At 45.3% G+C, this 144,179-nt stretch overlaps 1 pseudogene; it reads left to right on the top strand.

The window, feature by feature from the left end:
• The first annotated feature begins 39,268 nt into the window (after positions 1–39,268).
• On the top strand, positions 39,269–112,371 carry LOC146829339 (uncharacterized; annotated as a pseudogene).
• The last annotated feature ends 31,808 nt before the right edge of the window (positions 112,372–144,179 follow it).

The following is a 144,179-nucleotide window of genomic DNA, read 5'->3' as shown; positions in this document are numbered from 1 at the left end:
AGTATGTTTTCCATTTCTATGGTGTTGCACTTTGCAATTTAAAAGGAAGCACTGCCACCCATGCGCTGTCATGTGATCAAGGCCGGTTGTTTTTCTGCTGAAACGCGTCATGCTGACAAGGTGATGGCACAATAAAATCACTGGAAAAGAATTGGGTCAGTAATTGCCTTCTTCGAGTGGAAAGGGGATTGACAGGCAAGCATATGGATATTGTTTCCGGATTGACCTCCTCCAGTATAGCAGACCCCCTCCCCATAAGACGGCTCCGAGGTTGGTGGTCGCTGCCTTCCAAGCACCCCTAACAACTGGTGAAGACAGCTTCGGCGGACGGCATTGGGCAGCGGCGGGAGTAAGGCTGTTCTTTCATTTCCAGGTTCGGAATCCACGGAGCCCCCTGTGTTTGCGAAACAGAGATTAAGGATTTGACCTGTTAATGGTGCCTGCAACTAGAGGGTGACTTGCGGAAAACGCCGGGAACGGCTCGGCTGAGTCGCTCAGGAGAAGCGTTAGAAGTTGCCCTCGGTTAACGCGGACACCAGGAAACGAGGTAATCTCCATTTATATAAGCGCAAAAACACAACACAGGCGGGGAGGTTTCAGCTGTAACCCCGGTCCCAGGGACATAGCAATTGGGACTGTAGTTGTTCAGCAACTTTCATAGTATATATTATTTTGCTATCACCATGTCTGCCGCAGCGCTAAGAGATCGGGAAAGAGCTGCGGAGGAAATGTTAATCGACAATCCTCCACAACAACAGCTAAGTATTGATCAAGGTGCCGTAATAACATCAACGGCGGTGAAGGGACTAAAAGACAATTTCCGTACACTGGAGAAGCTCATGAGACAAGAAACTGCAAAGTGGTGGGAGGCTAAATCCCTCCAGAAATATTTAGATGCAGGCAGAATTCCAAGGGGGCTTAGAATCATGCTAGCCCCCAGTTATGACACTCCTAACCCACGTATGATGGCTGAGTGGGCAGAGTGCAACCTGGACTCCTCTCGCAAATTGGTAGAAATACTAGTGAAATACGCGGAGGTGGACAGGTTGGAGCTACAGCAAAAAATAGAAGACCTCAGTGGGGAAATAGAACAACACGGTGATACACAGCGAAAGCAAAAATATTATGAAGAAATGACTATAAAACTGAATAAAGAAGAAGAAAAGATCAAACAGAGAAAAATATACAAGTTTCAGAGAGACAAAGATGACTATCCCAATGGCCAGATATTTGCTTTTGCTCGCAAATATGATGTATATAAAAATTAAACCATGAGAGGCAATAGAACACAGCAGGAACAAAATTATGAACAAGGAGGTGTATCATCAACTTCGGCGTCCGATCTTAGCTCCGCTGTTGAATGTGAAACTAGGGGGCATATCAATAAGGGCTTTATCTCTGCTTTTTTGGCTTTAAAAGCCAAAAAAGCAGAGAGAAAACTAGCACCCTATCAACAACAGGGTGCTAACATGCAAATTTGCATGTTAGCACCCATTTACTCTACGCTTCCCCTTCCATCTCTAATGAGATGCAAAGGGGGCGTTCCAGAGTTAAATAATAGGAGAAATGTCGCTAAGCGACATTTCTCCTATTATCAAGAATATCGCTAACCCTGTTAGAGACAAAAAAAGCAGCGCTAACCGCGGTTAACGCTGCTTTTTTACGTCTGGTATTTTTCTGACTTAGCAATGATATCCTATGGAAGGAGTATATCATGGCTAAGTTTGTCTGTCCCTATCAACAAGCTAACGTGAGATTATCGCTGGGTTTCCAGCGATAATCTCACGTTAGCCACTTAGCGTGAGGATTTTTATCGCTATTGAGATAAGCGTTGCTAATAGCACGCTATCTCAGCGATAAAAATCAACGCTAGCCGGCGATAATTATCCTAGCGCTAAGTGCGCTTAGCGATAATTATCGCCGGTTGTTGTTGATATGCCCCTAAGATGGATAACACCAGAAGTAGACCTATATTGGGAGCAACAAAACCCTCCTTAGGGGAAGAATTGGACTGCCTCAGAATGAGCCGCAGGGATACTCTTAGACCCAGGGCCACCAAAACGACAAAAACGAAGGAATGAGAACAGGAGGCAACGTAGGAGGGCAGCAAGAGAAAGATGGCAACAGTGGAAATGTGAAAGCAGGGAAAGGTCGGGCACAATGGAGGAAAAGATAATATTCCAAGAGAACAAAGAAAGTGCAGGGGCTGAAATGATAATGGGCCAAAACACCGCCATTATCAATTTGACAGATATGGAATTAAACCCATCAGAACAACAGATCCTTTCACTCGGACTGTCATATTGTCCCCCCACCAACTTTGACTATACAAATACCCCAGCCGACCTATACAAGTTCATCAGAAAACTAAAATTACAACATTTTCTTCAAACAAAGGCGGGCACTGCAATACTGCCATCAATGCCAGCACCAAATAGTAATCTACCTAGTACGGAGACGGGTGGTCTCAAAGTGGCTGATTTGAGATCCCTCAAAAATGTATACAAAATGCATAACTGCTAATGAATATGGATTAGACATAGACACCGGCGAATATCCGGAACTGGCAACGCAAGGTTTACTTTCACCAGGGTTTGAAACATGTGCCAAGCCAGAAACTGCCTTTAGAGAAAAATCCAAATTTACACCCATCATGCCCCGTGATGCTATAGATCTGTTTAATGATCAAGTAGTGGCGGAGATCAAATTGCTTTATATGGAGACAAGTAAAAACACTACACCCAGTAACAATGAAGAACGCAAATACCACCAATTGATACAAAAAATAAATGACAATAAAAATGTGGTAGTCAGACATGTAGATAAGGGGGGAAACGTGGTTTTATGGTCAATTGAAGATTACTCTGAAGACGCAGCTAAGCAGTTGAATGACAGGAACTGTTAACGAAAGAGTTCCATGCAAAAATGTAAACAGGTGCAAGACAATTTCTTTAGCAAGTTGTTGGCATGGAAGAGCACAGGCCTCCTGAATTTACAAGTATTCAAGTTTTTAAAGAAGGAGAACTCCACCATCCCCCTACTATACTTTGTGCCTAAGGTACACAAATCCATATCAAAACCAACGGGTAGCCCTATAATCTCAGCCTGTGACGGCCCATTGGAAAATATGTCCGTGTACATTGGCTCGTTTTTACAATATCATATGAAAACTCTAAAATCATATGTGCAAGATACAAGTGACTTCATCTGTAAAATTGAAGAAATCAATTGGCAGGAGGACTATTGTCTCATAGCCCTTGATGTTAGGGCACTTTACACTTGTATACGTAACTAGGATGGAGTCATGGCTGTGGAATACTTTCAAGCCAACCGACCCATAAGATTTGCCAAACACAATCAAATGATTTTAGATTTATTGATGTTCTGTTTGGAAAACAATATCTTTTTGTATAAACATCAAGTTTATCAGCAGATACAAGGTGTGGCAATGGGGGCCAGCTTCTTCCCTAGCTATTCCTGTCTTTTTATGGGATGGTGGGAGGAGCTGGTCCTCAAGAAGAAACATGTCCACACTTTACAAACAATAGTTTGGAATGGGTCAATTCAGAGTGCACATGAGTTTGTTTCGGAGATCAACGAGAACAATCTGAACCTAAAGTTTACATGTGACATTAATCGTGATACTATCACATTCTTAGATACAAAGGTATTTATATCTCACAATGGCCTGGCAACAACTTTGTTCAGAAAGCCCACAGAGGGCAATACGATATTGCATGCAAATAGTGCCCACCCTCATCACTTAATTAACAGCATCCCCAATGGGGAGATGCTAAGAATTAAGAGAATTTGCAGTGAGGAAAAAGATATACGAAGACCATTTTTACTCCTCCTACCAGGAAGTGGAGGTGGAATGCCCCCCCACCTTCTCCCTCCAGCAGTGGACCAAGCCCTCTCTCTGGCTATTTCTAGGGATCAGGTTGATAAGCTGGTGAAAAGCATCCCTTGGGTGTTCAGTGACCCAGATCTGGTGGTGGCGGGTCCCAGTAGCTCCCAGATGGAGAATAAAATGGCCGTTAAGCATAACGCGGGGCACTTGGAAGATTTTGATAAACTTACAGAGACCTTCCACAAGAATGCGCGAACGCTAAAACATGCACCCTGCCGGGAGGAGGAAAAATCCGGAGAAAATTGCGACGCTGTCACCACTATTGTAGACCCTGACGGTGGGTTTCCCTTAGAGGGAGTGGGTGAATCGGAGGACGATTTCTCCTACGATGAGGATAAGGACTCAGGGCGTCCCTGGCATCCAGAGTCCCACTCCTCTCAGTCCCAGGTTGGGAACAGGGTCTACTCAGACATGTTCGAGCCTACCTAAATTTACCATCCTGACACCAAAGTGGCAGAGTATGTGGTGGGGAAAATCAATCAACCACTTGAAAGGGAGGACAGGAAGAGGATGACGGGAGAATGCCCCAGGCCCTCACTGAAGGGGAAGGTGGTACACACGCCTGAAATTGATGAGAAACTATGTACCTTTTTCTCCAAGTATATGAGGGATCCCAAGAAAGAAATTGATAGGTCTTGGACGTGGTATGGCCCTTGACTAACCCTGGGCGTAGCTACTTCGCGAAGCTACGCAAAGTGCAGTTCGCACTACGCGAGCTACGCGTAGCACTTCGCGAACTGCGTAGTACCTTGTTCGCACTGTGCCAGATGTCGTTTTCAATGATTGCACAGTGCGGACAAGCAATAGGCAATGTGCAATCATTGAAAATGGCATCTTGCACAGTGCGAGCTGTAGTTTTCTGCTGCTCGAGTAGATTTTTACTCGAACGGCAGCTTTCTCAACGTGAACTGGTAGTTTCTCATCGCAAGCGGTCGCAAGCATACACGACCACTCGCAATGAGAAACCTGACCTCATCGCGTTGGGAATCTCGCCGGGAGGTTTATTTTCCATGCTCACGATTGCCAACTTGATAATGCTGATCGCGAACAAGGAAAAAGTCTCGCCGGGATGTCATTTTGCTTGCTCGCGGTAGCCAACTTGACGTTGAGGACCGCGAGCAAGCAAAAAATTACTGCAGCACTACGCAACACTACGCTACGCGTGTTCGCACTGTGCTACGTGCAGTTTGCGTAGTGCGAAGTAGCGCGAACTTCGCAAACTACTCGAGCGTAGCGTAGTGCTTTGCCCAGGCTTACCCTTGACCCAAATTATTCAATTGGCGGAGTGTTCAAAAGAGTCAGGATTCCCTTTGTCCATGGATATTGTGGCTGGTTGGGCGCACTTCCCTAAACCCTAAAACACTACCCCTTCCACTACCCAAACACCACTGCACTATCATAAAACCTAAAACACTACCCCCAGCATGACACCCTACACTACCCAAACATAAATGCACTACCCTAAACTCTAAAACACTACCACCAGCACGACTCCCTACACTACCCAAACACCACTGCACTACCCTAAACCCTAAATCTATACCCCGCACAACCCCCTACACTATACAAACACCACTGCACTACCCTAAACCCTGAAACACTAGCCCCAGCACGACCCCCTTCACTACACAAACACCATGTCACTGCCTTAAACCCTAAAACACTACCCCAGCACGACCCCCTACACTACACAAACAGCACTGCACTATAGTAAACATTAAATCTACCCCCAGCATGACCCCCTACACTACACAAACACCACTGTACTACCCTAAACCCTAAAACACCCCCCAGCACGACCCCTATACTAGCTAAACACAACTGCGCTACCCTAAACCCTAAAACACTACCCCCAGCATGACCCTCTTCACTACCCAAACACCACTGCCCGACCCTAAACCCTAAAACACGACCCCCTACACTACACAAACACCACTGCACTACCCTAAACCCTAAAACACTATAACCCAGCACAACCCCCTACAGTGCACAAACACCACTGCATTACCCCAAAACCCTAAAACACTACCCCAGCACTACCCCTATACTACACAAACACCACTGCACTACCCTAAACCCTAAAGCACTACCCCAGCACTACCCCCTACACTACCCAAACACCACTGCACTACCATAAACCCTAAAACACTACCCCCAGTGCAACACTCTACACTACACAAACACCACTGCACTACCCTAAACCCCAAAACACTACCCCCAGCATGACTCCCAACACTACCCAAACACCACTGCACTACCCTAAACCCTAAATCTACCCCCAGCATGACCCCTACACTACCCAAACACCACTGCACTACCCTAAACCATAAAACACTACCCCCAGCATGACCCCCTACACTACACAAACACCACTGCTCTACCCTAAACCCTAAAACACTACCACCAACCAGCATGACCCCCTACACTACTCAAACACCACTGCACTACCCTAAACCCTAAAACACTACCCCAGCACGACCCCCTACACTACCCATACACTGCTGAAATACCCTAAAACATAAATCACTAGCCCCAGCACGACCCCCTACACTGGTGCACTACCCTAAACCCTAAAACACTACCCTAGCACAACCCCCTACACTACCCAAACACCACTGCACTACCCTAAACCCTAAAACACAACCCCAGCATGACTCCCTACACTACCCACACTGCACTCCTCTAAAACACAACCCCCTTCACTACAGAAACACCACTGCACTACCCTAATCCCTAAAACACTACCCCCAGCATGACCCCCTACACTACACAAACACCACTGCAGTACCCTAAACCCAAAAACACTACCCCCAGCACGACCCCCTACACTACACAAAAACCACTGCACTGCCCTAAACCCTAAAACACTACCCCCAGCACGACACCCTACACTACCCAAACACCACTGCACTGCCCTAAACCCTAAAACACTACCCACAGCACGATCCCCTATGCTACCCAAATATGACTGCACTGCACTGCCCTAAACCCGAAAACATTACCCTCACCACGACCCCTTACACTTTCCAAACACCACTGCACTACCCTAAACCCTAAATCTACCTCCAGCATGACCGCCTACACTACACAAACTCCACTGCACTACCCTAAACACTAAAACACTACCCCCAGCAAAACCACCTACACTACCCAAACACCACTGCACTACACTAAACCCTAAAACATGACCCCCTACACTACACAAACACCACTTCACTACCCTAAACCCTAAAACACTACTCCAGCACGACCCCCTACACCACCCAAACACCACTGTACCACCCTAAACCCTAAAATACCGACCCCCTACACTACACAAACACCACTGCACTACCCTAATCCCTAAAACACTACCCACAGCACGACTCTCCACCCTACACAAATACCACTGCACTACCCTAAACCCTAAAACACTACCCCCAGCACGACCCCCTACACTACAAAAACACCTCTGCAATGCCCTGCAACACTACCCGCAGCACGACACCATATACTACCCAAATACCACTGCACTGCCCTAAATCCTAAAACACTTCCACCAGCACTATACCCATACACTACCCAAACACCACTGCACTGCCCCAAACCCTAAAACCCTACCCCCAGCATGACCCCCTACACTACCCAAACACCACTGCACTATACTAAACCCTAAATCTACCCCCAGTACGACCCCCTACACTACACAAAAAACACTGCACCACCGTAAACCCTAAAACACTACCCCAACATGTCCCCCTACACTACACAAAAACCACTGCACTACCCTAAACCCTAAAACACTACCCCCAGCATGACCCCCTACACTACCCAAACACCACTGCACTATCCTAAACTCTAAAACACTACCCCCAGCGTGACCCCCTATTTATTTATTTATTTATTTATTTAATTTATATGGCGCGTTATAACCGCAGGGGTCTCTAAGCGCAGTCTGACCAGATTTGCGTGAAAGATGTTGCATTCACTTGAAAAAACAACTATGTACCTAAGATCTGCTCCATGCTTGTTTGAACAGTACCGTTTTTAGTTTTTTTCTGAAGGAAAGTAGATTACTTTCCTTCCTGAGCTCTGGGTCCAATTTGTTCCATAAAGCTGGGAGCGTGTTGGAAAAAGCGCAGCCGCCCACCGTGGACAATTTGAAACGGGACTGAGACAGAAGAGTGGCGTCCGACGAACGCAAAGTCCTACCCGGTATGTAGGGGGATAGTCGGGATTTAAGGTATTTTGGAGCTTTGCCATACTGAGCCTTGTGAGCGATACACAGTCCTTTGAAGACAATTCTCTGCCGAGTTGGCAGCCAATGCAACTCCTGCATCAGGGGAGAGGCATGGGCAGTCCTGGGTTTTTTAAATATTAGCCTAGCCGCATCGTTCATAACTCCCTGTAGTTTGTCCAGCAGCCGCTGTGGCAAACCTAGATAAAGGGAGTTCCCGTAGTCCAGCCTAGCCAGAATTGTGGCCGAGACCACGTGTCTCAAAGTAGGGAAAGAAAGTAGGGCAGAGATCTTCCTTAGTTGTCTTAAAAGGCATATACTGGTGCCTACTACAGTGGCAACTTGTTTTTCCATGGATAGTTTATTATCCACATATAGGCCTAAGCTTTTAACCGCAGCTGCCGGTTTTGGTGGTGCGCCCAACTCCCTAGGCCAAAATTTCTCACTCCAAGGGTTACCCGAGATGGAAATGGGCAATACTTCCGTCTTATCCGGATTGACTTTCAAGGAGTTCTCGGACATCCAATTGACTGTGGTTTTCAATATGTCCTGTAGCCTAGTGGATGCTCCTGGACCATCATCCAGCCGGATGATTATCTGGGTGTCATCGGCATAGTTGTACACTAGGCAGTCCATCCTGTTCAGGAGAGCAATTAATGGCTGCAGGTAGATGTTGAAGAGTAGGGGGGACAAGGCAGAGCCCTGTGGGACCCCGCAGGTGATCGGAGCAGGGGTGGAAAGTAGATCCCCCAGCTGCACTCGTTGTGTCCTACCCTGCAAAAATGATGTGAGCCATGCATGTGCTGTACCCACGACGCCAAAGGATCTCAACCGCGACAGAAGCTGTTTATGACACACGGTGTCAAACGCCGCGGAGAGATCCAGTAGTACCAGGGCGCTCGGTGTTTTTACATCAGCTCGCATCCTTAGCTCATCTAGAATGGATAGCATGACTAGTTCCGTGCTATGATTAGCACGGAACCCTGCCTGATTGGTCTCCAGCAGGTTGTTACTCTCTAGATGGCCCGATAATAGAGCTAACACGTGCTGCTCAATCACCTTAGCAAGGAAAGGCAGCTGGGAGATGGGCCGGAAGTTTTTCAGACATTTTGTGTCTGCTCCAGGTTTCTTCAGCAAGGGGATCAAGCGGGCCTCTTTAAAGGCTGAAGGGATCTGTCCTGTATGAAGAGAGGTATTCAATAGATGCAGAACCTCTTCCTCTATTCCTGGCATTGCCATCTTAAATATGTCAGGAGGGCATGGGTCCACCAAGGAACCTGATTTAACTCGGCCTATAATTTTAAGTAGTTCCTGTATGGAGATAGGGGACAACTCAACTAATGGTGGAATGTTTAGCGAGGCAATAAAGTCCGGTAGCCGCGGACATTCGAGGGGTGCGGTTTCCGCAATTTCGTCCAAGATATCAGATATCTTCTTTACGAAAAAATCCTGGAACCTCTGGCAGTCCTCCTGGGTGAACTCGGGACTTTGCTCCTTGTTCACCCTGAGCTCCGCCAGGACCCGAAAAATTTCTTTTTGCGGATTTCTTGCCGTGGTTATTCTTTCCTCAAAGAAAGCAGCCTTCCTTGATTGTATGGCTAGTTTGTACTGGGCTAAGGATGAAACATATTCTTGTTTGGAGATGGCGTCGTATTTTTTACGCCATGCCCGTTCTTTCTTCCTCACCCCGCGTTTCATCTCCCTAAGAGAGTCATTATACCAAGGCGCCCCGGCTCCTCTCGCCACCTTCTTCATCCTGCAAAGAGGTGCCACCACATCAATGGCACTTCCCAATTTGTGCTGGAGATGTTCACATAGAGCATCTACGTTGGTATCCTGCTCTTTGGCTGAAGGGTGGTGTTCTAAGAGGTGGACCAGTTTTTCCCCATCAAGGTTTCTCCATTTTCGGGCCGTTTTCCAGCCTTCCCCAGGTTTGGACAGGGGGCCCTTCAATAAAAGTCTACCCTTTATTAGAAAGTGGTCAGACCAAGCACAGGGAAGAATTTCCGTGATACCCTGGGCTGGCATGGTGGTCCAGACTAAGTCGAGCACATGACCTTTCTCATGTGTCGGTCCCTTGACCTGTTGGGTAAGACCTAAAGAGGAGACCGCCTCCTCGATCTGTAATGCTTGTCCCTCTTTCGGTGATTTTTCCCAATGATAATTGAAGTCCCCAACGATCACCATTTTATCATATCTTGTACACAGGTCCTGGACCAGTCTTACAAAGAGAGTGGGGAAGTCAGACGACGTCCAAGGTGGCCGATAAACCACCAAGAACACCACACAGACCGCTCCCCTCCTGATCTTAACCCCCATAACCTCAGCTCCTCCAAGGGTTTCAGAGAGGAACCTATTGGCACGGAGGCATGACTGATATACAAGGGCTACTCCTCCTCCTCTCTTGGCCCCCTCCCTGTTAAAATAAATAGCCAAGTAGTTATCCGGAAGGGCCGCCACTAAATCAGGCACTGAGCAATCCTCCAGCCATGTTTCGGTAAGCGCAAGGACGTCTAACTCCCCGTCTTCCAAAAGTGCGAAGACCTCTAACCTATGGCTCTGCAAAGAGCGAGTATTCAATAGACCGTAGCTCAGGGTATGTGCGTTGGGGTTGGGAGTGCAATGACGCCCTCTGACACTCCTAGGTGAAATTAGCAGACCCTCGCAACCCAGCCGGTGTATGGTAGCCGGCTCCAGATGGAACTTACCCGAGTTAAGCTGTAATAGGTCGCCCCTTGCGTACACCACGATCTTGCCAGAGGTTCTAGCCCCGTGCCCCGTCCTGACACGGACGGGCACAGACGGGCTAGTCTTTGGCGTGTCTTCGGCGTGCCGAGGAAGTGCCCGCGGCGCTCGTCCGCTGCGCTTCCGAGCAGTAAGCATAGTAAAGGGGAAGAGGCGGGGGGCGTGGCTAAAAAGGGGCGTGGCTCCGGGTCACGTGGGGGTAACGATGACGATCCCCAGCAGTGCGCGAAGCAGGTAGCAGGTAGGACAGTAAATGCGTCGCAAATCAAGACAAACAGTGCAAATAATACAAAAAGGTTTTAAAAGCTAATAAGCAGCCCCCGGCTTCCGCCTCAGGGGTGAATCACAAGTCAGCACCGGCTGCTACACAGCGCAGCGTTTTTCAAGCCTCCGGGAGGGGGCGTGGCTAAAAAGGGGCGTGGCTCCGGGTCACGTGGGGGTAACGATGACGATCCCCAGCAGTGCGCGAAGCAGGTAGCAGGTAGGACAGTAAATGCGTCGCAAATCAAGACAAACAGTGCAAATAATACAAAAAGGTTTTAAAAGCTAATAAGCAGCCCCCGGCTTCCGCCTCAGGGGTGAATCACAAGTCAGCCCCCCTACACTTCCCAGAAACCACTGCACTATCCTCAACCCTAAATCACTACCCCAAGCGTGACCCCCTATACTACACAAACACCACTGCCCTACCCTAAACCCTAAATCAACCCCAGGCATGAACTCCTACACTACCCAAACACCACTGCACTACACTAAATGCTAAAACACTACCCCCAGCATGACCCCCTACAATACCCAAACACCACTGCACTGCCCTAAACCCTAAAACACTACCCCCGGCAAGACCCCTTACACTACACAAACACTACTGCTCTGCCCTAAACCATAAAACACTACCCCCAGCACGACCCCCTACACTACAAAAACACCTCTGCAATGCCCTGCAACACTACCCGCAGCACGACACCATATACTACCCAAATACCACTGCACTGCCCTAAATCCTAAAACACTTCCACCAGCACTATAACCATACACTACCCAAACACCACTGCACTGCCCCAAACCCTAAAACCCTACCCCCAGCATGACCCCCTACACTACCCAAACACCACTGCACTATACTAAACCCTAAATCTACCCCCAGTACGACCCCCTACACTACACAAAAACCACTGCACCACCGTAAACCCTAAAACACTACCCCAACATGTCCCCCTACACTACACAAACACCACTGCACTACCCTAAACCCTAAATCTACCTCCAGCATGACCGCCTACACTACACAAACACCACTGCACTACCCTACACACTAAAACACTACCCCCAGCAAAACCACCTACACTACCCAAACACCACTGCACTACACTAAACCCTAAAACATGACCCCGTACACTACACAAACACCACTTCACTACCCTAAACCCTAAAACACTACTCCAGCACGACCCCCTACACCACCCAAACACCACTGTACCACCCTAAACCCTAAAATACCGACCCCCTACACTACACAAACACCACTGCACTACCCTAATCCCTAAAACACTACCCACAGCACGACGCTCCACCCTACACAAATACCACTGCACTACCCTAAACCCTAAAACACTACCCCCAGCACGACCCCCTACACTACAAAAACACCTCTGCAATGCCCTGCAACACTACCCGCAGCACGACACCATATACTACCCAAATACCACTACACTGCCCTAAATCCTAAAACACTTCCACCAGCACTATACCCATACACTACTCAAACACCACTGCACTGCCCCAAACCCTAAAACCCTACCCCCAGCATGACCCCCTACACTACCCAAACACCACTGCACTATACTAAACCCTAAATCTACCCCCAGTACGACCCCCTACACTACACAAAAACCACTGCACCACCGTAAACCCTAAAACACTACCCCAACATGTCCACCTACACTACACAAACACCACTGCACTACCCTAAACCCTAAAACACTACCCCCAGCATGACCCCCTACACTACCCAAACACCACTGCACTATCCTAAACTCTAAAACACTACCCCCAGCGTGACCCCCTACACTTCCCAGAAACCACTGCACTATCCTCAACCCTAAATCACTACCCCAAGCGTGACCCCCTATACTACACAAACACCACTGCCCTACCCTAAACCCTAAATCAACACCAGGCATCAACTCCTACACTACCCAAACACCACTGCACTGCCCTAAACCCTAAAACACTACCCACAGCACGATCCCCTATGCTACCCAAACATGACTGCACTGCACTGCCCTAAACCCGAAAACGTTACCCTCAGCACGACCCCTTACACTTTCCAAACACTACTGCACTACCCTAAACCCTAAATCTACCTCCAGCATGACCGCCTTCACTACACAAACACCACTGCACTACCCTAAACACTAAAACACTACCCCCAGCAAAACCACCTACACTACCCAAACACCACTGCACTACACTAAACCCTAAAACATGACCCCCTACACTACACAAACACCACTTCACTACCCTAAACCCTAAAACACTACTCCAGCACGACCCCCTACACCACCCAAACACCACTGTACCACCCTAAACCCTAAAATACCGACCCTCGACACTACACAAACACCACTGCACTACCCTAATCCCTAAAACACTACCCACAGCACGACTCTCCACCCTACACAAATACCACTGCACTACCCTAAACCCTAAAACACTACCCCCAGCACGACCCCCTACACTACAAAAACACCTCTGCAATGCCCTGCAACACTACCCGCAGCACGACACCACATACTACCCAAATACCACTGCACTGCCCTAAATCCTAAAACACTTCCACCAGCACTATACCCATACACTACCCAAACACCACTGCACTATACTAAACCCTAAATCTACCCCCAGTATGACCCCCTACACTACACAAAAACCACTGCACCACCGTAAACCCTAAAACACTACCCCAACATGTCCCCCTACACTACACAAACACCACTGAACTACCCTAAACCCAAAAACACTACCCCCAGCATGACCCCCTACACTACCCAAACACCACTGCACTATCCTAAACTCTAAAACACTACCCCCAGCGTGACCCGCTACACTTCCCAGAAACCACTGCACTATCCTCAACCCTAAATCACTACCCCAAGCGTGACCCCCTATACTACACAAACACCACTGCCCTACCCTAAACCCTAAATCAACCCCAGGCATGAACTCCTACACTACCCAAACACCACTGCACTACACTAAATGCTAAAACACTACCCCCAGCATGACCCCCTACAATACCCAAACACCACTGCACTGCCCTAAACCCTAAAACACTACCCCCGGCAAGACCCCTTACACTACACAAACACTACTGCTCTACCCTAAACCATAAAACACTACCCCCAGCACGACCCCCTACACTACAAAAACACATCTGCAATGCCCTGCAACACTACCCGCAGCACGACACCATATACTACCCAAATACCACTGCACTGCCCTAAATCCTAAAACACTTCCACCAGCACTATACCCATACACTACCCAAACACCACTGCACTGCCCCAAACCCTAAAACCCTACCCCCAGCATGACCCCCTACACTACCCAAACACCACTGCACTATACTAAACCCTAAATCTACCCCCAGTACGACCCCCTACACTACACAAAAACCACTGCACCACCGTAAACACTAAAACACTACCCCAACATGTCCCCCTACACTACACAAACACCACTGCACTACCCAAAACCCTAAAACACTACCCCCAGCATGACCCCCTACACTACCCAAACACCACTGCACTATCCTAAACTCTAAAACACTACCCCAAGCGTGACCCCCTACACTTCCCAGAAACCACTGCACTATCCTCAACCCTAAATCACTACCCCAAGCGTGACCCCCTATACTACACAAACACCACTGCCCTACCCTAAACACTAAATCAACCCCAGGCATGAACTCCTACACTACCCAAACACCACTGCACTACACTAAATGCTAAAACACTACCCCCAGCATGACCCCCTACAATACCCAAACACCACTGCACAGCCCTAAACCCTAAAACACTACCCCCGGCAAGACCCCTTACACTACACAAACACTACTGCTCTGCCCTAAACCATAAAACACTACCCCCAGCACGACCCCCTACACTACAAAAACACCTCTGCAATGCCCTGCAACACTACCCGCAGCACGACACCATATACTACCCAAATACCACTGCACTGCCCTAAATCCTAAAACACTTCCACCAGCACTATACCCATACACTACCCAAACACCACTGCACTGCCCCAAACCCTAAAACCCTACCCCCAGCATGACCCCCTACACTACCCAAACACCACTGCACTATACTAAACCCTAAATCTACCCCCAGTACGACCCCCTACACTACACAAAAACCACTGCACCACCGTAAACCCTAAAACACTACCCCAACATGTCCCCCTACACTACACAAACACCACTGCACTACCCTAAACCCTAAAACACTACCCCCAGCATGACCCCCTACACTACCCAAACACCACTGCACTATCCTAAACTCTAAAACACTACCCCCAGCGTGACCCCCTACACTTCCCAGAAACCACTGCACTATCCTCAACCCTAAATCACTACCCCAAGCGTGACCCCCTATACTACACAAACACCACTGCCCTACCCTAAACCCTAAATCAACCCCAGGCATGAACTCCTACACTACCCAAACACCACTGCACTACACTAAATGCTAAAACACTACCCCCAGCATGACCCCCTACAATACCCAAACACCACTGCACTGCCCTAAACTCTAAAACACTACCCCCGGCAAGACCCCTTACACTACACAAACACTACTGCTCTGCCCTAAACCATAAAACACTACCCCCAGCACGACCCCCTACACTACAAAAACACCTCTGCAATGCCCTGCAACACTACCCGCAGCACAACACCATATACTACCCAAATACCACTGCACTGCCCTAAATCCTAAAACACTTCCACCAGCACTATACCCATACACTACCCAAACACCACTGCACTGCCCCAAACCCTAAAACCCTACCCCCAGCATGACCCCCTACACTACCCAAACACCACTGCACTATACTAAACCCTAAATCTACCCCCAGTACGACCCCCTACACTACACAAAAACCTCTGCACCACCGTAAACCCTAAAACACTACCCCAACATGTCCCCCTACACTACACAAACACCACTGCACTACCCTAAACCCTAAAACACTACCCCCAGCATGACCCCCTACACTACCCAAACACCACTGCACTATCCTAAACTCTAAAACACTACCCCAGCGTAACCCCCTACACTTCCCAAACACCACTGCACTATCCTCAACCCTAAATCACTACCCCAAGCGTGACCCCCTATACTACACAAACACCACTGCCCTACCCTAAACCCTAAATCAACCCCAGGCATGAACTCCTACACTGCCCAAACACCACTGCACTACACTAAATGCTAAAACACTACCCCCTACCCCCAGCATGACCCCCTACACTACCCAAACATCACTGCACTGCCCTAAACCCTAAAACACTACCCCAGCATGACCCACTACACTACACAAACACCACTGCACTGCCCTAAACCCTAAAACACTACCTGCAGCATGACGCCCTACACTACCCAAACACAATTGCATTACCCTAAACCCTAAATCTACCCACAGCATGACCCCCTACACTACACAAACACCACTGCACTACCCTAAACCCTAAAACACTACCCCCAGTATGAACCACCTACACTACCCAAACACCACTGCACTACCCTAAACCCTAAAACATGACCCCCTACACTACACAAACACCACTGCACTACCTTAAACCCTAAATCTACCCCAGCATGACCCCCGACAATGCACAAACACCACTTCACTACCCTAAACCCTAAAACACTACTCCCGCACGACCCCCTACACCACCCAAACACCACTGTACCACCCTAAACGCTAAAATACATACCCCCTACACTACACAAACACCACTGCACTACCCTAAGCCCTAAAACACTACCCACAGCCCGACTCTCCACCCTACACAAATACCACTGCACTACCCTAAACCCTAAAACACTACCCCCAGCACGACCCCCTACACTACACAAACACCTCTGCAATGCCCTACAACACTGCCCCCAGCACGACACCCTATACTACCCAAATACCACTGGGCTGCACTAAATCCTAAAACACTTCCACCAGCACTATACACATACACATTCCAAACACCACTGCACTGCCCTAAACCCTAAAACCCTACCCCCAGCATTACCCCCTACACTACCCAGACACCACTGCACTATCCTAAACCCTAAATCTACCCCCAGTACGACCCCCTACACTACACAAAAACCACTGCACCACCGTAAACCCTAAAACACTACCCCAACATGTCCTCCTACACTACACAAACACCACTGCACTACCTTAAACCCTAAAACACTACCCCCAGCATGACCCCCTACACTACCCAAACATCACTGCACTATCCTAAACTCTAAAACACTACCCCCAGCGTGACCCCCTACACTACTCAAACACCACTGCACTATCCTCAACCCTAAATCACTACCCCATGCGTGACCCCCTATACTACACAAACACCACTGCCCTACTCTAAACCCTAAATCTAACCCAGGCATGAACTCCTACACTACCCAAACACCACTGCACTACACTAAACGCTAAAACACTACCCCCGGCATGACCCCTACAATACCCAAACACCACTGCACTGCCCTAAACCCTAAAACACTACCCCAGGATGACCTACTACACTACACAAACACCACTGCACTGCCCTAAACCCTAAAACACTACCCCCGGCATGACCCCTTACACTACACAAACACTACTGCTCTGCCCTAAACCCTAAAACACTACCCCCAGCACGACCCCCTACACCACCCAAACACCACTGCACTGCCCTAAACCCTAAAACACTACCCCAGCATGACCCACTACACTACATAAACACCACTGCACTGCCCTAAACCCTAAAACACTACCTGCAGCATAACGCCCTACACTACCCAAACACCATTGCATTACCCTAAACCCTAAATCTACCCACAGCATGACCCCCTACACTACACAAACACCACTGCACTACCCTAAACCCTAAAACACTACCCCCAGTATGAACCCCTACACTACACAAACACCACTGCACCACCCTAAACCCAAAAACACTACACTAAGCATGAGCTCCTACAGTACACAAACACCACTGTGCTACCCTAAACCCTAAAACACTATCCCCAGCATGACCCCCTTCTCTACCCAAACACAACTGCAGTACCCTAAATTCAAAAACCCTACCCCCAGCACGAGCCCCTGTACTACCCAAACACCACTGCACTACGCTAAACCCTAAAACATGACCCCATACACTACACAAACTCCACTGCACTACCCTACACCCTAAAACACTAACCCCAGCATGACCCCCTACACTACCCAAACACCACTGCACTATCCTAAACTCTAAAACAATACCCCCAGCGTGACCCTCTACACTTCCCAAACACCACTGCACTATCCTCAACCCTAAATCACTACCCCAAGCATGACCCCCTATACTACACAAACACCACTGCCCTTCCCTAAACCCTAAATCAACCCAAGGCATGAACTCCTACACTACCCAAACACCACTGCACTACACTAAACACTAAAACACTACCACCAGCATGACCCCCTACAATACCCAAACACCACTGCACTGCCCTAAACCCTAAAACACTACCCCCAGCATGACCCCCTACAATACCCAAACACCACTGCACTGCCCTAAACCCTAAAACACTACCCCCGGCAAGACCCCTTACACTACACAAACACTACTGCTCTGCCCTAAACCATAAAACACTACCCCCAGCACGACCCCCTACACTACAAAAACACCTCTGCAATGCCCTGCAACACTACCCGCAGCACGACACCAAATACTACCCAAATACCACTGCACTGCCCTAAATCCTAAAACACTTCCACCAGCATTATACCCATACACTACCCAAACACCACTGCACTGCCCCAAACCCTAAAACCCTACCCCCAGCATGACCCCCTACACTACCCAAACACCACTGCACTATACTAAACCCTAAATCTACCCCCAGTACGACCCCCTACACTACACAAAAACCACTGCACCACCGTAAACCCTAAAACACTACCCCAACATGTCCCCCTACACTACACAAACACCACTGCACTACCGTAAACCCTAAAACACTACCCCCAGCATGACCCCCTACACTACCCAAACACCACTGCACTATCCTAAACTCTAAAACACTACCCCCAGCGTGACCCCCTACACTTCCCAGAAACCACTGCACTATCCTCAACCCTAAATCACTACCCCAAGCGTGACCCCCTATACTACACAAACACCACTGCCCTACCCTAAACCCTAAATCAACCCCAGGCATGAACTCCTACACTACCCAAACACCACTGCACTACACTAAATGCTAAAACACTACCCCCAGCATGACCCCCTACAATACCCAAACACCACTGCACTGCCCTAAACTCTAAAACACTACCCCCGGCAAGACCCCTTACACTACACAAACACTACTGCTCTGCCCTAAACCATAAAACACTACCCCCAGCACGACCCCCTACACTACAAAAACACCTCTGCAATGCCCTGCAACACTACCCGCAGCACGACACCATATACTACCCAAATACCACTGCACTGCCCTAAATCCTAAAACACTTCCACCAGCACTATACCCATACACTACCCAAACACCACTGCACTGCCCCAAACCCTAAAACCCTACCCCCAGCATGACCCCCTACACTACCCAAACACCACTGCACTATACTAAACCCTAAATCTACCCCCAGTACGACCCCCTACACTACACAAAAACCTCTGCACCACCGTAAACCCTAAAACACTACCCCAACATGTCCCCCTACACTACACAAACACCACTGCACTACCCTAAACCCTAAAACACTACCCCCAGCATGACCCCCTACACTACCCAAACACCACTGCACTATCCTAAACTCTAAATCACTACCCCAGCGTAACCCCCTACACTTCCCAAACACCACTGCACTATCCTCAACCCTAAATCACTACCCCAAGCGTGACCCCCTATACTACACAAACACCACTGCCCTACCCTAAACCCTAAATCAACCCCAGGCATGAACTCCTACACTACCCAAACACCACTGCACTACACTAAATGCTAAAACACTACCCCCTACCCCCAGCATGACCCCCTACACTACCCAAACATCACTGCACTGCCCTAAACCCTAAAACACTACCCCAGCATGACCCACTACACTACACAAACACCACTGCACTGCCCTAAACCCTAAAACACTACCTGTAGCATGACGCCCTACACTACCCAAACACCACTGCACTACCCTAAACCCTAAAACACTACCCCCAGTATGAACCACCTACACTACCCAAACACCACTGCACTACCCTAAACCCTAAAACATGACCCCCTACACTACACAAACACCACTGCACTACCTTAAACCCTAAATCTACCCCAGCATGACCCCCGACAATGCACAAACACCACTTCACTACCCTAAACCCTAAAACACTACTCCCGCACGACCCCCTACACCACCCAAACACCACTGTACCACCCTAAATGCTAAAATACCGACCCCCTACACTACACAAACACCACTGCACTACCCTAAGCCCTAAAACACTACCCACAGCACGACTCTCCACCCTACACAAATACCACTGCACTACCCTAAACCCTAAAACACTACCCCCAGCACGACCCCCTACACTACCCAGACACCACTGCACTATCCTAAACCCTAAATCTACCCCCAGTGCGACCCCCTACACTACACAAAAACCACTGCACCACCGTAAACCCTAAAATACTACCCCAACATGTCCCCCTACACTACACAAACACCACTACACTACCCTAAACCCTAAAATACTACCCCAGCATTACCCCCTACACTACCCAAACACCACTGCACTATCCTAAACTCTAAAACACTACCCCCAGCGTGACCCCCTACACTACCCAACCCCCACTGCACTATCCTCAACCCTAAATCACTACCCCAAGCGTGACCCCCTATACTACACAAACACCACTGCCCTACTCTAAACCCTATATCTAACCCAGGCATGAACTCCTACACTACCCAAACACCACTGCACTACACTAAACGCTAAAACACTACCCCCAGCATGACCCCCTACAATACCCAAACACCACTGCACTGCCCTAAACCCTAAAACACAACCCCAGCATGACCTACTACACTACACAAACACCACTGCACTGCCCTAAAACCTAAAACACTACCCCCGGCATGACCCCTTACACTACACAAACACTACTGCTCTGCCCTAAACCCTAAAACACTACCCCCAGCACGACCCCCTACACTACCCAAACACCACTGCACTGCCCTAAACTCTAAAACACTACCCCAGCATGACCCACTACACTACACAAACACCACTGCACTGCCCTAAACCCTAAAACACTACCTGCATCATGACGCCCTACACTACCCAAACACCATTGCATTACCCTAAACCCTAAATCTACCCACAGCATGACCCCTACACTACACAAACACCACTGCACTACCCTAAACCCTAAAACACTACCCCCAGTATGAACCCCTACACTACACAAACACCACTGCACCACCCTAAACCCAAAAACACTACACCAAGCATGAGCCCCTACACTACACAAACACCACTGTGCTACCCTAAACCCTAAAACACTATCCCCAGCACGACCCCCTTCTCTACCCAAACACAACTGCAGTACCCTAAACTCAAAAACCCTACCCCAGCACGAGCCCCTGCACTACCCAAACACCACTGCACTATGCTAAACCCTAAAACATGACCCCATACACTACACAAACTCCACTGCACTACCATAAACCCTAAAACACTACCCCAGCACGACACTACACAAACACCACGGCACTAACATAAACCCTAAACCACTACCACCTACACTACACAAACACCACTGCACTACCCTAAACCCTAAAACACTACCCCCAGCATGAACCCCTACACTACACAAACACCACTGCACCACACTAAACCCAAAAACACTACACCAAGCATGAGCCCCTACACTACACAAACACCACTGCACTACCCTAAACCCTAAAACACTACCCCAGCACAACCCCATACACTAAACAACCACCACTGCACTACCCTAAACCCTTAAACACTACCCCCAGCACAACCCCCTATACTACCCAAACATCACTGCACTACCCTAAACCTTAAAACACCACCCCAACACTACCCCCTACACTAGCCAAACACCACTGCACTAACCTAAACCGTAAAACACTATCCCCAGGATGACGCTCTACACTACACAAAAACCACTGCACTACCCTAAACCCTAAAACATTACCCCTAGCATGACCTCTTACACTACCCAAACACCACTGCACTACCCGAAACCCTAAATCTACCCCCAGCATGACCCCCTACATTACATAAACACCACTGCACTACCCTAAACCCTAAATCTACCCCCAGCACGATCCCCTGCGGTACACAAACACCACTTCACTACCCTAAACCATATAACATGACCCCCTACACTACACAAACAACACTGCACTACCCTAAACACTAAAACACTACCCCCAGCAAAACCCCCTACACTACCCAAACACAACTGCACTACCCTAAACCCTAAAACATGACCCCCTACACTACACACACATCACTTCACTACCCAAAACCCTAAAACACTACTCCAGCACGACCCCCTACACTAAACAAATACCACTGCACTACCCTAAACCCTAAAACACTACCCCCAGCATGAACCCCTACACTACACAAACACCACAGCACTACCCTAAACCCTAAAACACTATCGCCAGCATGACCCCCTACTCTACCTAAACACAACAGCACTATCCTAAACCCAAAAACACTACCCCCAGCACGACCACCTACACTACCCAAACACCACTGTACTACCCTAAACCCTAAAACACAAACCCCAGCATGACCCCCTACACTACCCAAACATCACTGCACTACCCTTCAATGATACACTACCCAAACACCACTGCACTATCCTCAACCCTAAATCACTACCCCAAGCGTGACCCCCTATACTACACAAACACCACTGCCCTACTCTAAACCCTAAATCTAACGCAGGCATGAACTCCTACACTACCCAAACACCACTGCACTACACTAAATGCTAAAACACTACCCCCAGCATGACCCCCTACAATACCCAAACACCACTGCACTGCCCTAAACCCTAAAACACTACCCCAGCATGACCTACTACACTACACAAACACCACTGCACTGCCCTAAACCCTAAAACACTACTCCCGGCATGACCCCTTACACTACACAAACACTACTGCTCAGCCCTAAACCCTAAAACACTACCCCCAGCATGACCCCCTACACTACCCAAACACCACTGCACTGCCCTAAACCCTAAAACACTACCCCAGCATGACCCACTACACTACACAAACACCACTGCACTGCCCTAAACCCTAAATCTACCCACAGCATGACCCCCTACACTACACAAATACCACTGCACTACCATAAACCCTAAAACACTACCCCCAGTATGAACCCCTACACTACACAAACACCACTGCACCACCCTAAACCCCAAAACACTACACCAAGCCTGAGCCCCTACACTACACAAACATCACTGTGCTACCCTAAACCCTAAAACACTATCCCCAGCACGACCGCCTTCTCTACCCAAACACAACTGCAGTACCCTAAACTCAAAAACCCTACCCCCAGCACGAGCCCCTGCACTACCCAAACACCACTGCACTACGCTAAACCCTAAAACATGACCCCATACACTACACAAACTCCACTGCACTACCCTAAACCCTAAAACACTACCCCAGCACGACCCCCTACACTACACAAACACCACGGCACTAAAATAAACGCTAAACCACTACCACCTACACTACACAAACACCACTGCACTACCCTAAACCCTAGAACACTACCCCCAGCATGAACCCCTACACTACACAAACACCACTGCACCACACTAAACCCAAAAACACTACACCAAGCATGAACCCCTACACTACACAAACACCACTGCACTACCCTAAACCCTAAAACACTACCCCAGCACAACCCCATACACTAAACAAACACCACTGCACTACCCTAAACCCTTAAACACTACCCCCAGCACAACCCCCTATACTACCCAAACATCACTGCACTACCCTAAACCTTAAAACACTACCCCAGCACTACCCCCTACACTAGCCAAACACCACTGCACTAACCTAAACCCTAAAACACTATCCCCAGGATGACCCTCTACACTACACAAAAACCACTGCACTACCCTAAACCCTAAAACATTACCCCTAGCATGACCTCTTACACTACCCAAACACCACTGCACTACCCTAAACCCTAAATCTACCCCAGCATGACCCCCTACACTACATAAACACCACTGCACTACCCTAAACCCTATATCTACCCCCAGCACGATCCCCTGCGGTACACAAACACCACTTCACTACCCTAAACCATATAACATGACCCCCTACACTACACAAACAACACTGCACTACCCTAAACACTAAAACACTACCCCAGCAAAACCCCCTACACTACCCAAACACAGCTGCACTACCCTAAACCCTAAAACATGACCCCCTACACTACACACACATCACTTCACTACCCAAAACCCTAAAACACTACTCCAGCACGACCCCCTACAGTAAACAAATACCACTGCACTACCCTAAACCCTAAAACACTACCCCCAGCATGAACCCCTACACTACACAAACACCACAGCACTACCCTAAACCCTAAAACACTATCGCCAGCATGACCCCCTACTCTACCCAAACACAACAGCACTATCCTAAACCTAAAAACACTACCCCCAGCACGACCACCTACACTACCCAAACACCACTGTACTACCCTAAACCCTAAAACACAAACCCCAGCATGACCCCCTACACTACCCAAACATCACTGCACTACCCTAAAACACGACCCCCTACACTACACAAACACCACTGCACTACCCTAAACCCTAAAACACTACCCCCAGCACGTCCCCTCACACTACACAAATACCACTGCACTGCCCTAAACCCTAAACCACTACCCCCAGCACGACCCCCTACGCTACCCAAACACCACTGCACTGCCCTAAACCCTAAAACACTACCCACAGCTCTATCCCCCTACACTAAACAAACACCACTGCAATGCCCTTAACCCAAAAACACTACCCCCAGCACGACCACCTACACTTTGCAAACACCACTGCACTACCCTAAACACTAAATCTACCACCAGCATGACCCCCTTCACTACACAAACACCACTTCACTACCCTAAACCCTATAACATGACCCCCTACACTCTACTAACAACACTGCACAGCCCTAAACACTAAAACTCTACCCCCAGCAAAACCCCCAACACTACCCTGTCTAGTGGGGTTGAAAGCTGTTGATTACAGCTACCCTTGAGGCGGAAGCCGGGGGTTTCGCTCCTCAATTTCCATCCCTCTTCAGTTACTTGCTTTTGCACACTGCTGTTTTGCTCTAATCATTTTTTTTTTTTGTAAAGCTACCCTTGAGGCGGAAGCCGGGGGTATTGCTTCTCATTTTTAATCTGTTTTTAGTATTTCGCCAATTTGCACATTGCTGTTCGCTTGGTATAAACTGCATTTTTTCCTTACCTGGCATCGGTTGGGTTCCGGGCCTTGACGATCCCCGCTCAGCAGAGCCTGTGCTGGGGTGGGAAGCGCGAGTCCTGAGCCGCCATCACCTCCCTTGAAGCACAGGGACACGCCCCTCACTGATAGCCATGCCCCCCTTCTTCCTATAACTATGGGCACTCCCCGGATGCGCAGCGGACGAGCGCAGCGGACACGCCCTCAGCACGCCGAAGACACGCCAAAGACTAGCCCGTCTGTGCCCGTCCGGGCCAGTACGGGGCATGGGGCAGAGGACTCTGTTCCCCCCGCCTGCAAGAGGCTGGTAAGATCGTCAGCGGAACTGCGAGCGCTGCGCCCTCTCCGTGATCCATTTTGCACCTTGCTTAATCTCCGTATTATCGGAGGTACGGCATGCAAGAAATGCAAACTCTCCACTGCCATCCTGCAACCCTTCCCTGATCCAGTTAGAAGGCGTAGAAAACACAAACTACTTTGTGTTGCAGAGGCGCAGGAATACGTGCTGTACACTATCAACTGTCGCTCACTTCCTAAGCATTGTTTGGACATATTCAACCTCCTTATAGAGGCCAACTCCAGCGTTCTTTTTCTGACGGAGACATGGCTGCACGAGAGTGCGGGCCCTGATGTGGCGACCGCCCTCCCAGCAAATTATGCGATTACTAGGATTGATTGCCAAAACCAGGTGGGGGGTGGGATTGCCATCATTTTTGATAGGAAATTGAAATGCATATTAGAACATATCAACATCCCGGAGTGTGAAGCAGGACTTTTTAAAATCTCCCTGAATTCGAACTTCACCATGTCCGGTGTACTGTTGTATCGTCCACCTGGAAATCCGTCTAAATGGGTGTCCTCCTTAGCTAATCACATTACCCCATATTTTATGGCATCAAAAATTTTTTCACTTATCGGTGAATTTAACCTACATTTGGAGGACCAGTCTATTGCAGTTTGTGTCAACCTGCTAGACGATTTAAAGGCCCTAAATTTGGCATTAATAAACACGGGTCCGACCGATAATAAGGGGCATTTACTTGACCCCGTTTTTTCTAATGTGACGGAGCTCCATTGGCTTAATACTTCTCCTACTTGTTGTTCAGATCACTATCTTACTAAATTGAGTATCACATTTCCACCTACTGCTCACTCTAAAATAAATGCCTCGGCCACATTGAGGAAAAATTGGAAGCTACTGGACCTGGTGGAACTAAACCAGACACTTCACTCAAACCCCCCCAGGAAGGTTCATGATATAAACCGCCTGGCCGAAGACACTGATAAATGGCTGCGCGAGGCTGCCGATCATTGTCTACCCACCATCGCTAATAAAGTCAACAGACACCGCCCGCCTGCCCCCTGGTTTAATGACCTTTTAAAAAGGGAAAAAGCAAGATGCAAGGTCCTGGAGCGCAAATGGCGTAAAGATTACGACCCTGATGCTAAAAGCATTTATCATAAGGCTAGAAATCTATACCATTCTGCCTGCGTAAAAACGGCCGCTTCTTTCGTCTCTCTCTCTATTATGGAAGCTTCTAACAAATCGAAGACTCTGTTTAATCTAGTTAAAGACCTTGCTGGAGCTCACACCTCAGCGTTTCCTCCCCCACTGGACGCGAAACAGTGTCAAGATCTTGGCTGTTTCTTTGTGGAAAAAATTGAGAAAATTATCAGGGACATCTCCGTCAACAATATTGTGTCACCCCTTTCCATCGACTGTGATCTTATCTCTCCGGGTGATAACATCTTAGCAGCATGGCCCCCTATCACGGTCGACTCAATGAAATCCATACTTAAAAATATTAAGTCTGGCTCCCCTAGGGATCCTATCCCGACGAAAATCCTTAAACTACTAGATGACCAGTCTCTGGAGGTCATTGTTGACACGCTTAATACTTCATTAGAGTGTTCATCTGTCCCGACCCTCTGGAAACATGCCATGGTCACGCCGTTGCTGAAAAAACCCACTGCTGAGCCTGAGTGCCTGGCAAATTACAGACCCATTTCTCTGCTCCCCGCCTTTTCTAAATGTCTGGAGAGACATGTTCACTCAACCTTAGCCTCCTTTGTGGAAAAAAATTCTCTTTTGCACCCCTCACAATCGGGTTTTCGTGTTGGTTTCTCTACAAAAACCACTCTCCTTGGAGTTACTGAACACATCAGAAACCTACTTGATAAAAGTCAGACGGTTGCGCTTGTACTCCTTGACCTAAGCGCGGACTTTGACACTATATCACATGAAATCCTTATAAAGGCACTGTGTAGGAATGGAGTACGTGGCAATGCACTGGACTGGATTCGGTCCTTTTTGAGCGGCAGGTCTTTTCAAATAAATTCCTCCACAGCCTGCTCTGACTCTTTTGAAATCTCCCACGGCGTACCTCAGGGCTCCATTTTGAGTCCGCTGTTTTTCAATATCTATCTTAGACCTTTAGCTGACATTGCTGAAAAATCTGGACTCGCCCTGATGACCTACGCCAATGACTCCCAGATTATTTTCTCCCTCTCAGAGCCTTGTCCTTCTTCCTCTTCTCCCCTTAAGTTGGGGCTGCAAAACATCCTGAATTGGATGACCAGCAACCAACTAAAGTTAAACGGAGACAAGACGGAGGTTCTTCTTTTGGGTAAACAGCATGATCTGTGGAATTCCTCCCACTGGCCTGACCAGTTGGCCATAATTCCTTCCCCAGTGACCCATGTTCGTAACCTGGGATTTATTCTGGACAGTACTCTTTCTATGAGTAAACAAGCCAACAAAGTAGTGGGTCTTTGTCTTACCATTATCAAATGGTTACGGAAAATCATATGGATGTTACCCCTTTCTACTCAGAAGACCGTTGTCAATGCTTTGATTACTTCTCGGCTTGACTACGGTAACATATTGTATCTTGGCTCTAACAAAGTGGTAGTAAATCGACTGCAACTTGTTCAGAACGCTGCAGTCCGTCTACTCTGTAAAATCCCGAAAAATTCTGGAGTCTCAATTCATCGTAAGAAACTCCACTGGCTTAAGGTGGAAAACAGAATTCGCTTCAAAGCTCTGACCTTGATGTTTAAAATCAAGGCGGGCACGGCTCCTAACTATCTTTTATCTCTAGCCCAGCTCTACTATCCAAAGTGCAGTCTTCGTTCTCAATCACTTTCAAATTTTTGTATCCCTAGATTTAAATTGGCAAGAATGGGTGGCAGATCTTTTGCATTCCTTGGCCCTTCCCACTGGAACGCCCTCCCCCTTTTCATCCGAAAGGAGGAAAACTATGACAGGTTCCGTAAACACGTTAAGACCTGGCTTTTCGACCTATAACTCGATCAGCCTGTTTTGGTCCTAAATATTGTTTTCTTGCTGTATCGCGGCGCCGGGAAACCCTTTTTGGGTAGCTGTTGCGCCTTATAAGTTCTAATAAATAAATAAAAATAAAATACCCAAACACCACTGCACTACCCTAAACCCTAAAACACGACCCCCTACACTACACAAACACCACTGCACTACACTAAACCCTAATTAACACCCAGCATGACCCCCTACACTACACAAACACCACTTCACTACCCTAAATCCTAAAACACTACCCCCTACACTACACAAACACCACTGCACTACCCTAAACCCTAAAACACTATCCCCAGCACGACTCCCCAGACTACACAAATACCACTGCACTACCCTAAACCCTAAAACACTACCCCCAGCACGACCCCCTACACTACACAAACACCTCTGCACTGCCCTAAAACACTAACCCCAGCACAACCCCCTACACTAACCAAACACCACTGCACTGCCCTAAACCCTAAAACACTTCCACCAGCACTATCCCCCTACACTACCCAAACACCACTGCACTATCCTAAACCCTAAATCTACCCCCAGTACGACCCCCTACAGTACACAAATACCACAGCACTACCGTAAACCCTAAAACACTACCCCAGCATGTCCCCCTACACTACACAAACACCACTGCACTACCCTAAACCCTAAAACACTACCCCAAGCATGACTCCCTACACTACACAAACACCTCTGCACTACCCTAATTCCTAAAACACTACACCCAGCGTGACTCCCTACACTATCCAAATACAATTGCACTACCCAAAACCCTAAAACACTACCCCAGGCGCGACCCCCTACACTACACAAACACCACTGCACTACCCTAAACCATAAATCTACCCCCAGTATGACCTCCTACACTACCCAAACACCTCTGCACTGCCCTATACCCTAAAAGACTACCTGCAGCACGACCCCCTACACTACCAAAAAACCACTCCATTACCCTAAATCTACCCCCCAGTATGACCTCCTACACTACCCAAACACCTCTGCACTACCCTAAACCCTAAAACACTACCCCCAGCACAACCCCCTACACTACCAAAATACCACTGCACTACCCTAAACCCTAAAACACTATCCCAGCACAAACCCCTATAATACACAAACACCACTGCATTACCCTTAACCCTAAATCACTACCCCAGCATGAACCCCAACACTACACAAACACCACTGCACTACCCTAAACCCTAAAACACTACCCCAAGCATGAACTCTACACTACACAAACATCACTGTACTACCATAAACCCTAAAACACTATCCCGAGCACAACCCCCTTCACTACCCAAACACAACTGCACTACCCTAAACCCAAAAACACTACCCCCAGCACGACCCCCTACATTACCCAAACACCACTGCGCTACCCTAAAACATGACCCCCTACACTACCCAAACACCACTGCACTATCCTAAACCCTAAAACACTACCCCAGCATGACCCCCATACTGCACAAAAACCACGGCACTACCCTAAACCCTAAAACACTACCCCCTACATGACACAAACACCACTGCACTATCCTAAACCCTACAACACTACCCCAGCACTATCCCTACACTAGCCAAACACCACTGCACTACCCTAAACCCTAAAACACTACCCCCAGCACGACCCCCTACACTACACAAACACCACTGCACTACCCTACACCCTTAAACATTACCCCTAGCATGACACCCTATACTACACAAACACCACTGCACTACCCTAAACCCTAAAACACTACCCCCAGCACGACCCCCTACACTACAAAAACACCACTGCACTAGCCTAAACCCTAAAACACTATCCCCAGCACAACCCCCCACAGTACACAAACACCAATGCACTACCCTACACCCTAAAACGCTACCCCAGCACGATACCCTACACTACCCAAACACTACTGCACTACCCTAAACCCTAAAACACTACCCCCAGCATGAACCCCTTTGCTACCCAAATACCACTCCACTACCCTAAACCCTAAAACACTTACCCCTTCACGAGCCCCTACACCACACAAATACCACTGCACTACCCTAAACCCTAAAACACTACTCCCAGCACAACCCCCTACACTACATAAACACCACTGCACTACCCTAAACCCTAAAACATTACCCCTAGCATGACGCCCTACACTACCCAAAAACAACTGCAATACTCTAAATCCTACATCTACCCCCGGCACAATCCCCTACACTACACAAAACCCACTGCACTACCCTACACCCTAAGACACTACCCCAGCATGACCCCCTATACAACACAAACACCAATGCACTACCCTAAACCCTAAAACACTACCCCAAGCATGACCCCCTACACTACCCAAACACCACTGCACTACCTTAAACCCTAAAACACTTACCCCAGCACGACCCCCTACACCACACAAACACCACTGCATTACCCTAAACCCTAAAACACTACCCCAGCACGACCCCCATGCTACTCAAACACCACTCCACTACCCTAAACCCTAAAACACTTACCCCAGCACGACCCCCTACACCACACAAACACCACTGCACTACCCTAAACACACATGTCCGGTTGAGGGGGCACTGCCAGCACATAGTGAGGTTCTGCACACAGTATTGCAGGCAGGCTGGCCAGGGTCCTCATGTATGTGTCTTCTTCCTTTATGTGTGCCCAGTGGTGTACGTGTGTGGTCATTTTGTGATTGCCTGTCATCCTAGTCCCATGGCTTACTTTCCATTTGTGCTCTTGGATGATCAGGTAGTGTTCAGTGTGAAGGGGGTGAGTTTGTGGGGAGTGTTGATGTGTGCATGCCCCTGCATTGTCAACTACACACATGTGTCATCCAGGAGTTGTATGCCTGTTGTTTTGATTGTTCAGCCCCATGGATGTGGTTGTATGCACATGTGTGAGTTGTATCTTGTGCACTCTGCAGTGTGTTGGTGTGTCCTTGCAGTTCTGGCTGACTCCTACTTGTCATTTTTGTCACTTCTGAGTATGCAGTGTGTAACTGGCAAGTCAGTGTTGTGTTTTGTTGCACATCCATGTGTCTTGTTGCTGTTTGTGGAGACTGTGCAGACCTGCTATTACACACTGTCATTGTGGTTGTGTTTTCACATGCATTGCTGTCACATGGTGCCTTCTTGCCTCCAGTGTGGCATGTTGTGTGTGTTGTCATACCATCCCCTATCTGTGCTTCTGATGCCTACCCATTGTGGGTCTGCACTCCCTATCTTTGTGTATGGTACACTCCTGCCATGTCCCCTACTAACATGCAGTACACTTCACTTTGGTTCAGCAGTCTCCTTTTTTTTTTTTTTTTGTAAAGCTTTTTATTAGCCACCAGTTGAATACATTAAACATAAAACATAAATAGTACAGAATAACAATATAAATGCAGTCATCAAATAAAGAATGAAATGACAATATCGGAAAATTTCAATTAATTGCAAACATTACATAAAATGAGATATTGTAGACAAAGGGGCAGATTTATGACGACTGGCGCATCCCTGCATATCAGCAGGGATGCGCCAGTTATTATGCGCAACAGCTGCGCCACCATGGATGCGCCGCATTTATAATGCGGCGCACCATGGGGCAAAAACGGCGCATTGCTGGAGTGGCGCATTGCTGGAGTTGCGTCGCAAGCGCGACGCAGCTCCAGCAATGATCTGGGGGGCCCTATCTTTAAAATGCTGCGTCAATCCTTACGCCTGCTTCAAGCAGGCGCAGGGTTTTGACGCAGCATGGGCCTAAAAGTGACTGAGTGAAATCTTGTAGATTTCACTCAGCCACTTTTAGGAGGCGTTCCTGCGTCGGAACGCCCCCACCTGCCCTGGAACGCCTACATGTGGTGCAGGGCTTTACAACGTGACGCATCTCCCAGATGCGTCACGTTGTAAATACCCCGCACCATGGCGCAGGATTTGCGCCGCTGCTGCGTCACAAAAGTGACGCAACGGCGGCGCAAAAGTGGCGCAAGTGCAACATAAATCTGCCCCAAAATGTCTTAATCCCACTGAAAACTCGACCAAAACCTCTCAAATTTGGCCCTTGAACGTGGACCTCTTACTTTTGCTAAAGCCAATTCCATTTCATAAACCCCCTTAAGCAATGCCCAAAATTCAGTAATTTTCGGACTAAGTGTTTGGATCCATGACCTGGCAATGCACAAACGAGCACAAACTATAATAATCAAGACCAGAGATTTCGATAAGTTGCCAGAGCCAGCTACTGTCCCCTGTAAAATTTCTTTCTCAGTTAATTGAGTATCATTACCTTGTAATTTACTCAATTCTCGGGTAACCTTGAGCCAAAACGTATTTAACTTTGGACATGTAACAAACATCTGTTGGAGAACCGCTGCATATTTATTACATTTCGGGCAGCAAGAATTAAGAGAAGCGTGGGTCGCAGCCCACTTAGAGATAACCTCTGGGGTATAGTACAACATAAATACAATACGATGTTGCTGCAACTTCAAGTTAATTGAGGTTACTGCAGTATTAATTATAGCAAATGATTCATGTACTTCCTCGTTTGTTATATCGGTATCGATGATGCAGTTTAGTCTGGCTGTAATCTGTATACCATCATCATTAGAAGCAGATAAGAATCACTGGTAGACTTTTCCTATGCAGCCCCGACCGAAAATCTGAACAATTGCACATAATACCTCAGATGGACTGGGTAGGGTTAATAAACCTTCCCCTCGAATAAAATAATCCCTGACTTGTAAATATTTAAAGAACAAATTATGTGCTACCCCAAATTCTTCTTTCAGTGAAGCAAATGATCTAAAACAGTGTTTCCCAAACTGTGGTCCGCGGACCCCCAAGGGTCCCTGACACATTCCTAGGGGGTCCGCAGGCAGCAGTTTTGAAAGCACTGCAAAGTATCTTGTTTAATTAGCAGTTTTCAAAGAACAATAAAAGTGTCAAGATAACACCAGTGATTAATGTCCCTGCTGGAGAGAGATGAGCTTTTGTCCAGTGGCAGCTTTGACTTATTGAATGTAGCGCAGAGGGTTAAAATGCCTACTGCAAAGAACATGTACCATGCCTTTTAAAAAACAGTATTTTATATGCATGGGTCATTGGGCTACTTCTTTTGTCAGAGAGATTCTTTTTTTTACTGTGCAGTTCATAAGGGACAATCGTAATCTAGCACAGTGACCTATACACTGTCATCAAACAGCTGCTTGCAAACTGCAAGGTACAAGTTAGTGACTTATGTTTTTTCCCAGTCTTTCATTATCCTGATGCTGCTAAAAAGGTTTATTTGGGAGGAAATACATTTTTAGTGTTAAAGTCAATGCTAACCACTGTGTTATGTTCTGAATCCTGAGTTTGTGCTTTTCCAGACCAAGCACTCCTTAACAATGCCTACCAGTATGAATGACATGTGAATTCTACACCTTGTAGTCCCCTTTGCCTTATGTAACATTTTCTATACACTGATTTACACGTATGATTCACTGTCTCTATATGTGTGTGATGTAAAGTGCTCTGACATCCTACAATGGTATGAGAGATGCTATAAAAAATGAAATACAGGTGACAGAGGGGCTATGGGGCGATGAGAAGCACTGTTGGAGGGTGATAGTGGGGGAATCATTGAAGACCCCCCAAAAAGATTGTCGAATTCTGGTGCATAGTCAGGTCTTCATTTACTATTCTTTAAAAGCTAATACAATTCAATATATAATGATAAATGTGTTGTAAACTGCACCATTGTTTCCTAAATGTTTTGGGGGGAGAGCCTCCCAAAGCCCCCTTTGTAGTGGTCAGGCTCACTCACTGCACTTGGTGTGCACCGTATGGGGACTGGTCTGAAATCATTTGCCAGGGCTGCTTTAGATTTCCAGTCTGGCCCTGGCGAAATAAAACCAACCATTGAAAAGTTAGTCACGGAGATGCAGCACCAACCTTCCCATTAACTTTTTTCGTTTTCTTGCAAATGCTTTCAATATATAATACAATAGAAGTGGCGGAGAGGGTCATTAGCCTCCTTGGCTTAACACACTCCGCCACTTCAGAAACGCAGGGCTGCACCATATTTACAAGAATATGGTGCAGCCCTGCGTTTCCCCTGCGCTGGCGCTACACTTAACAGGGGAATATTGTTTATGCACAGGAAGGTCCCCCTTCCTGCACATAAAAAATCTTGAATTGTCGTTTTGTCACTTCTATGTGTGCTGCTTAATGCAGCACATATGGAAGTTACGAAATGTCATTTTTTAAAGAATGTTGATGTGCTGCAAGGCGTTTTGCAAAAACGAGGGGAAATGAAGCATTTCTCCTTGTTTCGCCAAGTTAAGACCAGGTTTTCCCTGGTCTTAATTTTGGCACTGCCTTCCATTTATGCTGCCCTTGTAAATAGGGGGCCACGTCAAAATCAATAGGTGTTGTAGGGGAAACGCCCACCGCAACACCCACTGCCCACCCCTTTCACGTTAAGCATTGGGTGAAAGGGGGGTCTTATTTACAAGGCAGCGTTAAGCCACGTTAAGGCTTAACGCTGCCTTGTAAATAAGGCGAAGCCCCTATCGCCACGGGAACGTCTCAAAAAGTGATGTTCCCATGGTGATAGGGGCTTGTAAATATGCAACTAAAATCATTAGTAATTCGAGTATTTGTTTTGTGAATTACTGTTTTAATGTTTGAAATTTAAATCCTACAAATTGCTTGGGGGTCCCCAGCATACAGTGGTGACTCAATGGGGGTCCTCAGGAGTCAAAAGTTTGGGAACCAATGATCTAAAACTTTGCTCATCATATAGCTGCCCAAGCTGTGTTATGCCGCAGCGTTGCATCCCTCTCCCCACAGAGTCGAAAAATATGTCCGACAATCTCAGGTTATCCCAAAGTAAAGTAAATTCATGTAAATCTGGTAGTGCATAAGCTTTACATATATCTAGCCAGATCCTGGCAATATGTCTAACAATCTTAAATCGTACCCTTTTATAGTAATTCGGGTCGGCCATTTTATACAGTAAAAACCGTGTGTTTGGACCACAGGCCAGCTGATACGCAAACCAAATCTTTCCCACACCAGGTCCCTTAAGTAAACTCTAAATCCGGTTAACAAAAGCAGCCCAAAAATAAGCATTGAAGTCGGGGAGTTTAAAATCGCCTTGTTCATAAGTTAACTTGATATACCTAAGAGCTCTCCTTGCACTCCGATAACCCCATATATAACTGCCAATAGCACTATCTAGACGCTTAAAAAATGATAGGGGAATCCTCAGTGGAATGGTACGAAACTGGTAAAGGAACTTCTGTAAAATATTCATTTTTACTACATTACACCTCCCAATAATAGTGAGTGGTAACTTGTGCCAACTACGCATATCTGCAATAACCTTTTTAAGCAGTGGCTCATAATTTAACGCGATAACATCATCAGTGTGACGTCTAAGACTGACTCCAAGATAAGTAGCAGTACTAGTGATACCTAACGAGAGTGGGGCTGACTCAGGTTCAAAATTTAAAATTGACTGTGTCTTATTTAAATTAAGCTTATAGCCCGAGAAAGTCCCAAAACGCTGAGCCTCTTGCTTTATCACGGCTATAGCTTCCACCGGTCTCGTGGTGTATATAGCGATATCGTCTGCGTAAGCAGTAACTTTTAAAACCATATCATTGAAGGACACTGGAGAAATAGAAATATTATGGAGCAAATGCCTAATAAAGGGCTCAATGTAAAGAGCAAATAATAGTGGGGATAACGGGCCTCCCTGCCGCGTACCCCTCTGAATATTAAAAGAAGAAGAGGAAAGGCTATTAAGTCTAATAGCAGCAGTTGGTTTACTATATAATTTCTGTACCGCCGAGATAAACCTCCGACCGAGCACTAAAGATAACATTGTGTGCCATAAAGACCCCCAGGCCAAATAATCGAAGGCCTTCTCGGCGTCCAGCATCAACATACCGATCTGCTGGTCAGAGCGGCTAGCTACATCGAATGCAGCAATAGCTGTATTTATATGTGCAGCAGTGTCTCGACCCGGAAAAAAGCCATGCTGTTGTTCAGAGACCAATAGGTGAATCAAAGGAGCTAAACGAGAGGAGAGAAGCTTTGAAAATATTTTTGCATCCGCATTGATCAAAGATATTGGTCGGTATGAACTCCTATGCTCCACAGGTTTAACTTTTTGGGGAAAAAAAATGATATTAGTTATATTCCAGGAGGGGTGCGCATCCCCACCTTGCAGTATTTCATTAACTAGCTCAAGAAAGACAGGGACCAACATGTCCCTAAAAGTTTTGTAAAACTCAAGAGGAATAGTATTTTCGCCTACCGCTTTGCCAGAGGGTAGTGCACTAATTGCTGTCTTTATTTCTAATAAATCCGCATTCCTATCCAGTTTGTCGGATTGAGATGAATCCAAAACAAGCATTGCACTTTCTTGTATGTACTCTATAGCTATTTGCTGATCAAAACTAGCTGAGTCACTATATAGGTCGGCATAAAATAGCCTAAATTGCTCTATTATATCTTGGGATTTGGTATAAACTGGACCATCTGCCCCTTTAATCTGCCTAATATATGACCTGGCCCTCTAATCTGCTAACTGATAGGCCAAGACCCGTCCCACCCGTTCTCCATATTTATATTGTCTCGTTTTGAACTTATAAAAGCTGTTAGCTACTTTAACTTTTAGCCTTCTACTGAGCTTCGCTCTTATATCAATGAGCTGGCGGTATATGATAATTCACCAGCGTCCTTCAAGGCAGTTGCTCGAGCATGTCGCTGCTCTAGATCAATGTATTGCCTATGCACATTTTCTACAAGATTTGCATTAAGCCAATTCTGCTTAATAATGTATTGAAGTGTTGCCCCTCTCACATATGCCTTTAAACAATCCCAAACTATTGCGCAGGATGCAGTATGTTCATTGTTTTCTATGTATTCCTCAGCGTTTCCTGCATAAAAGTTACATAGTCAGGGTTGCTAAGGAGGTGCCTGGGAAACAAAATGTATTCTATTGACTCCTTCCCCTCAAGTTGAAAGTGTACTGTAAGCATAATGGTATTGTGATCCAATGTAATTTTAGTATACACCTGCATAAAAGAATTTTCAAGCACAGCTTTATAAGTAAAAATCATATAGATTCTGGAGTACTGTTTATGCGCATGTGAAAAAAAGTATAACCAGGTATTGTAGGAAAAAGTTTTCTCTAGACGTCCTCCATTAGGTGTATATAAAGTTGATCATATACAGCTGCCATAACCTGAGCCATTCTGATTCTTGCTGCAATATTTGTAGTATCAATCTTTTTATCTAAGATACAATTAAAATCTCCCATAACTATAGGATCCCCAGCCCATTCCAATAATTCAGAGCACAAGAAGGAGATAACATCAGTCAACATTAGGGCCATAAACCGTACATATCGTCACCTTGCGGCTATAAATCAAAAGTTGGGCAATTGCCCATCTTCCCATGGAGTCGCCAGAGTATGTAACACAGTTATTGTACATTGTTTAGACTTCAATAAAGCTACTTCGCGAATAGATGCCGACTGTGAGGTGCACACTATCAAATCATAACCAAGTTGTTTAAAAAGGGTTCTATCCCTAAAGGCCAAATGCGTTTCTACCAGCCCAACTATATGAGGAGAAACATCTTAAGTTCTTCGGCTACCATTCGTCTTTTGCTAGCCTGATTGAGCCCAGAAACATTCCAACTCATGGGTTTAACACATGGCATTAAGTAGGTTTTGAAAATTCAAATCAGTCTCCATCCCCGAAAAAAAACAGTACCCTAATCCTGTGCTCTAACTGTGCTTTTTTAACTACAACTTGACTATTTAACCCCTTCCCTCCGCAACTACCCCACCTACTAAATAAAAAAAAATGGCCAACCTGGCCAAACAACAATCTCCACACATCCCTCACCCTTCCAACCCCCCACCCAGTATCCTAGAAAAGGAATCACCCCCTTCCTTGCTGTCCTGGAATGACAGCATACAGAGGGCGACACCCCACAACCCACCTGAACCCACCACTACCCAACCATACCACTGACAGATAAACATGCAAATAGCCAAGGCTCAGGTGTCAGAGGTGCTGAGATGATTCAGGGAAACATCAAGTGCTGCAAAAGCTGGTCCAGGGGTGAGCCCATTGCGGAAGTGGGTCTCTTCAAAAGGCGAAGTAAAATCTATTGTCTCTAGATCATCTAATCCAGGGGACCATGGTAACATTCTAAATGCTATCTCGCATCATGGGCGGCTTGATTTGATGGTGAATACTATGGCAAACACCCGCGAGGCCCTTCCAGCTGCTGGCATGGGTGCCGAAGGCCAGCATGCTCAAGGCAGCTTACAAAGTGGGACTAATAATGGAGGTCAAGGCTCTTTCCAAATGCCAACAGATATGGAGACTGCTCATGCCTCGGGGTTTATATCCCCCATATCCACAATTCTATCCACGATGTCTACTCCTGTCATACCTACATCGGCATCCTCTTCTACACTGCCTAGTAAAGAAACCGGAAATTTAAGCAGCGCTAAGCCTACTCAGCATACTAGGGATGGTGAGGAGGAAGAACCTTCACTCTCCAGAATTATGCAGGGGCTCGCCATTCAGGGAGCGGAAGCACAAGTCTATTATCAGAAGGCCAAGGCCGACAGTACTGAAATCAAGCAAGCACTGTCAGAAGTTACAGTCAAGGTTTCCCATTTAACTTTTGAGGTCTTTGACCTTCAACAACGGGTGGCAGCTGTGGAGGAGGTCAATACCCAAACAGTGAATCTGGTTAAAACACAAGACTCTCAAATGACTCTTATGCAATTTAAGATCGAAGATCTTGAAAATTGGCAGAATTTGAGGATTTTCGGAATTCTGGAAGGCAGGGAAGGCTCTGACCCACGGGTATTTATCGTAAATCCGCTACAGAAGGCTTTCCCTGATCTGGAATATTGGGACATGGACACCCAAGTTCAGAGAGCGCATAGACTTCCTCTATTTCTCCCACAAAGTAGCCAGGCCAAACCAAATTTTGCAAGGCCTATTCTGGTGTTCTTGGCCATTTTTTGCTTTGCCAGGCAATCTTTTTTAAGGAACGGCACACAACACCAGTCAAAGTAGATACTATGTCTATTTTTGTGCATTCAGACTTGTGCAAAACAACTATGGACAAGCGCTGGTAGCTCCGCCAACTGATGGACCCGTTTAAAGCTGTGTGCACGCAGGTCTTCATACAGGAGCCTACCCGTTTAAAAGTCATTAAGGATGGTCGCACACATTTTTTTTTTAATGAGCAGGAGGCGAAAAAGGCACTTTTTAAGTGGCAGCCTACTTCTAAAGTCTGATCTGAAGTTTAATGAAGGCTTAAAAAAAATAAAAGAGGGGGGAAAAAAGAGGGGTGATTGATAATTAGTTTGTAACCATGTCTGTCAAAACTTCCTCGTTTTTGCCTCAGAGGGTACTATTAAGATATGACTTTTCTGGGTTTCCTCGTCCCCTTGGTTTACATGTGTGTGTGCCTCCCCATCACTTCATTTGTGACACTGTGCTTTGTGGTGCAGTTCTTTGGCCAGGGTCAATGTGTCACTCAGGGCATTTCACCAATGGGTTGTATGTGATGTTCTGGTGCTGTTTGTCAGTCATGGTTGCTCCTATACAGTTCAACTGTGTGTGCTGCCCAGTCCTCTGGTCAATTTGTTTCCACCTTTGTGTCCCAGACTTGTGCATCTGTTGGGGTTGTGTTGGCTGTATGTGTGTTGGCTGTGTTATTGCTTCACTTCCTGGGTGTGCTGTTGTCTTTGTGCTGTGCTTTATGGTGTTGTGTGGACTGCTGTTCTGTCACTGATGTCTGTATGTTGCCTTGTCATTGACTGGTGCGCATCTCCTTATGTTCAGCTGTGTTTGGTAAGTGATTTCCGTCCCTGAGATTATAGGTACTTTACTTGAAAGCTGCATTTTTGGAATAGTGCCTGAAGAGTGATCAGGTTTGTGAGAGGGAAGGTCTTCCATTGCATTAAAAGTAGAATTAGAGTCTGAATCTGAACACAAAGGTGGAAACAACTTGACCAGAGGACTGGGCAGCACACACAGTTTAACTGTATTGAAGGAACCATGACTGAAAAACAGCACCAGAACATCACATACAACCCATTGGTGAAATGCCCTGAGTGACACATTGACCCTGGCCAAAGAACTGCACCCCAAAGCACAAATGAAGTGATGGGGAGGCACACACGCATGTAAACCAAGGGGACAGCTGACACCAAAGTGAAGTGTACTGCATTTCAGTAGGGGACATGGCAGGAGTGTACCATATGCAAACAGAGGCAGTGCAGACCCACAATGGGTAGGCATCTGAAGCACAGATAGGGGATGGTATGACAACACACACAACACTGGAGGCAAGAAGGCACCATGTGACAGCAATGCATGAGAAAACACAACCACAATGGCAGTGTGGAACAGCAGGTCTGCACAGTCTCCACAAACAGCAACAAGATACATGGATGTGCAACAAAACAAAACACTGACTTGCCAGTCACACACTCTGCATACTCCGAAGTGACAAAAACAGCAAGTAGGAGTCAGAACTACAAGGACATACCAATACACTGCACAGTGCACATGATACAACTCACACATGTGCATACAACCACATCCACAGGGCCGAACAATCAAAACAACAGGCACACAACTCCTGGGAGACACATGTGTGTAGTTGACAATGCAGGGGCATGCACACATCAACACTCCCGACAAACTCACCCCCTTCACACTGCACACTAACTGACCATCCAAGAGGACAAATGGAAAGTAAGCCATGGGACTAGGATGACTGGCCATCACAAGATGATCACACACATACACCACTGGGTACACATAAAGGAAGAACACACATACATGATGACCCTGGCCAGCCTGCCTGCCATACTGTGTGCAGAAACCCACTCTGTGCTGGCAGTGCCCCCCAACCTGACGTGTACAATATAGCCAACATGAACAAATCAAGTAAATGACAACTGCTAACCATTGTATATTGACACCATTAGTCCCACAAGTATCTGGGTCAGGAAGAACTGAAGACCCTTACACCCCTGAAAAAAGAGAGTAAGTGAGCCCAAACATTGACTATGTTGAAGTGGCACACAGACCATGTGGCACAGTAAACCATATACACACAGCAAAATAACTTTATTCAGTAAGGACACTGACAAAATAGACAACTGGAGCAACTGTCTTTATTCACATATTGCACAGATAGGCAACATGAGAAGAGAAGAGTAAGGCACAAAATGCAGAGCATGTCCATGAGAAGCTGCACAGGCAAGGGTAAAACAGCAGTGAACAACAAGGCCAGTGGCCAGGGCAGAGTGCAGAGTATGTCCATGAGAAGCTGCACAGGCAAGGGCAAAACAGCAAGGCCAGTGGCCAGAGCAGAGTGCAGAGTATGTCCATGAGAAGCTGCACAGGCAAGGGCAGAATAGCAAGGCCAGTGGCCAGGGCAGAGTACAGAGTATGTCCATGAGAAGCTGCACAGGCAAGGGCAAAACAGCAAGGCCAGTAGCCAGGGCAGAGTGCAGAGTATGACCATGAGAAGCTGCACAGGCAAGGGCAAAACAGCATTGAACAACATGGCCAGTGGCCAGGGCAGAGTGCAGAGTATGTCCATGAGAAGCTGCACAGGCAAGGGCAAAACAGCAAGGCTTGTGGCCAGGGCAGACTGCAGAGTAGGTACATGAGAAGCTGCACAGGCAAGGGCAGAGCAGCAAGGCCAGTGGCCAGGGCAAAGTGTAGAGTAGATCCATGAGAAGCTGCACAGGCAAGGGCAAAACAGCAGTGAAAATCAAGGCCAGTGGCCAGGGCAGAGTGCAGAGTATGTCCGTGAGAAGCTTCACAGGCAAGGGCAAAACAGCAAGGCCAGTGGCCAGGGCAGAGTGTAGAGTAGGTCTACGAGAAGCTGCACAGGGAATGTGTGCGACTGTACCTTTCCATGGTCAGCAACACAGTCAGTGGGTGACAATGGGCAATACAGGCCTATGTGTGTGAGAGACAGGCATGTGAGGGTGAACAACACTCAGACTTGGATGTCAGGCAGACTGGGAGCTGGCTGTGTCTCGGGGACTGTCAGGGCACATACACGGGGAGAGAGCGGAACAGCTGAGTTAGAGCTATCAGTGGCTTGGCAAGCTGGAGAGCTCCTTGAACCAGGTGGTGTAGTGGCACGTGAAGGTGGAGTGATGCAGACGGGAGACACGGTGTGGCTGGGAGATTGTGGAGGGGTGCCTTTCCACTTCTTGGGGATCTTAAATTGCTTGAATGACGCTGGATCATAGAGAAGTGATGTGGACACAACAGAAACACTCACCACCAAAGCTGCATCAGGTGCAGACTCTGGCACTCCTTCTGGTGATGTGCTGGACCCAGCGGAACACTTTGCCTGGCTTCGCCTCTGCCCCCCCTTCCCCTGTTTACTAGGTGTCACCCCTACAGTGCCCTCCTTCCCCTGCTTCACTGGGCTTGGAATGGGAGTCAATGTGGTGGGTGAATCTGTCTTGGAGTCCTTCATAGGTGTACCCTTGGCATGCACCACCTCCTTGGTGGGCACAGACACTGTATGCTTCTCTTTGCGAGATGCTTAAGGGGCAGGAGAGTCCTTGGATGGGTATGCATCAGAGGCATGTGTGCCTGAGGTCTGCTGCTTTGCTTTTTGGCCCCTGGCATCGCCTGACGGGCTTTTCTCTCTGCGCTCTGGGGTGGCTTTGGTCTTCTATGGGGATGGTGTCTGTGCCCGGGACCGCTTGGGTTGCTGCTGCTGTGTGCTTTGTGTGCCGTATCATGACTTTGATGTATGTGAACCATTGTCACTATCGTCAGATGTAGCCACTGCCAGGGGGGTGGACAAAGGGACCGGAGCTAGACATTGAGGGGCAGATTTACAAGCCCCCTGCGCCACCACTACATCACTTTTCGTGACGGACTGGTGGTGCAGGGGGCTCCTCCATATTTACAAGGAGAGGAAAAGCCACCCTGCGTGACTTTTCCTCTCCTTGTAAATATGGCCCCTTCACACGCAGCACTGTGCGTTGAAGGGGCGTTCCATGGGTGTTGCTGTGGGTGTTCCCACGCAACACCCATGGAACTAGACACATCTCCAGATTTACGAGAAATCGTAAATCTGGAGATGCATGTGAAGGCTACGCCACCCTAGAGGTTGCGTAGCGAGGCGCAACGAGGAGAAATGTTTTCATTTCTCCACGTTTTTTTCTCTTTCAATGCGTGCTGCATTCTACAGCACGCATTGAAAGAGGAAAAAGCCTCTTGTGATTGTTTTTGTGCAGGAAGGTGTCCCTCCCTGCACAAAAACAATCTCCCCACGATGCAGGCATCCTTGCACCATGGTGCAAGGGTGCCTGCGCCGGCGCATGGCTGCAGTTTGTGTGCCAGCGCAGGGGAAGCACAGAGATGCAACATATTCTTGTAAATATGTCGCATCTCTGTGCTTTCCATTCTAACGCAGCACGGCGCAGCAAAATTACTTGCTGCACCATGCTGCGTTAGTTTGTTGTAAATCTGCCCCACAGTATGTGCCTGTTGAAGGGAAGACTTCACTGTTGAGGACAAAGCCTGGACAGTCCGGTGCAGCCCAACCACGTCTGAATGTATGCCCTCCATGAAAGCAACCACCTGGGCCAATTTTTTGTCATCAATGAAGGCATTGAGGAGAGCTGTTTGGCCTACACACAGCTGGCACAAAAGGTCTACAGATTCAGCACTGACGGCAGCAGGGGGGACAGGGGCAGGGGCAGCAGTGCAAGGGGTGAAGGACACTCTTTCCCTCTTACTGAGGCGGACACAGGCAGCACCAGAGGAAATGGCTGGGAGGGTGGGCACTGGCCGCTGTGTGGTGGAAGATGATGCAGAGTCCCCATTCCCTATGCCCACCAACATGGATGCATCCCCTCTGGCATCAGATGATGTGGTACTTTGCGTCTCAGACTGGGATTCCTCCAACAGACTGCTGTCCCCCTCTGAGGCACTGGTGACATCTGTGTCACTGGGCTCCTGTGCAGCTGTTGAGCTGGTTTCACCCCCACTGGTGTCCGTCTCCTGTCCCTTCGTGACCACAGTAGAAACTGTATGAGAGAGAGAGATGCAGGGTCAGGTCAGTGGCAGCAAGTGAACAAACATATGCAAGCAATGCATGACAAAAGTTGACCAAATCTAAATGTTGCACACCACCCTGTGCATTCACATTGTGCTACCTCACTATATAGACTAAAGCAGCGCATGGAAAATGGAAACTCAGGCATGAGTAAATCATGTGATGACCACAACACACAACACCCTGCTTGTGGCTCTGTTCAACCAGACACACAACTAGTTCTGAGCACACATAGGGACATGAGGGGGGCACACTACTTGTTGCCAATGACAGATCTGGATGGAACAGGAGGGGACAACACAGACTACAACATGACAGTCCGCAATGGCCATTAGCCCATGCCATCCACCATGTTGTATTTTGAGGAGAAAAGACTGGTGCACATTGTTGTCAGATGTCTAGGCCTCCCCAATCTGGGTGAATGCAATGGATGCATTGATGAAGGCACAGTCAGATCGAGCACACTGCTGTTCCCTCCCATGGGATTTCCAAGACTACCCCAATGCAGAAGAAACCTGAAGAGCACAACTCAGAATGCAATGTGAATGCACTGCATCCAAATCACCTTTGTAAGTACAGGTAGGGCAAATGCATGACTCCGGCACCCAGCCGAGCAGCCACATACATGCCACTGCATCACACTACCAACATCACATAGGCCAGCGCTGGCGCAGGCTCTGTACACATGCAGCCACCCTCCACAAATGCTCAAACCTGGCTTGCTGGTGATGCTCCTTCAAACGTGCATCCAGCTCAGGCTGTGTCACCGCCAAGATGCACCCCATTAGTGGTGTCATGCTGTGCTGTGCCATGCCAAATGCCCAGTACGAGGAAGTGGCCCCAAGGTCATCTCCGCCACGTTCTTTGCCAGCCAGCTGATGTCGTCCCATCTCTTGTGGCAGTGGGTGCGCCGTCAGTTTGAGACACCCAGAGCTTGCACCTTCACTGCAATGGCCCTCCACACGGCCTTGGACTGGTGTACCTTGAGCTGCGGGCATGGGAAACAAGAGGGGAAATGATCAGTGACACAGTATCATGTACCAACATGTATCAGTACAGCAGCAAGATACAAACTCATCACATATCCAACGATATGTCTATCAGAGACTAGAGTACATCTCACATGGTACTTCTGCATGGGAAAAGCTGATGTAAAAGCATGCAGGTGTGAGGAGGAACACAGTCCCTGCACATCTCACACACATGCAGGATGCCAGCACTGAAACACCTATGTAGCCTGCCCACATCTCCAGCCCTTTGTTGGCTTGAGCAACACATATATCACATGTCAACCTGTTTTTGGGGGTAGACTCACTGTGTCAAAGACTGCGCAGCCCTCAATATCCCTGCCCTGTGAATAGATGACTGTGTCATGGATGTCACATTGAGGGACATGATCTCACAAATCCAAAATCCTATTCACAGGGCCGGTCGTGTGCAATCTACAGTGCTGAGATGGCCCATAGCTGAGGTGTAATGTGAAAAGACTGATGTAATACTCTGTAAGTGAAGTGATGTGTCCTTGTCTTTGTGGGCGGAGACTGTGCTGGCCAGCTGGGCTCAAACTGAGATGGATTACATGGGCACCACGCACAGCTATTCAGCCAAGCAATCACTGTCCTGCATGAACAACCTTCTGCATCACTGTATGGCTGACAGCACAGGTCACTCATACATACATTTGCAGGCAGGCAAACCTGTGGCATTGGGTACACACACCTTCCCCCTGGAGAAAGCATGTCAGGCAGTGCATAACACAACCCCACACTCTCAGGCACATACTACATCAGTCCAACTACATGTGTGCCCCCCCTGCCCTACCCCCAGATGTTGAGGACTTACCACGACATTTGGGGCACCATATAGCCTTGGGTACTATGTGAGCACCTCGTCCACCAGGACCTCCAGCTCCTCGCTCATGAAGGGACTGGCACGGATCTTCTCTGTCCTTGCCATCACTGTGGACATGAGACAATAGCGGCGGAATTGGGTGGTGAGGGGTCTTAGGCAGCAGTCCCTGGAGGCAGCAGCAGGCAGCAGGTGAGGGATCTCTGGCAGCAGTCCCTGGAGGCAGTAGCAGGCAGCAGGTGAGGGGTCTCTGGCAGCAGTCCCCGGAGGCAGCAAGAGGCAGCAGGTGAGGGGTCTCAGGGAGCAGTCCCTGGAGGCAGCAGCAGGCAGCAGGTGAGGGGTCTCTGGCAGCAGTCTCTGGAGGCAGCAGCAGGTGAGGGGTCTCTGGCAGCAGTCCCTGGAGGCAGCCGAAGGTGAGGGGTCTCAGGCCGCAGTCCCTGGAAGCAGCAGCAGGTGAGGGGTCTCTGGCATCTGGCTCTGGGAGCAGTGGAAATGTGAGGCTCACTCCCACACATTGTCGTACTTTGGTATTTGGGACCACGTAGGAGACAGGGCCCTACCCCTGTTTATTCATGTATTAGTAAACCGCGATTGGTCAATGCGGTATTTACAAGCGCTTTGCATAACGTCCCATTGCCAAATGCACTATGTATACGTTATTCTACATTGACTCCGTGGGTTCCATCTTGGAGCGGTGGCCATCTTAATAAGTTGCCCTCACATAGACAAACACATAAGCAAGTACGGGCCTTTAGAATACATGTACTTTCTGCTTGACTTCTCCATGACCTGGGCAGCTGGTCTCCGCTGCCCCAGGTCAGTCCGGTCTCACGAGCTCCCCTTCCTCCGGCCACCTGTGATTAGCATCAGGGCTTGACACACCATAAAGTCCTTTCATCGCACACAAGCCTCCGGCTAATCACTTTCGCACCTGCTTGTTCCTGCTTTATGGCCTGTTTCTTAAAACAGGAGATGCTCATGTTTATTGGGGTCAGATGTGGGATCTGAGCCTTGCTCGGTAAATAATTGCGGGCTGGCTGAACTGAAATGTGAGATTGCAATCATGACTCTGCTTGTTCTTTGAAGTAAAATATGTGAATGACCAACTGCAAGAGAAGGGCGGTGTTGCCCAGAGCATAATATGCATTATAAAAGAGAACACTGGTTTTCGTTCTGCAGACTGCCTCATTCAGTTGCTAAGGCTTCTGTGCGACGTAGTCTCACTCATTTAATGTTTAATAAAGATGTCTTTTTCATATTTCAGCTTCTTCTGTCAGTTTCTTTGTTGCATTACCGTGAGAGCGTCTTTTATAATACTACAGCAACAGGATAACCCGAAGTCATAGGGTGCTATCCCTGGCACCGCTGGGGTCCTAAAATCCCCGGTACTTCAATTGGCGCCCGACAAGTGGCATCAATACAAGTGACTATCTGGAGGAGCGATCTTGTCAGAGGACAGAAATCTACTGGGAAGAACAGGACAGAAATCCACTAAGCAGGTACCGAGGTTCTGGGGGATTCTTTGTCTCTGCAGCCCAGTATATCTCTGATCTTTCTGACTTTGACTCTCCAAAAGATGTCACTCCCGATTAGAACCCTTTTGGCGTGAGTATTATAAAAGACGTATGGGCATGTAGAACTTGACAGTTAGAATTTGGATAACCTTTTTGATTATTAAGAATAAGAATTAAGTATAAGTGGGTCGCTCCCAGTCCTTTGGTTCTTTGGGTCTTTAATTTGGTTATCGCAATTACCAAAGCCGAGGCGTTGGTTTCTTGGTTTCTGATTTGGTCATTGCAATTACCAAAACCGAGGGTCTCGCATATTTGCGAGTTTATTGGTAGAGATAAACCCTTGAAGTTTGGAGCTAGATTAGTGAGCTATAAGATGCCTGATCTTAGCAAATTTGGAAATGTAGCTTTTGGTTTGTATAAGTTTGGATATGCGAATTGCAATTTGTGTAGGCAGGTAATGAGGCGATATTTCTCCATTTGGTTTTGATTATAATACTTGCGTTTTCCGCAGTATTTTTGGCATGCCTGTTTGTAAGCTCACATGGAAAAATGTGTTGCTTTTTGTTTTGAAAGGTACCATAGTGTGGGAAATATCTAAATAGGTTAGATTTAAAAACATATTTCTTCCTTGGTGATTTTGTATCCCCAGGGAATTAAAATATGACATAATACAAAACAAGGATCCTTCGTTCTGCGCAGTTTCACGAATGAAAATATGCACAACGATTTTGTGTGGTGTTCTGCTAGGCAGAGCTAGTGAATTGAGCGCATTCACTACTTCTTGGACATGCATCTGTCTGTGGGGCTGTTTATGCAGCCTTTTGGAACACTATTGAAAAGCGTTGCTTGTAAATATGACCTACAACCAGTATTTGCAAATGGTTTGTTTCAAGTATAGTCTGTGAGCTGTTCTTTCTTTCTGTCATGCGTATTGATTTGTAAGTCAACTGTGTGTTTAAATGTCTGTGGTTTTTTTATCATTAGTGCAACTTCTGTAAGTAAATTGCGACGGCGCTATTTATGAAAAATGGCTAAAGCGCGCTGTATTGTCTGTTTAACCCCTTTCTGTTTGTGTCTGAAATGAGCTCAATATGTGTTTGTGGGTCTTCTGATGTTTCCAGTCTGTTAAGTAAATTGTTGGTTAATTAATATCAAGTACAAACTTAGAAAAGGAATCCAGAAATTAACCATTTGATTTGCTAAAATAGCTATATGGTGCTCTTTAATTTATAGGATGAGCAATTGTGCACATATACAAAACTGCCGTTAAATGCTTAAAGGATAAAATTAGAAACACATTCGATAGATATAAATCAGGCCCCAAAAACGAAATTATCTATTTTTGCAAAAGTAAATACATTTACAGCATTTTCCTTAGATGCGTTATATTAGATGTTCACAGGCAAACTTTTCAGCTGCAGTATATTTGATAGAAATGTTCATTCAGCCAGCACCTTCCCAGTTGAACACGGGTGAAATTTGGCAGAACCGTTTTTTAAATGAAAGTGGCGCAAAAATGTGGCGGGTTTCAAATTGGGCTTATGCGCTTAGGCTTGTGAGTTAAATGTGTCCAAAATGATAGGCAAGGGATGCAGCTTGTTTTTTATACATGGAATTATCACAAAAACGAATAATTGGGATTTTTTAAAAAGAAAATTATTAATCATGGGAAAAATTATTTTAAAAAATAAGTGCTTTTCAAAATCGTTTTTTGATATTTATAAAGCTTAATACTCATACTATGACCTCCTAGCATTAAAATTTGATTTAAGTTGTGTTGCATCACTAAAATGACAAGCATTCGCGCGTACAATTTTCCCTTGGCGCAGGCGCAAACAAGCTCATTTTTATAAAGTATGAGTTATTATTTCCAATGCCTGACTCATGGGTTATGTAATAGACATTCTGGTAATGCATATTACGCAAGAAAATTGTAGGATATTCATTTTTTAATGCTTAAAATATCAAAGTCGAATTTGGGGATAAAAAGACTGTTTCAATTGCATTTTCTTTCATTCAGAGTACTGTTTAAAGTGTCTCAGGCTTCAGTAAATGCATACGTTTAGGTTTTGATATATATTTACAGGTTGTGCCTTCTTATGATTCAATGAGTCAATGTGCCAGTACAAAGGCTTGTTTTAATATCAGGGTTGAAGGTTCTAACTTTAGCTGTGTCTGTCACAATACTACTGAACACGCTATGACAAACAAGACCTTGTTAAAAACTTGGGGAAATTAAATAAAATATGGTGTCGCAACCCGCAACTATTTGATGTTAATAAAAAACGGCCTTAATGGAGTTAGCACCCACATAGAGAAAGAGGAATGGAGAATTGTTTTTTGATGAAGGAAAAAGAGGATGTTTGTGAGCAGGTACGTGATGAAGTCAGTAATGATAGAGGGGTGGAGAAATGTAGAACTACGGTTATAGGAACTGGGTAATACGTAGGAAGGAGAAGAACAATTGGGAAAATACAATGCCGTGGAGGGAAGAGAGATGATGAAGGGGAGTAATAAAGACATGAAGAGTAGCATGAGGAAGGTTGTATTGACGAAGGGAATAAAGAGGAATATGGTACCGGTTTGAGTAAGTAGGAGAGGAAAGATGAGATTGCAGGTTCTAGCAGTAGGGGTGAAAATATTGTGATTACCTGGCGGGAGGCACTGAGTTTCATATGCTAATATAAAAGGGACTAACAGAGCTCGAATAAAGGCAAATGACTAAATGATGAAGAAAATATCAAAACTCATTGTGAATACAATTCACTTAAGGTTGATGAAATGTATACCATTGCATAGGATTACAACAAGCATTTATTCTAAAAACTGGTATGTGTGTTATTAAGTTTTGTGAATTATTCACAGTACATGTAGTTTAACAATCTGGGAATAGGGATAATTTTTTTAGCGCCTAAAAAGAAGAAATTATTTTTTAACATAGAGCGAATTATTGCAAGTTAGGAGGGATTAGGAAGGCCTTCTGGCTTTGACGAATTCAGAGTGCTAGAAGCTGGGGGTTGGGAGCTGCAGAGGCTGGCGCAGTCAGGCTGCTGAGATGCTATCTTTAGTGTAAACAATGAGTAGGCTGCCACGTTGACTTTTATGACCTTTTAAATTAGGGCCTTGCCTCTGTGGAATGCAGAATGACCTTGCTACACGGGCCTCTAAAGGTGGGGTTTCTAGTTTCTCCATAGCATCACTAAAACTAAAGAACTTAATTCCACCGGGAAAAGGGGTTTTCTTTGAAAGTCCAAACATCATGTTAAATGCTTTGCTGATACATTGGTGCTCTAAAAAAAAAAAGAAAATAGAATGATGCCTGCTATAGTTGCTCTTATTTAACAGAAAACGAAGTGTTGCATTAAGTCTTAGACAGAAAACAAGATGCAGCCTTTTTCTAAAATTTCTTTAAGGCTACATGCCGACGTGAGAATGCATTGCCAATTAAGACTTCTTTTTCACAGTGGAAATTGTAGGTTTCAAATTACTATGGAGTGTCAGTGTAACGATTTTTTATTTCTAGAAATGTAAAACTTGAGTGGCTGGATGTTGAAAGGACTGACAAGAGGGTAACAGTTAAGTAATGCAATTTATTTTTGTGTATTTGGTTCTATCATGAATTGTTCTTGCTGGTCCTGTATGTTAGAAGAGTAACAGTAGAGTTATGTTTGACAGCAGATTTCCATTGCCTGGTGATCTACTGTCAAAAAGGAGGGTAAGTATTTTAAACCTGACAAATTAAACAGGCCCAAATATTGGGTTTTGGGCTGCAGTTTTACAGTGCATAAAGTACATGACATGGTGTTGTGTGTCACCGCTTTTTACATATGCTATTGTTTTGTCTATGCTTTTTGTGCTTGATATACAGCAAGTATATCTGATGGCTTTGATGTTTTGTGCGTTTTTATTATTTTTTGCATGTTTTCGTTGTATGGGGATGGTCATGACGATGCCCATCGCTACGCAACAGTTGGTTGAACTTGTTCTGGTTACTAAATTCCACAGCTAATGATATTTTCATGCTGTGAACATGAGAGGCAGCACTTTACCAGTGCATGTCTAAATTGGCTATAATGGTATTACAGAAAACTAAAAGAGATCTACAGGATCAAAGTGTGTCACCTGTCACCTGTGACCTGTCACGTTACTGCCCTTCCCTTAAAGGAACAGGCAGCCCTACATTTATGTATCCTTGATTGGACCTAAGGATGAAATTATAGATCTGTGACTCAAGGTGGCCTAATTTCTATATTACATTAGGTAATGGTGTCCTTTCTCCTAAGTAGCATATGGCCTTTGCTTCTTAAAAGGAAACTAGGTATTCATTTTTCCCTGCAGAAGGAACTGGAACATTAGCTAAGATTACCGTATATGGTGTAGTCGCCAGCGGTAGAGTTAAAATGTATGTGACTTTGGCCTTTTGTGTATCACCCGTACTCTTGGTGATGTCACATGCCTGACTACCACCCAAGTAAATTCTTGTCCTTCCTATAGATTTTTATTTTTTATTGCTTTTGTTTCTTCCCTGCCCAATGTCGCATTATGCTTAGTGATTGGGGATTTTAGTTGTGTCCTAGTTCCAATTCCCTTTTCCGTATTCCTTTCACCAGTCAGCCCATTTATTATTGTAGGTGTATTGTTCAGGTACATACTTCCAGACTGCAGTGATGCATCAGGAACCCCCATATTATGTACAATTCCCTTTTGTATGACCAGACTGGTTTCCAAGAATTTTCCTTAGGCCTGCTGCAATGTTTTCCAGCCTGACTGTCAGGATAGCGATAGCCTGGCTAACTGACTCAATATTATAGTAAGACAAGTTTTCCATACCAATAGGAGATATCTTGCGTTTACCCTTTTGAACATGACGAATTTTCAATGTCTATTTTTAATGTGGTTTTTACCCTTTTTGTTCCTGCTGCTTTAATTTTTGGTGGGATCAGATGTGTTCTAATCATGCAAATATCAGGACCCTCTAGTTCTTGTCTTTTGTTTTCATATCTGACTATTAGCCTGTGTATTGCCTAGTGCACCTGATATGAAAGGTTTCTACATGCCTATGATAATCTGTACCATGTGATTTCTCTATTGAAATGTCCTAGATAAGGAATTTAGAAACACTTATATGTAATCATTCAGAAAAAAAATGTGTGTTTGCCCTCTTAGACAATGCCACCATATGTGAAGACATCCATTTTAGATAGAATTCTCTTGTAGTTATCTACCCTTAGATGATGAAGGCTCTCACACGGAAACCCAATTGAAAAGCTTAGAGGAACTGTTTTGCCTACTGCCCTTTTTTATTTGTATTGCTTCCTAAGAAAGACAGTGTATTCTGGACCAAAATTGTCCCATGGCGTGTGGCCACTCCTTTGAAGGACCGCAGGCCACCTGTTTACAGTCCCCTTGTTATACAACGAACTGGTTAAAGCATCACGCTTGCTTCGTCATAAGGCGTTCAACATCAGAAAAGATGGAGGAGCTGGTTTTGCCACAGAACCAGAATTTCAGTACACAAGAGCGCCTGTCATGTGCTGGTAACCTCTGACAGTGTGCAGTCCCTTGAGCCCCTTGGCCTGAGTTTTTGGCCACACATACCCCCTCTGTTCCTTTGCCTCAATGGAAGTGCAGTGCACCGGCGGATCCAAGATTGACAGAAGGCACTACATTCCAGTGCCCATGAAAGAGCAGCCTGAGCGTCCTCTGATACCGAATGATGAGTGTTGGATCCTGAGAATGGTCCCGGGTCTGCACAAGATGATCTGTGCCCATGACCAATGAAGAGCATATTATTTGTAGTGTCTGCAGCAGAGGAAAGACACAGGTGCACTGCCTTGAAACATTGAGACCGTGAGCTGTGAGTGTTTGCCAGGAGGGCACTCCAACTGAGCAGTACTTTCTTTTTTTTCATGAAAGGCTTGAATGAAGAGGCCCATGCAAAAGAAAACAACAGAAGAAGATTTGATGGACAATAGAAGCCTGCCAGAGAGGCTTTTTGAACGGACTCTGGGCATAGGTGGTTTCACGAGAGGTTTCCGTGTGATTGTATAGACTAGGTGTTAGAAGACTGTTTGTTTTGCTGGCATTGTCTAGTATAAGCAGAATAAAATCCATTTTCTGTGGAAAGGTGCCCCCTTTTCACCTCAGAGCATTGATGAGGGTCACCACTGTTTCACCTGAACATACAAAATGTATAGGAGCCCTAAAATGTTACTAAATATTTCATTTGTAATAGGGGTCGCTACTTTCTCCCGTTGTCTAAATATTCTTAATAAAGTGTTTCCTAGTGGGTTTTAAACATGACGTTGTCATTTATGGGTGGGATTGTTTTTCTCTACCCAATTGACTTCTGCAACCGCTTCTCAACCTATGTCTTTTCCCACTACTGTTTCTTTGCACTCTTTTTCACCCTTTTCCTGAACATGAGCAGGTTAAAAGATCAGAATTCGTAAGCAATTCTTCTATACAGCTTCTGCATCGACACTAGTTAGTAGTGAACATCACTAGATAGAGGTATTCCTTATTTTGTCCTGCCATATGTGGCCTTTGTGCTACTACATGTGTCCCGTGAGAGTCGCTAAGTAATAGGATGATGCTACAGAAACATCTCCATGACTTCATGTCTGTAGACCTGGACTAAGATCAGTATGAGTATAGTGATTGCCTATGTAAGGGCAAAAGGAGGGTCTGTCGTACTTTGGTATTTGGGACCACGTAAGAGACAGGGCCCTACCCCTGTTTATTCATGTATTAGTAAACCGCGATTGGTCAATGCGGTATTTACAAGCGCTTTGCATAACGTCCCATTGCCAAATGCACTATGTATACGTTATTCTACATTGACTCCGTGGGTTCCATCTTGGAGCGGTGGCCATCTTAATAAGTTGCCCTCACATAGACAAACACATAAGCAAGTACGGGCCTTTAGAATACATGTACTTTCTGCTTGACTTCTCCATGACCTGGGCAGCTGGTCTCCGCTGCCCCAGGTCAGTCCGGTCTCACGAGCTCCCCTTCCTCCGGCCACCTGTGATTAGCATCAGGGCTTGACACACCATAAAGTCCTTTCATCGCACACAAGCCTCCGGCTAATCACTTTCGCACCTGCTTGTTCCTGCTTTATGGCCTGTTTCTTAAAACAGGAGATGCTCATGTTTATTGGGGTCAGATGTGGGATCTGAGCCTTGCTCGGTAAATTATTGCGGGCTGGCTGAACTGAAATGTGAGATTGCAATCATGACTCTGCTTGTTCTTTGAAGTAAAATATGTGAATGACCAACTGCAAGAGAAGGGCGGTGTTGCCCAGAGCATAATATGCATTATAAAAGAGAACACTGGTTTTCGTTCTGCAGACTGCCTCATTCAGTTGCTAAGGCTTCTGTGCGACGTAGTCTCACTCATTTAATGTTTAATAAAGATGTCTTTTTCATATTTCAGCTTCTTCTGTCAGTTTCTTTGTTGCATTACCGTGAGAGCGTCTTTTATAATACTACAGCAACAGGATAACCCGAAGTCATAGGGTGCTATCCCTGGCACCGCTGGGGTCCTAAAATCCCCGGTACTTCAACATATATAGCCCCATGGGGTCATTTCAAAGGTGCTGAGCTGCAGCAATTGGTGGTCCAGGTCTGCCACTTTCAAATGCATCCAATGACCGCCTCCCCGGTGGCGGAGCACGCCTACCTCGATCTTCAGAATTGCATCATGCCACCACTATCAAGGTTTTCATTGGCTCTAGGGCAAGCTCCATGGCGGTGACACACCGCAGGGGCCCTGTGTGCGATACCGCAATTTTGGGGGCGGAGCATGCCAACTGCCATTTCCCCGTGTCCCCATTCCTATCACTACTGCACTTGTGTGAATGGGGGTGCTGGTGAAACACCGCGGGGGCCAGGTGGTAGCTACCGCGATATGGATGGTGGAGCATGCCAATCGCCATTTCTCCATGTCTCCATGCCTATCACTACCGCACTTGTGTGAATGGGGTTGCTGGTGACACACCCCCGGGGCCAGGAGGTAGATACCGCAATATGGATGACGGAGCATGCCAACCACCATTTCCCCATTTCTTCATGCCTATCACTACCGCACTTGTGTGAATGGGGGTGCTGGAGACACACCGCTGGGGCCAGGCGGTAGCTATCGCAATATGGGTGCCATACAATGGCCATCTGGCAAACATCAACAGTGCACAGTACCCACTTGGGCAATGGCACATCATTGTGCACACGATGCCAATGTTCCATTTACTAAACTAGTGACTACATATGCCATGTTTGTGTGTGTGATTTCGTAGATTGGCCTGTACTCACTCACATGTCTCTTATGAATTTGATGGTCGTGTAGGCAGGGCAGTGTTGTTCTGGACTCTACAATGTGTACACATGTCAATGTGTTGAGGTGCAGTGACAATCACAGCAATGCTCATCTCAATGAATGATGATCTATTTTGCATGACCTCTCATGTCTGCTCATGCACACATTTGTCATTCCTGCGCCGACTGTGGTCATTGTGTGGTGGATGCGTGCCAGGTTGAAATGACGCATGAAGGTGTGACAGGTACAGCAGCTAGGTAGGAGACAGTGGGGTTGATTTGTTACACATATGCTGGATGCTATAATCCCAGGTGTGCCCATGTGAAATGTGGCCATATCCCTATGTGCATTCACATTGACCAAGGTGGTGTTTGAGGTACTTGTTTTGTGTAAGTTGACAGGTGTGCCCTTTGTGTAGCTGAAGGTGTTCCTACATGTAAGCTGGTCTGTTACTCAAGGCCAAATCTGATTAATCACTTGATGGTGCTGGAGAACATGGAGGATGTGGCGATCATCCGGAAATGCCGTCTGGATAGACCCACCCTAAAAACCCTTTGTGATCTGTTGGAGCCCTACCTGCAGCCTCGCCGGACATATCCAACAGCTTTCACCCCTACTTATAGGGTAATGGCAGCCCTGCATTTTTTTGCCACTTGATCGTTCCAAGAGACAGTGGCCAGCGCTGGTGGGATGTCACAACCGATGCTCAGCATGGTGCTGCGTGATATACTGTCCGCCATGATGACGCCATGATGATATACAAGGACAGATACATCCATTTCCCCAGGGATGCTGAATTGCCCGCTGTGAAGGGTGACTTCTATCCCCTTGGACACATCCCCAATGTTGTTGGTGCCATTGATTGCACCCATGTTGGGCTTGTGCCACCACAGGCAAGTGAGCACATTTACAGGAATTGCATACATTACCACTCCATGAATGTGCAAGTAGTGTGCCTGGCAGATATGAACATCTCCCACGTGTGTGCCAAATTCCCAGGCTCAGACCATGACTCCTACATCCTGCGGAACAGAATTGTGCCCCCGTTAATGGCTAATCTGATTCCAGAGCATGCATGGATTGTGGGTGAGTATGCCTAATCGTATGGCGTGCTGGGTGTGTGACCTGCTGCCCTCTGCCTCAGCGACATTGCAATGTTTATTTGTGTTTGTCATAGCTAGTTGACTCTGCATACCCAACTGTCCCTGGTTGCTGAGCCCACTGCGGAATCCCAGGCCCCCACTGAAGTCCGGTACAATGAGGCTATTGGGAGGACACGTCGTGTGGTGGAGCGTACTTTTGACCTGCTCAAGTCATGTTTCCGCTCCCTAGACAAGACCAGAGGTTCACTGGCATACTCGCCTGGGAAGGTGTGCCAGATTGTAGTGGCATGCTGCATGCTCCACAACCTAGCCATTCACAAGGAGATTCCCCTGCTCCTGGATGATGGTGAGAACCCAAGTCACCAGCCTGCAAACCAACCCGTGTCCAGTGATAAGGACAGTGGAGAGGAGGAAGGTGTTGACCTGCGTGAACAGCTCATCACCCGCTACTTCACTGGAAGGTGGGTGACAATGTACAACATACCCATTGTCTGCTGATATTGCTGTTGTTGTGAAGGGGTTTGCGAGAATTGTAACAGCAGCCAGTTGTAGACTCAGCAATGTTTCTGGAACAGGTCATTTGGGAACATCTACAGGACGTGTATGTTGACACTTGTTGCCCATTGTGACGTGTGCATGTTGTGTTACCCTGATGGTAGGTGTTGTGTGATGTCTGTGATGCCACACCCAGACCAGTGAATGTTGTTCTGTTATGTTTCCCTAGGTGCCTTCAACTTCTCCTTGCCTACATACAGCCCATTCTCCTGGTACATTGTGATCATGTTGAAGACTTTACATCCAGCAAAAAAGACGGAGCAGACACCACAACATGTGTGTAAGGATATTTTATTTGCAATGGTGACATGTGAGGGGGGTGTAAATTTCCATTGAGGTGGTGGTGGAGCAGTGAGTTGACATTTATGGTAAATGAGATAATCGAGTAGTCACCACATTGATGTGGCGAACCAGCCCAACAGACAGATGCCATTCACAAGGCAGTGTGGGGAAGGACAGTCCAAAAACTCAATGCAGTGGTGAAGGGGGTTGCCATCATGGCTGGCTTCATGACTGCTGTCTGGTAGGTGCGTGGTCTCCAGATACTCCCAGGGTCTTCTTAGGACAACCCCTTCATCGTTTGGCAGGGGGGGCCAGTGGGGTCTGAGTACTCACCCCTCTCTGTGAGCTCAGGGGAGGATGGTGAACTGTCATCCTACGGCCCACCAGAGGGAGGTGGAAGTGTTGGTTGTGGCGCAGGCCTGTCCCTCAGTACCGCCACTTGCTGGCCCAAGAGGTCCACAATTTGTCCCATGCGGGTGCCGATGGACCTCATCAGTAGGATGAGCTTGTGCAACAGTTTGTCCGACCGACCCGTTCGTCCCTGGGCCTGTTCGTATGCGCCAAGGACTCTGGTGATGTGTTCCAGGGATTGGGTCCCAGCCTCCTGGTGTCTGTGGGTGACCCTGCCCCTCCGACCTGCCCTGCTGCCACAAACCTGTTGCCTCATCACTGTGGGCACCCGCATCCTCTCCCTGCCCTCCTCCGTCGGTGGTGTGGGGTGGTCATCCTCTGGGACAGGGAGGGTGTTGCAGGCAGCACTGGTGGGGGTGGTGGCCACACAGACCATAACAGCAGGGGTCTGAAGTGAAGTTGTTATTGCCTCAGATGTGGTGGGGAGGATGATGGGGTCCTGGGACCTGTTGCTCCCTTGCACACCAGATGGGCCGGCTTCGAGCTCATCGTCCAGGGAATCCTAGGAGTCAACATCCGAGAGTCCATGTACCGGGGAAGAGACTGGCTCTGCAGGTTGCTGGTGTTGTCCTCTGCAGTGAGTTCTTGGTCACCTGTGGATCAGATGGAAAAATGGTCATTGTAGTGCACGCCGCAAGCTTTGTGTTAGCTGTGTGTCATTCACTTTTTTTACACTGCACAATTGACTGATTATCACGTTGTTTACTATGTGCACTATTGTGCTTCCTGACATGATGCATTGGTACACGCATTACATGTCCATGGTGTGAGATGTCAAGGCATAACATGCGACACGTGCATAATTCATGATTACAGGGGCCTGTTACCATCTAGGCACAGTATGTTTTTCATTGGGGACTCTTTGTTGATTTGTCTGACCTGGCAGGCATCACATCTGGCCATGGACTGGCCATTGTCATCTCCTGCCTACCTTTGTCCTATCTTGTGCATATGTTGATTTGTACCATGACATATGCTTTCGTATTTTTCAAATGGTCTTGTTGCACTTGGCCCATGGCGATGCACATGTCAATAGGTGCTGTGCGTTATTGTGCCCAGACTTTCTTCTACATCTGCATTGGTGTGTCACACTTTGGTAGCTGTGACAGTTTCCTTAGATTACCTGTGTGCACACTGTGCATGGCAATGGGGTAGGTGTGCATATTTTTGCAATGAGAGGGCTGGTGTTGTCATATGGCACCGTTTCTTTTGTGACAAATGTGTGGGTGCACGTACTGGCTACTTACCTGTAATGTGTTCACATTTGGCTTTGTTATGTGACACATCTGTGTGTGCGTGGTGGAGACTTACATCCTGCTCAGTGGGGTCACAAGACAGAATAAAATGTCTACCTACCCGTAAGTTTTTTTGGTGTACTGCAATGGCTTCCAACTGCTTCTGGTGGGAGAGTGCTCTATCCTGCTCAGGTGTGGGACAGGGTGCACGGTGGGAGTAGTGGTACAGGCCTCCCACCCACTAACACCCTCACTGTGAAGATGGCTACCTACCTGTAGTTTGATGAGGGTAATGTAATGGCTGACACTTGCTTCTGGGTGGGGTGGGGGAGGGTTCTCATCCTGCTGAGGTTTGGGACAGGGGGCTTGGTGGGAGTAGGGGTACAGGCCTCACATCCCCAGACAACCTCCCAGGCAAGATGGCTTCCTACCTGTAAGTTTGTTATGTGTACTGCAATGGCTTCCAACTGCTTCTGGGTGGGGGAGTGCTCCATCCTGATCAGGTGTGGGACAGGGGGTATGATGGGAGTAGTGATACAGGCCTCCCGCCCCCAGACACCCTCACTGTGAAGATGGCTACCTACCTGTATGTTTGATGAGGGTAATGTAATGGCTGACACTTGCTTCTGGGTGGAGGGAGGGCTCCATCCTGCTGAGGTGTGGGCAAGGGGACATGGTGGGAGTTGTAGTGCTGTCTGCCTGTACACATGCCCCCATGGTAAATGTTGGTAGCTACGTTTGGGGTAAATGGGAGTGGGTGAATGTTGGATCTGTGAGACATGTTTTTGTGAGTGTGTGGTGCAGATGGATGGGATTTGTCCTAGGTTGTGGAGCTTTGTAGTTTTGCAAGGCAGTACATATCAGTGTGGTGGTAGTCATTTGTTGGTACTTACCGCCCTCCAATCCCCTGACTACTCCTGTGAGTCTCTCTGGATGCAGAATGGCAAGCACCTTCTCCTCCCATGGTGTGAATGGTTTTGGTGGAATGGGAGTGCCACCGCCAGTCCTCTGAGCCAGCTCACGGTTCTTGCTTCTCCTCTCTTTGACAACCCTCTTCAGATCATCCCACCACTTCATGATCTCCTTTTTAGGTCTCGCCTGACCCAGCGCATGCGCTGGTCTGGCGAGACATTTAGTAGGTGGGTTTCGAAAGTGCTACCCACCTTTTTGTGCTGGCGACAAGCTACAGCACACGATGGCGTGCATGTGCACAGCTGCTCCCTGCATTCCCCCCTCCCCTCTCGTCCAGCCATCTCCTGCGCCAGCTTTCTACTGCACCATACCCCTCCCCCCGCTGCTGCACGCGCATCCCTAGCGTGCGTCATCGCGATCGCGATCACTTTCGCTTTGAGAGTGATCGCGATCGTGATGAGGGATTGTCAGTGTGTAAGGGGTAAGGGGATCAGGTGCATTGCCCTACATTGCTTTCGGCCCCTCCTTAAACGTACCTAGTTATGAAGATGGCATGGTCCAGCAAGTGGAGTAAGTAGAGGGCCAACGCCAGTCCTCTGAGCCAGCTCACGGTTCTTGCTTCTCCTCTCTTTGACAACCCTCTTCAGATCATGCCACCGCTTCATGATCTGCATTTTGGATTTTGGGGTGGTCCCTACTGCATTGACCCGTTGGACTATCCTTGCTCACATTTGTGCCCTTGTGGCTAATGGTGTCTGTTGGACCAGGCTACCAAACAGTTGTGGTTCCACTCTGACTATCTCATTTACCATGACTGTCAACTCACTCTCAGTGAATGTGGGCCTTTTCTGTGTTGACATGGTGTGTGGTGTGCAAAGTGGTTGTGGGTGCAGGGGTGTGAGTGGTGGGTGTGGTTGTGATGTGTATGGTGTGTGATGTGGATGACCACGAACTGCCTCCAGCTCAACGCTAATAAGTCTGAAGTGTTGTTGGTGGGAAAGGACAAGGGGCTCTGGAGTACGCAGTGGTGGCCAGTATCCTTGGGCTGTGCCCCAACCCCTAAGTCGGCGGTGAAGAATCTAGGGATCTGGCTTGACTCCACGCTTGGATTTCAAGATCATACTAAAAAGATTGCTGGCACCTGCTTTGGACTCCTACGGGGTCTGAGGCCTATATTAGGGTTTTTTGAACCATCCACATGTCAGCTGATAGTCCAGGTGACTATTTTGTCGAGACTTGATTATGCCAACTCCTTACTGTTAGGTGCCAATAAAGGGGAAGTGAACCGCCTTCAATGAGTCCAGAACGCAGCGGCCTGAGTTCTGCTCAGACTCCCCAGAACATGTTCTGCGTCGGGCGCTATACATCGCCTTCACTGGCTTCCCATTTCCAAGAGGATCAAATTTAAGACATTGTGCTTAGCCTTTAAAATTTTAAAACTCTCCACCCCTGAGATCCTATCCAATTTACTGGTCCCCTATGTCCCCACCCGCCAGCTACGCACTGCTGAGCAAATCCTGGCTACCATTCCCCGAGTGAAACGCACCAGGGCGGGGGGCAGGTCCTTCCGCTATCTGGCCGCTAAGTTATGGAACTCCCTCCCTGTGCAGATTCATCACTTAGACTGCCTGTCATCCTTTCACAAAACAATCAAAACCCACCTGTTTCCTACAGTCTAGCCCTGGCTCTCTTTGGACACTGCTACCAGCGCCTGGACGCCCCTTCGCTGGGGCAGCTGCGCGCTATACAATAGGATATAACATAACGTAACTTGTGCAGGGGGTTAGTGGTACAGGTGTGGAAGTGGTGGTGGTGTTGAGTGTGGTGTGGCTAATTATGTTGTGTTCTTTGCCTCTCCTTTAAGCTGGGGTGTGTGCCCCTTCTCTCCTGGAGTATTGCAAAGGATTGTGGTCAGGGAAGGGGCTGGTTTTATACTCACCTATGTGGGTGTGTCCAAATGGGGTATTGCTGTCAGGTGTGGTGTGTGTGTTGTCCTGGGAAATGTGTTTTTCTTTTTGCCATGTGGTTGTGTCATTGAGGTGTATTTTGTGTATTTGGGGGGCATGGCTAGTTTGCTGTGTGCACTTTTTAGCCTTATTGTGGGTTTTTTACTTCGCCATATTTTTGACGGATCGTCTGCAGCGGTAGCTGTGTTGCAGCTCTTCCGCTGGCTCTCCCATTTATCCCAGTGTGCAACCGCGGCAGTCGGAAACAGCGGTACGTACCGCGGGACCTTCGGGGATATCCTAATTTCCCGTGCGGTGTCTCTGCTATGCTTGCGGCGGGTTTTTGTTTTTCTGCCGCGTATGTGACCGCCACGGACGGATTTTGGCAATCACCGCCCGCTACGGGCATTTTTTCTTTGCCCTGTTCCGCCGCGGTCAGTGTTTTTTGGTGTAGGATCCTAATTTGGCTGCCGGTTTTTCCACGGTGCCGGCGGGCGGTTGTTTTCCGCTTCCATGGTGGTCGTTGTGGTTTCCCGACCGCCATCCTAATAGGCCCCTTAGAGTGCAGATCCCCTTTTCTTACACGCACATTATCCTTGGTACTCTCTTCTCCCAATGGCCTCAGTCATCACTCAGTTTTAAACTTTTAGATTTATTATTAGCTATCACATTTCATTTAATAACCTCTATTTGGAAACAAGCTGATAAAATCAATTTTAGATCTTGGTGGAATGCAGTCTGTTTTCACCATGGACTGGATACTAATTACGTCCCCCCCATATCTCTAGCAATTAAAAGAGATGTCCTATGGCTCCCTATGACAACTTATTTATCCCTATCTGCCTCTTTAAATGTTACTTCTAAGAATAGATCAATGTACGGAAACCACCCTAATTTCTCCCTTTGCCTCCTCATTTTCAGATAATTAATTAGTTACTTACTACTGAATGTTTATTATTCTGTTTTCCTTGTTTTTTTTTATCTTATTCACTTTTATGCTTACAATGATACTTATTTTATATAGTTGCCTGTTATCTTTAATGATTCTATAATATTTGCATTTTGCCTTATCTCTCCCCCTTCTTTTTTCTTCATCCCCTTTTCTTTATATGATGCATTTTCTTTGTATACAATGTGAGATTTCTATCATTATATATTTCTACTGTATCTATTAATTGATATAAAATAGGTTTCGTTATATCATTATATTGCTGCTTCTTTCTTTTTGGATTTGTTTCTTCTTTAATAAAATCAAACTTACAGAAAAAGAGTACATGGCTGGTGAGGAACATAAAGTCAGGATTTCAAATGTAGCACAGTGCTTTGGATTGACTGTACTAATAAGGCTTTATTACTACCTAAAGAGCCCCTGTTTATCAGCCTTATAATAGCAACAGATTGAGGATTACGGGGATGAGACCGACCACCAGACATGCGGCGGTCCCACCTGCCCAATTAGGATGCGCTCGCCATTCTGGCGGGTGCATCCTGTCCTTTTACCATTGCGGACGGTGTTGCTGGCTGCAGCACGTCCGCAATGGTAAAAGTCTATGCACAGCATTTCTGTGCACCATGTGGCAGGCAGTGCCAATAAAAGAGATAACTTTAGAGCCTTTAGAGTCTGTCACAAAATGCTCTGCAAAGTACATTTTATGGACCCCAAGGAAGCATGGAGAGCACTAATGCAATCGAAACATATGCCAGGAGTATTATGACATTCATTTGTGATGTTCTAAAAAGAAAAGTGCTGTGAGCGAAAAACAAATATGGAGTGTCCTCAGGTTGCAGTGCATAACAAGAGTGAAAGGAGTATTGCAACATTCATTTTTAATGTGCAAAAAAGAAAAATGCAATGAGTAATGCGCGAAAAGAGGAATATCATAACATTGCCTCAGACGTGCTCTTCGGCCATTCCTCAAAGTGCAATGTGCAGACACAACTAATCATTGTCCTATAGTAGCTTTGAGTGTAACCTCGAAGTGCTCTGCAAGAAAATCTTCTGAGGGTGCAGGCAGATATGGAGAGTGCTGGTGTCCAAACCAGCCCAATCAGGATTATGCAGCAATGGAGAATTAAATTATGCAACTGGGTTGACTAAATTATGCAGCAAAAAAATGCTATTTGTGCATCATAATGTGGCACATTTTGTGACAGCATTACTTCATAATAGCATTATTTTTACACTGATAACATTGTCTGGGAACAGATTTCACCTGCTTAGCACCAGCGTAATACCCAGATATAGCAATAATCAACTAAAAGAGGACCAGTTGACCTTTGTAAAGAGGCTTCCAATGCGCAAGGAACCATGGCACAATGTTTTTAGTAACTTTTAAACCGTTTCAACTTGAAACAGTTCTTTTGTTAAAATCTGCAGATTGTGCATAAGATAATGGATTAGGCAGCAGGTGCAGCAAATCGATAATTATGTTGAAAATGGTGCAGGATCAAATAAATCCAAGGCCCTGGCTAACGCCTTTTCTTGCAGTTTGCATGCAGGTCCTTGATCCCGGTTCATACATAACTGTTGCATGGCATAAGTTTATTGTTTGATTAATTAAAAGCATTACAATCATTTTGGATCAACATGATAAAGTAATCTTCAGTACTGTAAATTTCTGTTACAACTAACATCTAGTAAAAAATTACCTCAGCTGTACCCCTGCAGTAAAAATTAAAAAATAGTTAAAACAATAGATATCTTAAGGATGTACAGCTGCATACTAAAATAACAAGAGCTCACTTTTTTCAAAAATGTCAGTTTTCACTCGAAATTGGAGATGTGCAAATCATAAGACCTGTTCTGGACTTATTAAAATGTTCACCATATTTTAGTTACCGTTTGGCTGCTGGTGACTGTAGGTCGTTACAAAAAATTATAAGACTTTTAAGTCAAGATACATGTTCACAGCAGTTCACTTTATACAAAAACTAGGCCATCACTCAGGTGAGATGTGCAAATACTTAACAAGGCCTGTGGAAAAACTGCTAAAGTGCCTAACGTTTATTCACCATCTTTAACCTTCTAATTAGTCACTATTTAACAATAGACATCTCATTTACAAAACCTGGGCAAATTGTTGCTAAAGTACTACTCATTTGTAGGACTTTTATGACAAGATACAACTGTGCTATGTTAGGACTGCAATTTATCGACTTCAAGTAACAAAAGGATCACATTGTTGAAGCACTTGCCCATCTACATAAAATGAAAACCTGTTATCTGCATATACACAGGATTTGCTTTGCTTAATACAAATTAACCCTCTATACTACTTTATGATTCATGACTAGACAAAACACAGATCTCTCCATCGTGTGCATTAACAACAAGAGTTATCTTATCAATATTGTTATTATTACTGGGCACACACAGATATCTGTTGCATGCGCCTTAAACCCGTGAGATGTTTTATAAAAGCGGCTTTTGCAATAATTAAGCCAGAACAGATTACTGTTGCATTTCTCCTTTGTGCCAATTTCCTTGTGGCTGAGTTAAAAAAAAAATATACATATAAGTTCTCTTTCAGACAGCTTTTTATGACTCTGCACTCATGACTTCACCTCTTCTTTTCATTGCCACATCCTGAACCCCAATGTATGTATTGTAGGAGCAATGGCAGACCTGAGACATGTTTAAATAGGCTTTGTTCTTGATGCTAAGTTTAGTATGCCTAGTTTGTGGAACTTAGTAGCTTGGATTGTCTATTGTAGTTAGTTATTCACCAAATGTCTTCCATATTTGAGCTGGGAATTACTTCAGTCAGAGAACTCAAGTTGCAGACTTAAGTACTAATCAGCTTGCATTTGTTAAACCTAGCAATTTACTCAAATGTGCTCATGATACACATGCTAAGCATACATGGGAAGTTTTAAGATATGCTGTCATTTCTTGTGATGTCACTGCCTGTGAGGTTATGGGCTGGGATGAAACTTCCTGTTATGTAATACGCGATGTCAATCACCAGGATGTCACTTGCATACTACCTAACTAAGTTAGTCCCCCCAATTAAGATCATATTTACTAGAAAATGTAGGAGAGCTGGGCTGTGCCAAATCTGGCAGCGCCGCGCTCCGGCATTTTCAAAATGCAGGGATACGCCACATTTACTACTATATGGCACACCCCCGTGTTTTTCCTAGCTCTGGCGCTAAAATTATCTGCCTAGCGCAAACACAGGCATTGTGGTGAATGACTCTTTTTTTTTTTTTTGCAGATTTATATAGCGCAAATTCAACCCGAAGGTATTGGAGCACTTTACATGAGCACCAGTTAAGTTACAAAAGGACACATTCATTTTTTTGATAGGCATGGGGAGATTAAGTGATTTGCCCAGAATCACAGGCTGTGGAGTCGACCCCAATGCTCCAAATTGGTTTCCCTGCTCCAAAGTCAGCAGTCTAGCCGTGAGACCACACCCTCTTCCTGACGTTTTCCTGCACATAAAGAATCATTAATAGAAAAAGCAAAAACTAGGAGAAATAAAAGTATTGTTCCTTGTGCTCCATTCTAATAACTGCTCTTGCATGGCATTAGTTTTTGTGCTGTCACAGATTTACACCTTTTTGTAAATCTGGAAAAACGTCAAAGAGCAATGTGTGTTGAAGTGGAATGCCCACAACAACACCTCTTGCACGCCCCTTTGCCGCAGGTGCCTGAGGCTGTAAGGTGCATATTTACAAGGTGACCTTAAGTCATGCTAAGTGGCTTAGCACCACCTTGTAAATATTGAAAATGGTGCAACGTCAACGGAGCACCAAAAAGTGATGCTCCGGTGGCAAAAGGGTTTGTGATCTGGCATTGTGAGAAACAATGCAAAATGTGAGCTGCAATGTCCATTCTGCACATGGTGATCAGGGAACTTGCAATCATGCAACCTGCCAGTCTGCAGAGTGGTGGCTTTTCACTTATAAAACAAATCAATACACCCTCATCATATAATCAGAAGACATCCACTGAAAGTTTTTGAACCCACTGTTAAGCCTAAAGGCTGCCACGTGTGCTTGTGCAAGGCAGCGCAATTTGTAAGCTCTGCCCCCAGCATTTATAGCACCCCCTCAAAAGCTTAGTAAATGTGCTCCAAATAATTTCAGAATTTTCTGTGATAGAAAAACAAATTGCTAGCATAAGAAACCAAATCACGTAAAAGATGACCACTTCAAGAAACCAAAGGCCATATAAAAATAATGCGTGTGAGAAAATGCAGTGTTTAGGTGGAAGACACACTTTTACATGCTTGAAAACGTTTCAGCTGTCAAAAAATAATGACTAAACATTGAGAATCTGACAGTCAATATGGTGAGCGTGAATCATACCTCTGCAATGTCTTTGTCCTGAACCTGTTGTCCTAAAACATCTCTGACATCAATGCTAAAGAACATAAACATATTTCTCAAAAGAATATGTCTCACGCTCAATATGGTGTAAATGTCATCAATCCCTCTGAAGTGTGTACTTCAATCAATGGCGGCATTTTCTTCATCACGTTTGATTGTTTTCCACAATGGTATCCCACAACTGGGTGAACGTTCATGTACTGCTCAGTATAGTTGATGCTTTAGTTGCATGCAGACTTGTGTGCTTTATATGTATTTCTCTGAGTCACTAGTTCTTCTCTGATGGTAAATGGAGAAAATATAGCATAACCATGTATTTTGTAGTGTATTTTATTTATGTTTTTTTCTTATGCACTACTAACCACGTCATTTAGTGGACTTTGGTGGTTAAGGTGAGCACCAGTGCATGAGCTGGAAGCACATGCAAAAAACGGAGAAGTCCGGTCTACACAATTGACCATGGACTAGTATAAATCAGCCAGTAAATCAGCCACTTGATGACCTTTTGCAGATTTTAAGATAAAATGCATGGCTTTTGTGGAACCAATCAATGTGCCAGTGGTTTACAGAAATTGTGCACGTATAGGTATTCTGGGAGTGTATGTTCAGAATGCAGAGCTTGCTTAATGATGATATTTAAGGGTCTCATCATCATTACTGGATGCATTCTAAATTCACAACTCCCTGCAGTGTCCCCCCACCTTCAGGAGCCCCCCCTCCTCCTTGGAAAGTTCACGATAAACAAATGGGGCTGTAGACTCCAGTTTTTATTTCAACTGTGAGTGATCAGGCCTTGCCAAGTCCTACCACTTGTTGAAATAATGGAAGGAAAGGGTCTATTTCTGGATGTCCATGCTCTCCACTGATCAAGCTCAAATGTCAGTTGGCACCCTGCTCTCTGACCATGTGGAAGATTTCAAGAGAATCATTGAAGGGCACTTGATCTAATACTACTGTTCCTGGTCCATGCACTTGGTTATCGATTAAAAGCCGTCTGTAAACCATAACGTATATTATTGGCATGTCAAGTGGAAAAGAGGTTGCCTGCCCACCACACATGGCTGACTAGACAAGTAAATAGTATGGCAGGTAGGAGGCACAAAGTGATGGACAGGATTATTGAATTAGGCTCAGCCACTGGAAACTTTTCTTGGCTGCATTCTAGCCTATCAATTTAGCTAATCTATTCCATTAAACACAGTGACCAGCCATTTATAAGTCAATCTTGGCCTGGTAGCTATGTGCACTGTCTCTTGTGAGGTTGGTCTTATTTGTGACTTTCATATGCTAGTTCCTGTAAGTAATAGCATTGATTGCTCAAAGCAATGGTCTTTTATGTAGCCCGGAGAAACTACCAGTGATTGGCGTTAATTTAATTCTTATCAGTGGCTGATATTTAATTAGGCATTCCATCATTTGCTTGTGTGAGTCTCAAAACATGCCTGGAATGCCACCCAGTGGCCAAGGTTAATGTGAGTATTTAACAGTGGCTGAGAATAATGTTTATGTTCCATAAAATTACATGTTTTCTGTGAGTCTTCTTAAGTAGGAGTCCTCTCGTTAGACAGGGTTCCCAATCTTGCTGTTACATAGAAATCAATCTGCAGCACACGCATGGGGTTCAACAAGGCCAATAACCATTTTGGAATTGATTTTCCTCCTAGTCAGAATGAACCTGGCCTGGAAGCTCAATTTGTACTCTTACCAGTGGGGCATGGACAAGGCTGTTTATAGAGCTTCTGCCTTTTTCTAACAGCACAGACAAGGTAAAATTGATGGACTGAAGGTAAAATTGATGGGACTTATGTAGGAAAATGCCTTTTGTTGCATGATCTCCCTTCTTTATTTGGGGGCTGATTCTGCTGTGCACTACTCTGTGCACTGGGACTTTGCTAACAATGGCCCCAGTGCATGTGTTCTGACCCGTATAACATGTAAAAATTGGCTATACTCCTAATGGGCACATTTATTGTATCAATAAGTGTCCAGTACATGGTACACTGTGTACCCAGGACCTGTAAAGTAAATGTCAATATTGGGCTGCAGCACCCATTTTGCCAATCACTACAGTTACCGTGCAAAGCATGACTGCAGGCCTAACACTGTAGCATGTCTGTGTAGTTTTAAAACTGCTAATTTGACATGTCAGAATACCCCTTTTGAGAGGCCTAAACCCTCCTTTAAAATAGTAATAGATTACCTCAAAGTAAGCCTTACTTCCTGTAAAGCACGGTGCATTGGTTATAAAAGTTAAACATGTAAAAGTCCCTTTGCCTGTGTGCCCCTGATGGAACTTTGTGCCTACCTCTTTTGGCTTTCCTTGTTTGGCGCCATTGCTGCTGCTCCCGCTGGCTTCACCCTCCCGCCGCCGCGCTTGTGTCTCTCGCGGCCGCTGTGAGGAGGGAGGGAGACAACTACTACTCCCAGGCTCCCCCGCCGTCCAACACCGGAAGCAGCGTCACCACCTCCCGCGCTTTGAGGCGCTATAAGATCGGACCCATTCCCGGTGGAGCGGGTGTCCCTTTGCCTGTGTGCCCCTGATGGAACTTTGTGCCTACCTCTTTTGGCTTTCCTTGTTTGGCGCCATTGCTGCTGCTCCCGCTGGCTTCACCCTCCCGCCGCCGCGCTTGTGACTCTCGCGGCCGCTGTGAGGAGGGAGGGAGACAACTACTACTCCCAGGCTCCCCCGCGGTCCAACACCGGAAGCAGCGTCACCACCTCCCACGCTTGGAGGCGCTATAAGATCGGACCCATTCCCGGTGGAGCGGGTGTCCCTTTGCCTGTGTGCCCCTGATGGAACTTTGTGCCTACCTCTTTTGGCTTTCCTTGTTTGGCACCATTGCTGCTGCTCCCGCTGGCTTCACCCTCCCGCCGCCGCGCTTGTGACTCTCGCGGCCGCTGTGAGGAGGGAGGGAGACAACTACTACTCCCAGGCTCCCCCGCGGTCCAACACAGGAAGCAGCGTCACCACCACCCACGCTTGGAGGCGCTATAAAATCGGATCCATTCCCCGTGTCGCGGGCCCGCGCGCAGACGGCACCGGGCTAAGCCTGGGCAAAGGGCGGGCCCTCTGTGGCCCTCAGAGGCCTGAGGAGCCTGGGCTGGGCCAGAGATCTTGGCTGCGCAGGGAATGCTCATAGGTTACGATCTGTGAATTCATATTTTAATACTTACGTGGGTAAATAGTGCTGACTGTTATAGGACTGTACCTCTGTAGCTATTCTGTAGACATTATCGTAGATAGCTGGTAGAAATAAGCTACCCTGATGACCAAAGGAAAAAGTGATAATATTTCGTCTAGGATGGGCACAATGGATAATTACCTGATTAGGAAGGTAAATCAGATCAATAACGATAGAAGGGCATCCCTGGGACAGGAGATCCCCATATCAATTCATGAAGAGGTGCCTCTTCTAGTGGTGGATACACCTGTGCCCAGTATTCCCATTACTGGCGTAAGGAAAGTTGTAACGGCTATAGCCCAGGTGTATGATGAGAGACATGAGGATCAGCCAGACAACTCTAGGGCTGAAATAGAGCATGCCTTATCGCCCGTAAGATTGGTCAGAAAATATAAAAAAGTACAACGGAGATGTAGGGGGAAGTATAACCAAAAAAGAGTAGCAACATCCAATCATAAAAGGGGCTTTTTCCTGGAGTCACTAACGGGAAAAAGTTCTGCTCTGGGGCAAATAGGAACTGTGCCTTCGCCAACGATAAATCCAACTAACATCTTAGTAGAACATACTGGGTTATTAAATATTGGAGATACAGAGGATAAGGGAGAAGTGCCGGTTAGTATCTGCACTGATGATTCTCTGTTAAGCACGCCTGTTAACACTTGTGAGCCTTTGCCGAGTTTCTACAGTAGCAATGATGATGAAGGGTCATTATATCTCCCTAGATTCTCCTCTGTATCTCCCTCAAACTCAAATGATATGTTATCACCTAGGGTTAAAAGCAAAATAAGAGGGGGTGGTCCATTAAAAAAGCGGCGTACTGGAAAATTAAAGAAGAGTTCAACCTCAATTTTGAGGGATGTGGCTGATCCACTGACTCCTCCCACGGTGCCCTTAAAGGCAACCCACTGTCCTATTAGTGAGGGTGGCCTATTGGAAAAAATCAAAAACTTGGTGAAATTATTATTGCAGCCCCTTTTAGAAAAGACGATGTTGATTAATACGCACTTGGATCTGATCGAGAAAAAGGTAGAAGCCAATACACTCCTACTATCTGACCTGGCGAAAGGGTTAATTAATATAAACCCCAGTAAAATACCCGTAAAAATTACGACAGCAATAACTCAAGCCCCAACATGTCCTTCCTCCTCTTCAAAATATAACCAGGTCGGACAAAAGCAAACTCTTCCTCCCCCAATTAAAGTACAGACACCCCCTTTGCTGAAGAAGAAGCCTGCTTCTAAGGTGCAACTCCAAAGTAAAGTAGGTGATCAAATGGAGGGTAACTTGATCTTAGAAGAAAAGACAGTACCATCGCAAAATACGGTCAATAAGGATAGTGAGGATGGGATTTTTAATAATAAAAATTGGCAATCACACAAAACAGTAGATTTACCGCCAGAAGCTGCACCTTATGCGATTGTCATGGCGGGTGTCCCCGAGCTCCCTTTTGGGAATAGGGAAGATTATCAATCCCTAAGGAATAAAGTCGTTCTCTGGCTTCGTAATAACAGACCCTTGCCTGCCTACATAAATGGAGAAATCCTAAATGTTAGGCGTTCTAACTGGGTGGGGTCACGACCTAAAGATAAGATAGGGGATGTAATTATTGTAAATTTTAAAGACCATAGAGCTGTTAGGCATATTGGGGACTGGTATGATTCAAGTAGTAGTGACTCCATCTCTACACATTATCTTAGTTATTTCTATCCATACTCACAAGCTCAACATCCTATAAATCAGGAGGCAAGAAGGCAGACCGTGAATAGGCTTGCTTTTAACCAACATGGATATAGTTGGACTCCGTTCTTGCAACCACAAAGTTCATTTAATTCCCACCCTAGGCAGTTGTACCCTTCCACCTCAGGCCCTAATTATGGAAATAATTATTTGCGGGATATAAGAGGCATGGCTCTACCCGCTTATAACGTACTAACCCACAATCGGTTTGATGTTCTTTCAGGCCTTGAATATGTGGATTGACACAAGAAGGATACTTGTTACAGTAAAATATCAGGTATAGGTGGGCACACTGATAAAATTACTGGAAACGTAAAAGAACAGAGGCTCTGGGATGGTAATGAGGATAGCATACAAGTACAATCCGCCCAAAGAGTGACTCATGCTGATTTTGGGAAGGACAGTTGCAAGATCTTGAGCAACCTTGACTTAAATGAGGGGGGAAATAATGGAGGAGTTAGTTGCCCGCGATCTGAAAAGCTGTCGGGTAAAGCATCCTTATATGATTTTGGAGCAAATGAAACAAGGAAAACCTGTACACTCCTGTTTTGGAATGTGGCAGGATTACGGGAGAGAATTAAAAATCCATCTTGGGAAACGGTTATAGATGTCATGACATCTTGGCCCTCCAAGAAACCTGGTCTATTGAACCAGTGTATATAAGTGGTTATAGAAGTTTTTTTACTCCGGCTGTGGGGGGACAATACGGGAGAGCAAAGGGAGGCTTAATCACGTTTGTCTCAAACCAGCTCAATTTTGAGCAGGCTTGGTTCACGCCAAAATCTAGTTTTTATCAATTAATAACCTTAAGCAACAAGAAGGGAGTTAATGTGGTTGTTATAAATTTTTATAACAATATCCCGAGGAAAGAAATTCCTAGCATCTTAAAAATGCTGAGGGAGGACATACAACATGAAACAGATAAAACTGACAGGGAATTAATGATTTTATGGGGGGGGGGATTTTAATTGCCAACTTTGCACAAAGGGTAAACAGGGTATTTGTTGCTTAATGATAGAGCAGGAGATAAACCTAACCCATTTTGACCATTCTCTAATTGGGGACCTATTAAATGATATATTGTTCATGTTTGACTTGGGTTATGCAAATGAAATAGCACAACAACCTACTACCCTTGTGCCTACATTTATTGGTAGAGGAGCACTGTCTACCATTGACTTAATCACTGCCTCAAATAGTTGCAGCCATAAGATTACCAAGATAAAAGTCTTGTAGCTGCCATTAAGTGACCATCTGCCTCAAATAATGGAGGTTGAAAACCCATTTTTTGATTGGCATGAGCATGTGGCCTCAATGTGCACAGTTCCTGATGTGGCCCTTGGGAGACAGACCGGGTACACTTTAAAATGGGGTAAGGTTGTCCCGGAAATGTTTTTAGGTAAATTGTTGAATGTTTGCTCAAATAGTTTTGATATCTGCCTGGAAGAAAAATCTAACAATGAGCAGATAATTGAGCATTTTAATATAATAGCCTCCACAATTAAGAAGAGTCTATGGGTGGAGGTAAAGAACAGGGCAAAGGGTAACAAAAGTTGGTTTGACAATGCCTGTACAAGGGCATTGACTGACTTGAAACATGCTATTCATAGGATACCCCGAGATCTTATAGAAATAAGAGGCAGTAGGAAAAAATATAATGAGGTTTTAAAAAAAAGAAAAAATGCTATAAAAAAGGAGGCCCTAGAAGTTCTATGTGAAGCATCACAGCTTAGGGATGCATCTGCATTCTGGAGGGCCGTAAACACCCCGTTCCTCTACGACAAGTGTAAAGCGCGCATAGAGATTGCAATTGCGGAGGAGGACTGGGTGAAGCATTTCTCAAATCTTTATAAGTCTCAAGATGAATGCCGTATTATAGATTCTGTTATAAGGGGCAATATAGGTGCAGGGGCTGAAAAATTGGTAATAACCCTGAAGGAAGTTACGATGGGTCTGAAAGCAATGAAAGGTGGCAAGGCCGCAGGGCCTGATGGGATCCCAGCAGACTTGTACAAAGCAAACATAGAGATCTGGGGACCCATGCTGGTACAACCTTTTAATGCAGCACTGGCAAGGGGCTTAAACCCGTCTTGGTTTGTCTCGGTCATTGTACCTATATATAAGAAGGGAGATAGACAAAGCTGTGTATGTTCTAGACCAATCTCCCTTCTAGACTCATCTGTAAAAATCCTTGGGAGAATCATCCTGGCAAGACTACAAAGTTGGGCTGAGGAGTATGAGATAATGAGCGACCTACAGTATGGATTTCAAAAGGGCATTGGTACTGTCGAACAATGTTTAAATTTAATGATTTTGCAATCAAAGTACACGAGGATAAAGGGTGAACGCCTGTATCTCACGTTTGTTGATCTCACGTCGGCGTTCGACTGTGTGTCACATGTTAAACTATGGGCTATCCTGAGAGAGCTGGGTGTGGAAGATTCCATTATTTGCTTTCTGAGAGAATTATACTTAGGAGCCACAGCATCGGTCCGTTACAGTAGGGGGGGCCAATGTACCAGAAAATTTGGGGTGGGTCGTGGTGTGCGCCAAGGGTGCGTGTTGGCCCCTTTTTTATTTTTGGTGTACATAAATGGACTTGAGCATCGCCTGCTGCAGGAGTGCAGGGATATGCCTAGGGTTGGGAAGAGGTCTATCCCTGCACTCTTTGTATGCGGACGATGCAGTCTTAATGGCCCGCACCCCCTTGGCCCTACAAAACATGATAATATCTTTTGAGAAGTTTATGTCAAGTTTAGACTTTAAAATTAATTGTAGCAAAACCTTCTCTATGAATTGTGGCACTAGACCTGGAAAGCAGATAAAAAGAATGTTTATAAATAATGTCCCATTGGAGTATACCTCTACTTTCCCTTATCTTGGTATTTTGTTCCATGAATCTGGGGTGTGGACTAGTGCTGTAAAGGCCAGAACCCTTTTGTTCCTAAAAACCATAATGGCCTTAAAGAACTTTATTAAAAAGCTGAGCAAGAAACCGATAAAAGAAATTTTAACAATATATAAAGCCACATGTACATCGGTAGCTTTATATGGCTCGGGTCTTTGGGGGTATTCCAATATAGACTCAATTAAAATAGCCGACAATAGGTTTTTGAGGGATGTCCTGACAGTACCACAAAGTGTTGCGACTTACATATGCCATACTGAATTTGGACAACCTCATATATCAGACTTAATTAGAATACAACCCATCCTTTTGTGGCATAGGGTATGGACAACCAATGAGTGTGTTATGAACCGGGCTATATTGCAGGATGTATTAAAATTGGATAACGTGGGTAGATCTGATTGGCTAAATTATGTTAAACATTTCCTTGTTGAAATTGGCTGCCAACAATATTTTGATGACCCACTCTCAATGGGCAATATATCCAGAAAACTGCTGAATAAGCTATGTATGGAATACCTCGAGGAAAAGAGAAGGCGAGAGGAAATGAAGAAAAAGACAGTAACCTCGCATCTCTTGTTGATAATTGGCAACAAAGTACAGCCATACTTAACTCTGCCGATGTCAAATTATGATCGATTTCTTTTGACCCGCTTTAGATTAAATATTGCTTTTAGACTCTTGTCCTTCCCAGAAATGAATTCATGGATGCGAAATTTGCCTATGTGCCCGTGTGATGACTCCTCGTCCCAATCTGACATCCATATTTTATTTTTCTGTAAATTTTATATTTTACCACGTAGGAAATTCATTATCCCACTCCTCAAAGAATTGCAAATAAATAAATGCCGCCCAGCTTTTTTAGAATTCCAGAGAATGGACACTGTTCTAACTGTTACTGTAGTTTTAAGCTTTTTTAAAAATGTTTTTAAATTACGGAAAAAAATGGGTCTTGATGAAATATAATAGATCTGTTCTTCCTTATACTTTCCCTGTGTAAATTGTAATTTGATGTTGTTGCTTTTATGGTTTTTGTCTTTTAAACCGAATAAAGTACTTTTTGAACTTTGAACTTTGAATATTAAATATGTCCTTAAAGTGAGAATGCCTGAAACGCTTATTTCACTGTAGCAAGGTAGACTGTTCCATAGTATTGGTATTCAATATTATATATACTAATGTTATCTCCTCCTAGGAAACTGTTATATGGTTCATTCTTAGATTTAAAAAAATATTTATTACTAGCCAAAATTGCTGGTAATATCGGATTTCTAACAAATATTTTAGAAAAGGGATCGTCAGAAATCCACCTTTGCCCTGACTAAAGCACTGAGACGTTCATTTGGATGACATGCCAACTGTCACCTAGGAGCTGAATAGCCCCGTGATGAGGTGTGAACTTTCTCTCTGAGCTGAGACAAAGGCCTTGGGTGTGGGGAGGTGTTATGTTTCTCTGGCAGCAGAACCATCTGGGCTGTTCCCAATCAACTAATTAACTGAAAAGCAGCCTAAACTGTCAAAAATAGACATGGCTAACATCTGAGCCTAGCCCTTCTTTTGTCCCTTTAGTGAGCCAGATACCAGCACCAATGGGAAAGGAAATTCTCCCAGAGCAAGTTTTGAGGAGGAGTTGATAATTTCCCTTGCCACACATCTAGAGTGGGCCAAGGAGTTCTGCACGGGGGAAGTAACGTACTGCCATATTGGTTTCAGTTAGAGAGGGACCTAGTGGGATTAATTGCAGTAGGGCACACTGTAACTAATGCAAACGTCAGTAGGGATACCCCTGGGAAGTATTTTCCCATTGTTTAGGTAAGATCTAGAAGTCATCCCACACACCAGCTAGTGCCAAGGCATAAATATGGAACCCCTGGGTACGCTCTTCAGAACTCTACTTTACCTGCATAAGACAAAAGAAGGACTGCACCTGCCGTTGAGACCAGTGAGGGGACCTGAGAGGCTGGACCTGCTCCCACTTGTAGCCATGACAAAGAAGAGTACTCCAAGGGTCAGTTAGTGCACCTCCTGTTAACCTACAATAATGTATGAAACTGCTGAAGAAGCCATTTACCTGAAGAGTCAGCTGATCATTTCCAACAGGACCTGTCCTGGACCTTTCTGGTGGCTTCTACTGGATTGAGTCTTGAACCCCCAGTGCTGTTCCTGAGATCCTGGGACCCTTGGCTGTGTCAAAGTCTACTTTTCCTAATAGCCCGAAAAGCCTGGGACTTCAAAACATTTTGGCATTGAAGACTTCCGGGGGAGCTGGATAAATATGCCAAATCAATCTGATGAAGGTGTATTGCCACTGGGCCAAATATTCAAGTTGCTACTGCTCTGACCTTTTCCACAAGAGAATTTCCATTTGTGAGGGACATCGCAGTGAGAGCCTCTGGTCTCGTGGAGCCCTGTTCAGCTACAGCTTGTAGCCATGTCCCTCTGGAGGAATCTAAGCTCCAATAAAGTAACTAAGTCCAAACTTGGATATTAGACATGTCAGTGTTAGGGTGGTCTTCCCCTAAAATATTGCCTTCCCCCATCCCATTTTGCTGAATTGAATTTTTGTTGGCCTTATGACTCTGTGCACTTTACTACGGCTAACCAGTGCTAAAGTGCTTGTGCTCACTCCCTAAAAAGTAGGACAACTGGCTTACACCGGATTGGCATATTTAATTTACTTATGAGTCATTAGTAAAGTGAAATACCTTATGGTGAAGTGGTATACCGTATACCCAAGCCCAGTAAATTAAATGCTACTAGTAGGCCTGCAGCACTTATTGTGCACCCACTTAAGAAGCCCTTGAAAACATGTCTCAGGCCTGCCATTGCTGCCTGTGTGCAGTTTTGAACTTCCAATTCGACCTGGGAAAATAAACCCCTTGCCAAGTCAAAAACTCTCTTTTTAATGGATATACGTCACCCCTAAGGTATGCCCTAAACAGCCCATAGTGCATGGTACTTTGTATTTTAACAGTCGGACATGTACTTAAATGCCTTAGTAGTGATAAACTCACAAATTAATTTCTCACTACTGTGAGGCCTACCTCTTCCATAGAATAACATTGGGTTACCTTATTACATGTATTAAGTGATAACCTTTGTTTGGGAGCAGGTAGAAATGTCATGTTTGGTGTCTAATGAATTGTGCTTTAAAATCCTCTCAATTCTGAAAAATGCTACTTTACGAAAGTTTGCATTTTCTGGTCCTAACCATTTTGGGCCAGCAGTCTTTTTCCTGGGTCACATGACTAGGTGTAGTTGACAGTTGGCCTTGGTGCATTCCTCCCAGACAGGCTCACAATAGGGATGGAGGGGCAAAGCTTTGCACAGCCCCACTTGTACTTCAAAAATCCTGCCTTATCCCACACTAAGAGCTTCACATTAGCCTTGTGTGCCCTCAGACATCCTGGTCCAGGGCATTGTGGCTGGGAGCACATTTGGTCAGACTATGCCGCAGTGCCGTGCACACACTGTGTGCCATGCACGACATGGTACCTGGAAACAGTGTGCGCACAACAGTGTAGGCGCTGCAGGGAAGTGGTATGGCTTTCAGGCTCACTCTATGAGCCGAAGCATGCCGCCGCCTCAAGACCACCATCAGCTCTCTGTCGGCCCAGATGTCTACTTGTAATGCAGCAGTGGTGCAGACCCAACTTCCGCATTGGTAGTCCAGCAGTTGGACCCCCACAATTATAATCAGGACCTAAGACAGAAGGTAAAACTTTTGACTGAGTCGGTCCTGGTTCTAAATCCAAATCCTGCTCCATTGTGGTCAGACTTAAATCATGAGCAGGGATCAGCAAAGCGCAACCAGATAACCATGGTTGGTGCTTAATGCTTTTTGGTGCTATTTCATTCAAAACTTTAAACATTCATATCTCAGTTCCCCTTATAGAAGTCATGTTGTTTTGATGTCATGTTGTTTATTTGATTATTCTCTATTTTTATAAATTGTTATTCTTTTTGTGTTATTGATATTTTAAATATTTTGAGACTTCTGAATTGCTTTCCATACTTTCTTAAATTAAGCCTGTGTGATTTCTGCCATATCTACCAGCGGCTGACCTCCAGTATATATTAATAAAACCTTATTGGACCTAACAAGAATAGTGGGATTATCACTTGTGCTACCATCCACCTCAATCAAAAATCAACTTTTTGACCGCTAAGATTAATGGATTATGCAGGTGGTATGCTTGTTCAACCACTGTACACCGATAGGGAGAAGAGGTTTGTTCTGTATCTGGCAACCCCTCACCTCAGAAGCCCTATGTGGTTGGCCCACTAAAGATGATCAAAAACTATATAGGTGAGAGAATCCAAGTCTACAGTTGTCCAGGACTATATCTTAGTTATATAACAGAGATTGTGAAGTTACCAAAGAAATGGAACAGGTTCAGGGCCCTGGTTGGTTTGAAATTTCATTACCAGGAATAGAAAGGATGCTGACCTAGGAGTGCTCACTGTCCATTAGATGAAAAACATTCACCAATTTGCACATAACTTTTCTTTGAAGCAGGATAGGATAAAGAATCTTCCTGACAGCTTTTGGCCAGTCTTCAGGGGCAGGACCATTGTGGGTACATGAATAACTTGCAAAAGTTCTGATGAAAAGGAGTGATGCTAAATTTTCACCCAAGCTTAAACCTGAAGGTCAGTGTATTAAGTTCTACACAAACAACCTTTGCTTTTTGCACTGGCTGCTAGGTTATCCTGATCTAGCCCACTGCCTGCATCATCCTGTTAGATGAGGGTGTTGGGGTTGCATCACTTTATTAACATACCATGGACTTACTAAACCATGTAAAGCCTAATTTCCATGGTTTTCTATGGCTTTATAAAGAAAAAGTAACAACAAAGTGCATATTACTGCCTTGCGTTACTTTGTATTTGGTGTGAATCCTACCCACCCAAGGATTTTCATGCATAATCCAGATTTACTAAAGGCAGTAAACCTAGGTTTGCAGCAAAATAGTGTGCCTACCCGAGGCTGACAAAACGATGAGAAATGTCTTTATTTCTCCTTGTTACTTTCTCTTTCTATTGGTTCTTCATTCTGCATCATCCATAGAAAGAGAAATATGTTTGTAAGCATTGTTTTTGTGGGGGGAAGGTATCCCTGCTGGACAAAAAAGAAATCCTGCCTGTAACACAGGCATCCTTGCACCATGGCATAAGGATGGCTGGATTGGTGATTGGAAGAACACAGTGCGCCAGCACAAGTAGGGATCAGATGTCCATTGCATTGCATGATACTTTAGTAAATCTGGCCCTAAAACGTTTTATAAATCTTTCCTTTTACTTGAAAGGACCTAGTGGATTAAAGGAGGAACACAATGGGGAGGTACTTCTGCACCAGATGATCTGCTCCTATGAAAGGATTTTTATTTTTAAGAAGATTATTTATTTCACGCATATACATTCCAAGAATAAAGATATGTTTACTATTTGCTGAATTAATATTCCCTAGAAATCAATGCATTGTATTTCACTGGGTAGATTGCCTCCCTCCTTTAAACTGCTTTTTTTGGGATTGACACTGTCTTTAATTACTCATCTAAAGGCCCTTTCATAGGGACAATGCAAATGCACAGATACAATCTGCTTGTGAAATACATATATGAATTTGCCTGGTACTGTTTTACTGTTACCACCCTGTGCAGTAGCACTCTGACCCAGTACATTCACCTTGTTGGTCAGTTAGTAATAAGCCAAATGAAGTACTACACACATCTGACATAAAAGGGACCAGACCGAACATTGTAAAGTCATGGAAAAACAAACATCCTAGTGCTGTTATCCCTCACAAATGTTTGGCTTCAGGAGCATGCAATACATCTTTATAGTATATTGACAATTTTTGTATTAATTTTCAAGGTGGTTTGCTTTACATTTCTCTGGTTGCATATACACTTCAGTGATATTATGCGAGAGCCAGAGAAGGACACTGGGCTAGTTAACCCATGACATCCAGACCCATTCCTTATTGCTAGAAAAATTGCAGTAGACAAGACAAGAAGGTAAGTGCATTCTTCCTCAAAGGTGCACACTGTGGTGGGAATACATCCCAAACCCACAACAGGTATCATCATTCCATATTACAATTCATAAGTTTAGCACAAGTACACACTGCTGTGGTGTGTCACACAGTATCAGAATACTAGGCACACCCCTGCCAAGTACCACGCATAAGGAACTAGACTAATGCATTGTTATGCTGGTGTTCACTTCACCTCACTAAAATGCACTAGTTGTACAAACTAGAGTGTTCCCTGACTTCCATAGGCACGCTAGGAGCTCAGACTGTACAGCATTAGCGATCATGCTGACGAACGCTGCATTGCTTGAAGAGCGACATGGTCACTTTAATTTATAATAAATAACACGGCTTACAGCCCAGTCACTAAAAGGAACTCTATTCCAGTGTGGTTCCACGGATGAATACATGTTGTTGTCAAACAAAGCAAACAATATCCAGACCTGGCAGGCAGTACATGCCTCTGAAAGTTGACCTAAAGCACACCCTCCTTATATTTGTAAAGTACATTGTATTCCTTTTTAACTGTTCGGCGTGCATGCCCTCGTGATGTGCTCCGTCCCGGGTGCACATCTTAATGAAAACATCGCGGTTTGCGAGTCACGAACGAGTGGCACAGCCTTATTAGCCATTGTGGTCCAATTGATGCACGTCATCAGTAATGTTTCAACAGTTCCAATCCTTTTTATTTCCAACACATTAACAATGCTTGTCCATCACGTCAATGGTACGAGATTCCAAAATGTCCATGCATTTTAATTGCTCAAGAATTACACATCCGGGCCTGTTCACAGGCGTGTAGAGAAGCTCGATTCCTCCAAATCATCACTTGAAATTCACCCAATGCATTTCGGTCTTCTGCGACCTACGTCAGGGGTATCTGCGATGTTTAAACATATGTGTCAGGTAAAGGTAATTCATTAGCAACTGTAAAAGTATAACAAACCATTCTTTCTTGCCCTTGCACTTTAAAATAATGAATACACAGTGCTCATGAAAATAAATATTATTTGTGTCCCCTTCTTTTTGCTCCCCTATTGGTTCACCCCTATCCTCAAATAATTATCAATCCCTTCCCCTTAGCCCGTGTCACATTGCGTTCAACCTCTACGCCCTCAAAGCCAAATAAAGCCATGTGACTCTCACAGAAAACTTCCCTTCGTTATGCCTATACAACAAAAATTCAACCCCTCTATTGTGTCTCTTTATAAACGCATCTACCAGTTCCCATAAAGGCTAATCTGCTTGTTGGAAAGCTTTCAATCCCCGGTTCATACCTGCGGTTTTCTTGCAGTATGCCGGACAGCGTGAATCTGCACTCGAACGCCAGTCTAATCTGAATGAGCTAACGCGATTGTTTTTAGGTCTCGCTGAGCCCAGCGCATGCGCTGGCTCGAAGAGACATTTTATATGTGGGCTTCAAAAAGTGCTACCAGGCCAGCCTAGAGGTACAGTGCATGTGCGCGGGCGCGCGCGCCACGCTTACTTTCACTTTCGCGGCTGCACGGCCGCTTTGATCGCGATCACGATCACTTTAACTGCGCAGACCCAGCCTCCTCTGCCGGCACACTCACAACTGGCAACATTACGAGGGAGTACGTGCCACGTTACTTCAGTTAATTTTACTAGCTGCTCCTTCTCCCTTTTTAATTTCCTGACCAATTTGCCTTTAGTTTTGTTAAATGGTAGCGGCAGTTTCAGTCGATAATCTTTCAAGTATTTGCCCGGCGGTAATCGCCTCTCATACCACTCGATAATTTACCAATAAAAGAGGCAGGCGCCGGAGACTGGAAGGCAGGAAACAAAGTTTTATTCCGTCGGAGCAGAACACATCAGATCAGACATCAAGGTATCGTCACGAGGTGCTCTAACTGCATCTCTGAGACCTGGTCTCTTATACACTGGTTTATTGCTTTATTACACATAGTATATTCTTGAGATTCCCTTGATGTGCGGGGAAATATCCCCTGAAGCCCCGGCTCAGATCCGATCCCACACATGGTTACAGTAGAGGTTCCCACCCTACCCGCAGTGGGAGATGGCTATCGCGCAGCAGGGAATTCCGCTAATTCCCGGGGGTGTGTGCAACCGGCCGGGTCTCAGGGGGTAGGGGCTTTGATTCTACTGTAATCCCTTTGATGTGGGGTGTTTCCCTTACAGTAGGGGCAATAAACTGCATCCGCAGGGCTAGGTGATGGCCTGGGACCAGTTCAGACAATGGGGCGCAGAGGAAGGGGGTTATCAAAGGAGAGGCATGACCATGTATGGGTTGTCGGTCGGAAGTGGTTCCGTAGCAGGGTCGCGCAGAAGGAGAGGGTTTATGGCCTGTATGAGAGAGCGGGGGTGGCCGGCGCGCGGGGGGATGCTTGCAGCGCCAGGGGAAAGCGCTGGCGGTCGAGAGTGAGCGGGGAGAGAGTGGGGTGCCTAAAATGGCGGCTGTGCATTCGCTGCGCGTGGTGCTGGGGAGGGGCAAGATGGCGCAGATAATGTTCAGTTTGCGAGCTAAATTTCCACAGTCCTCCCTTTTAACATATCTCGCCAGCTTGTCCGGCCAATATTCGCCTTTGTTAGCCTTTCAGTTACAGTATCGTCAATGTTCGTCACACATTTAAAGATACAGAGTCTTTAGGGTAGGCAGGAGTAATCTGACACATTTGTACATTGTCTCATACAGTTTGATGAAGCAGGCGAGGAGGAAGTACATTCAAAGTTGCAGTATAGTTGTGTACATGGCTGGTGTTGTATGAATGTTACTATACAAAGTTACATTTCCTTAACTTCTCAGTGTACAGTCGGAAGTGATTGATGCAACATCATGAAAACTTGATAAGAAGATAGTTAATATAATAAGGTGGTTGGGAGAGGATTTTCAACTTTGACATGGGTTCTTCTTTCCAGTGTCCTTGTTTATAAAGAGCTATCACTGGTAAGCTCTCATTGTTGTTCTTCTTTCGTTGGCACTGTTGAGCACCGGCGGTGGAACTAAGGTCCAGCTCAAATCCGATTTCTTCACGTGGCAGGGTGTGACCACTCACTGTTCTTTGATCACAGTCCTGTTCCTTAACACAGTTCACCACAGGTACTTTTGAGACAGGGTGCCGGCCTTTTGTTCCTCGGTAGTAGGTCAAAGTCATAGTCCAAATGAAAGAGGAAGAGAGAATGGGGTGGCATGGGATCGGATCAAAAATGCGGACCAAAGGGGGGGGGCAGAATCTTTTCAGCACTGGGCCCATCAATCGGGCCCGACGGGTTGAGACTTCAGGCACGCTGGTCAGTGAGCAGGGGCCTCGATGTAGCCCTTCGCGCTCATCGTTCTGATAATGGTGTCTCGTCTCACACCCTCGTTGCTTCGTCGCTTCCCCCTTGGTCGATGTCATAGATGCTTTATGATCCGCAGCCAGACTGGGCGTCACGTCCGACCCCTCTCTTCCGATGGCTGCAGGTTATCCTTGAATAGGTTATAAGAAACGAAAGTCTTAGAGAGTTTGGCAGGGAAGACATTTACATACTTCATTCTCTCTCCCAACCACTGAGTAGTTGCGGAAATGCTCTTATCTGTTACTATATGATTGGTGTCTATTAACTCTGATGTTAAGGTGCGTGTTACTAATCTATTAATTACTGCTGTGGTGCAGGGTTCTGTGGGTGTCCCTGTCCATCGCCTGGCCTTCTAGGTGTCAGTTTCTGTGCCCTATAATGCAAGGTTTGGTAATACCCATAAGTGCGAGGTGCTATGGTCATGCGTTCACGAGTATCCTTTTCATACAGTAGGTGACCCTTTATCAGTTTAAAACAGGGGCCATCAGCTGTTTTGTTCGGGATACTCTGAGACGGCTAGTATAGGGCTGGAGTTATCTTTGGGAGAACAGGGTGCTTTAGACATTCTATTTCGGGCTAATTGGTCAGGGGTAATTCTGGGTGGTGGAGATGGTGTCCTTTAAGAACAAAAACCACTGACATATAGTCCCCGTGTTGTGGGTCAGATTGGGAGACATCAGTCGTCTTACCTGTCCTTTCCTTCTCAGCCGATTAGGCTTAATGTTTGTAAAAAGGAGAGGTAGTAACGTGGTAAAGTATGGTCGTTTTTGTTTCTGTCAATTTGTTCGAACACCACTGTGTTCAGGCCAATTATACACTTACCAAAGGGGTGTATGTCGTTAATTTATTCAAGAAGAAAAGAGGGCAAGAGAGAGCCTTTTGCGAGGGAGGGGGAGAGAGAGAGAGAGAGAGAGAGAGAGAGAGAGAGAGAGAGAGAGAGAGAGAGAGAGAGAGAGAGAGAGAGAGAGAGAGAGAGAGAGACGTGTGCATCAAGTAGGCTATTTTGGCATACATACGACACAAAACGAGAGAGAGAGAGATGGGTAAGATAATAGGCCACTTGGTGCACACACAACATGGAGTAGCATGGGTCTGTTCCATGTAAGAAAACACAAGCGGGGAAAAGACATAAATTCGGTGATCATGTACACACAAATGCCGGATAGGGTATGACAGTACATGCAACAAGACGGAGACTCAGGGTTGCGTCGAGCACGGGGACCTCTCCTTTCCTGTCCTCTATTCCTATGCACGCTGCGTACCTTTAGTATTTTGTAGTTTATCTTATGGGTTGTCTGACCCTTTTATTCTCCTCCCTTTGATCGGTGGACGCACACTTCAATCATACAATGACGCTCTCTTCAAGTGATCCGAACATGAAAGGCATACACATTCATATCGTATAATCGTAGTACACACGCACAATCATATCATACAGTTTTTCATGTTCTCAATGGTGGTCTGTAATTTTACACACTATCTCACAACGTTTGTCTATGTTCTCCCTGATATTGAACTTGGTGCGGTCCATGTCCACTCCACTCTTCAGTCGGAACTTCGTCGTGACCTATAGAGGGGAAATAAGAGGGGAGGGGAGGTGCAGTATTCAAAATACCCCAGCGCGCGCAGACACGAAAGGTTCTACCTACCATGTACCAGGCTAGCCGCAGGGTTGGGTAATACCACTGACCCATTATTCTTTAGTTCGAGGCAAAGATGCTCTAGTTCATTCATCTCCTAAATTCGCGTTCCCTGGTCGTGCATGTATTTCTCAATTGGTCGTGTATTATGGTGCAGGATACCATACCTTGCATGCGACATATACCTTAAGTTACAGTTCATTATTGATTTGACAATTCTTGGAAAAAGGGCAGGCGGGATGGGTACAAATTCCGTTAAACAAAAAGATTTTTAGGCAAATTGTGTCTGTATTATCTGTATGCTTTCGTTTAGGAGTAACAATCATTTGTTCAAAAGAAAAACCTTCAACAACCTAGATGATTAGTCATGACACTGATTTCGTAATTCCTTTTTAAGAAGCCCTTTATTTAAAACAATGTCAGTATGGAAATACGGGCCTACAGCCGCCATAGACCGGCCACGGTGTGAGAGGCGTCGAGCAACATGAGCAACACTAGATTAACATAAAAATCGGTTCCCCCCTTTCCCCCACCATCATGTGTGAAAGCATCGCATACATATATATATATATATGTCTTTTTAACACAAATGTCACGTGGCTGGAACGCCACAAGGAGTTATAGGCCACTCCTACATCAGCGCCATCTTGGGGCGGGGTCGGGCCAGTGCACAGTCTAAGTCTTTCCATGAATTAGCAGTTGAACCAGAATTCCTTTCGGTAGTTCGAGAACTTTCGTTAGCGTCAACTTTGCGTCAGCATGGCGTCACTGCAACCTTGTAGCAAAGCCACGGTTTGTTCTTAGGGCGGGGCAGCAGGCGGGTTCTTCCGCCGACGCTTTACTTTCTCACTGCACCAAGCGGAGGCAAGGCGGCTGCCGCCCGGGGGCAAAAGAGCAATGGCGGTGGTTTTGTCCTTACCGGAAGTCCGCAGGAGTCGAATGTCAAATGACTCCAACCAATTCTGCAAGGCTGAGGGGAGCGTTCTGTCAAGGGTGGGGCCCATGCCCTAGCAAACAAGCTTTCGAGTCCAGAATTGTCTCACGGTGGGCCAGGCCTGGAACCGGAGGGGTCGACCGCCGGAGTTCAAGGGCAGCAGTAGCAGCAGCTCTTCGGTACAGTCACCGGAGAGGAGCCAGCAGCAGTAACAGCAGCAGTTCGGGTGGTGCTGCCACCGGGGTGATTCCAGTAGCAGTGACGACAGCAGTTTGGATGGTATCACCACCGGGGTGGGTCCCCGATTACCTTGCTGCGGGGGCCCACTCCTCACGTCGGGCGCTAGCGGCAGTCCTGGTGAACCCGGTGCTTGGGTGGTTGCCTGGCGGCCGCGTGCAGGGGTGCCGGCTCAGCCGGACGGCGAATGAAGTGGCAGGGCGCAGCTCAGCTGGCCGACGTGTGAAAGGTGTGGTTTGGGGTGCCCTCATCTGCTGGCGAGCCTCCACCTGGGGAGGTGGGGGAGGTCCGTCCGCGTCGCCTCCCCCCGCCAGGGCACCCTCCGTTATTGAAGGAAGAAGTGACTGGGAAGACCCGCACAGCGTGCCAGGGTGAAATTCAGCAGGCCGATGAAAAAAGATGGCTGGGTGCAGCTTAGCTGGCCGGAGAGTTAAAGGCGGTTGGGGTGCCTGGCAAGCCTCCACCTGGGGAGGTGGGGGAGGTCCGTCCGCGGCGCCTCCCCCCGCCAGGGCATCAGCCCTTATTGAAGAAAGAAGAAGAGAAAGCGGAAAGGCCCGCACAGCGTGGCGGGCTCCGCCTTGGTGTTGCCAGAACTTCGGCGCTTCGTATAGCCTCCGGCCTATTCGCACAATCGCTCGCCACTGATGTCAATGGATTTTTGCATGGCTTTTATAGCCCAAAGTCAACTAAGAGGGACCGCCCAAAACAGGCCAATGTTGCAATTTCGAGGAAGGAGAGGCGAGGACGGTGTCACGTGGACGTTAAGGCTTTGGGATGGAGGTTGCAGCAGACTGTCATGTAAATAGTTGTTTTAAAACGTGTTTTATCCTGTTCATTTTACCGGAATGTTGTTATACTTGTAATTTATTAAAAATGTTTGACCATACTATTTTGCTGGAGCGTTGTACGTATCAGCGATCTGGTTAGCGTATTCGGAAAAAATGGCGTTTGCTCGATTGCACGTGATCCTAATCAAGTGTGGTGACGTTGATGGTGGGTATCAACAAACTTCCGGTTGTGTCTATTGGGGTCCCTATTTTTGTTCAGTTCCAAAAGGACCGGGCACTGGGATTTCCAGTGTCCGAACCCTCTACAGAATGCACATTGATTTCCATCTAAGTCTCTCCGTCCGTTGTAGGGTGTAGGTGTATGGTCTCTAGGGGGTTTTTGTCCTGGTTCTCGCTGTTTATCTACGGTATCGAGTTGTACCCAGGTATATCCGAACGGCTCAGCGTGGTCAACTTTCCGGATTTGTTTCCACACATCAGCCGGCAGGCATAGCCCAAAGAACAAGTCGATATCTGCTAACGTCATTATCGTTGAGCCTAAGGCTGTGCCTAATTCAGTGTAGAAGGCAGTCGGGTTCTTTCTCAAGTCGGGTAGGGTCTTTCTAAAGGTCAAAATATCTTGCCGGTCCCACGGCTGGTAGACCCAGTTATATACAACCCTTCCCTTCGCATCTTGGTGGTTGATGTCGTCGTGTGTTCCCTGACCCCGTGGGGGGACCCAGTAGGGGGCAGCTTCTTTAATGGGCATCATGGCATCGGCCATTCCTTCCTGGGGCTTAGTTGCTATGGGGGTTTCTGTTTTGGTGGTCTGTCCATGTTCTTTAAGGTGTCGGTAGACCTCGAGTGTACGAGTGAAGAGGTTCGTTACATCGCCCTCTCTTTCTTCCCCAATGTCTACCTTCCTATATAGGGCCGCTAGGCCTTCGGGACCTTTATCGTGGTACCTATCCTCATATGTATTCAGGGTGTGATAACAGAGCCGTACGACGAAGTGTCGTCTGCGGCTGCCGGCATACGATTTATACACGTCCGTTATATACTCCTCACTTTCTTTTCGCTCCACCAGCGTCCCTACTATCTTGTCAATTCCTGCTCGTTCATCTTTAGTTAACCGATTCATTCTGGTGGACTCTTTCTTTCCTATCTCATGGTCGTCTAGCGTTGTAGTCGACGTTAGGTTCAGTACAAGAGGCTCAGCCGGCGCGGAGGCCGTGAGGGCCGAGGCCCCTGTACTTCTTTCGTTCGTGTTCGGGGGTTGTGGGTGTTGCACTACCGATTGGGAGGGTGCATACGGAGGGGGCATGTAAATGGTCGGGGGACCTAACAGTAATTCGTCATTCGTTTGCTGCTTGGAGGACAATACAGGGTAGAGCAAAGAAGGGGTCCTAACAGCGTACTGGCCTGAGGTTTCGGGCTCCTGTCTTAGTTTAGTTTCCCTTCTCTCCTTTATGTCTTCTTCTAACTTTTTAGCGGCTAGGTGAGCTGCCTTTCGTAATTCCTTTTCTGCTTTTACTTCTTCCCTCTTTTTCCGTTGCGTCGCTTCTTTGCGCCACATGCCAATACTGTCAAGCATAGTAGGCGTCGTCTTATTGCTACGCAGAGCTACTTCTAGCGCTTCTATCTTGCGGTCGTCGAAGGATCCCATCAGTGGCCACTGACTTTCGGGGTCCTTCTTGGTATATTTATGCCACAGCTTGCTATAAGCTACGGCGACTAGTCCATATTTAGTGAACATGTCCTTATTAGGGGTGCCTTCCAGTGGAGCCGGATGGTTCACCTCTAATAAGCGGTCCGGGCAGAACCAACTACCAATCAGTGGGGAGAAGATAGGCATGACGGGTTTCAACGGGGACAAAAGTCAGCACTACCTATCTTTTCACTGCTTGCAAAGACTAGACAGAATATCTCTATTCTTCGTTATTTGTAAGCAGAGAATACCTCCAAAGAACCAATATCGAACAACTAGTGTTCGGACAATCAATCAATCAATCAATGGGGAGATAAAGATAGGCACGACGGGTTTCAACGGGGACAAAAGTCTGCGTTACCTACCCTTCACTATTTGCAAAGACTAGACAGAATATTCCTATTCTACGTTATTTGCAAACAGAGAATATCTCAAAAGCACTATTCTTCAAAACAATCAATGTTCGGACAATCAATCAATGGGGAGATAAAGATAGGCACGACGGGTTTCAACGGGGACAAAAGTCTGCGTTACCTACCCTTCACCATCTGCAAAGGGAGAGAGAGAGAGAGTATTTCTACTCCTCCCCGTTTGTAGACAGCGAATATCTCAAAGAGAACAATCAATGAGCACAATCAATGAGCAATACTAGTATTCAAACAATCAATCAATTATTTCGCACTTTTGTCGTATTTCACGACCTTACCCGGACCGCGTGGACAGTTTCTCGTCTTCCGCCTCCAGCGCCCGATCGTCCTCTATTCTCCGTATTTGCCGCGGCACTCCTGATGGTTCCCAGTCAGGACCGTAGATCACTCGAGAGAGGTCTGCTCGGAACCAGTGAAGTTCGGATGATCGGCTGCCAGACGAGGGTCTATTGGGCAGGAGCTCTCCCGATCGTTGCAGTCGTTCACTCTGTCGTCGGGACCTCTCCCACTGGATCCACGTGTCGCTGATGGGCCCCACGTTTGGGACGCCAATTGTTAAATGGTAGCGGCAGTTTCAGTCGATAATCTTTCAAGTATTTGCCCGGCGGTAATCGCCTCTCATACCACTCGATAATTTACCAATAAAAGAGGCAGGCGCCGGAGACTGGAAGGCAGGAAACAAAGTTTTATTCCGTCGGAGCAGAACACATCAGATCAGACAGCAAGGTATCGTCACGAGGTGCTCTAACTGCATCTCTGAGACCTGGTCTCTTATACACTGGTTTATTGCTTTATTACACATAGTATATTCTTGAGATTCCCTTGATGTGCGGGGAAATATCCCCTGAAGCCCCGGCTCAGATCCGATCCCACACATGGTTACAGTAGAGGTTCCCACCCTACCCGCAGTGGGAGATGGCTATCGCGCAGCAGGGAATTCCGCTAATTCCCGGGGCTGTGTGCAACCGGCCGGGTCTCAGGGGGTAGGGGCTTTGATTCTACTGTAATCCCTTTGATGTGGGGTGTTTCCCTTACAGTAGGGGCAATAAACTGCATCCGCAGGGCTAGGTGATGGCCTGGGACCAGTTCAGACAATGGGGCGCAGAGGAAGGGGGTTATCAAAGGAGAGGCATGACCATGTATGGGTTGTCGGTCGGAAGTGGTTCCGTAGCAGGGTCGCGCAGAAGGAGAGGGTTTATGGCCTGTATGAGAGAGCGGGGGTGGCCGGCGCGCGGGGGGATGCTTGCAGCGCCAGGGGAAAGCGCTGGCGGTCGAGAGTGAGCGGGGAGAGAGTGGGGTGCCTAAAATGGCGGCTGTGCATTCGCTGCGCGTGGTGCTGGGGAGGGGCAAGATGGCGCAGATAATGTTCAGTTTGCGAGCTAAATTTCCACAGTTTGACTCTTCAACTACACCTATTAAGCACCATTGGTAAACTTTAAGGATTTCATTTTAGATAAACATATTTCAATAATTACTAGGGATAAAATCCATCTTTACTCAATTTAAGTTACTCCTATCCCCTATAGAGTGCCGCCTCCATCAAATTTCGTATTCACTTGTAATCTTGTGCACTCGCAGCAAATGTGATGCCCTGGTGGCACAGCAGAGATGGTATGACGTCACCCGAGCCCAGCTGGGGGTGCCCCTTCCATTACATTCTTAATAAGGGTAAACACATGTACAGAGTGGTATGCAGCTTCATAGCAAGAAAGGTATGACAACGGACTGGCTTACATTCAGTAGGACAAATATGAACCTATTTAAGTCCGAATAAAATCACTGCCTGCCAAGCAGACAGTATTAGAAGTTTCGTAAATTAAATGAGACTTTGGGAGAGAAAGATGAAAGCTCTAAACATTCCAAAAGCGCTTGAACTTTAATATCCCTAAGGGAATGGAAAGCTGTACCCGAGAACACACACTCATGAAGTGAAAGAGCAAGCATGCCTGCTGGAATCAATCTCAAAGTGTCACTTCACAATAATTATATTATAGAAAATGTCAACCAAAAAACAGATTATGATCAAACTTTCACAAGCTTCGTTACAGCATACACTGGTACAGTTTGCAGAAATCTGCTGAAACCACCGGATGCCGTTAATTTGAAAACGGGCCATCATGCTGTGAGCACATCTGATCCAGCCGACACCTTTCCCTTTAATGATCACTGTTTAGAGTTGTCAAAGCCAGTGGGTTCAATTTAACTACACAGGGATTACCAGATAGTCAGTGCATCATTGCAGTGAATGAAAGAGGCTAGAACAGGAAACAAGTGTCTTTGCGGATACTGTGCTGGAGTACACAAACAGCTGCATGAATACTTACGATTTGTCTCTTCTGCAAACTCGCCTTTGTGGACTCACTTGCCGTCTGCGAGGGGACAGAGACTTTCCTCTTCTGTCTTTGATTGGGGACTGGGCACTTGAGGACTTCAGTATCTGGAGACATTTTGTATGTGGGCTCCAAAAAGTGCTACCAGGCCAGCCTAGAGCTACAGTGCATGTGCGCGGGCGCGCGCACCGCGCTTACTTTCACTTTCGCACGGCCGCTTTGATCGCGATCGCGATCACTTTCACTTTCGTGGCCGCACGGCCGCTTTGCTGCGCAGACCCAGCCTCATCTGCCGGCACACCCACAACTGGCAACATTACTTTTCTACAGCGCTTCGAAGCCTGAACTGGTCTAGCGCTTGAAATCAAGTAAGCAGAGATTCACAATGTTATTTTACATCGCAAATCACGCAGTGTTGGGCAAGGTGACACCCCTACACGTAGTTATGAATTACAGTCTCGCTTGTGTGCAGCCGGCCCAGGTACAAACAGTGTTCACGTGGGTTGTGAATGAACCCGCGATGGTGTGAGACTCCGGGGCAAACCCTGGGAAGCCCAAGGTCTCTTCAGCCCGATGTGTCCGTCTCTCGTCGCCCCTCCCCTCCCTCACGTCTCCTTCCTCCTTCCAGTTCTCACACTCTGCTTTCCTCCCTCCCTCACCTCACGTCTCCTTCCTCCTTCCAGATCTCACACTCTGCTTTCCTCCCTCCCTATCTCACTTCCTGCACACAAACCTTTCCTGGCTGGGGACCAAATCTAAGAGACTTGAGTGAGATAACTAACTTAGGAACACAAGACAAAAAAACAAGCACTTTCCCAGCACTTGAAGCTGTGTGCGTGCACTACCCAGAGACGCGAGGCACGTCCAGCATTCACCGGTCTGAGGCTCGTGCACGGAACTAGCGGTCGCAAAGCCTGGGGTGCACAAGATCACACCTCAGATCTGTGGTGCACGTCTGCCACTCACCAGGCTCACGGAGTTAGCAGCAGGTGATATGGATTCAGCGAAACCTGTCGCCGGGGGACACACGGTGGCCACAGGCAATGGTGAATGCTCCCCGAATGTCATTTCCTGATGCCATATTTGTTTTTAAAATCATCTCACGGGCAGAAGCATGCACATCTGTCACTAACAAACCATCCCCTGCACCAGAGATTAATGCAGTGTGTCTGCACGTCTCAGGGGCAGGGAACCTACACACTTATCACTAACAAACCATCCCCTGCACCAGGGTTTAATGCAGCATGACTGCACGTCTGAGGGACAGGGACCCTGCACACCTATCACTAACACACCACCCCCGCACCAGGGACTAATGCAGCCTGTCCTAATAGAGTCTGGCGGGGGACCCTCTACGTACCTTGCAGGGGGGCCCCCTCAATTATAGTTACGCCACAATGGGAGAAAGGTCAACAAGAGCACTCTTTTTTCAGTGGGAGCACACAAGTGAATGGGTCTGTAGCACTTCTGAAAGTTCATTCACTGTTGATCACATAAGGTCGCTGTGATGTAGTTTTACTCCTGCTTATATTACCGCCACAAGCATTCGGTAATAAGATTTCTGCACAATTTTCTCATGAATCCAGGTCACCTGAATAAACTCGTCCAACTGGTATGGCTGTGCCTTTCTGGTCCTAGCAATCTTGAGCAGGTGAGGGGTTTGTTGAGCTTTCAGAATATTTCCTAGTAGATTAAACAAATCAGGATTCCTTGCAGCGTCCAACTTTACTACCAAAGCACAAGTACTCATTTTCTCTGCCTATTTAAAGAAAAAGCAAAGAAGAAATTGCTTAAAGGATGCTGTGCTATTACATTATGAAGAACAAGCATTTGCAATGCAATAGGTCTCGCATTTACGTGAGTTTAAGTTATTGGCATTGTAAATAATGCCTTTTTTTTTTTTTAAACGGAAACAAAAATAAAAGACATTGTCATTTGCAATGTCAATAGCTCAAACTCACGTAAATGCGAGACCTATTGCATTGCAAATGCTTGTTAACCTTGCGTTTCCCTCCCCACCTGTATCCAACCAATGTCACGTGATCTCATGTCCCCACCTTTCAAAATCCTCATACCCACCCAGAGTGCTATGACGAAATTCTCTGCAATCCCCATTTGGAGGAATCGAGGGGCATATCATCAAGGGCTTTATCTCCGCTCTGAAAGCCAGAAAAGCGGAGATAAAACCAACGCCCTATCAGCAAGAGGGTGCTAACATGCGTTTTCGCATGTTAGTACTCTTTTACACTACGCCTACCTTTGTATCTCTAATGAGATGCAAAGTGGGCGTTTCTGACATACACCACATGTCAGGAGAGCAATAACGCGTCTTTGCGCTATCAGCAAGGATGCCCTTGCATTTTAGCAGACGTTAGTTTTTGGAGAAAACTGCTGTTTTCTCCAAAAACTAACATCTGCTAAAATCCTGACTAAGCCACCCCTAACATTGGAAGTGGATTATGCTGATACGACCACAGGTTCGTATCAGCAAGGTTATCGCCCTTTTGCAGGGAACATCGCTGGGGAACCAGCGATGTTCCCTGCAAAACGGCGTTAACATCGCTATCTCTGGATTTTTTATCGCCCTGGAGCAGCGCGTTGATGATAACGCGCTACCAGGGCGATAAAATGCAGAGATAGCCAGCGATAAGAAAATGATCGCTAAGCACGGCCAGCGATAATTATCGGTGGCCGTTGCTGATATGCAAGAGGGTGCTAACATGCGTTTTCGCATGTTAGTACTCTTTTACACTACGCCTACTTTTGTATCTCTAATGAGATGCAAAGTGGGCGTTTCTGACATACACCACATGTCAGGAGAGCAATAACGCGTCTTTGCGCTATCAGCAAGGATGCCCTTGCATTTTAGCAGACGTTAGTTTTTGGAGAAAACTGCTGTTTTCTCCAAAAACTAACATCTGCTAAAATCCTGACTAAGCCACCCCTAACATTGGAAGTGGATTATGCTGATACGACCACAGGTTCGTATCAGCAAGGTTATCGCCCTTTTGCAGGGAACATTGCTGGAAAACCAGCGATGTTCCCTGCAAAACGGCGTTAACATCGCTATCTCTGGATTTTTTATCGCCCTGGAGCAGCGCGTTGATGATAACGCGCTACCAGGGCGATAAAATGCAGAGATAGCCAGCGATAAGAAAATGATCGCTAAGCACGGCCAGCGATAATTATCGGTGGCCGTTGCTGATATGCCCCGAGTTTCTATACAAGCCTGTGAATAGGCCCGGATGGGCAATTCCTGAGCAATTAAAATGCATGAACATTTTGGAATCTCGTACCATTGACGTGATGGACAAGCATTGTTAATTTGTTGGAAAAAAAAGGATTGAACTGTCAAAACATTACTGATCACGTGCATCAATTGGATCACAATGGCCAATAAGGCTGTGCAACTCGTTCATGACTCGCGATCCGCGCGTTACTTTTTCTAGACAGTGCATGCCCTCAACCGTTTGGGCATCCTGGCAGTGGAGCTTGGAGTGTTGCTGTGCCCTGAAACAAGCAATGGGCAGGCTGGGTCAGCTTTGTTTTTCCTTACCATGCAGCAGTTGCTGCCTTCCAGAGAGTGGCCTGGTGCTTTTTAGTCCACCACATACCTCAATCCTGGCTATCCTGTAGATTCTCAAAAATCAGCTAGGGGACAGTGATGCTCATGATTGTGGCATGAGGATAGTTTGATAGTGACTGCTGTAACTAGCAAACAATTACTGTTGGTCTAAAAAAGGTAAATCACTCACAATAAGTCAGTATTGTCCAGCGGTTTCAAATAATTTCCTGGCCTTTGCCATAACAGCCTCAAGGCTCCTGCCAGAGTCTCCTAAAACGTTTTCCCACTCAGTGGCAATTATTGCACCCATAACATCAGCATCCCACCTAAGATTCCCAATTGTCGGATAGCCATTAGCGCCTGCATGCTATCACCCCTGTTTAAAACTCGATTGCCTTTGTATGTAGGTGGTTATATGCTGCCTGACTCTAGACCCGCATTGTAATTTGCTCCAAAAACCAACCCAGAAGCCAGAGGGGCTGTGGAAATGTTGCTGGTATGTGTTAAGAATGCTCAAGTAGGATGCTTAACAGTGCAGCCCTGTTTTATGATGCAGTTGCATAATCTTATGATGCAACTCCATTCTTCTAGTTGCATGTGTTCTTTCTTTAGGGTATTCTCTAGACTGTAAGGTGTTGAGAATTCCTTGTAGGCCAGTTGCTGCTGTAACCTCGGAGAGGACTGACACCAGGCTGTGTTCCAAATAAACCTTGAAGTACCTCTTACCACAAACCACTGTCTCGATAAGTGCTTTCATTCGCAATATTTTGGCGACTATTTTTTTTTGGGGGGGGGGCTCTAGCATCAAGGAATATCATACAGCCTGGGTGGTCCAGCATCAGGAACTACGGGGCATATTACCAAGGAAAGGCAATAACATTATCGCCACTTTAGCGGCAGGAAACTGCCTCTAAAGCGGTGATAATGGGCTTGATAATATGCCCTTATGAATTCCCATAGCAGCTCAGGTTCAGTTTCCTGCCGCTAAAGTGGCGATAATGTTATCGCCGTTCCTTGATAATATGGCCCTACATTGGTGAAGCCATGTGATGTGCAGTGTGGCAGAAAGGTTAAAGATATCTACGCTCAGAAAGATATCTACATTCAGGTACTGTCACATGTTGAATGTGAAATTCTTACTTGCACAGGATCTGAAAGTTCAACGCGAGACTCTTTGCGGCGCTGTTCTTTGTGGAGGTTGCCAGCACAAGAGCATTTTCAAAAGACGCATTCATGAGCATGCTTGCTGGCGCGCGCTGCTGAGCTGTGGTTGTCGTTGGCTCAAAACGAACTTCAAGAGACGCAGTTGAGTGCGAGGTGGAGCGCCCATATTGACGTGCGTCAAACCTATTGGCTAAACATAGCACGCTTTCTGACAGATACCACACTTTCAGTATGAGTCATCACGGTTACGAGCGGCCTGTTTAACTCTTTGTAGACTACAGTGAGTTCAGATCAACATCAGAGGATCGCATATGCTTCATATTTAAAATGGAGACATTGGATTACATTTTCCTTAGTGGTTTAAAGATGTTAAAGGTTGACATATGCCTATTATGGTGTGAATTGCAACAGCTTGTCATTAAAAATACATTTTTGTTTATTACCCAGCAACAAAAGGTACACATTTTACCGATATTCAACATATTTACTGAACTTCTGCAATATCTCAATCTAGTGTTCGCTTATATATTTATATTGGTACGTGTTCTTGAATATTGGTACAATTATGGCCAACAATATCATCACACCGCCATTTTTTCTCTCACAACCTGGGCCTCCATCAATACCTTGGGAAGATTGGGTAGAAATGATGGACAATTACAATGTAGCTCTTGATGGTCATGAGTTTTCAGCTGCAAGAAAGAAGATATTGCTTTTGAGTGTGTTGGGGAATGAAGGACAAAGGATCTTTAAGTACTTACCTATAGCTGTGGGTCCAAATGTCTAAGCCATAACCAATGTATTAAAAGAAGCTATCAAGTATTTAGAGCATAGATTTGCAAAGGAAGTCAATTTGGTTATGGTGTGTTACAAGTTTCACACTCAGCCCCAGTCTGAATATGAATCAATTGACAAGTTTGTGGCAAGACTAAGAGAACCCTCAATGAAATATCGTTTTGGCAATATGACTTATGAGTTAATTCGTGACCAATTGATCATCCAATGCAAAGATAAAAAGATCCAAGAGAGACACTTTGGGCAGCTAAAGATCCGTCACTCAATGAAGCAATAGACTTAGCCAAAGTTATCGAGGAATCACAAAGGTGTATGAGAGAATTTAAGAGGAAAGAGAGAATAGGGGATACATCTGTGATCAATAATAACAGTCAGGAGGATGTGGAAGAGGTAGTGTGTGTGGTAAAGAAGAAATATGGGAAAATGCTATCTTCAGTTACACCTAAGAATAAGGGTAGAGAATGCTATAGGTGTGGCAGTACTTATCACACTGCTGAATTAAAAAAATGTTTTCCATTCAATAAGGAATGCAGGAAGTATGGGCGCAAGGGAAATTTTGCTAGGATGTGCGAAAATGGTAGTGTTATCGGTAAGGAGATAAATCTGAGGTGGTGGTTGTTGGTGATATGAAGGGCAACTCTTATGTCAATAGAGTGTTGATGTTGGATGAGAGTAAGAATCAAGGGAAGAAACATGAAGTGGAGGATGCGGGAAGATGTAGGAGACATGTAGCGAAATTCAATGTGTGAGGGAAAGAGATTGATTTGATGGTTGACTCAGGCTCAATGTATTCTATCATTCCAGTAAAGCTTTTCAGTACTGTGAGGGATGGAGTCATACTGTTGGAAAAGGATATCAACCCTGCAGGATATTAGGGGGTACATGGAACGGGACATAACATTTGGAGTATGCAGTACTAATGGGTGTGTGTATGTATCTGAGCAAGGACCTTCAATTTTGAGTGGATGCACCAATTTAACTTACATATAATGATCAATCCCAGAGCTGATAACCAGGTTAGGGTTGTACAAGATTTGCAATTGGATGATGTCTTGAAGGGTGCAGAGAGTGTTTGACAAATCGATGAGGTACCTCAAAGGTTATGTGGATAAAATAGTGCTGAAAGAGAATGTCATCCCTGTGCAGCACAAAGTTCGGCGAGTACCATTGTCAGTGAGGGAGAGGGTAAAAGAGTTACTCTCTGACATGCTCAAAAGATGGTGTAATTGAACCGGTTGAATCTTCACCGTGGGTTTCTCCGATCGTGATCACCGAAAAATCGGACAGATGCCTGAGATTCTGTGTTGATCTGAGGTCATTAAACCAAGAGATTAATGTGGATGTGTTTCCTTTGCCTAACATAGGTGAGATGTTGAACATGGTGAAGGGTGGTAAGTAGGGGTGGACGGAATTTGCATAGTCGCGCTACACAAAGCTCCGCAAAACGGTGAAAAAACTCCTAAAACACGCAGAAATTCTGCGAACACGTGGAAATGCTTGTATGCAATGTTTTTTTCCTGTTCGCGATCGCTGTTTGCGTGCTCGGGGAGAAATATCTTGAGAACACGCATTTAGAGAGCACGAACAAGCAAAAAATTCTGCGAAGCCGCGGAACGCAGAATTTTGGGCAATTCCGTGTTCTCCGCGGAACGCGAAATTACACAAATTCCATGAGCGGAACGGAATTTACCGCCCAGGCCTAGTGGTAAGTACTTCTCAAAATTAGGTTTGAGGAGTGCTTACCATCAAATTAGATTGCATGAAGAATCAAAGAATCTCATCATGTTCATCACTACTGAAGGCACATTTAAGCGAGTGATGACACAAATTTTGGGGGAATTAAGGGGGTCATCTACTTTCAGGATGATATTTTGATCATGGGGAAACTGTAGAACAACACAATACTACCTTGAGGAGGGTGCTAATGAAATTGGAAGAGGCTGGTATGACATTCAAAAAAGACAAGTGCAAATTCTTAACTGAACAGGTGGATTATCTGAGGTATTCCATATCCAATGGGGGTGTCAGCCCCAAACGCTCCTTGTTGGATGTCATTCGCAAAGCACCCGCCTCATCAGGAAAAGATCAGTTAAGTTCTTCCTAGGACTCATTGAGTATTACTCAAAGTTTGTGGAAAGATTTGCAGACAAAACGGAGAAGTTGAGGAAGCTATTAAGAATGGGGAAACGTTTGTGTGGAGCAAGGAACAGAACATGTCTTTTGACACCATGAAAAATGAGATTTGTGATGCAAGAGTTTTAGCACTTTTTGACCACAAATTAAAGTCCATCTTGACAGTAGATGCGAGTGGCAGAAGAGTAGGTGTGGTCTTTTCACAGGTACATGGCAAAAAGGAGAAGACAGTGGCTTTTATTTCACGTACCCTCACTCTAGCGGCAAGAAATTATTCAGTAATTGAAAATGAAGCATTAGTGGCTGCTTGGGGTGCAGAGTACTTTTGAGTTTATTTGTGGCGAGCATGCTTCGTTCTACGCACTGATCATAAACCATTGATTAAGATTTTATCATCAGGTGGTGTGGGCAAAGGATCTGCCAGACTGGCAAGGTTGGCTGCTAGGCTGCAAGAATATGCTTACACATTGGAGTTTGTACATGGTTGGAGAAACATACAGGCAGACTGTCTGTCTAGATTTTCAATGGACTGGGAGGTGGTAGAACCCGTTACGGTCAAGAGTTTCAAATGGAAGTTGCTGTAGCATCCATAGATGATGTGATCCAATGTGGCTTAGGAACTTTCACCAGCCAACAGTGAGAGGAAGAGATGGAACATGATGTGGTACTTAAAGGTGTTTTTAGGATGATCCAAGGAGAGAAAGTATGAGAGAGTACTTTGCCGCAAACTGTCCAGCCTTACTTTAAGGTTATTGATGAGTTGTCCATTTGTGGGGTGAGTCTTTTAATGAGGGGTGACAGGTTTGTGCCTCCTGAAGGTTTAAGACGAAAATTGTTTGAACTTGCTCATGAGGGGCACCTCGGTTAAGAGTTGACTAGCAAATTGCTTAAGGGAGAATTTTGGAGAGAAAGGATAAGCGTATCCTATGAAAAAAACAAAAAGTTCCTGGTGCATTTTGAAGTCGTCACTCATGTAGGTGGGTACAAAACCCAGTCCTTTCTCAAGAACTTGTGTTTCCAGGGGTGTGAGACATTTCTGGCTCAAGTTAGCAGTCAACTCATTGCTGCGCTGGTGGACGTGCTCGTAATGCTCCTGGTGATCTGTTGTTCCAACACAGTGTCCCACTGTACCTGTCTCCTTTGTTGTTTCGGTCGCATGTCCTGAGTACGACCTCTGTTGCCTCTTCGGGCCCTCTTTGTCCTCTGTCCTGCCCAAAAAAAGGCAGCTGGTAACCAGGTCCATTATATGGAAGTGGTTGAAAAGAATGTTGGTGGAAAGGCCAATGTTGTGGTGGCCACCATGACGTGGATTGTGGAATGCCTCGTCCTCTCATCGGCCTAACTCTGAAGGAGGAGTCTGAGTCACTGGAACCCAAGTCCTCTGACTGGCGACAATCGTCTGAGTTGGAGGTCTACTCATCAGTATTACAACGGCAACCTCTGGCTCCTCTTCGATTATCCTTTTTGACCTGTTGTTGTGAATAGTCATCCACTATATATAAAGATAGATCTTTTCTTGGGTAAAGCTATCCAAGTTTTTCTTAAGCTTGTTCACCTTGCATTTGATGAGATCCTCCTTCGTCTCATTCAGTGTTTTGGCGATTTCCTCCAAAACTTTTTTGAAGATAGTAATCTGAAGCAAGTTGATTCTCTAGTTATTGGATCTCTATGATGAGAAGGTCTGCTGTCTCCTTAGCTGTATTGATCAAGAGGACTATCCAGAGTATAGGCCCTTGCATCCAATTTTTTGTTTTCTAAATCTTGATTATTTGCACACAATTGTGTACCAGGGTGACTGAATATCATGGTCCTGAAGAATGCCTGGAACATCTGTTGTCACTAGGGCAGAAACATGATGACCACACCACAGTGTATAAATCCATAACCCTGTCTCATGTTGCTTTTAACCCCTACCCTCTAGGACATAATAATAAAGTCTGTTGTCCCTACTGAGGTAGATTTAATACACACCTTTTCGTTGTACTCTGCCCCTCACGTCTACCTAAGAGGCTTTGAAACATTGACGTGCTCTACAAAACACTCCTGCTCCTTTCCTGCTGGTAAGTTGTAGCCCACACCGGGTACCTTGGTGTCCCAGTGTGTGGAGGAACCCAATGATGAAGCATGTCACCCTCGGGTGAGTGAGGGTTCTCGTCCAAACACCCGTTGTGCCCCGACCTATGACACCCCCTGCCCCGTTCTTTGTTCTTCTCCTGTTTTTGGAGCATCTTGCTACCGTATACTTTGCATGAGTTTTATAATGTTACAAGCTACCACGCCATTGCGATCTATAAAGTATCCTTGTTAAACTTTTCAAGTCCCTGATTTTGCTGAAACAATATTTTTTATGCATCTATATGTTGGGTAGATGTGTGACAGAATGTTTTCCAAAAATGCTTAATTGTGAGAAAACTGTGCCTGCATAAGTAATAAATGTTGCTCTGTGTTGGAGAGACACCGATGGTTCCATTGAACCAGGACCTTGAACCATATTTAACAAAGCTGCAAGCCCCAGAATGCAATGGGATGTTTGCTAAACAAAATATGTACTAGGTGAAGGCATCAACCATAATGGTGAGTCTGTCCTCCCAATGCTCAGTGCTTTAATAACACATTAATTCCTGCAGAGGCTTTCTTAAGCACATAATGTGCAATGTAACAGACATACTGGCTAGATGAATCACTATATTGTGGTTTTATTTCCCTTGTTTTGTAATTCTAACTGGTCTCTTATTTTTGCCTTTAGGCAGTGTTGCCCAGCAGTGGCACAACGGGAGCTGGGAAGTGGAAGAACAGTGGCTGGCTATCATACACAGCTAAACAATAGCTCAGATTTCAACTGTTCCATCTTCGTTCTGTACCCAGCATTTCTTTCAGCTTTCTTCTATGTCTCCTACGATCTTATGCTTGAATTCCATTCCCTGATATCACGTTGAAATGTAGAATGCATTCTTAAGTATGCTATGTTGAGTATGATCAATGTTTAAACACTAGAATTCTTTTTGGACAAGTAAACTCAGATGATTTTTTTAAAAAAGATATTCGTCTCCCACCTCACAGCACAGGTGATACCAAGAAGATTTTTAGGACTACAGTGAACAGGGCCATTCACTGCAAACTGCGTAGTGGAACAGAGTCAATAACTTCCCAGATGGACTGTGAATCCTGAACATTTTTATTCTGGGGTATGGTTGTGTACCATGGATACAGAAGCAATGGTATTAATGAATGGGCACTATTATTATTATTGCCAGATTGGTGGGGTGTGAATTGCAAAGAAGTCTGACTTCTAAGAAATGCGGGCTATTTTCAGTGCCAGGTAGTTGTAAACATTAAAAACAGTGTCCAGATTTTAAAAACCTTAGAGAGATCTTTGGAGCACATGAGACTGACACATATACGTACTAAGCCTTAAAAGATAGGATTTGACACCTGCTGGACTGCAGATTCACTATGACCGTCGCAGATTAGCTATAGCTTGCTATATCCCTGTTGGTCAAGCAGAATGTAGGACATATTTTTGTCTTTTTCCCTTCGCTCCATAATGTCTGACACTGATGACAGTGAGCTCTGCACTTTAGCAATGAGTTCAAAAAAAGGTAAAGGCTGGTGCTAGCCAAAGGAAACCTAGTGAGAGGAAATCTCGGGCAGAGTGCTATCAAAGTAAATTCCACCTGTCCTGGATGCAAGTAGAGCAATACAAATGTAGTTAAATCAGGTTATATGCTTTAAACCTCCTTAACAATTAATAAATACATTTCACGGCATGTTCTTGTTTTTGCTATCCCTATGCTGTCACCTGGGTTTTATGTCATTAGTTTTGAGTTGAGCTACATATTTTAGAAGTGAATGCACAATGCCAACTGTTTTTGCAGATGTATGTTTCCCATGCTGATTAGGAAGAGATGTGGCATTTTTTCTATAACACACGTTGGGGATTCAGCAGACGAGCGTTTTAAAGGGCCCCAAACCCTGTTCATATTTTTTTTCCTGTGCATTTCAGTTACTCCCTGGATAGAGTTTGTGCTTCAAACAAATATGGGAGTGCCGCTTCCAAATACAACGATGAACTGAACTACTATTTAAGTCTGTTGGATGGACGCCTCAGTGTGGTCAATTTAATGCTGTCTATTACTAAACTATAACAAGGAACAGCGGCTCCTGCAGACAATGTATATCATATATGATAATAGGTATACTCAATGGTAATATTCATGGGTAAAGAGATGTCAAAAAGAGACAGATGTCGAGGAGAAAATAGCACAACAGTGGAGAACCGCTGTAGTCAGCCTCCCGCAGTCAAATTGTCACTCTTGAAATCTAGGTTCTATGTTCACTTGGGACCTAGCACCTCTTTTGACCAACTTTGTTAGTAAGTTTAAATTCTTACATAAAGAACAAATCATTTCATAATGTCTTGTTGTGTGTAATTATGATTATCTTTCTGACATATCTTTACCCATGAATATTACCTTTGAGTCAATCAATCAATCAATCAATCAATCAATCAATCAAACAAACAGGGAATTGTGAAGCACGCTACTCGCCCATGAGGGCCTCAAGGTGCTGGGGGGGGGTGCAGCTCCGAGTCAGCCGAAGGGCCAGGTCTTCCTGAAGGTTTGCATAGTGGGGGAGCGTCTGATATTGATCGGGAGATCTTTCCAGGTCTTTGTAGAGATATGGGAGAAGGCTCTTCCACCAGCTCTGGCTTTTCGGATCCGTGGAGTTTTGGCAACGGCGAGGTTGGCAGAGCTGAGGTTTCTTTTGGGTCGATGGAAGGAGACTCTATTGTGCAGGTTTTGGAGTCCGGTGTTGTGGAGGGATTTGTAGGCATGGGCGAGTAGCTTGAAGGTTACTCTCTTCTTCACAGGGAGCAAGTGGAGGTTTCGCAGGTGTTGGGTAATGTGTTCATGTAGTGGGATGCAGAGAACGGGTCTTTCTGTGGTGTTCTGAATGGTCTGGAGTTTCCAGAGAAGGGATTTGTTGATTCCAGCATAGAGGGTGTTCCCGTAGTCCAGTCTGCTTGTTATGAGTGCGTGGGTGACAGTATTCCTGGATTTGGGGGGATCCATTTGAAGGGCTTGCGAAGGATGCAGAGGGTGTTGAAGCAGGTGGAGGCAACAGTGTTGATCTGTCGGGTCATGGTGAGGGAGGAGTTTAGTATGATGCCAAGGTTTCAGGGGTGATCCATGGGAGGGTTTCTGAGGGCGATGGTCTATCAGGTGATACCCCATACTGAGGCGGTGGGTTTGAGGACGAGGACTTATGTCTTCTCCAAGTTGAGCTTCGGGCAGCTGCTGCTCATCCAGGATGCAACGTCTTTCATTCCTTCCTGTAAGCAGAGTCTGGTGGTGTGGGGATGCTTTGTGAGGGAGAGGATGAGCTGGGTGTTGTCTGCGTAGTATACTATGCTGAGTCCATGCTGTCTGACGATGGCAGCGGGGGGGTTCCGTGTAGATATTGAAGAGTGTGGGGCTGAGCTATGATCCTTGGATTACTCCGCTGTTGAGGGTGGTTACCTGTATGCCGGCATCATGGATTCTGGCAGTGAGAGTGCGGTGGGAGACGGTATCGAAGGCTGCAGAGAGATCTAGTAGGATGAGGGCCGTCGTGTGGCTTTGGTCGAGGAAAGTGCGGATGTCGTCTGTGGCGGAGAGGAGGGCGGTCTCGGTGCTGTGGTTACTGAGGAATCTGGATTGGGAAGGGTCAAGGATGGATTTCCTTTCAATGAAGTTTGTTAGCAGGATGTTGGCGATCCTCTTGGAGACTTTGGCCGTGAAGGGGAGGAGAGAGATGGGTTGGTAGTTTTTGAGGCCCATCGGCACTGCATGGGGCTTCTTGAGGAGGGGCTTGACTTCTGCAGGATTATAGTCATTGGGGAAAGTGCCTGTTTTGAAAGTGGCATTGATGGTGCATCGTAGCTCAGGTGCTTGGGCAGCTGCGGCTCTGTGGAAGATGTGTGGTGGGCAGGGGTCTGTGGGAGCTCCTGAGTGAATGCTTTTCATGGTTGTGGCTGTGTTTTCAGTGGTGACCGGGGTCCAGGCAGTTATGGTAGGCTGGCTGTCGTTGCTGGAGGAAGGAGTGGTTTTGGTGTCTGGTGTCTGTTCGTTGAAGTTGTCATATAGGGACTTGATTTTCAGGTGGAAGTAAGAGCCAAGTTTGTTGCAGAGGTTCTGGGATGGTGTGACATCCAGCGCTTCACTGGGTGGTTTGGTGAATTCCTGAATGATGCTGAAGAGTTCTTTTGAGTTGCTGGAGTTGGTGAGGATTTTGTTCTAGATTGAGGTCCTTTTGGTGACTCTGATGAGTTGGTGGTATTCTGTCATGGCGTTCTTGTAGGTGGTCCGATCGTCACTGGTTTTGCTGTTCCTCCATAGCTTGTTGTCTGCAAGTAAGTCTGGATTCCTGGAGGTCGGTGGAGGGGGCGAGCTTGTCTGCACAGTTGGTGATCCATCTGTGTAGTTCTTTGGCTGCAGAGTTGGCGTCAGTTGAGGTGGGAGGGGGATCGTGGTTGAGGGTAGAGTTGAGGTGCTCCTCTGTGACCAGTTTCCAGTTCCTCCGTGGAGGATGTGTTGTAGGTTTGTGAGCGGTGGCCTTGTCGAAAGAGAAGTGTACGCAGTGGTGGTCCATCCAGGGTGGTTGAGTAGTGTGGCTGAAGTGGACGTTGTTGCATACTGCGAAGATGGGGTTGAGTGTGTGTTCTGCCTTGTGAGTGGGGGTGGTGACTAGCTGTTTCGGACTGATGTTGGCGAGGTTGTCCAGGAAGGTGGAAGAGTTGTAGTTGCTGAGGTTGTCGAGGTAGAAGTTGAGGTTTCCGAGCAGTATGTAGTCCATAGAGGCAATGGCGTGGGGGGCGATGAGGTTGTTGATAGTAGTGGTGAATGTGGATCAAGGTCTGGGAGATCTGTAGGGGAGGGTGCAGTGTAGGGTCATTCTGGGGCTGGTCTGGATCTGGAAATGGAGGTGTTCCGTGGATGAGGGGTTGTTTGTGCTGGAGGTGGTGAGTTGGAGGGAGTTCTTGTGTGCAATGGTGAGTCCTCCTCCTAGGTGGTTAGGGCGGAACTTCCTCTGGATCTTGTATATGTCAAGGATGGCGGTCTCATTGTCGGGGCAGAGGTGGGGTTGGTCCTGGTTTCCGCGAAGAAGGCGGCGTCTGGCAAGAGGGTGTTCAGGAGGTCCCAGATTTCTACTGTGTCGAGAGCCCACATTGTGGAGGATGCACCTCAGGGCTTCATGTGTGCTGGTGTCTGGTGGGAGGGCAGTGGCTGTTGGAGTGCGGGGGTTGGTGATGTTTTGTCAGCAGTGTCTGCAGGAGAATTGGCAATGGGTGGTGTTCAGTGTGGACAGCTAGCAGTTGTTGTTCCTTCTGGGATTGAGAGCGTGGAGGACAGTGGAGTCATAGTCGTGGGTGGTCAGAGGACCAGGGTCTCTGGCACTAGTCGGGTCATGGACAGATGCAGGCAGGCATGCCTTTGGCACAGTAGCCACCATTAAATAGGGAATGGGGAAGGGAATGGTAGCCAGAAGTGGGAACCAGCAGGGTGGGCAGCGAAATGCAGGCACAATACAAGTAAAATGAGACAAAGGACACAACGAGGCACTGTAATTAAAAACGGGAAAACAGGCAAACAGGCACCATAACAGCACAAAGGACAGACAAACAGAGAAGGCTGGCCGAGCAGACCAGCAGAAGAGAAAGGCTCTCCCATTGAAAACACCAGGGATGAGGCACAGGCAGGAGCCTGCGGGTGGTGGAGGGCCTCAAACACCTACCTGGCGGAGAGGTGTAGGGGGCAGCGTGAAACAACAGAGCTGCTGGGGCAGAGAGCAGAGTTCCCTGACCAGGAGGTCAGAGGTTTTGCTCAATCGCCCAAGCAGCGGCCGCCATTAAATAGGGAACGGGAGAGGGAAACGCAGCTGGGAGATGGGAGCGCAAACCGGCAAAGGGGAGGGGCCACGGGGCAGTAGGGAAAGGGCAGTGAAAACAGCCACAATACAAATAAAATGAGACAAAGGAAACAACGAGGCACAGTAATACAAATCAGGAAAACAGGCACAATAACAGAATAAAATACAGACAAACAGAGAAGGCTGGCTGAGCGGACCAGCAGAAGAGCAAGGCTCTACCACTGGACCACCAGGGATGAGGCACAGGCAGGAGCCTGCGGGTGGAGGAGGGCCTTGAACACCTACCTGGCAGAGAGGTGTAGGGGGCAGTGGTGCAATGGTGGAGCTGCAGGGCTGGAGACAGAGTTCCCCGAACAGGAGGAGGACAGAGGTCTTGCTCAATTGCCCAAGAAGTGCCCGCCATTAAATAGGGAATGGCGGAGGGAAATGCAGCTGGGAAGTGGAGACGGGAGCGGGAACCAGCTGGGGGGAGAACCTGCAGGGGCAGCAGTGGCAGGGAAAGGGCAGCGAAAAACAGGCACAAAACAAATAAAATGAGATAAAGGACACAACAAGGCACAGTAATAAAAACAGGAAAACAGGCAAAATAACAGAGCAAAAGATGGACAAAAGACAGAAAAACAGAGAAGGCTGGCCGAGCAGACCAGCAGAAAAGCAATGCTCTCCCTCTCGTTCACCAGGAATGAGGAGCAAGCAGGAGCCTGCAGGTGGAGGAGGGCCTCAGACACCTACCGGGTGGAAAGGTGTGGGGGCAGAGGCAGCACAACAGCAGAGCTGCTGAGGCAGAGAGCAGAGTTCCCTGACCAGGAGGTCAGAGGTCTTGAGTATAACTATTATCATATATGATATACATTGTCCACAGAAACTGCTGTTCCTTGTTATTCATTAGATACCCTCGTTCTGTGTGAGTAGGGTGGCCTTTGTTTCCTTGAACATGTCTATTACTATGTGCTTGTGAACAGTCACTTTCTGCAATTTCGCAATTTGAGATAATCCTAAAAATCATAAGGGGCAATCATAATTTTGGAAATTCTTTTTAACTCTAGGGATCATTCCAGTTACGTCCGATCAATATGCCTTCAGCTGCTTAATTTGTGAGGAGAATATCGCCTGTGAGGGTCAAGGTGAGTTTGACCTGAAACACCATATTACAGGTAAAGTTCATACATCCCTTCAGGGCTCAACATTTTTAATTGAGCCCATCTCAGGCTACCTGACAATAAATATTCCTGTGAAGACTCTCTTGCCAGAGAGGAAGAAATAACATTCACAGGATTATTGGCTGATCATAATGCACCCTTTCCCCTACAGATCATTTGGACATGCTCATTACAAAATGTTCTCAGACTCTAAAAATGTGCAAGCTGATGCTTGTGCTAGAACAAAAGCAACGGTTGTATTGAATACTGTAGTTGCACCCAAATTGTTGTCTGATTTATTGACTGACAGTATCAGCCTTTAGTCTGTGTGTTGATGGTAGCAATGATCAAGGCATTGAAAAAATGAATTCCTTTACTGATATATATTTTTTATTTGAAATAGGGGTTGAAATGCTGGAAATTTCTTGCCATGTGTTTAAGCAAGGAAACTATAGCGGAGGTATAGTCTCTGCAGTATCTAATTTTATAGAAAAGCATTCCAATCCATGGACAAATTGTGTTGGCTTTGGCATAGATAGTGTCTCTATGAATGTAGAAAGGCATAACTCCATCAAAGTTAGAGTACTCTCTCTGAATCCTAATGTCTATTCCATGACTTGTCCATGCCACATGGCATACAGTGCAGTTTATCAGTAACCAGATGGTGCACAAGAATCTTACCATATCCGAACCGCACAGCCTAAGTGAAATGAATTTGAACCAGGTAATCCATTGTAATCAGTTTTATTCCACTTTTGCCAGTCATTTCATAATCCATACAGATATTATGATTTCAATCTGAAATACTGAAGAAATGACCATCCAAGCTTGTTTCTACAGCATGACACAAATCACATACAATGCAGTTTCCCATACTTCTTCTGCTTTCTGCTCCAGTTATAAAAAATATTAAAATAGTTGCTTTTATGTCTACTTCTGTTTTATTTTTTCTCCACAATGTAAGAACCTGTACATGAAATTCTGTTAATTTGTAGATGATTACCGCCGAATGCTGAAGCTGGTTTCTGTGAGAGGGCTAGGAAAATGTCCAAATGTTTGGATAGACCCATTCTTTAACTTCCTATATATAACGCTATGGCTGAACTTATTGCTCTGATTTTGAGTAGAGGGTTTCATGTTGATGTCATACAGCCATTCAAGAGGAATGTAGATGCCAGTTTATCTGCTCTCACATCAGAAGAATATGAGATACCTGATTCAAGTCTGTATTTTGACATCATTGTGCAGGGGAAGTTGAGTAACATGCTTGAAAGTGTAGCTAATAATCCAGTAAACCAAAAAGTTATCTAGGAAGCAGTTTGCAGCTTTTACAAGAATGGGGTAAAGTATGCTTTGAAAGTCCTTTTAGTTCCTGACAACATGCTCAAGCATGCAAGGGCCTTCAACTTGGCTGAGAAAAAAAAACATGGTTTTGCGACTGTGCAATTCTTGGTGGAATTCTTTACTACCTCCCTAAAGTTTATGGACCTTAAATTAGTTTGCTTAGAGCAAGAATGTGCACAATACCAAGTCACTGATTTTGAGAACATATCCAGAAACACAAGAGAAAGGACTGCTATCAGAATGAACCGTCGTGCTGGTGAGGTTGTGTCTTACAGGATGGATGTCATGTGGCATTCCGTTGAGACAGACGTCACTGTTGTTGGCACTCAGAGAAGTAAGTTCTTTCTTCTTTCAAAAGTAGCCAAACTTCTCATTACATTGCACCCTAGCAAAGGGGTGTTCTCAAAAATGACAAAGAATAAAACCAGATTTTGCCCCAGTTTATCCCTGGATCGAATCCTATATTCTATATTAACGTTTAAAATGAATTGACCTCAATGTGAAGAATGTTGACAATATTCGCCATCTGAAAATGTCAAAAAGAAGGCAAGGAGTGTGACCTGGGACTGCATGTAGCATGAAAGCCCAAAATAAAATGCTAATCCGTGTAGTCTTGGGGGCTTATTTACAAGCCCATTGCGCCGTCAGCGCATCACTTTTTTGGAGGCATCAGTTGCGTAATGCGTCTTGCTCATAGAAAATAGTTTTACTGACAATAGAATATTCCTATTTTGAAGATTGGAATTACGTTTTCGCTCTGAGTTGCGGATGATTCAACAAAAGGTGGCCATGCATGTCTTTATTTTGTACAAGTAAAAAAACAAAAGACGTACTGTTCTCCAAATCATGCCAGTGATTTTATCGTTATTTCAAACACTAATTAGTGTGATTCATCTTCTCAAAAGAGACTTTGCCTTCCGTAAAGCATTACAGTGAATATTTAAATAAACCCACTGTGGGGTTCTGAACGCTCTAGGCAAATGCTACAAATGTGACAATGTTTAACTATCACTTTGTAAAGGTTAATACATTTTAAAGGAGATGTCCACAAACCATTTTACTGCGGCAATTTGTAACAGTCCAAAAGTGTGTTGTCGTTATTGGCCGTGCTTTTTCCTTGATGACCCTTATTTCTCCAACCATGTAGTCAAAGTTAAGTGCAAGGTGGATCGTGTACCCAAAAATAGACTGTTTGCAAATTTTAAAACTTTAACGTCCATAAAAAGGCAATGAATCACTAATGCGAATATTAAAACAAACATCAAAGGTAAATGTTGTTGCTAATAATATTGATTGACACATTCCATCAAAATAGCTTGGGTTGTTATATTCAAGGAGTTCAACAGTGTTCCCTCAACCAGTGGACTGTCGGCTTCCAAAATGTCATTACAAGCTTTCCCTGAGAAGTGTTTTGTAGTTGTAAACATAAGAACATTTATTTATATAAGACACCACACAACCAATATTATCCTTGTGAGGTGATAAGTCCACACATATTTGCAAATCAAACAGGGAAGGAACAGTGTAAGATTCTTTTCAAAGTTGTTTGTAACCTGACTGTTGATGTAGATCGAGCTCAGTAGTATAAGCAACTGCCTATAAACCTTCAGGCCAGTAATTCCACTGCTCCTGGACCGAAATATGTTCTTCTTTCTAATGGCAAAAAATAGGTAATAACATCAATTATTTGAGTGCCCAGAGGCAAATATTTTATTTTGTGCACACTGTACTATCTGTAATATTTAGTGTTTATTCCGTTATGTATTTATTATTTTTATTTTTGTTGCCATTCTTCTTCGTATTATTACAGTTAATAGTAGTAGTAGGAGTAGTAGAAGGAAGAGTAGTATTAGAGATGCCTTACATTATGTCATAACATTGTGTGACTCAATTTTGCTTCAGTGGATGGCATCAGATGAATCTCAAAAAGTATCTTTATAGAAATGGTGTATTTTGATTTAGTGATTTTGAAAATATACATGAAAAGCAGGCAAGCCCGTGAGCAGGGTTCACTTAAGGGTAACTGCATTAATATTTCAAAGCTAAGTCTGGGTGTTCTCATTGAAAGGTGATTTCTAAATCAACACATTCTGTCAGGCTGGTGTCTCCCACATGGCCCTTGTGGACCCGGGTACTAACCCAGCGGTCCGCCTACTCAGCAAGCTTCCTAGGGTTAGTCAGCTTGTTATCAAACAGGTGCTGGCATAGCTCTGGAAAACAATTACTAGGTAAGTGCTCCCATTCAATAAAATCAAAGAGCGCTTCAAACTCATTCACTTTGCTACCCTTCACAGAACCATCCAATGCTCTGTAAAAAAAAAAAGACACATATTCCACCCAAGTACTTGACTCCAGCTTCTTACAATTGCTATACCTTTGTCTATAAAGCTCTGGGGTCAACCCAGACCTGGTCATTAAGGCTTCCTTCATGTGGACACAGGAATTCTGATCCTCAGAGGGCAATTCTAATATGGTGTCTCACCCATCACTGAGGAACCGCCGCCAAAACCCCGCTCCCCAATACTTCTCAGGGACCCGGTGGGAGGTCATAGCTGCCTCATAGGCCTTAAACCATTGCCCAATATCTATATGCTTGTGGAACTCCTTGATCATATCTTTGGGGATGAATACTCTTGTTTCTGCAGGCATGGATGGTGTGCTGCCATCAGAGGGAGTAATTTCTAAACTCTTGACTTTCAACTCCAACTCCCCCAACATCCTTTCATGCTCTAAATGCATTCTCTTCTCTTCCAAGGCTAACTTCTTATTTTCTAATTCTATCTGACCACCCAGGTTGAGCTTGGCTAGCTCCAACTTATGCATTCTATCCCTCCTTCTGTCCTCCAGCTCTTCTGGGGACAGGCCCTTTGAAGAAACACTGCTGCCTGTCCTGGAAGGTGCTTTCTCCCAGGTCAGGCCCAATGGCCCATCCAGCTTCCCATGTGTATTCTCGGCCTCACCCCTAGGCTCTTCAGGATGCTCAGTAGCAAATCTAGATACCAACCAGGCCCACAGTGCCTTTTGGAACTCTTCCTTCTTGGTGATGCCTTTCACAGGGATTTTTGAATATTTTACAGAAGATTTTAAGCTGTGGCACAGTGTAGGTATCAACCCTCGCGTCTTCAAATTGTAGATCCATAGATGCGTTGGATGCTGCTTTGGTCATGGTGGCAAGAATTGGCAGTTCTTAGCAAAAATAGAAGTCCCAAGGAAAGAAAAATTCTACCAAAATGTATGTGGTCGCATTATGGTCTGCACTCACTAGTAGTGTACAGCAATCACTGTATATGAGTCACAAATGCAAGTCCAAATCCTAACCGCTGACCACCAATTTTAGAAATGGGGGTCTCTAGTTGGCAGAGGTAGGTATCTTTGACCAAGTAGGGGCCCTTGCTTCTAGTCAGGGAAAGGGGGCTACATTCCCAAAATAACCCCTGCTCACCCCCTTGGTAGCTTGGCACGAGCAGGCAGGTTTATCTCAGAGGCAGTGTGTAAAGCATTTGTGAACACATACAGTAATACAGTGAAAACACTACAAATAGACACCAAACCAGTTTAGAAAAATACGTAATCTTTACTAGACTTACCACAAGACCAAACAACAAAAATCCACAATACAATATCAAGAATATGACTTCTTTAATATGGTATAAATAAATTAGTTCAATGTAGATGGTAAATGCGAAACTTTTACTCTCAAAGTACCTTGGATGCGTCTCACAAAACAAACAAAAGGGTCGCAGGGAAGGTGGTGCGTTGATTCCTTGCTTCGGGGGAGGTGATGCGTCGGTTCCTTACTGCAGCGCAGGGGAGGTGATGCGTCGGATCCTTACCGGAGAGGAGATGATGCGCCGGGTTCTTACTGCATTTTGATTGCGATGCGACAAGATTGCACCTCGGTACAATGTGACAATAGGGCATCTTTGATGCGATGTGACAACGTGGATGCGATGCGTGCATGCCCGTCAGCTGTGCGGCGAAATCGATGAACTTTGGAGCCGTGACAGGCCCTGTGACACGCTTTTCCGGTGAGGCGACGGCGACCTCTGCGGCGGCGGCCCTCTTTTCCGGTGATGCAACAGGCTTCCTCGGCGATGCGACAGCGAATAGTTGCGGCGGCGACATGCTTCTTCGGTGATGCACCGGAAATTGCTGCGGCGGCGACACGCTTCTTCTTCGTTGCATCGCGCTTCCAGCTCCCAGCCCCACGCAGTCTACAGAGAGCCCAAAACAACAGCATGCACCTCACTGCAGGTACAATTCCCAGCAAGGATATTCAGGAAGAACTGGTGGTGAAGTCTTTGTGTCCCTGATACTCCAGAACAGGAGGCAAGCTCAGCTTCAAGCACTTGGAGATCTTCCTCAAGATAGTAAAAGTACACACAAAGTTCCTTTTCTACTTTCCTTGGCAACAAGTAACCACTGCAGGCTAACCCCAAACAGCAAACAGCGCAGGGGCAGTCTCCTTCTTCAGCTTCCTTGGTTTCTCTCCTTGCCAAACGGTTTGTCTTGTTTCCCAGAAGTGATCTAAAGTTTTGGGGTCTGGGCCCCAATATTTATACTGCAAAATCCTTTGTCCTCTGAAGGCAGAGGGTGTCTGTGCCCAGCCAAAGCCAATTCTGTCCTCCCTGGTGCAGCTTCCCGGCAGGAGGTGGAGACAGCATTGTTGAAAGCAGACCTGGTCCAGGTAGCTGAAAGGAAGTCTCCTCCCCCTACTCTCTATTCTATGAAGGCTCAGGCAAGTGAAAGGAAATCTCGTCCCCCTACTCTCTATTCAATGCAGGTCCTATTCAGCCAAGCCCTGACCCATCAGACTGCTGGAGCCAAGGCCCTCTCCAGCCCCCTGTCACTCACAAACCAGACATGGAATACACAAACCTTATTAGAGGCATAATGGATGGATAGGCAAGAAAATTCCTACTTTCTAAATGTTGTATTTTCAAACAAAGAATGTAAAAATCACCCTCACTAAAAGAGGTATTTTAACATTCTGAGTTCAGGCATACTAAACTTTATTTTCCTATCTTGTTCCCTGGGTCAGTTATGGTTATAAGATGTTATATCAAACTGTCCATTCTGGCCTATGGGAACAGATAGCCTTCCAATAGTGAAAAATGAAATTGGCTGTAATTCACTATCAGGATGTCCCACACACACCAGGGCATGTCCTACCTTTCACATACAATGCACCATGCCCATGGGCCTACCTTAAGGGTGACTAACATGTAGAAAAGGGAAGGTATAGGGAGTGGCAAGTGGGGGTAGTTGCCAAGTCAACATTGCAGTCGCAGACTACACACAGGCTCTGCAATGGCTGGCCTGAGCCATATTTTACAAGCTGCTTCAGTGGGTAGCACAACCAGTGCTGCAAGCCCACTAGCAGCATTTGATTTACAGGCCCTGGGCACTCATGGTGCACTGTACTAGGGTCTGACAAGTAAATCAAATAAGCCAATCATGGAGTCACTAATCCATTACAACAATTTACATTTGGGAGCACTTGCACTTTGGCACTAAATAGCAGTGGCAAAGTGCCCAAAGCATCTAGACCAGCAAAAACATAGCAATTACACAGGAGGCAACAGCAAAAAAAAATGGAAGAGAGACCCACGCCAATGGTATTATTCATTTTGCTATGATGTCACATTAGGCAAAAAAGAGCTATGCCTGTTAAACCTATTGTGTTATGTTGATTCTTTAGGCTACAGGTCTTGCATTTCCTAACCATAGAGAAGAAAGGGACTCTAATTTTTGTCTCTTAGAGTCCTGAAGGCAGATCTTGTGTTAAATTGAAAGCAATAAGTATGTGAAATAGTAATGATTATATTCTGTGGAGAAACTCTGTTCTCTACCTCACTTGTTGTTTATCAGTCATTCATATCTATTGTTGTTGATGTTAATAGAAATGGACATCTTTTTTTGATGAGATGCCCATAGCTGCTGCTTCTCACTAGCTTTGAAATTCTGTTTGTTTTCTGGCTTAGGTAAAATATTGGTTCTCGGCTTCATCACTCTATTCTAATCCATGAGTGTAAATACCCCTATAGATCACCCCTGTTAGTTGGTCTAATTTGCTTATGAGCTTAGTATAGTCAAACATGCTAGTAGGGTAGGAAAGTGGATGAGTGCATCTTGCACCTACCTACCTACTCCTAAAAGGGCAATGCAGATTCTTTGTAATAGCTGAGACATTACACTGGCTTATGAGAGATTGTTAAATATGGGCATTTCATTTATGCCTGCTTCACAGTAAATACAGGTGCACGAAGTAGCAGGTGAGGAACAGCAATGCTTCTCAGAAGAATTGTATACCTCTACTTGGACTATCAGGTTCACTAAGTGTTATCATCTGTGGGATAATGAAACTTGAGGTGGCCCCCCTGCAAATTACATGGAGAAGGCTCCTACGCGCCATACTCAGTCAGGAGTTGTGACTCCTGACTGTGCACAGTACACAGTGCTGGAGCAGGCCCCCATGAGCATAGCCCCCCCCACACCACAGGGGATGCGGGGCTATTGTTACATCATTGGTGATCATAACTTTGCTTAAAGGAAATTGGAAATATCCCTTCCTGCCAAAATGAAAACTGTTTGTACCAGGACTTTATAGTTTTTTATCTTGCCCCCACCATACATTTCCTTTATTACCGGATCTCTGATGCAATACGCTTGTGCTTTCACCACTAGTCAATACCTCAGATAAGTTTCTGCGCTTCATAGTTCACTCCCTTCTGGAGAGGGTAAACAGCGTTTACAATGCTGTCATTACATCGAAAGACTATTACAACGCGGTTGTAACAACAACCACATTGTTAGTACGCAATACATTTACATTGCAAGTCATTACAACAAATTGCTGTACGGGGCGCTGAGGTATTGGAAATGAATTCTAACTCCTTCCTACTGTTGCGCAAACTGGAGTAGGAATAGTAAATAATACTATTCCTAAGTCTAGCAGGCCACCTACAGCAAGTCGTTCTAATGATTTGCGATGCAAATGCATCACATACTAACAACGTGGTAGTTGTAATGACCGCGTTGTAAAAGCATGAAATGTAATACATCGCATTGTAATGTACTGTATTCATGGAGAGCAAATTAACACAGGCTTACAGATCTCTTGTTATTGTCTTTAATGTGCACAAAATTGATACCCGAGACACACACTCACGAGATAGACTCTCTTTTGTTATGGCAGTTTCCAAATAAATAGGTGCATTCGCTGTCTACCTTCTGTTGTCTCTGGGCTCCGAAAAGAGTGATTATCTCCTTTTCTATGCATTTGTGGTGCAAGTGATGCCACTCCTATTCTCACACTGTTGTACTACCCCTTTCATTGGCCTCAACTGCCAATATCATTCATGAGACTTGTCAAGAGTACCAACTCATCACATAGTTTCATTGGCTTCCCATGAAGGAGTCAAAGTTAATTTTAATGGTCTCACATCAAGAAAGCTAATATTCCCATTACATGCCCTGTAGTGCAGAGAGTTAAAGTTTGCACAGTGTTAGTGTTCCCACGAAAAGAAGAAGGGATTTTAATCATTACCAATGTCTCTGCAAGATACAAAATGTGTGCACAGTTAAAGCGCACCCTGCTTTAAGAGCTACCCATATGATATTGTTAAGAATTAGGTCTCTAGGTGGAAGAGGTTTGCACTTTGTCCAAGTAGGGTTCACCATCCTAGTCAGACTAGGCCAGATTCACATTAAAGATAACCTTTGCTCACCCTCTGGTAGCTTGGCACAGAGCAGTCAGGCTTATCTAAAGAGGCAATGTGTAAAGTATTTGTGCAACACACACAAACACACACTGTATGACAATGAAAACACCAAAAAATTACTCCACACAGGTTTAGAAAGATTTAGAATAATTTTATGAGTAAAACATGACCAAAACAAAAGATATCCAATAATAGAACCAGAATTATGAAGTTGTAATGGTAAAATCAAACTCTATTGCTTAGAGTCAAATAGCGCTTAGAGGTTTCTTGAAGTCAAGCCAGCTACAGGACTCATGCAGGTCCAGCTGAAAAAGTACCTTGGATGGAGCAAAGCGTCGAAGTGGAGGTTTTGGTGCGTTGGTGCCAATGGGCGCAGGCAATAAAGAACCTCTTTAGGATGCAGGCACTATGTCAGTGGTGAGCCACACTGTCCGTCGTTGTCAAGCCATGCACTTGATCAAAGTGCTGACATCAATCAGCTCCTGCACAAAACACTGCGATCCAGCACACCACATAATCATTCTAAGATACAATATTGCACGGCGAAATATGTCATTCCATTCAGCAGGTCTGGTTTCAAATTTTCTTTATTTAAATTCTTCTTTAAAAACAGCGTAGCCAATGTGTTTCGTCCCTTCGGACTTCTTCAGGGCAGAGTTGAAAATAATAAGGAGCTTAATCTTGTGCTTCTTCAGAACTAATGTCTATGGCCAGTGCTCCCCTTTATCAACCAAACTTGTATGCAGCTGAATTGTTTTTGCAGATTGATATGATGCTCTCGGTGTAGTTTTACCCTGTCAGGGTCTAAGAATTGTTTTATTTGTATTCAGGAGAAAGGTCCCTCCATTAGGTCCCTCCTTTAACACAGCAGTCTTTACTCTAGGCAGAGTTCTTCAAAGGTCCAGTAGTGAACTGCCTTGGTTGGGTTAGAGGCGCAGTATTATACCCAAGTGTGGATTTGAAGTGGGGATGACTTCAAAGCAGGCCCTTAAAGTCCACAGGTCCCCTTTGATCCCAACCCTATCTGCTATGCTATCGGTGTATGTGTATGTGTGTGTGTCGGGATGTGGGTAGTCAGCCCTTTGTGTGAGAAACAGGGCAATTATTCTTCAGGTATAAGTGTCAGGTCTCCCTCTCTCTTACTACCCAGAAAGAGCTATCAAAATGCAGATGATTGCAGGTGATTTCTCTGTCACACCAACCATTCCTTTGTTTGTGGTTGTCTAGAAGGAATGCCCAAAGTGTATTTGCTCAACCCCCCCCTCCCCCCAGACATTTAATAGAGACAGACACACACAGCTAAGTTAAGAGCAGAGAAATGTCCACTTTCTAAAAGGCATAGTTATGTTAAATCCATTTTGCACTAAAGAGGATTTCTCCTTACTATTCCAAATGTATGATGCATGATGCAGCTTCTGCTTTCTAATAGGGAATTCCCAATGCTAGCCTATGAGAGGAGTAGGCCTCACAGTAGTGGAAAACAAATGTGGTTGTTTGTCACTACCAGGACATGTAAAACTTAAATGTACATGCCCTACCTTTCACTTACACTGGACTATGGCCTTAGGGCTACCTAGGGTCTACCATAGGGGTGACATATGTGCGATAAAAAGGGGTGTTTAAGGCTTGACAAATGGTTTTAAAGTCAAAGAGGCCATAAAAAGCACGCATGCCTGAGACAGGTTTGAAAGGCTACTTGTCTGGGTGGCACCACCGGTGCTGCAGGTCACTGGTAGCATTTAGATTACAAGCCTTGTGTATATTGACAACTACTTTACTAGGGACTTATAAGTAAACTAAATATGCCAAGCAGGTATACACTAATGTCTCCATGTGTAGAAGAGAAGCACATGCACTTTAGCACTGGTTAGCAGCGGTAGAGTGTTCAGAGTCCTAAGGCCAACAAAAATATACAGCAAAAAGAGGAGAAAAGCAGGCAACCTATTTGAGGGAAGACAAAACTAAGGATGACAGGTCTAACAACATTGTAAATATCTATGTTATTCTGAATGGAGTTCAGAAGATGGGGGATGAGTGTTGGTAAAAGAAAGTAACTCCATTACCTGCTTCTCCTTTACTTGTTCCAGGTAATCTGGAGGGGTTCTGGAGAGATTCACATGAGAGGTGTCCCTAGAATGTTCAAAAGGATGCTTTGCACATAGTTGGATGCTCCTGGTGTTGAAAATGCTTTTGTGAGGAAGGGAACATGCCCTTAGCACGGTTGGGTGCCACATTGAAACTTTAAACATGGATTTGCTGTGATTGGTCATTGGTTCACGTAGGACTGTCCATCTTTGTGAAAATGAGCCAGAGATGTTCTTCAATCCATAAATGTTTCCTGGTCTTTAAACAGCAGGAAGCCATTAATGCACTGTACCCATAATGTGGATTATGAGTGATGTTGGTTTTCTCATGGTTAGGACAAAGCCAAGGCCCTCAGTTGAAGCTCTACTTGCCTACCCTGTTATGGCTGTTTGGAAGCCAACCGCCTCACTCAAGGAATGTCAAACCACTGCTTTTGGGTAGGCGCTACACCCAATTTCTGTGTAGCACTCTATGCCAAGTCTGCAAAGTATAGCAGGGATCCAACATAGTTCCACGGGTCTCATAGACTCATGACTTTGTGCTCGGATTGCAAACCTTGGAACATGGTTGCAGGAGGGGAAAGGGTTGTGAAATGCCTGTCAGGGTTTGCAAATACTGGAATGCACTTGCAGCCCAAATGCAACAAACACATTTTTTAAAACTAATTTTTAAACTTTAGTACAGCCCTTTGAGGGTCTACTCCAGAAATACCCAGCGGTTCAGGTTGTGCCAAACCTGCCACTAATCTGACCTTTAACTTTGTTTTTCAGGATGTAGATACCATGCCCTGCATCCTCTATTGGTGGCTGAAAAAGAAAATGTTCTCTTAGGACTATTCAATCAGATTTTTCAGATCAACAGACCTAAGTCTAATTTTGTGGACCCAAGATGAATGAAATCAGAAAATGTTGATTAGTACAATTAGATTTGTTTATTTTTTCATTTTGGTGAAAAACTGTCCATGAGCCCAGGTTGAAGGACAGTTCATCTACTAATTGTCCTGATATCTCCAAATGATAGCCTTTGCAACCCACCATGCACATTTTTGTAACACTAATCTCTCTGAATGAACAGATGTATTATAAAGCAAGGAAAGATAAAGTTCTACTAGCATGTCAAGTTTGGTGTAATTCTGCACAACCTTTTTTGCAAACCTTGGAGCATGGTTGCAGGGAGGGAAAAGGGTTGTGAAATGCCCATCGGGTTTGCAAATACTGGAATGCACTTGCAACCCAAATGCAACAAACACATTTTTTAAAACTAATTTTTAAACTTTATTACAGCCCTTTGAGGGTCTACTCCAGAAATACGCAGTGGTTCAGGTTGTGCCAAACCTGCCACTAATCTAACCTTTAACTTTGTTTTTCAGGATGCAGAGACCATGCCCTGCATCCTCTATTGGTGGCTGAAAAAGAAAATGTTCTCTTAGGACTATTCAATCAGATTTTTCAGATCAACAGACCTAAGTCTAATTTTGTGGACCCAGATGAATGAAATCAGAAAATGTTGATTAGTACAATTAGATTTGTGTATTTTTTCATTTTGGTCAAAAACTGTCTATGAGCCCAGGTTGAAGGAAAGTTCATCCACTAACTGTCCTGATATCTCCAAATGTTAGCCTTTGCAACCCACCATACACATTTTTTTAACTCTAGTCTCTCTGACTGAACAGATGTATTATAAAGCAAGGAAAGGTAAAGTTCTACTTCCATGTCAAGTTTGGTGTAATTCTGCACAACCTTTTCTTTATGAGGAAATGAAGAAAACTTTGGGGTTTGAAATGGTAAAATCTGATTTTTGCACCCTTCCCCTTTTCTCTTACTTTGACAGATTGACACAAATCTTGGCAAGTAAAAGTTAAATGGGATTTTTTTTGAAGGTATACACATTTGGCAAACGTTGTCACAGTTATCAGCAAAACAAAACAGGTTGTTCATTATTAAGTATAAACTAACCAAAAATACAAAGCCGCTAAAATGAGTGAAAATAATATTGGAATACATAATCAAGCTGTCACAATTCATACAAGTATATACATAACTATCAGTATGATAAATTATTCATTCAGGGTAAACAAAAAATAATACTTTGTTCTAAATAAATACCTAGACATAAAAGCAAGATATGTTGCAGTGATTCACTTGAAGTTCCTCAGATATGACACACTCTTCTATCATGAAAAAAACTAGTCCATGCCCCTTTCAATTTTGACAGATATCACAGCAATATTCATAAATATATTCTAATCAATAGTGGAAACATTGATGAGTCATCAGAATGACATATGTATAGGGATGGGTCCATAAAGCTTGGGGAGGTTATGTCTTCGATACATGAATAAATGAAATATACTGCCCCAAGCAAATTTTATCCAATTTAGAAAAGAGGCAAAAGAAAATTCAGTTGTCCAAGGATCATTGAATTATCATAAATGCTTGATTTCATACTTATACATGATAATGAAAACATGTTGCAATGATTAACTGAGTTCATTACTGGTAGAGCTGTCAGCCTTAGGTGGTCTTCCACCAAATGTTTTGCCTTAATCCCTCGCTTTTTGCTGAATTTTTTGAGTTGGCCTTAGGACTCTGTGCACTTTACCACCGCTAACTAGAGATAAGGTGCTTTTGCTCACTCCCGTAAACAAGGTAAAATTGGCTTACACCTGATTGGCATATTTCATTTACTTTTAAATCCCATGTAATATGGTACGCTATATACCAAAGGCCTGTAAATTAAATGCTATCAGTGGGGCTGCAGCAGTTACTGTGCCACCCACTTAATTAGCACCTTAAACGTGTCCTAAGCCTACCACTGCAGTCTGAATGTATTTTCAAACAGTAAATTTGACTTGCCAAAATAACCCCCTTGCCAAGCCTTAAACTCCTCTTTTATTGCGCATAAGTCACCTCTATGGCAGGCCCTAGGTCCATAGGGCACAGTACATTGTAATTAAAAGGCTGGACATGTACATTGAAGACCTGGTAGTGAAAACTCCTAAATGCATTGTCACTACTGTGAGGACTACCTGCACCGTAGGATGACATTAGGTTGTCGTATTACAGTCAATACGTGCTAACGCTTGATTGGGGACAGATAAGCATTTCATATTTGGTATCTATGAAATTGTCAGTAAAAATCCTCATTAATGGTGAAGTTAGATTTATTTTCAATTACAATTTTGAAAAAGGCACTTTTTTTCTGTAGACTTTAGACTGTTACTCTAAGTGGGGTGGGTATGCCTAGACATGCACACTGTGCCACTGGAACCAAACTATATCCAGATGGTGAACCCTTTAAAGGGGAGAAACAGCCCTGGATTGCTTGTGTTCTGGTTTAAGAAGGACATGGCTTGGCAGTTCAGGCTACAGTGTCCCGATTGGAGCAAAGGCAAGGCTAATTTGCATATAGTTGAGTTCAAATTGAGATGGCATGGAGTGCAAAATAAAGATGGACAGGGATGCAACCCTGAGTAATTACCAGTGGCTGAGATCAAGTCAAGCACTCCATCCTCCTCTTTTTGTAATACTTTTAAAAAGTTTACATTTTACTGCACTTTTTCATTTGGTGCCTGCAGACTGTCCTAGGTCACATGACTGGGTGAATTTCTCCCAACAGTTTTACAATATAGGGATTAGGTGTGCATTAATGCACCATCTGCTGGCAGGATAGGGAGGGGAGCTGGGCTCGGCCCAACTTGCAAATGAAAAGGATTTGCTCTGCCTTCACACAAAAAGCTTGCCAACACTGCATTGTCAATGCAGCCAGCCTGGAGCCCAGGCTGGGGAGTCATGAAATTCTAAGCACTTCAAAGAGAGACCTCTAGAAACTTCTCCTATTTCTAAGAAGGCACCAGGTATAATAATACAACCCTCAGACTCACTCTTCAGTTCACGTTCTGGACTTGTGGAAAAACTCTCAGAGGACTGCCACTGTGGCCTGCTGTGTATGCTATAAGACTGCTTTGCTTTACCTGAAATTACTGCTTTGCTTCAAGAAACCTGCCTTGAAACCTCAGAGGCCAGCCCTGCTGCTTGAGCCCTGCTTCTTCACCTAAAACCAGGACTACCAGAGTGACTCCAAGTGCTAGTTTGCTGGTCCTGTGTAGAGCCACAGGGATATAACAGACTCTCCCTACCTTGAACCCGCAGCAAAAGCATGAGTAAGTCCGAACCTCCCAAGGTGTGCACCTCCAGTCCCGGGCCTTTGGTGGGGTGCTAAAGGTACCCAGACAATCAAAATCCAAAAATTGGGTCTTAGACAATCTTTGGCCATCAACTGCTCTGAAATCCTATAGAAGACCAGAACCAACGTGCTTGTCTATCCACCCAAAGTGCATCACTGGTCGGCCTGACTTTGTAACAGCTCCCACCACGTTCTTCTCCGCAGCAGCAAATCTTGTGCAGTGGTCCTTCGCCAATGGGGTATCCGGCCTTCTGGAGTTCTCATGGCCACAATTTCCTGCCTCATTTCACTGGAGATTTTTGACTTCCAAAATAGTGACTAAGTCCGAACTTTGTCCAGCAGATCCCGACGATTACTCTCCCTCTTCAGACACCGCCTGCAGTCTTTCCCCACTGAACTTTACCTTCTCAGAATGTTTTCTCCAAAATTTCCGACTGGTCCCAATTAATTTCCTGCATCCAACCCATTTTCCAACGCAGTCAGCCATATTTTTCAACTTGACCCGATCTTGCATGACTAGATGTCCACGGTTGCCGTTTTGGTCTTTTAGGTCCTATTTTTTTCCCTAAAATCTTTAAGAATTCATAACTCTGGTTCTACTGATTGGATTTTTGTTGTTTTGGTTTCGAATAATGTATTACATGTATTGCATTTTTCTGAATTAGTATGGGATTTTTCCTATGTTGGTTTTCACTTTATTGCTGTTCGTGTGTTGCATACACACTTTACACATTGTGTCTAAGTTAAGGCTGACTTCTTTTGTGCCAAGCTACCAAAGGGTTAAGTACAAATCAATATAATTCATTTTGTGGTTCACCCTGACAGGGATTGTGTCTGTTGCTGTAACCACTTCGCTGCTAAGCCTTTTCCCCATGCTAAGCCTTTTTTTGGCTATTTGTGGTAGTTCGCGCTTAGGCCCCTGTAACTTTTTGACCACATAAGGTATCCATGTCAAATTTGCGTCCTTTTCTTCCAACACAATGGGAATTCTAAAGGTACCCAGGGTTTGTGAATTCCCCTGGAGGGGACCCAGAGATTAGCCAAAAAACAGCCACATTTTGTTGTTTAGGGGGAAAAATGGGAAAAAGAGCTACAGATGAAAGTGTCGTTTTTTTCCCTTTAAATAGTATCAAGAAAGGGGTTGTGGTGTTGAAATCACTATCTTCCCAGCTTTCAGGGACAAGCAGATTTTTGTCAGAAAACCAACATTTTTTTACACAGTTTTGGCATTTTTCTAAGACACAGCCTATCTTTGCTATTTTTTGTGCTTTCAACCTCCTTCCAGTTAATGGTAGAAATGGGAATGAAATCAATAATGGATCCTGAAAAGCTATACATTTAGGAAAAGTAGACAACATTCTGAATTCAGCAAGGGGTCATTTGTGTAGATCTTTCAAGGTTTCTTTATAGAAACTAACAGTTGAATTTAGGAAACATTTAAAATTAGTTTAAAAAAACTGCAGTTTGTGTCAACATTTTCACCTGTAACTTCTTCTAATTATGATAGCTGTTTGAAAGCAATATACCATTTCATCAGCTGGACCTTTCTGGTTGTAGGGATATATAGGACTTGTAGGTTCACCAAGATACCGACGAACCCAGAGCCAATACCTGAGCAGCATCTTGCAATGGTTTTTTATTATGTACCGGGAATATTGAAATTGATTTGGGAAAATATATACATGGAAAAATCGGTATGAAAGACACTTATGTATTTCTGAAATTGGAACAAAATATAGAGTTTAGAAACAGTAGATATTGGCACATTTCCGAAATTGTGAGTACTCATACTAGCATGAGAATTATAGGTCATTTTTTACACATTGTCTTTCATTTGGAAGGCAGAAATGCATCAAAAGTCAATAGGTAATAACAGTTGCTCTACAATTCTGTGTTACCCTAAGTCTCCCAATAAAAATGGTACCTCACTTGTGTGGGTAGGCCTTAGTGCCCGCAACAGGAAAAGGCTCAAAACGCAACGTGGACACACTTTCATTTTAAACTCATGGGACCCCCTCTTGAAATACCAGGTTGTTTTGTTATAGGTAATTTTAAAGTCGCCTCAATAGGTTGTGGGCCCTTGCCTGTCGTGGGTACTTGACTCACCCACACAAGTGAGGTACCATTTTTCTTGGAAGACTTTGGGGAATGCGGGCTGAGTGGAATTTTGTGGATCCACACAGATTCCAGAACTTTCCACCACAGAAATCTGAGGAAAATTTGTTTTTTTGGGACACATTTTGAGGTTTGCAAGGGATTCTGGGTAACAGAACCTGGTGAGAGCCAGACAAGTCACCCCATCCTGAATTCCCCTGGGTATCTAGTTTTATAAAATGTATAGGTTTGGTATGTTTCCCTAGGTGTCGGCAGAGCTAGGGTTCAAAATCCATAGCTAGGCACATTGTAAAAAAAGGTTGCGTTTTCACTGTGAAAATGTTGAGTGTCCACGTTGCGTTTTGGGCCGTTGCCTGTTGCGGGCACTAGGCCTTCCCACACAAGTGAGGTACAATTTTGCTCTTAAGACTTTGGGGAATGTGGCCTGGGTGGAATTTTGTGGATCCACGCAGATCCCAGAACTTTCCATCACAGAAATGTGTGGAATTTTTTTTTTTTAAACAAGTTTGATGTTTGCAAGGGAATCTGAGTTACAGAACCTGTTGAGAGGCACAACAGTACCCCCTTCCTGGATTCCCCTTGGTGTCTAGTTATGAAAAATGTACAGGTTTGCTTGGCATCCCTATGTGCCGGCTGCGCTAGGGACCAAAATCCACAGGTAGGCACATTGCTAAAAACAAGTCAGTGCCTAGTGGGCTTTCTGCTGCCCTGGGTGGGAATTGGGGGAAGGATTGCCCCGATATGCCCCCAAGGGGGGCAGAAAGACTGTAGCTATGTTTTTGGGGGATGGGGGCAGCCCCCTCCCCACGCATAAAAAAAGCCAGCACAATCGCTGGCACCCAGTGGGCTTTCTGCCCCCCCCCGGGGCAGATCAGGGGCCACTGCCCCCATCCGCCCCTCAGGGGGGGGGCAGAAAGACTCAGGGATTTTTTTGGGGAGGTGTGGGAATTGGCATGCCCACTCTGGGCTGGCCTCAACCCTGAATAAAAAGAAAAATAACCCTGGGGCCTAGTGGGCTTTCTGCCCTTCCCTGGGGGGCAGATACGGGGCTATTGCCCCAATGTGCCTCAAGGGAGGGGCAGAAAGACTGTGGTAATTGTTTTTGGGGTGGAGCATTATCATGCCCATTCTGGGAAGTCCCCACCCCTACATTATAAAAAATAATCCCTTGTGCCTCGTGGGCTTTCTGCCCCCTCAGGGGGCAGATCAGGGGCTATTGCCCCCATCTGCCCCTGGGGGAGCAGAAGGACTATTGAATTTTTTTTTGGGTGGGTGGGGGCATTGGCCTGCCTATCTTGGGCAGCCCCCACCATTACATCAATAAAAATATTCCTTGATTTCTAATGAGCATTCTTCCCCCCCCCCCCCGGGGGGCAGAAAGACTGGAATTTCACTGGGGTTGGGGAAATTGTCATGTCCATTTTGGGCAGCCCCAACATCAATAAAAAAAAATCCCTGTTTTCAAGTGGGTTTCCTGGCCCCCTGGGGGGAGGATTGGGGGCTATTGCCTGAGTCTGCCCCCTTTGGGGGGCAGAAAGACTGACATTTCTCTGGTGGGTTTGGGGCATTTCCATGCACTTTTTCAGCAGCCCCCACACCAACATCATTTAAAAAAAATCCCTGGTTTCTAGTGGGCTTTCTGCCCGCTGGGGGGCAAATTGGGGGCTATTGTCCCCATCTGCCCCCCCCGGGGGGCAGAAAGACTGACATTTCTCTGGCGGTGGTGGGGGCATTGCCAACGTCAATAAAAAAATCACTTCTTTATAGTGGGCTTTCTGCCCCCCCCGGGGGGGCAGATTCGGGTCTACTGCCCCATCTGTCCCCCAGGGGGGCAGAAAGACTGACATTTCTATGGGGGTGGGGTCATTGTCATGACTTTTTTTGGCAGGCCCCACCACAAAGTCAATAAAAAAAAGAATCCCTGGTTTCTAGAGGGCTTTTTGCCCCCCCGGGGGGACAGATTGGGGGCTACTGCCCCCACCTGCCATCCAGGGGGGACAGAAAGATTGTTGTGTGCCCAAACAAATATGGGGAGAGCAAAGTCCCTTGCCCCTCCCTGGTGCTAGTGGGTGGATCCCTGCTTAGGAGATCCACTAGGAAAGGGTACCGTTGGAAAGGGGAGATTATCCCCTTTCCAACGATACCCCTCACATCTTTTTTGGTGCTCAGGGGGCTGAGATAGCCCCACAAGCACCGGAACTGAGAAACTGAAACTATGTTTCAGTTTCGTTTTCATTGCAATGACGATTGCACGCCAGGCACGCGATCATCATTACAACAAAATTCAAAAATAGGCCTGGGCACACCTCCCCAGGCAAAAAAAAAAAGGGAAATCCCTCTGCTCTCTGCAGCAGAGGGATTTTCTGAGCATGTGCTCATAACGGAATGGTTCCGTCATGAGCACACTTGAACTTGTGCTTATGACAGAACTATTCCATCATGAGCATGGAAGAGGTTAAAAGGAGTCACCCCCATTTCAATCAACAACCCAATTTGTCACAAGTATGAAAATGTGTTGTTAAAGTTACATGCATTCAGGATAAAACAGTGATTCTTGAACAACTGAATAATCTCTTATCTCTTCCCTAAATCAGATAAAACTTACTTGGGATCCAAATGTTTCTATATTTCTAGTCATCAAAATGGAGGTGCGGCTTCCAGTTGTAATAAAAAGAGTATTGGCTGTATATATTGATCATCTGAAATCTGAAAATAAACTTCAATTAAAGTTCTCTAAATAGGTCGCTTTAACCCCTTCCCCGCTCATGACGGAACCGTTCCGTCATGAGCCACGGTTGCCGTGTGCTCATGACGGAACGGTTCCGTCATGACACTCCCGTTGGCGGCCGCTCCGCCTACGCGGCGCTGTTTCCCCGCCTGTGCGAGGGGACAACGCAAATGGGCGGAGTCATGACGGAACCGTTCCGTCATGAGCACAGCTCAACTGTGGCTCATGACGGAACGGCTCCGTCTTGAGCACAGGCCCACCGCGCTGCCCCCCTGCCCCCCCCAGCGCTGCAGCGGAATGTCCGCAGCAGCGAAGGGGTTAAAGTTACAGAAACATTGTTAATGTATTAAACAAGGATCCAAAGGCCAAATAATTCATCATATTCTTATAGAATGTGAAATGTTTGTAGGAAATTGGGTTATAGCTTGAGGCTAGTGAAAGTCACACTCATGCAACAACCACCACCCTTCTCAAGGTGAACCACAAAAGCCACTAAATTAACCTGTGCTTAACCCTTTGGTAGGTTGGCATAGGTAGGCAAGCTTAAGTAAGAGGCAATTTATAAAGGAATTATGCTGCGTACAAACCGTGATAAAGTGAGAACATAACCCAAGTAAATCCCATGGCAATTTGGAAAACGAGTATGTTTTAATAAATAAAATGATACCAGAACAACAACATTCCAATCAGTAGAACTGTAGAAATGCATGTAAAGTTTTTGGTGAAAATAGAACCAAAAAGCACAAAGTACTACTCACAGTTATCTAGTTGCTCTAGACAGGTGGAAAGTCACAAGTTCAAGATAATCACAATGTTGCAAAGGTCAGACAGAGGGACCAGGATAGTCCAGCTGAAGATTTACCTTCACTGTCCGGTGGGAAGAGTCCCATTCATGGTGGAGGAGATTGTGGAGAGCAGACTGAGCATCGCAGGCAGTCATCACTGTACCACGAAGAGCACATCGTAGCTTTGTGTTGGTGGTAATTGCTAGCTGTCACGGCTGTAGCGCAAAGTGCGTATTTCAAATTGTTGGCTGTTGTTGGTGGTTGCTGTAGTTGTGAAGAGCAGGTTTCAGTGGGGCTTCAAGTTGGCCGTCATCATGGGTGGCATAGTTTAGGCACGAACAGGCCCATTTGCGGTTGCTAGGAACTCAAGCTTCAGGATATTCCCCTTTTCTTTGTAGAGAAGTATACTATAATACCAGCCAAGGGTTCGGGACCTGGGGAGGCATCTATTATCAGGGAATCACTCCAGCAGAGGCCAGCAAATCTCTGACAGGTACAATTACATATCCAGGCTTGTCCAGTTGCAGCAGGTAAGCTAGGCAATTGCAGGGAAGACTCTGAATCTGGTTATGTCCTTGTATCTCACACAGGAGTCAGCTATCTATTCATTGGATTCACACAGGTTAGCCTGGGATGAAGATAAGCAGGTATAGTCTTCCATCTCAGCCAGCAAGACGATCCTCAAGCAGCAGGGCAGCCCTATGTCAGCAAGGCAGTTCTTGCTCTGTAAAATCCACAGGTCAAGGAGTGTTCTGAAGAATTGTTATAAGAGTCCAATATTTATACATGGTCCTAGTCTTTATGTGCTTGGGGGCACCCTGTCCTACTCCCAAGCAGCGTTTTGGAAAGTTCTCCCCTTCCCCTGTCCAGCCTCCGAAAGGTATCTGAGGTTATAAAAGGTTTGTGTGAGGTTCCTTGGATAGTGCAGGAGGCAAGCCATTTGAAGTGGAAGTGGGGTAGGGCGTAACACCACCTCCACCTATACTGGCAAGATGGCCCATCCTGCCCATATTTAGTCCCCTTTGTGTCCCTGTATGGGAGGAATACACAAACTCCTAGAGCAGAACCATTCACAGTCATGTGATCCAGGAGGCTGGCAGAAGGCACAAATTGTTTGGACAAGAAAATGTCAATGTTTTAAATGTGGCATTTTCAGAATTGGTACTTAAAATCCAACATTACCATTATAGAGGATTTTAAATTGCAATAAAGTTGAGTATAAACAGTATAGATCTGTCTGCTCCCAAACCAAAGTTAGCACTAATTAAATGTAATAAGGTAACCCAGTTTTAGCCTTTGGAGAGATGGGTTTTGCAGTTGTGAAAAACAACTTTAGGAGTTTTTCAGCACCAGCACTTATAAAACTTAAGCCCACATGTCCTACTTTTTAAATACAATGCACCCTGCCCTAAGGGTCTTTAGGACCTACTATAGCAGTGATTTATATGTAAGAAAAGGGACGGTTTAGGCCAACTTAGTGGGTGGCAGAAAGAGTGCTGGAGACCCACTAATACAATATAATTTACAGGCCCTGGGTACATGTAGTGCCATATACTAGGGACTTACAAGTAAATAAATGTGTCAATCATGTGTTGGCCAATTTTCCCATGGTTTAGGGAGAGAACACAAACACTTTAGCACTGGTTAGCAGTTGTAAAGTACTCATGCCAAAGAAAAACAATAAAAAAGGGAGGATTTCAGGTAAACATTTGGGGGACTATCACGCTAAAGATGTCAGGTCTAACAAAGTGTATATTTGCCTCCAGTCACTAATTGTTTTTCACCCGTGTTGAATTTAATGAAGTGTCTAATGGAGTCTGATTGAGTTATTAGAGTCCACGTAGCATCAAAGCCAAAGCAACTAACAAACTTGACTTGATTCCCAATTATAAGCATATTATTTCAATGAGCATTTTTTCTTACTGACAACATATTTTAGCATACTAAACCTTTAATGTTGTCAGGAGATATGGAATGAAAGGCCACTGAAATGGTGTCAAGGAGTAAGGTAAGAAGTTGCCATGGCACTTTGAGACGGGAAAAGAGGGTGAATATGTGTTGTGGTTGAAAGAATGAAAGCAAACTACCTGCAGCAATGACATCGCATGGTCTTGCAAACAATGTAATAAAAACTAATTATTTGTGATATACCATGATGCTGAACCTGAAAGTCTGCTTGACACTGAATAGCTGAAGGTTATAACAGGAATGAAAAGTGACCAGTAGGCCCTGCCTTTAAAAATGTAGCTGATACAAGCTTTCAGATTATTGTCTCCTGGTCATGTTGTGCACCTATCCACAACTGAAATATGTGTGTGGGTCATTCTTGATGAAATGAAGCAGATTATTCATCAAACCAATGCTGAGTGACTTTTAAAAGGAGATGTCCATGATGCAGGGTGCAGTGACCGTTGTGATCTTGGCCAGCAACTATTTGTGATATATTCTCGCAAATTCTCTTGTTATCTTCTTGGTCCTCAGGCAAGCACAGGTTTGTGCCAACTTACCAGCTTAACAGTTAGAAACAGGCAAGGTGTGGCCCACATATCTCCCAAAATTTACCCAGAGACACTGTGTATTAAGCAACTAACAGATCCTGTTAGAGACTGACAGAAATACACTTCTTTTAGTATCAGTTACATTTCCACAAAGGATGCACACACACGCAAAAATATAAAGGGCGTTCATAATACATTTTAATACTAAGAGTATATGAAGTAACACATTTGCAGACATAAGCATTATATTCAATATAAGGAAGGCAATATTTGTAAATACTATGCAAATTGGCAATATAATTGATAGCTATTTTAGGGACAATCTGAGATGGAATCAGTTCATTAGTTCCTTTCTTCCTTAATAATAACTATTGTGTATTATAGCACCAAAATCGTGCCAGAAACAGGGCCTTCATATAGGCACGCATGCATTTACACTAATTATATCCATATGTTTCCATTTTGCTGCCTGTCTCTGGGCAAACCCAGTCTTTGTCTCTGTGTTTTGCCATGCTGAAGAGTGCTCAGATTGCAATTAGCAAAGACAACCTTGACACAGACTATTTGTTGTAGAGACTCCCTCTAGAACGCTTCAAGCTTGTATCCTCACACAGTATTTTTATAGTGTTTTCAACATTATTTAAAAAAACAACTAAATTTACAATCGGTGATGTAGAATGTGAATAGAACATGTGAATTCCCTTGCGAAAGCTAATATGCTTTTGCTTAAATGTTCAGCTTTATGGTTAAAAAAGATTAACTATAAGTTCACTTTCAACCTATGAGAAAACACTGTTATAATTTGCATAAATATGACTAAAATAGCAACCAAGCATACTAATGTATCTGATAACGAAAATGAGCAGAATGAGCATAGAAATAAATGTATATGTATGTTAGAAGGGGGCTCAGAAGCAGAAAAGAGGCAAGGCATACAACAGCTGGTTTAGGATAACTGGCTATCCCACTGCAGCATTTATTTGTGCACTTTACCAAGGCAGTTAATCCTCTTTGAGAAAAGTTACATTTCCTGGGTTTTCAAAGAGCTTGGATATCACCTATTATATTGTTTACAATGGTCAAAATAGCCAGGTTGCAATTAGGAGGAGGGATAAAAATACCTTTCTCCTAAGTATTAAACTCTATAATATTTTCTTGATAACCTAAAAAGCACACAATTGTCCTATTGAACCAGTGTCCATAGAATTAGATATTTATTACAAAGATTTCGTAAGCTGAGCTCACACTCTAGTAGTTAGAGTGCTCTTTTGATGTACAGAGCAGCTGATCAGACAGGAAACCATGGGAAATTTATCAGGGGAAATATGAAGTGATGATATTTCGAGCTAGTGCTTTTAGGGTAGTTGTAATATTGATGATAGTAGGCTGCATAAGGTTAGTTACTGGAAATATGTATGGCTGTTTTCTCTATAAATTATCTTCCGATCCACAAATGAATAACAAAGGCAATGCATTTCATGAATGTATCAGATGATTTGGCGAGAAAGCATTTTAAAATTGATTTATGATCTTAGGATGATCAAGGGAAGTTATTATCACACAAGCAAGATTCTGAAGAAAGCCGTCTCACAATCTTCTAATTCAGGGCACTTTCTTGAGGTCAAGGAAGAAGGCTTAGAGATATAGAACATAAAAACCCAGCTTTGAGGTATCTACCATAAATGAATTATAATTAAACGGCTTTGTTCATTTCAAGGACTACCTTCCAAATTGAATTCCATGCATGAGATCCTGTTCAAGTGCTTAAACCAAAATAAAAATAAGTATCTTCACCAGCTGAAACAAGCTGCCTTTTTATTGCAGTTTTAATTACATTTTCATTAAATATTTTCTATTATTCCATTATTTGGTTGCAGCATATTCATTGCAAACTGTCAATTATGATTCTGAAAAGCAACTTGTGCCATTCATGTTGTTGAAAGCTTTTTTGCTTTTAGAATAAAAATGTCACAATCTTGAAAGTGAGCATGACATTCTGTGTGATGTGGCATTAAATCTTGTATTTCTTTTGCATCTAAAAATTAACCCCCTTTCTCATCTCTTCCTGTTCTGATTTAATTTACCGTTTGAATTCTGCGTTCATATCTTTGATAGGTATCAGGTTTCTAAAACACAGAGTAAGATATTTGTCACAAAGATTACTTTGTCTCCAGAATGCCAAAACGTATCTGTCCTCGCCATCTGGGCGGACCACTAAATCACCTGTACGTTCTTCTTCGGTGTTCTGATGCTTTTTGTCTGTCTATTCAATACTTGTTGACATCCATCTGTTCTGGCAACAATTGCATTTCCTAGCTGTAAATTTTCCGGTTTCTTTTGTTTCAATCTGTTTCAATCTGTCAACATATCATTATGCTGTGGGTTCAATTGCAAGGAATGGGTTTTTTAATTGTTATTTCCTGGCTATAAAATGGATACACTTTCTGTAGTGCATTCCTTTCTTTCGGTTTGGAAGGTTTTTCTGCTAGCATATTAGTATGCAGCAGGGTTTGCAATTCTACTAACCAGAAAGCAAAGGAAACGTTACCGCTGGTTACCTTAAGTGTTAATGGTGTTGTGAATTGTTAGTGGAGGATGTTTTTTTTTTTCTTAAAGAGCTCATTATACACTCATTTTGTCAGTTGTACTGTTCTGAGTTAATTACTTTCTGTAGGGTCAGGCAAACAATCTGAGATGATCAAACCTTCCAACAATGCCTTCACATCATAGACTGGCATATGGCCGTGTTAAAGACCAACATAATATGTACCTAAATCTGCCCCAGACACACCAGTCATTACGAGGCAGCCCTAATGTGCCAAAGAATCAATCAATCAGGGGTTTGCAAAGTGCAGCTACTCACCCGCAAGGTTCTCAAGGAGCTATGAGGCGGGGGGGGGGGCGACTCCGTAGCATGCTGTGGTCATCTGAAGAACCTGGTCTTGAGGTCTTTTCTGAACTTGAGTAGTGTGGGGGAATGCCGGAAGTGGAGGGGGTGGACGTTCCAGGCCTTGGCTGTGAGGTAAGAGAAGGACTTCCCTCCCGTTCTGGTCTTGTAGATGAGTGGGATGGTGGCCAGAGAGAGGTCAGCTGATCAGAGGTGTCTCTTGGGTGCGTGTAATGAGAGGCGGTCGTTTAGGTATGCTGGTCCAAAGTTGTGGAGGGCCTTACATGCACAAGTGAGTAGCTTGAAGGTTATTATTCTTTCGATAGGGAACCACTGGAGATCGCAAAGGTGTTGGGTGATGTGGTGGTGGCGACGCTTCTCTTTAGTCCTTGCATGTTTGTCATGCAAAATCAGACCATGGGACATCTTCATAACAGGATGCTTGAACATTGGATACAAATTCTAAGATATGCTACAGACAATGGTAATTTCTAATGAGGATCCAGCATGTATTCAATGAGCAATTTATTATATTTCACTACGTCCTTGCATGGCGGTGGGAGCTGTAAAAGAAACTGGGGTGGCGAAGTGAGCTAAAGAACGATGATGGATTCAACCCAGATCTGTGACTGGGGGTGAGTGTCTGAAAAGTTTCAGCATTCCGTCCATCATCTTCTTGTGTTACTTTGTTCACCCGAAATTTAACACCCAGCATTGGGGAGAGCTGCAACGGCAGCTCTCCCAGCAAGAGGCTCAAAGGGACTACCACTTCCTCCGAACCAGGCTCACCCACGTTCACTCAGTACCGCTATGGGTGCCCCATCTGCATCAGCTCAGATCTGTGGCATCCCATTGATCCAGTGCGGACCCAATAATTTGGACAGGGACGTACGTTAAATTATTTCATTTAATTTGGCCCATGCACATACACCCAATTCCTGTGGCGCTGGTGTCAAGTTTGCGAATTTCTTACCACGTCATATTCAACAGTTGAAATTTAGACAGTTCTTAATCTACACAATAAACCTTCCCGTTCAAATTTTCATCTTCTTGGTCAATGGACGAATTAGTTGAAAAATTGAAGATAACAGTCACTCAATAAATAAACGCACAAAAATAATCACAGACTCATTGTTTGCAATTTGTTACATTTATCTAGCTCAAAATGCATTAGTCTTAGAAAATACCTCATGAGAGAAAATACACTTTTAACCATCATCAAATAATCAATATCAAGAAACATCAAATGCATGGAGGGGGTAGATGAAGAGACATTAGACATATGCTTAAATCAATACTCAATTTGGAAGGATAGATAAAGAGACAAAAGTACATGAATTATAACTTTGAGATATCAAAGATAACAACCCAAAGATTAAGAACGAGGAAAACCACCACCCAGGGCTAGGTAGTGGCAGGGGACCCCCCAGACAAAAAATTAGGGATCAAAGACTCTAAGCTCAGAATAAGGATAGGACTAGAACAGCTAGGCCTCTCTGCAACCCTACAATCAGCAGTGCACCCTTTCTCTCCTCACGCCAAATACAGCAGCCTCATCGGCCGCCCTCGCTTCGCAGCAAACCTCCAGACCCCACCCCTAAATCACCTATTCTTTATACCTTTATCAAACATGTCCATCCCACTACGGTTACTAAAGTCACCCATTCTAGCTACGGGATTGGTTCAAATTCCAGGGCGGATGGTCACCCTATCATTAGGTCATACTTCTTTGACTACCCCATTGTTAGACTTTTCGTTCCCACATATTCAGTATACATCCCTATTCTCTGATGAGGTGAAAGTATCAAATTAAGGACAAATGTTCATACATTCAACATTCTGTAGATTTTCACCCGGAGTCACTGAAGTTGGCTGCACGTCAAGCGTCATATCCTTCACCGTGCCATGCTCTTTCAGCTTGTTAAGCGTTTTCAGCCACACAGTCATGTGGTTTATGTGCGCTGCAAGTTTCACTCACCACAGTTCGGCTAACTTAACCCAAAATGGAGACTCATCCCTTTACTAAAAGAACAGAAAGCAGACATTTATTAATAATGTCGTAATGAAATCTTCACTGTTATCCCCACATTAACTCTAGTCCATGTGAAAAGTTATCCTGGCATAGCATAAGCAGAAAGCGGCATTAATAATTATGACAAAAGCAACACACGTCATGCTTTATACTACACATACATGCAATGCGCCATGCAAAACATTCATAACACGTTCTACACACAATATTATGACAATTTCGGTTATTTACGTAGTGTTAGAATTAAGTTCATGCATATTGCAAAGCAAATTCCCTATGTGTGATGTTTAGCTGCATGTTAATACGATTTACTACTTAAAATTAGTAAGTATTTCAGGGGTACTTGATACAAGCGGGTTTCTTTTTCCAAATCCCCAATCCATCACCATCCCCTTCCTCAGATCTGTCTGCACCCCTCATCTGAGCAAGAGAATAGCACATAGAGAGTCAGGCTAAAGTTTCACACCTGGCGCCACTCTCCTATTGCTATCAGGATTAACACTGAGCCCTGCCCGGACATTGACCTGACTGTCCAGCCCTTCTGGGATCAACTGCACCCCCTCTCACAGCTGACATGAGGAGCACCAAGCACAGTCCGGTGGACCCCTGCACACATTTGAGTTCATGGACAGCAGCATGTGACCTGAGATACACAGCATTTCCACTTGGCTTCTGTTTTGTTCTGTTTTCAAGGAGTGGAAGCATCTCTCTAACTTCAGAGACGTGAGTAGTATCCAAAACTGTGGCATATGCATGGCTGAGCAAAGGTTTAACTCTCACCTCTGAAGCCAATGTGTTTCTTCAAAATCTGCCCCAGTTGCTGTTGTGTTTGTCAGTAAACTTACTGCAGTGTTGCTCCTCCCAATGTAACTTAGTTTCTAGTGAAAGATCTGTTAATGCTTTACTACACAGCAAAACATTCACCCTTGGAAAAGCACTGCCCAAATTTTGCATGATCAGTTTCTAGAACAATTTCTAGAAATATCTAATAGTGAAAGTAAAATGTTTGATTTTTTCCCGCTCAGATCTCTCACACCCAGAGATTACATGATCTTTAACCTCAGTGGCTTTGCTGTGCGACAGAGCAGATAGGTTTAACTTAGGGCACTGTGTAAAGGTGCAGAGGTCTCCGCATGGGACAAATCTGATGTAAAATCTGGCACTGTGGAATTGCAGATAGGATACTTTTCCTCCACTGATGCTCTGGAGGAAAGCTTTTCAGGAGTTTCCAAACTTTCTTCTGGTGCCTAAACAACCATATGAGTACACTTCTAAGTCCTAGAGGACCTTACGGGAAGGCACTTACATACTCTCAGACTGTCAGCTAGAGCCATCAGGCAAGACGGCACAGTCACAGACCACATGAGTTGAATTTGCATGTGAAAAAGGCTGCTTTAATGACATAGGTGCATCGACTTCTATTAATCAAGACTTGGCAAAAAGCCATACAAATTAAAGTTAAATGTGGTTTCATTATAAATAAACAAACCTATCTTTGCCCCTCCCCTAAATCGCCACTCACATGTCCATACCATGCACAAACGTTCTTCACGGGCAACTTCCTACTGTTACCACATACTTCCAAACGTTGCCTTCCTCTTGTCTTCCAACTTCCCCCTGACCTCGCCCTCCATATCTCAGCTCTTTCTGAAATAGCCCTACTTCTTTGAAGGAACTTGAAAAACCCGCACAACCAAACCACCAGATTTTTGTGCACCTCCCAAAAACCAGCTCTATGAAGGCACCCACAGTAACTGTCCAAACATGGTTCTCAACTGTAGCAAATAAAGCTCCAAACCCAAAATAGACAAATGCACTCCATCATCTCTGAAGAAGTTTGTCGACTCATATTTAATATTGGGGTGGCATTACTAACAAATACCCTCATCACTGCAAAATCTCCTCACCTCTCTGTTAAGTTTTTCCTGTGCCCTCTCAGTTGCTCCAGGTTTTTTCGCACTCCACCAATTCCTTTGCAGTAAAAGCTCCGTCCAAACTATAGTCGCCTCAACCCACTTTCTTTTTACTTCTAACAATACCTCCTTCATACTCTTTAAATGTAGTAATAAAAAGTCTAGGCATGGGAAGCTCTCTACAGCAAGTCCAGTTTGGCAGTAGCTCATGGCATCGCATTCCGCCTTTTCCAATCCATTTTATCAGCACTGCCAGGTTGTCAAAAACAAGTTGTTTGCTAAATGTTCGTGATTCTGCATGTCGGGTTGCCCTTAGAGGCAAATCCACACTTCTATGTGCTCATGCCCCATAGCAGCAGCGCCTCCTGCAATACAAAAATGTTATGATGAGTAACCCTCAAGAAGTGACAATCTTAACCCTCATGTATTTCCTTTAGCAATCAGACCTCTTCCTTCCCAGCCACCATACCCTAACATACCCTCAATGTAGTCTCAGTTGCTATTCTAAAGCAAAAGGAGTGAGTGAAAAATCCATACCTTGTAAACCCAAAGCTGTTAATGCTTTCCTCAATGCCCCCAAAATGCTGAAAGCTTCCCACTATTTTCATGCCAGAAGCCCTCCCTTTTTCTTTCCTTTTTCTTGACTTTTTCCACCAGCGCCGAGAGCATAACGTCTCATCCTGATACCGCTGCAGATTCTTATATTTTCCTCAGCCAGAGTGACCATTCTTGAACCTGGGCAACCAAACTTTCACCATTGTGTTCATAACTATAATGTCCTTCCCCCTCATTCCCTCTTTTTCTTTGCTACCTACCATTTCAGATGCCCTAAATGCGCCAACAAATAACCACACGATAACTACTAAGAGCAATACTGCTTTCTTACCATCTACACACATTTCCATAACCTTACTCACTGGTTTCCGAACCTTAACTGTGCCTGCGCTCCTTCATGCCCATCCTTCAGGCATACACTTCCCCAATTCCTCAGCTGATGGCTCTTAACCCCAATATATCTTCCCAAAAAATACCACACCAGCCAACTTGCCCACTATGGTCACTGCTGGCAGACCCGATCAATTAACAACATTATTAATTTCGCCGACATCCTCACTTCCACTCTCTTTGCTGGCATCCCACTTTCAGCCATCTAGCTCCAAACATTCTTCTCATACTAGGCCATAAGCCTGTCTTGTGGAATCTGACAAGGACCAACTGCATCATGCGACCGGTCCTGACTTTCACCAGTGACCTGGCATTGCGGTCTTGATCTCGTCCACCCATGGTGCAACCCCACCGAATCTCTGCCGCGTTGAACGAGCGAGAGCATAAGTTATGTCATTGTCCACTCCCTCAATGTGCTGTGCAATGAACGTGACATTAAAACTCAAACATTCCAAGAAAAACAAGTGCAACAACTTCATAGCCTGCAAGTATCTTGCTGATTGACTGTTAACAATGTTAACGACAGCCATGTTGTCAATGCTGAACAGGACTTTTTTTGTAGACGAGATGAGGCCCCCAAGTGGAGACCGCCACTACCAGTGGGAAAAACTCTAAAAAGACAATGCTGCGGCACCACCCATCGATTCATATGGCACATGCTCTGCAAACCAGTATCCTTAACAAAAAACTCCAACAACACAGCCCTCTGCTGCATCTGAAAAGAGTTCTAGTGAACCCTTCTGCCTCCTCCGCCATCCTGGCCATAGGGACACCATGAAAGTCTTTCAAAAAGCCATTCTAAGCTCACAGGTCCGCTTTTACTCTTACAGTCAGAAGGATCCATTTATAGGCAAGAAGGCTCCATACAAAACCAAACCAAGACGCCTACAAAAAGTCCTCCCTACTTTCACTGCTCTACAGGCAAAATTCAGTTGAACTAGAAGGACCTGTATGTCCCGCTCTTTCACATTCTCTTTCCCGAACATTTGATCAACCAGCACAATTTGCTTCTTCATATAAAAAAAGTCATCAAAATAATGGGTCATGTTGCGGTTGCCATCCCAATCTAAAACAGAATCTCCAAAAAGGTGCTGAAAGTCTCAAATAAGGAAAACCAAATAGAACTGCCAAGAGGCAAAGCTTTGCCAACAAAAAAGAAGCCAGCAAACTGAGGGGCAAATGTACAAGTCCCTATCGCCACGGGAACGTCACTTTTTGTGATGTTCCCATGGCAATAGGGGCCTTGAGTGTGTACAGTGCAGCGTTAAGCCACTTAACGTGTCTTGACGCTGCCTTGTGCATAAGGCACCCTTTCACGCTATGTTTAGCGTGAAAGGGGCATGCAGTGGGTGTTGCGGTGGGCGTTCCACCGCAACACCCATTGTATTTGATGCTGCCCCCTATGTACAAGGGTGACGTATATAGGAGGCAACACCAAAATAAGACCAGAAAAATCCTGGTCTTCAGTTGGCAAAATGTGGATAAATTAATTATTTTTCCTTGTTTTTGCTTTTTCCATGTGTGCTGCCTTGTTCAGCACACATGGAAAAAGCAAAATGCCATTGTTTGTTCATGTAGAGGAAGGTTTCCCTTCCTGTACATAAGCAAACCTTTTAAAAAAATGCCATTTTGTAACTTTCATGTGTGCTGCATGAAGCAGCGCACATGAAAGTTAAAAAATGGCATTTTAGGATTGTTTATGTGCAGGAAGGGACACCTTCCTACACATAACCAATCCTCCCCTGCATGCAGACACCCTTGCACTCTGGTGCAAGGGTGCCTGTGGTACAGATCAGAGCCTCCGAATCCCCTCTACTTCCACAGACAGAATGATTTCACAGTCACACACGCATACACACATCATACGCTGGTGGGGCCCATTACACCAACATTCACTCTAAACCACACTATCCGTGCCCTGTAAAGGAGAAAACACCTTCCACATATGCTCTGCCTAATCTGCCTATACTTTGAGGTCAAGGCGATCAGCTAGTTGCTGAAGATCTAGAGAAATACATTTCCAAGAATACACAATAAAATCAAATTATCATGACCAGAAATAACCACCCGAGACAGGAATTCAAACAGATTGTTCGTTTATCTAAATTTTTTCAGGAAAAGCCAAATAAATGCAAATTCAATTTTCTCATATTTACCTATTCTGTCTAAATGTCAGATCCTCAGTCAGAATCGGTCCTCTGGAGAAACAGAGTTTCCTGCAGTCATGTAGAGTCTCCGTCCTCTCCGTCAGCATAGGGACCTCACATCATCAGCTTGGGAAGAAGTGGCGCTAGACCTCTCTAGTCTACTTTTATTTATACTGAATTTACATTCTAAAAAGTATCAATTCTTTATTCAGAACGGATGAAATAGCGGAAATATTGTCATCTTGCAACATGAGCA

The sequence above is a fragment of the Triturus cristatus genome, chromosome 5_2, assembly GCF_964204655.1.
Source record: "Triturus cristatus chromosome 5_2, aTriCri1.1, whole genome shotgun sequence".
NCBI classification, from domain to species: Eukaryota; Metazoa; Chordata; class Amphibia; order Caudata; family Salamandridae; genus Triturus; species Triturus cristatus.
This window is presented reverse-complemented; position numbering and strand designations above follow the sequence as displayed.